The sequence below is a fragment of the Hermetia illucens genome, chromosome 5 (assembly GCF_905115235.1).
Source record: "Hermetia illucens chromosome 5, iHerIll2.2.curated.20191125, whole genome shotgun sequence".
NCBI classification, from domain to species: Eukaryota; Metazoa; Arthropoda; class Insecta; order Diptera; family Stratiomyidae; genus Hermetia; species Hermetia illucens.
Window position 1 is genome coordinate 35,297,875 of NC_051853.1, and position 114,471 is coordinate 35,412,345.

Genomic DNA, 114,471 nt, shown 5'->3' on the forward strand with positions numbered 1-114,471 from the left:
TTTGAAGCACTCTGATTAGTATCTAAGAAGTTTATTTTTGTTCTCGGATATTTCTTTTACAACAATATTAACTGTTTCAATCAATTAGATTGAATTGAATAAACCCAAATTACTAAGCGCTGCGTTTAGATATAGCGAAGACAAACGACAGAGGATTTTGTAGAACCAATTTGAAATGCCAGGCAGCACTAGAATCCTGCAAGGGGTATAATCAAATGCAAGTTGTCAGTTAAAAGTTTGAAGTGTGTTTGTTGTGGAGGAAATAAAGTTTATTGTTTTTACCAATTTTACTAATCTTACATCACGAGATGGAAATGAATTCCTCAAAAATATCCCCCGAAGAAGAAGGGGCTGTAAAGATTGCCATCCGAGAACGCCCAATCATTCAAAAATCCCGGGAAAATCTGCAAAGTATTGTCGCGTATCATTCAACCAATAAAAATGTGAGCCTCAATGAATAAAAAATTCGAAAATTTGAATAACGAAATAATACTTGATTTCAGATTATAATTGTAAATGAACGTCCTTACGAGTTTGACTACTGTTTGGGTCCGCATATTAGCCAGAGAGAGTTGTATGATGAGCTGGTGCAGCCTTTGGTCCGGAAGACCCTGCAAGGATACTTTTGCTCAGCATTGGCTTATGGGCAGACTGGGACCGGGAAGACCTTCACAATGGGACTCCATAGCGAGGTAGGCAATGTGATAAGACTGTGAATGACATCGGATAATATTTACCAAGAACCCAATCAGTATTTCAGCGGCGATAACGTTGGAGTGATACCCAGGGCTTTAGAGGATATTTTTGCTTTGAGTGCAGACGAAGGAAACCCGCCCGACATAGCTGTTTCGTTCGTAGAAATCTACAACGAGAAAGTGTACGATTTGCTTGCGGAGGACACAAATGAACAAGTCAATATCAAAGGTAAGTTTCAATTCAAAATTGCCCTAGGTAGGCTCATAGAGTGCTCACTATTGGTTAATGAAATTGCATCAACTGCGAGCATAAATATTTTACCAGAAAATCTGTTTTGTACATTTGGCGCGTAAATTGGATGTAAATAAGAGAAATGACAATTCTTCTTGAGCGTTTGTCCCATTCAGTGGTTGGGTCAGTTCATCTAGAATGAATTTGTCAATTTTCTCGGTTATAGACTTGGTGCAAGTGGAATAGAGTGATATTGATCATGGATGTCCGCATTTCGAATGTAATCATAGTTTCTAGCTCACCATCTTTGTTTGACACTGCAGAAGATTTTGGATTTGAGACATTCGCTGATGCGTCGATCGCAAAGAACCCCGGTCTGAAGTATTCTAGCAGACGAAAATAGTATGTGTCTTTAGGAAAAGCACGTCTGCTACCGTATTCCATTGGGTCATAAAGAACATCATCTGAAAAAGTAGGTTGCGCCACGTTGTCCGTCAATTTTGATCAGTTTAATCTAATTGGAGTGGCCTCCCAGTTAAGCTTGCTGTAGTGCCAAGGGCAGCCTCTTAGCCAAGGGCATCAGCCTATACTTCTCTGTCGTAGAGCAGAACGCTGAAGACAGCATCGAACTCATAAGAAGACGTATCAAGTTAGATGTAGGACTTCACCAGCCACTATCCTTCTGGCGTGTCGAGTCTTAGCAGACCATCGTAGCAAGTATTTCAGAGGTCTGGCTCTAGGGTGGAAGTATATATACTATCACCGACGTGATTTCCACCCTCCTCTGGCCCTTTAGCGTTTCATAGAGCCCGGGAGCAGACTCTCAGATAATCCCTCACATGGAGTGAATTTTCTTATGAGCCTAGCAAATCTGTCCATGTTACGGAAAGCATTTCTGACCTCAAGCGTTACGAGCGACGACTGTGTGGTTCAGCTCAATGAACCGTTTCCAAGATCTCCATAACAACATCCAACGTGGATCTCCCTGCTCTAAAATCGAACTGTCTGGGGGATAAGTCCTCGGGATTATGCATCGCTTCAGCGAGTCTAGCTCTGATCACCTTTTCAAGCATTTTGCCGGCTGTGTCAACCATACAATGTTTTGTGTGAAACAAAACCTTATTAGGGTCAATTCGATGTCTATGTGTTTGTCACACCCGATCTATTCGGAAATGGCTGTACCGATTGTCGGAACCTGGTGAGTTCGTGTGATCTGTAGTTCCCTTTACATGCAGCAAGTGGCACCGTTTTGTGTTAAGTTTGAGGTGGGCTCCCTGTACATGGAGGTGGAAAATCTTAGAAAGACACGTCCGCCCGAGTTCCGTCGCCAAAACGCCGGAGCTACAGCGGGGGCGTGTGGGATTCGCACTCACTAAAAACCACTCCCGGTCTCCCCAACCCCAGCCTCGCGGGACCACCATTTAGGTATTACTTCGCGGGGTACGTTTGCCTTTAGGCACTCGTCCTTCTCTCTACTTGCGGCTTTCCTCCTTCTTTGCTCCTGTATTTTCACGATTGCGGAGCTATTGTAACCGTAAATCAGTTCTCCTCGGAAGTCACCATCTCCGCAACTAAGTTTTCCGGGCTCACGCTCCTGCCCAGCACCTGGTTTAAGCTCCTCCTCTCCATTGCAAATCTTGGACAGTGAAACATCACATGCTCTGGATCCTCCGGTATGCAATTGCACCTGGGACAATTCGGAAAATCATCCAACCCAAACCGGTGCAGATACTGCCTGTAGCAACCACCGTGCCCTGTGAGGAACTGGGTAATGTGGTAGTTGGTCTCGCCATGTTCTCGTTCACTTAATGTTGGAAATGAGCCTGTGCGTCCTTCGACCCTTTGTAGACTCGTTGCCAGAGGTCATACGATTCTAAGCTTGCCGCATTTCTGCGATCTGTGTGCCCATCCATACGTCTTGCATGAACACTCATTTCTTTAGCCAGAATATACTGCCTACTACAAAATACTGCCTCATCTGATGTATTTCTAAAAGCGCCGCAAACCCTCAAAGCCATCAGCCGGTAAACCGACTTCGCCTGCTTCCCCCTCTGAAAGTTTGCAAGCACTTCTGCCCACAAAGGTGGCGTGTAAGGCAGGATGGAACGCACCACTACAGCTAGCACCAACCTGCGGTAGGGTTTCGGCCCACCAATATTCGCAAAATTTTTGCAAGTGCCCTGGTGGCACTGGCTGCTTTATTCTAGGTGTTCCCTAAAGCTCAATTTGGTGTCAATTATCACCCCCAGGTATTTGATAGACGGCTTCGATACGATCGTATATTCACCGACTTTCACTTTCATCGCTTCCGTTTTCGCGTCCGCCAAGGTCAGCCCGCTCTCACTGTTTCCGTCGCGTAGACTTCCACATCTTCTGGGTGTTTTGCTGCAACAACCACAGCTATGTGATCAGCATGTCGTAGTCCCCTCTGGGATGGGAAGAGCAAGCACTCCATTATACTTGATATTCCACAATAGGGTGTGGTACCCCGGCTGTGACAATGTACTCGTTGGGGCCCTCATCCGTCCCGTACCAGAGAGTCCTCTCTCTGAGGTAGTTTTCCACCAAATTCGCAAAGTATCCGGGGACACCTATGTTAGCCAACGCCCCTTTAATTCTTTTCTAGTTGCCTGAGTTGAATGCGTTTTTACCATCCAGCGCCAAAACGGGACATCAGCCGCCAGAAATCAATCCACCTTTTGCCAGGTTTACCACCATGTTAATTGCGTCCACCGTAGAGTGAGCACGTCGGAAACCAAACTGGCGTCCCGACAAACCATTGCTGGCTTCGACGATGGGCAGGAGTCTGTTGTAGATGACTCTCCTCATCATCTTCCCCATGGTATCCAGCAGGCAGATAGGACGATACGACGCTGGGTTTCCAGGTGGCTTGCCAGGTTTCGGAAGCAACACCACCTTTTACTTTTTCCACTGGGCAGGGAATATTCCTTCTTTTAGGCACGCTTCGAAGGTGTTGGCGAAAGGATCGGACCTAGTCTTCACTGCCAGTTCTAAAGCTCGGCTGGGATACCATCCAAACCTGGGGCCTTGTTATCACCGATCCTGCCACATATTTCCCACAGCTTCTCCACAGTTACTGGAGGTATTATGTCCTCGTTTAGCTGGACAACCATTTGCCTTCCCCTATTTTCATGGTTAGGGAAGAGAGCGGTAACAATCTGTTTCAGGAGGCGCGGACAGGTCACCTGGGGTGATCTCCGCAGCCTTTTCATTACCACTCTATAAGCCTCGCCCAAGGGTTTATGTCGGCGTGGTCACACAGCTGATTGAAGCAGTTCTTTTTGCTGGCTTCTTTTAGGCGACCACGCAATTGCCTGTGTGCCTCCTCTCAACCGTCGCCATCGGGCTTTCCCCTGACCCTGTGGCAAAGCCTCCTTGCCCGGAAACATGCGGCTCGCAAACTTGAGGTTTTGTTGCTCCACCAGTAGTTGGGTTGCTTTCGCTGGCCAGCCGAGCATACCACCCGGCATTCTACGAGAACTCTTTTTTGAGCTCGATCCGCCCTTGATTTCAATGCAGATTGCTACTGGCTAAAGTGGCACTCACATATGTCAGGTTCACTATAGACCCCTAGCCCCTTCCCCGGAAAGTGTACGAAGCTCCAACATTCGTCTGTACCACGTCTAGCTCCGCCAATACTTTGAGGAGAACACGTCCCCTCACATTAGTTGTCTGGCTGCCCCATTCAAGAGCCCACGCATTGAAATCACTGCTATTATGGTCGGCTAACGTCCTCTTGCATCCAAAACAAGAGCGGCAAGCATCTGCTCATACTCGGCTAGTATAGCGCTGGATGGAGCATAGCAGCTATAGATGTGGACGCCTTTCACTTTCGCTCTGATGAAGCCCTCCTCCAGGTGCTCCATTATTTCCTCGAAGAGTTGTTTTCCACAAGCCCATAGCGCTGCTTGGCTCGTTTGGTCTTTGACTCAAATGCTACCACCGTGGTTTCGATATATCTCACTTATTATGGCCACATCAATGTTTTTCTCGCGGATGGTTTGTGAAAGTAGATCCTGCGAAAAACAATTTTCGCTGTTGAAAATTATTGTTCGATGTCTTAGCCACCGCGATTCGCACTTGTCCGACACGCAAGCTGTTGTGTTTACACAAAACCTTAAAACGGAAGTGCTCAAATTCACAAGAAAATTCATTCATTCAAAAAAAAATTAATACTCATGCAAATATGTGAGCAAATTAAGGATGGTAAGAACCAAAATAGGTACATTTGAATAAAGATAATATTAGGAAAAAAAAAAGAAAATAATTAGAAAAACCCAAGAAAACATCAAAATAAAACCTTCACCTAGCTCTGGTGATCACAATTTGTTTTCTAAGAAAGATTCTTCATAATTACTACTCTAATCAAGTGGAACTAAAAAAAAGTCGGGAAACCAGAAGCTCGGCGCTTCAGATATGAAATGTTTTGTTTGTTTTTTCTGTTAGTATATTTGAGTGCAGAACTATCCCAGTTGTACGTAGCCCGTACAAAGCAAGCGTTTAGAATGTCAAACTACGCACTTTAGTGTGATATTGATATTTAGTTGCAGTAAATTTACACGGTAAAGTCAAGCTACTGTAACTTTGTTAGTAATAGTATTATTTTGATAAAACTTGGAGATAACATGCTTCATACTATAATCTATATTACTACAAATTTTTATAACTCTAGGATAAACTTAACTAGAGACCCCCCTCTAGTCAATCCCCTAAAAATATAGCAATATACTATTATTAACTTAATTTGAGCAGATATCAATATGGAGGGTATTTTGAGGATTGGACATCGTGAAGAGGCAGCTTCATGTTTTTTTTCCAGATTTTCCGGTTGGGTAGTTTCTGAGAATGGTTCCGTTAAAAAAAATCATCACTTTCGACCCCTCCCACTCCTCGTCTTTCTATAATAACAAACGTCAAAGCATCGAAAAGTGCTTATTAGGACCTTTCATGACTACTCGGTGAAAAAAAAATTTTACACTCCCCTTTTGCATGTATGAGTTTTAATAAGGTTTTTTTTTTGCAAACAAAACTGCTACTTATTTCAGTTTTACAATTCGATATTATGGATAACAGAAGAAAAATGTCTAGGCTAAAAAAACTAACGTTATTTCACTCTCTCTTTATAATCTTGTATACCACGTTTTATGAGTTACGGATCGGGAATTACAACACCTTAGTTCTATAGGTAAATAATTCATGTGATACTTCAATTATCGCTTTTTTTCAAGGGTCTTTCTCAATTACAACTTCTTTAAAAGTTACTCGGGTCCACGATTTGAACTTATTCTCGGCACTTTTTTTTAATTTAAAATGCACGTAAGTCATGGGCTCGTCATCCAACACAGACTTGGGAACTCCCAATTTACTGACAACTGATTCCGTGCGAAAGAAAACTATTTCTTTCCTCACAAGGACAGAAAATCATTCTTCACCAGCAGTTACTCTTCTGCATGTATCTTGTAAATGTATCTCCTAAATGTCCGCTTCATCCCTCATCGTGGCCTGCGTTAACGACAGCCAACTAATAGCACCTTTTCCATATTTGAAACTGCAATCCTTACGTCGCTATTATTCCGCTTCCGGACCGGTTGCTACTTTTTCTTTGTCTTCCGAAGACTCTTCCTCATCCGAACTTTCACGTCTTATCCAAAAATCACCTGGACCTTCTCACCGCTGGCTCGCCTCACGCCGTTGCTCGCAGGCACTTTTTACTCGTTTATAGCTGAAAAGAAATTACTCTATAACCGGTCTCATGACTCCTTGACTACTCGAATACCAAATACTCCCGCACCAGACTGGCGTTTTGCCTAAATTCTTTTCTCAACAACGGGCACTAACTTAACATCAGAGTTCAGAAGTTCCTCAGCTGTTCCAAATCGTCAGCTTTCACCCGGACAACAATTTTCATGAGTCTTTTCACCAACGTTCGACACTCCGAATGATTACTGTCACCATCCACTCCTTGCTCGGGAAGTTGACAGTTCACCGACCTTTAATCAGCAGTCCACCATGAACAGGTCCTGAGCAGGACCATGCCACCATGATACGCAGTGGTCATTCCCCTCTGTCACGATCAATTGGCCAGAATACATTCAATAATGTGGAATATGCACATTATAGAATGAATTATTTGATCAAATTAATCCCGAAAATGCGAATGAAATCCCGCTCCCGTCGCGAGGCCGCGGCCACTACAAAATTTCATCGAGTTTCATAAAATATCATCACATTGAAGTTCATAATTTCACATACGCTACAACCAAATGTCTATCCAATATGCTAGAATAATCGTTATTCGAAGTATAACAGTAAATCTTCATATAACACCGGACCATCCATCATTAGTACTAAGATAAGTTCACTGTTAAGGTGATATCTAAAGCTATTTTTCATTACTATCCAAATTCTTTCATCATCAATCTTCTGATTTTACTTCTTTCAAACATCATGATCTATATCTTCTGAGCAGTCATCCTCTTCCTCATTTACCATCACTAGCAATTTCTCCTTTCATTCTGAATTTATCTAACGTGTTTTGTGGAAATAATCAAACAACTTGGTTTGAATTAAATTGCAGATATTATTATTAAAAGATAAAATCCGTGAACACGAATCCGGATGAATTGTGTCTTATAAACACCGCAACTATTTTTTCTTCTCCAGAGTCAACATATATTCAGTTTGGATATAAACATTGAATATTCGTGATCATTTATAATACATTCGACATATCTACATTGATAAAAAATTTTCTCGTTGATTAATAATAAGTAAAAAAGACAACTGCCGCTGCGGACAGGATTCGAACCTGTGCGGGTAGAACCCAATGGATTTCAAGTCCATCTCCTTAACCACTCGGACACCGCAGCTGTTGAGGTACGCCTCTCATGTACGGTAAACGTTGATGTCAGTCCAGTTGTACAGAAAAGTTTTTTCAAAAGCTATACGAGCTTGCAAAGTAGCAAAGCTTTCGAGTCAACGGTCAGAAGTATTTAAAGCTAAATGTCAAACGAAATATTTCAAGCGAGAAAAATTATAGCCCATCGTCCACCAAACATTTTCAATTAAATTGATTCACTTTGCGATTTTTTGGATAATAATAATTCACTTTTATGCGATATCGGCACTCTGTGCTGCCTTAGGGCATGATAAGCTCATATGAAAGGGGCAAATTTGACCTACTATACTATACGATTCCATTCACATTTTTAAATGTAAAGTGCCAGGAAAAAAAAACGTGCTCAAATTTTTTAGAGATTTTTTCGTTAAGAATAAATGCATTTTTAATTTTTATATTATATGTTTATATATAATTTGGTAGCATATTTTGTATAGAATAAGATGTGTAATTTTAATTTTTGAAAAAAGTTGTCATAAAGTAATCACTTACTTTCGCCGTTTTTGTCAACTTTTTGGTCGGAATGAAAAATGTGCTCGAAGTAATTTTTCCAATTTATGGTAGATTTATCGGAAAAAAACCCACTTAAAATAATTTTCTTAGTTTAGTGTGATTAGTGATAGTGTATTGTTTCTAGAAAACAATAGAGAAAACTGAAGGCCTTTATCGTTAAAAAGGGCGATTCCGTAACACGAATACGATTACAAGAAGGAAGGGTAACGAAAGTCCGAGAAAATCAACTGAGGCTCAGGACTGTCTGTTTGTCCGTATAGTGTGAAATTTGTTTAAAATGGCGTCCTTACATGGTAGATTACGCTGATAATTCGTGGAAGTTTGGAATCTCGACAAGTACGGTTATTTATGCTACATTCTGTCGTTAGATGTCTAGGCATGCAAAGCCGATCGCTTTCCGACTAACTCGAAAGCCATTAACATCGTTAAATGGTACGGAAGTACGTTAAATGGAGCGTCGAAGGCTCTATCGTGGCACCTTCCGGTTCGGCTAATCAAAATTTGTGCACTTTTCAATGGAAGACACTCGTCATGTTCTAATACTTTTTGGAAAACGTTAGGACGTCAAATACCAAGTGCCGACGATCAAACATGGAAGCGGAATTTTTCTCGTGATATAGTTGGCCAAATGTTTAAGGTCGTGGATCTAAGGGCTGCGGCCAAATACTGTAATTTATTATCAGGATCTATCCTACCTCATTGTCGTGATAAATTTGGCAACAATTGGATTTTTACACACGACAATAATCTGAAGCTTTCGACTCGAATGATAAAGGGTTGGCTAGCCGAAAACCATGTAAATGTCCTTGAAAGGTCTATACAAAACCTTGGCTTGGACCGTATCGAATATCTCTCGGAAATCGTTAACAAAAAGATCAAGGAGCGCAATTTCACAAAACAAGCTGATCTATGCACCACCTCCTCAGCGATGTCCTGCAGTTCAAAAGAATTTTCTTTTTTTTTTGGGAGTAGGGTAGGTCAATGCGTTTACGCACAGAATGTTGGACTCCCGCAACAGCACGCTGGCGGACTACCAACTAAACACCTCCCTGTCATCAGAGAACTAGCCTGGAATCGTTTGACACCTTACTTCGGGCTAGCTCTCCCGGCTTTGGGAGCCTTCCGCCACTCCATTGCAGAACACACAATCAGGAGATCGCGCCTTCCCAATCCTGTGCAGACTGAAAACCTCCATGCCCACTTAGGAGTTGGGTAAGGAAGTAATCAATCTCACCGTGCGTTCTGTTCAAACATGGGAAGTATACCGATGTACTATTATTTGAACATTGATGGGTATGAGATGAATTTTGAGGCCTCGATTTTACAAAAATGGATCCTCGTGATCCTTTTTTAGATTTTTCGTTTAAATAGTTTCTGAAAATGAGTTCTGTCTCACTTCGAATTTGTATTTTTCAACTCTCACGCTTCTACTTTGCAGAAAACCTTAAGAAAGCATCAAAAGAATAATCGAATGAAAAGGATACAGTCTTGTTCCAGACATCCCGGTTTCGCACCTCACACATTGTTTAGGGTTAGCCTGATCAGTCTTATTAGTTTTGTCGAGATACCGAATTCACTCATGACCGTGTAGATTTTAGCGCTACTATGCTATCATTTGGCGGTCTTAAAATTGATGAAAAGATGATGGCCATATGCCAACAGTTAGTCGCCTGCCGTACAAAGAATCAGGCATTGATTCGGTGCTCCCGCTGGTGGCGATCAATTTGCTTGAAAGTAGTCCCGCTTGCATAGTACTGCTTTTATTTATGAACCTCTTTCCGCATAAAACAAGTAGTTCTAATAACCATTTCCTGTGATAGTTGTATAGCTGACCCTAATCATTGATGTGTTTATGTAAGCTTTGGGAGCGGATGTATCTCCTAAATAGGGGGTCCGTCTCTAATTGACTGTTCAAATCTCCAAGTTTCATTTTAATATCACACCTTCGAGGTCCGTTCTACTGCCTCGTAAAATATATCCTTCTTCGGCTCTGCAGTCTCCTCTGCAGGGTCGGGGTCATTAATGAGGCTTATATTTCTAAAGTTTGCCTCGCAAGTACAGAGGGTACATCATTTCGTCGATAACATGTTTCATTTTTTGGATGACTAGGAAATCTACTCCGAGCACATAGTTTACTATATGACCACTTTAATATATGGTGTGGTAGCTCTTCTTTGAGAAACCGGTCTATGTCTAGCGCATCTCTTGCAATGCTGTTACATCAGTCTTATATTGAGATAGGGTGTTGCTTAGCTGCTTGGCAACTCCCTTTCTATAAAGGGAGCGCGCGTTCCATAAGATAACGCGCCAATCGTTCATCCGTTTTCGCTGAAGGATTCGTCGTTGTGAAATCCATCCCGTGTAGCATTGTCAACCTTACCTCACCCAGAGGACCAGTTGTGTCCTGTTTTTAGGCGCGGGAGGCGCGCCTTTATCCTTTTCCGCCTGCAGTTTTTCGTTAAGAAAGAATTCTCAACATGGAAGTGGGTATAAGGTTTGGTAATAGAGCTGTTGGTGTTGGTCCAGAAAGCGTTTCCCAGATTTTAAACTACATCGTGAGTACCAATCCACGTTTTCGCCCTGGGACCTATGCTACCCTTTGATCGCCAAAGAATCTATTCTGAAAAAAACTCCATGGTTGCATGGTTTGAGATTCAACATTCTTAATTGGAATTGCTTACGGTCACATCTAGTATCTACCGATATTCCCAGTGATCCAAAGATATCTAGGTCAACGAATCAATCAACATGTCCGTGGCGAGTATTTCTTAGAGAAGAAATTCAGTAGTTCCCAAGTTCCATTATAGCCTTGTTACAGGAACGGAATTGATGTATAAGACGTGTTGCTCTAGATTGCAAGGAATGAACCCTTAATAGAACAATGTAAGATAATGTTAGAATTTACAAGGCATAAACGGTCCCTCTGCCTCAAAGGTTTACTTCATCGACACCATGCTGTTTTTCATAGCATTCTTCAAATACTTGTGGAGAATGAGCCTATTTTATTTCTCGACGTGTTGACCATTGCAATATTTTATAGCAGAAATTATCTGATATGTTTACACTGCAGTCCTTGTATTTTATTGTAACATCTGCGTTCGTCTAGTTCAGCTTATACTTCCTAATCTGCTTCCATTCGCCGAGAATGTTCGAAACTATAAATACTTCGTCCTCTTCCTAAAATGCATAAAACTGCCACTTTAATATAGAAAAACTCGTCCCTTCCAACAGGTTTCAAATTTAGTGGTGGAGTCAGAAAACCAATTATTAACGCCCAAGAAGGCTTCACAGTGCTAACTAATGGCAATAAGTGCCGACACATACGACCGACAAAACTAAATCCAGAAAGTTCCAGATCGCATGCAATTTTCACCATTCACGTTTGTCGAAAAACGGAATTTAGTCAAATCAATTCGTTGTTGCATCTTGTGGATCTGGCTGGTTCAGAAGGAGTTCGAAGAACGGGCCATCAGGGTGTTGCATTTACCGAAGGTGTTCACATAAACCAAGGATTGTTGTCCATAGGAAAGGTCCTTCAAGCGTTAGCATACAAACGAAAGGTCGTTCCATACAGGGATAGTGTCCTGAGTTCCGTATTACAAGGTAATTTCTTAGCCGTTTTCGTTTTGAGTTTTTCTAATAAATTTTTATTTTAACAGATTCATTGAAGGCGAATTCATATCTTACACTGCTGGCATGTATTAGCCCCTTTCAAGAGGATTTGAGCGAAACTGTGTCAACTCTTCGTTTTGCCGCCGATGCAAAATCACTGAAGCATACACCACAAATAAATGCGATACTGCTAGAGATAAAGGTAAGTGGATTTTTTATTTCTTTAGGATGCATTGGAAATTGATACGATGAATAAGAAAACAATCGTATGAATCATTTCGTTAAATTATGGATCACGTGGTTCCCCTACAACATAGTGTTTAATTTCATTTTCCTATGTTCAATTTGCTGACTCCACATCCATAGAAATTAACATCGTTTAAATTTCAATTACAAATGATTAACGTAATTGCACTTTGAAATTTTTATGAAGAATTCCGCAATCCCAATATGCCAACAATCTTAAAATCCTGTTCCATTACAAAAGTTGAAAACGATCGTGATCATTGACCCTGTATTTCTGCCTTAAATGCATGCATGGGATATATTTTCGCTTGCGGCTCAATGTAAGTATTAGAGAAATTTTTGCGCTAGTCAAGCAACTTTTTGTTGTTGCTGCACGGCAATTTTTGTAACACAAATCAGCAGGATGGTCGTGTTCGGAGCGACCTTACTTTTCATATTTTACAAGCGAGCGCACCCTTTCCATTAAACGCACAAAAAATCAAAAGTTTTGACTGAATTTTGACAAGAATTGAAATTTTACTTTTTCCGTCGATTAAAAAAAAGAACTTTGCACGCTCGGCAGCCTCGTTAAAACATTTTCACCATTACATATTGGACGCGGGAGTTATATCAGAAATAGGTTTTTGGCAGTTGTCGGACTGTTTTCAGGAGTTGCGTTACGTGGCATAACACTATACCCTCGACGATACTTAAGCAAACCACAGGCTTTGAGCCTGTTTCAAGTGAATACATTGATGATGGTAAAATGGGACTTCTTATCTTGTTCTGCCGCGTGTACCTTGTATGTGGCAGCGACTGTCTGCCGTGATGAAAATGAAAAGAGCAGCAGCAATTATCAGCGGCGTCGATATGATGCCGGCCTTTTTCATGGACCAGTCAACATTCCACGAGAAAATCGTCGGATGAGGAATTTTGGGAGCAAATTGTAAAAACCGCCGCAAGATATGGCGCGAAACTTTTTTACCAGTTCTTTCTAGCCCTCGTTCCGCTTAGTGTTTCTCCGCATGTGTGTTGTTTGGCGATACAAATTGCAAAGTTCCGCTTCAGCACGAACCAGCAAAATAACGATATCATTGACCAAACAACGTAGGCAAAGCACTCAACACTTTCATTGGCTATCATAGCAGCGCGGGTGCCACCATTTTGGTGGAGGAACTCGTCACCATGATTTCGCCAACTCGAGGCCCACGCGGTTTAAAGATATGCTCGTCGGGTTGAATAAGGGGACGATTGGGCTAATCTCCAGCGTTTTAGAAAACTGCTCCTACACACGGCTGAAGGAGCAGCTCGTTAGACGCCTATCAGTAAGTCAAACGGCTAACCTAAATCACTTACTGACAGACTTAATACTTGGTGACTATGTACCGAGCTAACTGCTGCGCGGGGTGAAGAAGTTGGGTGGTGGTAAAATCGACATCGAACTGCTACAATCTTTGTAACTGCAGAGACTTCCGGGGAGCACACAGGCCATCCTGGCGTGTACGGATTCGGGATATCTGAACACGTTTGGCGCCACCGTCGATAAGGTCCAAAAGGTTTGCGCGACCTGTGAATTTGCGTCCCGAAAAGGGCGATTTGGTAGCAGGTCGCCAATCGTCGACTGTCGACATGTGCCGGGGTATGCTGGAACTGCCGAATGTTCGGGGGAAACGCCACTCAATGTACCATGTTCTGCACTTTCTCACAAAAAAAAAACTAGACTTGCCGGGGCTCCGAAACAGCTGTTGGCGTTCACCACTTCACATGGTCCCTAAACCCAATAGCAAATGGATGACACCTTGTGTCAATTACAGACATCTAAATGTCCAGACAATTCCAGACCCATACCCCATTCGACTCATCGACGATTTTCCAGACTCTATCGCAGACTTCCGTATTTTCTTGACCTTAAACTTAGGCAAGGCATATTACCAAATTCCTGTAGCGCTTAAACTGGCGCAAACCTTCCGGAGATTCATCCATTCTGTGCTTCAGACCCTCCACCCTTGTTTTATTTTTTTTGGATGATGTTCTGGTCACGTCTTCCTATAAGTCTGAGCATTTAGACCACTTGCATTTACTAACATCTGCTTGAGATCAGTCTAGTACTCAATGTTGAGAAATGCAAATGCAAAAATGATAACTCCTGGAGGCATCCAATCGGACCCCGTCAAGTTGAAAGCAATTTCAAGCTTTCCGCTTCCGAAAACAATTAAGGATCTAAGAAGGGGGGATGTTAAACTTCCACCGTCGGTTCTTGCCCAGGCCCGCCACATCAATCGATATTTAACGCTTAACTGCCCGGTCCGAAGCCCAGTGTCTCCCGCCTTATTTTGTGGTCCCCAGAAGCTGTCCAGGCGTTTCAGACCACCAAGCAACAGCTAGGGGAATCTACGCTTCTGTCATCCCCTCGGCAAGATGCACCTCTACCCGTATTCTTCGATGCCTTAGACATCGCCGTATGTGCTGCCCTTCACCAACACATGAACCAAATCTGGTAGCCGTTGAGATTCTTCTTCAAACGACTGAACCCCGCTCAATAGAATTACAGCACCTACAATCATTAGAAAATATACTTCCTTCATTCCATTGAAGACAGACTGTTCAAAGTGTTTACAGACCATAAGCCACTTAACATTGCCTTGAAATAGAAGCCCGAAAACGCGTTTCCTCACCAACTTCGACATGTATATGAATTATAACCAGAACAAAAACCGCCTGATCAAATTCAGACCTAAGCGGGCTGAAGCTAAACTAGATTTTGTTTTGGGGAATTGAGGGAGCCCTAAGTCCGCCAATCACTTAACCGGACCAGTTGAAAAGCAACTTACTTCTTCTTAGTGTAGTACACGGATCTCTTAAAATATATGTAAATGGGCAGATACTACCCTGCAGCCACTTCGATCACGTTGCTTCCAAAGCAGAGGTGAAGCAGCGTCTGATGAGTCGTTTCTGCCTCTGTGTTGTTTATTCGATACCGAGGGGTCCGTGGACCACAACCATGGAAGTAAGATACTTTCCAATTGGTCTGGTCCGTCATTAAGTGGATGGCGGGCTTAGGACTCCCTTAATTACCTTAACAAAATCTAATTACCTTACAATTTTGTTTCAAGCCCTTCTGCCGAGAGTGGAATCCACGCTTCGGTATGTCGGCAATTGAAGTCGCCGTCTAGGGTGTGCGATTCGACTCCTCCTTTTTCTCGGAGGTGAGCAAACTCCTCGTCAGCAAATGTTACCGGACAAACGCGTACCACCCGCAGTCCAATGGTATGCTAAAAACCGTTATAATAAACTAAAACGTTCCTTCTTGGTCGCAAGTCCTGCCACTCGTCCTACTTCAGAAACTTCCTACTTCAGACTGCCAATCGCGAGAAATTTGCAGCAAACCCCGCGGAGTTGGTATATGGGAAGAACCTGGGACTCTCCAGCGACCCTATACTCGACATTAGGTCGAGCCTTAATACTCCTGGTTTGTCACATCCGTTTAAGGACACAGTGTGGAAGCTGAAATCGAAACCATCCGCCAATCATGCGAAAAACATAGCCGACGTGTCCAGATATCTCCACTTTTGCACGGAAGTAGAACAGATGCTGCAGCCACCACCTTACATCCTCAAGCCAGGCCCTCCTGTTTCAACCTCGACCTTCGTGGTATAGCCAGATCCGGCTAAAGCCTTTGTTTCTTTGTTTCGGAATAAAATGCACCCAACAAGGGGGCGCAACGTGTTAGGGAGTCATACGTCTGATTCCTTGCGGAAACTTCTTTGATTTTAGCTGAGGGTGCATTACTGTGGCGGGGCAAATAATTTTTTTATATTTTTAAAGCGAACGCAATCTTTTCATTAAACGCCCCCCTTTACCATCAGGCGAATTGGGAAGAGCATGGATAGCCATGAGGTCGGCAAGATCGAATTGGTTGTGATTAGAGTATTAGTATTTAAATATAGTGTGTTGTTGCCGTGGATAACGAATTTTAGATTTACCGTTCATGAAAAATCTTTTGAGGTTGAACTGTCTGAACTGCAATCTTAGTGAAAATCAATTTGTGAGAAAAACTTCGTTCTCGGGTAGCATTACGGATAGCCGCGATCCATCGGGGAAAACCAAAAACTTCGATGGAATCAACGACATCGATATCGCGAAGGCCGGACAACTTTTAATAGAAACCGGTGATAAAGGAAATCGATTTGTGTTGTCTCTGTTCTCGTGGCTCTGAGTTACTTTTGATGTATTTTTTGCTTTTTTTCTAGTTGCCATCACTCTTAGTCGCCAGGCCAAAAAGAAAAATTTACCGGTGTGATAGCAACGAGTAAAGGGTGGGAAAATTCTAGCATTCGAGAGGATCAAGTGGTGGCAGAAATCGGATTCAGTAGCAGCCCGCAAATATTAAAATGCATGAAGTTGTACGTGTTGTACCCTCAAGACATTTTCCCAAAAGCATGATTTCGGTAAGAATGAAAAGTTTCTAAAATGGACTCAGATGCGGCTCTGTTGGTAAGTGGCATTCCAGCATTCGCTTCCCTCCAGTGGTAGTCAACTGGAATTCAATTGACAGGAAAATGAAGATGAAAGCTCGATTTTCCGGGTAACCAGAAAGAAAAAAAAAACATTTGTTTAATAATATAACAATGAATTTCCTGAATGGATTTCCTTTGATTTGAGGGTCTCTCTTCCCTCTGCGACTTAACTCCCGCATAACTCTAAATACGAAGGGGCATTCTCCATTATTATGGCTGGATGATGCCTCCCGCTACTCCAGAGGTCGTGCGTCCCAAAAGAAACTGATGATGTAATCCGTCGTGGATCTTTCCTCTCGATTGCGTCATTTGGATCTTGAATTGTCTGGATAGCTCCGCGCGGTCGAACTGAAAGTTTTTTCTCGTGCAATATTCGCCCTTTTATTTTTCAGCTTCCGGAGCAGATCCCACGGGTCGGATTACAGTTCATGTGAAAACTTTGTGAATAACATGAGAGGAAGATGGGACACTTCAGTGGGGCTCCATTAATTCCAGAGCGACTTTCACGGTATATTACGTCTTTTTTGTTTTTTTGGAATAACCTTGCCCTCTGAGTAAACTTCGCCCAGCTTGAATGATCATTTCCCTACTCATCTACTATTTACAGTCCTATAATAAAGGCAACGAAAAATCATACATATTTTATCATAACAATTTAACATACATTGTAATACCATGAAATTGCCCTAATGACTAAAATACACAAACGTTATCCAAAATATCCTAAATCAAACATATCAAAAACAATTCCAGTCATTCGTTCCTTATAAGCTCCATCCGATCTTTCCGATTGAAATGCACTTGGATCGATGTCTTTATTCGCCAGTTTTTCCGACATCTCATCTAAATCCGGTATATCTTCGGAATGTGTTGTTAGAATCGGTATCAACATGCAACCCATTAAGAAACCGAATTTTCCGTTCTTTTTCAATTGCTCATCGAAAGCTTTACGTGGAAAGAGTTCATCTGGGTTGGATCCTAGCCTGGAAGTGTAAAGAAAATCAGATTTTGTTTGTCAGAACCATTTGAATGATGATATAAACCTTGTAATGAATGAAGACACACTGTCGTAGTATGTATCAAGGAAGCTTTGGTAATGTTTCTTTCGCATCTCACTCGACGTAGCCAGGAATAAGAAATACATCAGATCACAGACTGGCGTACTATATCGGCATATTTGCCAATCAATAAGTCGAGCATCCGCCAATTTTCCATTCTGAAATCCAATCCAGGGAATTATGTACGATTTCAGATGCATTTCAACTTAAAATATTATACCTCATATCTGTACAGAATATTATTATTCCAGCAGTCTCCATGGGAAATAATTGCATAAGGTTCCTCCAAATGTCCATTAGTGATGCGGATACTCATCTGCATTAAATTCTCCTTTTCAAACATTTTATTTATTGCATTTATTTGGGTTTGGTGTTTTTCCGGATCCAAAACTGCAACTGCGCGGTCCTTCATCAATGTCATATATCCACTTAATTCCTCCTCATTCTCACGCATTTTGAAGATATCTTCAAGTTGTTTGTATTTTTCAAATTTTTCTGGACATTGATCCTATAATATTGTGATGTTAAGTCAGTTGCATAACGAATAATGAATGAAATTGACTAGATTAGATCAAAACGTTGGTTTCGGGGAAATATTTCAATTTTCAAATGAAGTAATCAGTGCGTATGACCGATAAATAAAATTTATCTATTGCCTTGGCAGATAGTCAAAATCTTATCGGTTTTGAAGTATCTTATCTGCCTCGGAGAACTGTCTTCACGTTAGTATAGGCCTAGGCCAGTTGTAACCATGCTAATTATACTACTACTAGAAAGAACTTGCAGATATATATTATCTACATCCAGAGAACCAAAAGGACAATTAAATATTAATCTATAAAGTTGCTTAAATAATACCTTCATTGCGTAGGAAATTGCATGTAATTTTCCCAGAATTTTCATTACTAAATGCGCGTGATCAACTGGGATGTAATTATGTCTGTTGTACATTTCGAAGCCATCATCTGCCAGATCCTTGAGAAAAATAGCTTCATGGTATTCTTCAGTTATCGTTCCGTATGAAGGTGCGATCTCGTGAAAACCATTCTCGCTTGGTATTATTCCTTTACTCTCCTGAAACTGCATAAACAACGGAAGAATCTGCGAAAATACAACGACGGTAAGAATTGGCAATATGGGATTTTACTTCAAATATTCCTATTAAAGTTATCAAGAAGTGATTTCAAAATTATTTGTATATGAAAAAAGGCTTTGCCTTAGAAACAAATTGTTGGAAACTAGCCATCTTTTTTTCGACTTCAAAGCCGCGTATGATAGCACATCCAGGGTGAAAATGGGCCCGGCCTTGAGGGAATTAGGTATCCCGACAAAACTAATAAGACTGACGCTGACCTATATGCGGGGCCAAATAAAAGCACTATGATCGCCCTTCAGACTTTTCACCATCAAAAACAGTCCAAGAAAAGCGAATGCTCTACCATCCCTCCTTTTCTGCCTAGTCTTGGAAAAGAGTAGTTTGCGACGCTGATATAAATGTCAAAGACACTACCCCTTACAAATCCACCTAATTAGCGACCTATGCTGACGATATTTCCATCTCAGGCAGGGTCTGCCTCGTCTTCTTTTCATCATAGATATTGCTCTTATAGACTTTTCGGGCTGGATCATCCTGATCCATACGGATTAAGAGACCCTTCCACCGCAACCTATTGAGCTGGATTTTATCCCCAACGTGACGGTCATGGTATCAGTCATAGATTTCGTTGTGTAGGCTACGGAATCGTCCATCCTCATGTAGGGGGCCAACAATTCTTCCCTCGAATGCGGCCAAGAGTTTGCTTTTTGCTAAGTATACAAGTCTCCGAGGAATAAATGAAGACTAGCAAGATCATTGTCTTGAACCTATAGTGAGACGTTTCGAACGAAACCATTTTTGGATGCTGAAATAGGCTCTGTTGGTAGCCAACAACCTTGCACAGTTGTGATTTTCGACCCTAGATAGGAAAAATTATCAACGGTCTCAAAGTTGTAGTCTAGTATCTTTATTCTTCCCGTTTGACTAGTGCGATTTAATGTTGTTGGTTGGTTGGTTTTTGGTGCTGACGTTGCCGCCATATATTTTATCTTGCCTTCATTGATGTGCAGCCCAAGATCTCGTGGCGCCTGTTCGATCTGGATGAAGGCAGTTTGTACGTCTCGGGTCGTTCCGACATGATGTCGATATCGTCAGCATTAGCCAGTAGTTGGGTTGACTTAAAGAGGATCGCGCCCCTCGCATTTACCTCAGTATCACGAATCACTTTTTCCAGGGCCAGGTTAAAGATGATAAGGCATCCCCTTTTCGTAAACCGTTGTTGTCGAATGGTCTCAAGAGTGTTCCTGCTGCTTTTATCTAGCCTCACACATTGGTCAGGGTCAACCTAGTCAGTCTTATCAATTTCGTCGTGATACCGAATTCTCTCGTTGCCGTGTACAGTTTTACTCTGAGTATGCTATAATAGGCGGCCTTAAAGTCTATGAAAAGCTGGTGCAACTTATCTCCATATTCCAACAGTTTTTCCATCGCTTGCCGCAGAGAGAAAATCTGATCTGTCGCTAATTTGCCTGGAGTGAAGCCTCTTTGGTATTGCTCAATGTTGTTCTGGGCTTATATCTTATAGATGGTACTCAGGAACGTGGATACCTCTATAATTGCCGCACTGTGTGATATCTCCCTTTTTATGTATGGGGCAGATAATGCGCCGTTGCCAGTCGTCAGACATTGATTCGCTGTCTCACATCTTGAGCATAAGTTGATGAACCACTTGGTATAATTGGTCGCCTCAAATATTTCTTTGTGCATTTCTCAATCCATATACACTACTATCTTCATCCCAACGAAACAAATATTGGCGCTTACTGGCCACATACATACATAAATACGCTTCTAAATTACATCGAAATACATGCCTCTGAATATTTCCATTGCACCTTGTGCAAAAAAGTGTATATATGTATCCATCTAAAACTAATATAACCATGCAATGGGCACGTATATAAACATACATATATACAGAGAGACCTAAAACGGGAACGTGAGCTGTTTTCACCCCAGCCCCGCAAGACCTAAGCCCCGGGTTGTAAGCTTGCATGCTCGTCTTTGGAGCTTTTCTCCATCCTAATTCCTTCACTAGTTCATTCTGCATTTTTACAATCGCGAAGAAAACCTTAAACCAGTTTTCGCTCACCTTAACATCTTCGCTACCATCTCTCCAGGCTCACGCTCCTTCCCAACACTTCATTCAGGTTCTTTCTCTCCATTGCGAACCTTGGCAAGTGAAACATCATATTTCATGCATATTCCTCTATGCCACCGCGTGAAAAACATTTCGATGAATCGATGCGATGCGAGGAGGTAAGGTGTCAGCCTCCTAATCTCGCTGCTCTGGATTTTCGTCTTGTGTTTGTATCACTGCTGTGAGCTTATCACTTGCATAGCGTTAAGTGTGATGATAGTGAAATTGAAGCACAACTGGTCTGTTTGGATGCCCTATACTCCACCAAGGAGCGGTGTAGACACTACCTGCAGCAACCATCGTGTCCCACGAGGAAGTGGATAAAGTGGTAGTTGGGAATGCGCTTGTGTGTCTACCAACCATTCGAAGACTGATCACTATCCAGAGATCATGGGACTCTGACCATGCCGTATTCCTGCGTGTTGTATGCGCCTCCTCAAAGCCGTCAGCCGATAAATCGGATTCACATGCTTCCTTCTCTGAGAATTTACAAGCGCCTCCGCCCACACAGGTGACACGTAGAGCAAAATGAGTCGCAATACTCTAGCTCAAAGGAATCTTCTAAACTGTTTCGGCCCAGCGACATTCGGCAACATTTTGGCAATTGAGGCGGCAGTACCCGCTGCCTTTTGATATGCATTTTCTGATAACCAGCTTAGAGACGACCGTATGTTCACCGAGTTCCACCCACGGTGTTTTTATTTCGAGGGTTTACTGTTTGTTGTCATCCGCCAGGGTCAACTCGGTCTTTTTCATTTTAGTCTGTACCGCTCTCAGCATCTTCGTTGCGTAAGTCTGCACATCCTCTAGATGCTTTGCTGCAACAACTACAGCCAGGTCATCGGCAAAGCCCACAATAGCAGCCTTCTCTGCGATGAGGAGCAGCAGCATTCCATTATATATTACATTACAGAACGGGGAACCCAGTACCGAGCACTATGGTACACCCGCTGTGACAATGTACTTTTTAAGGTATACTAAAGAGTTCTATCTGAGAGGTGTTTCTCGACCAGACTAGATAAATGTTCAAGAACAACAATGCCAGCCAAAGCGTCTGTAATTTCCATTCTGTTGGCGGAATTGAATGCGTCTTTAACATGCAGACATGCCGCATATCATAGTAGCCACCAGTATTCAATGCGTTTTTTGTCAGGCTCAACAGCGTGCTCATTGTATCCATCGTACGTTGGTGGCGTCGAGCCCATACTGGCGCGCTGGCAGACCATTGCCACTTTCGACGGTGGGTAACAGTCTATTCTAAATGATTCTCTCCACTATTTCCTCCATTGTATCCAGCAGGCAGATCTGGCGATATGATGCTGGATAATCCAGGTGGCTTATTGGGTTTGGAAGGCAACTTTTGCTTTTTCCACTAAGAATATTTGTTCTTTTAGGGATGTCTCGAAGGTGTTGACGAAAAGGTCGGCCATAGTTTTCATTGTCAGCTTTAAAGCTCTCTTAGAGATTCCATCTAAACCTGAGACATTATTGTCAACGATCCTACCACATACTCCCTGCAACTCCGGTAAAAGGAGATATCACGAACTCGTTGATCTGGACCACCGTTTGTCTTCCATCATTTTTGGTGATGAAGAAACAGAATGATGGCAACTTTTTGTTTGGAGCCGTTCCTTTTCCTTTTATGGATCGACCAATCGATCTGTGTTCCTCCTGTCAATCGTCATTATCGAATTCTCCCCATTGCTTATGGTAAAGCCTACTTCCCCGGAAACATGCGGCTTTCAAATTTGCTATTTTGTTGTTCCACTAGTAGTCGGAGTTCCTAGTGGGGAACAGTCACTTTCTAGGCATAGTAACATCGCATGCTTTCGTCACCCATAGGTCCTGCAGACTATTAAGGTTATGTCGGCTTTCTCTTCCCCAGTTTGGCCTCTCCCGTGTTTTGGTTGTACTGCCTGGCTTACGGCTTTTTTTATCCAGACGATTGTTTGTTGCATCTTCCACCGTCCCGGTAGTTAGGCTTCATAGTTTCCTCTTTTCCGTATCCTCCCGCTCCATACTCGTCTTTGGAGAGAACACTTTCAATTGCGGGGGTTTGTGTCTGTGAGGGTGGGGATCTACGAAGAATCGAGCATTTTCTGGACAAATTCATCAATGGAGCCAGTTCTAATTATGCCATATGGAGTAACTGTGTTGAAAACAGTGTTGCCGCTCCCCATACACATTCCTAACGTTTGCCAGCCGCGCACAGTAGCAGTCGACACAATGAAGTGGAATGAATATCACGTTCACGTAACTATTGTTAGTTTGTTGGAAGCGGAGAACAGTGTCACTCCATATTGCGATTGCTTCAAATGAACGAACGGCTTATTTTTCGTGTTTATCACCGTTACAAAGAAACGCGATGTTGTTGATCCGGCTCTTCCCGTACGATTAAAGCGGTGCGGTCGAGAATTAATTGGAACCCCTGTCGTAAGCAGATACTCATAGCATCTGACATGAAATTAACGCCACAACCGTTTCTCGCATTCTGAGCAAAGACCTGATACTAAAGGGATACAAATGATATAATAGGTGCCTCTTTACTCCCAGAAGTCTCAGAGTTGAAAGATTGATTGAAGAAGCTACTGTTCTCGAGCCAGTAGTCAAGTTACTCAATGATACTTTCTTCATTGGTGGATCTTCCAACAAAACGTTGTCAACAATGGCTCACGGACAATGTTCCAGCTTTTATTAGTGCTGAAGATTTGACATCGGCAAACCCCGACCTGAACCGGCTGAACTACGAATTATGGGACATTTTGGAACGAAATGCAAGCCGAATTCACTATTCAAATTTCGAGTCTTCCAAACAAAGCATCGTTGCAGATACCGTGTGCCGCTAAATGGCAGGGGTGTTTACGGCTCTATATCAATAATAAAGGCGCTCATTTTGAATGATTTATAGCTCATTAGAATTTTATTTTCTTCCTCTTTCCTCTTTCTCATTTAATACTCGTACCATTCTGTGAATAAAAAAAAATTCCACCCAACTTTCGCATGTATTGGTTCCCTTCAAACTCAACAGAAAAAATATGTAAAGGTAACCAAACTAGCTTGTATGTGACAAACAGACAAACACTGAATCGAATTTATTTCACACAACAATTTAGAAACTGTTCCACTTGAAACATCTCGAGATAGAGATAAAATTCCTACCGTAAAAGCTAATGATCTTTCCAGTCTTCATGTATTCTTCGCAGACTTGAGTCTTTCGTGAGAAAAGTATTTTATTAAATTAGCCATGATAGAAAATTGACCATTCAACTCTTGTGCAGGTGGCTCAAATATATGTGAGAAGTTCCGACATCAGAGTGTTTAGCAAAGCATTTGTATGTCTCCCGTACACCCCTTTGAGACTGTGCTTCAATTTCAATATTATCAAACTTAATACTTGACAAACGATAAACATAGGGTATCAAGACAATACAAAGACAAACTCAAACATCCATGATCAAGCGGGATTTAAACTCCGAGTATCGAGATCGAGATGCTGGCGCTCAATCAACTCAGTCATCGCACCGTCAAAGTATTTGCGGACCTTTCTGGAACATGCGACGGGCCTTCTATGCCTGAGGGAAGAGTCCATTAAGTATCGAAAAATGTATGAAGGAATTCAATTATGGGAATCTTGGGGTTATATGTATAAGGAGCTTGGAAAATCTGAGGATTTTACGAGATGTTAACCAGTCTGATGAAAGTCTCGGCATCTAGGCAATCATAACTTTTTATGTTAATCTTCCGCTGAAAAGGCCGGTAAAGTGGAGTAAGCTTATTAAGAGAACAAGCGATAATATGTGCAAATATATTAAATAAGAAAGCACAATTCAAACATAAGACAAAGAAAAAAACACGAAAAAATAAATTTTATACTCACTTCATCATACACCAAAGATTCACGAAGGAAAGTAGGTCTTGCAAAAAATTTATCCCGACGAATTTTATTCTCTGGAGGAACTTTTATAATTACATTGAGCTTCCTGCAGTTGTCCTCAGCACAAGTTTTATCCTTATTGTTGTTACAATCAACATGGAATCGAGCTCTATAGACAATTCCTATATAGTTATCACCTTTCACTGTGCCTTTTTCAACATGACTGCTGAGCTTTTTGGTGCCTAGAATATTTTCAGCAATTTCCAAGAGTTTTTGCTGCACCACCTTGCTTGGTATCAAATCCATTTTTAATGGTCTAAAGGAAAAGAGAAATCTTAATTATAATGTTAATATATATTTTTGAATAAAAAGGAGTTTAAAGAACAAAAAGTGAAACTATTACCACGAAATTATTAATCCACTATTTCATATTAATAAGGGAGCTTACACACATTCCTGCAGAGGGTTTGCACAAGAGAATAACCAAGTACCTTCAGTTGACGGACTTCTGCAGCATAATGTTTTATAATTTCCGATCAACTAATTTTTAATCCCCTAGGAGTAGGAGGGGGGGGGGGGCTAACAGGCAGACTTGTTACCATGAAGGGAACGTTCCAGAAATATCCGTATTTTCAGAATCAATAAATATCACTCGCGAATAGAAAAAAGCAAGTCTTAATTATTTCAAATAATTTAATCCTGATTTTTTAGAAAGATGACATATTCAAGTTCTTTAATGTTTATGATTTAGCCAACTGTCCTATGACAAAAAAGGGGGTTGAATATAAAGTCTTGGAAAAATGCTACGACGCGCCAGGATGGGTCCTGTCAAGAAATGGAAAAGGATTCTTCACGAAAGGATGGCGTCGGGGTATAAGTAACTTAGTCCGAGCAAAACAAATATATACCTGCAGGTGAAATATTGGACCTAGAGAGATAGAGGAACTCGCAAGAACCCTTTGGAAGAAGGTCACTGATTGCAAAGCTATTCCCTATGAGACCATCGCGCCTCAATATCAGCCTTTGATTGCCGTCTTGCGAATCAACTCACCGCGAATTAAATATAATTAATCAGCGAGATCGCCAAGCCTGGTAAGCGGCCCATCAAACTGACCTACCAATGCTGCCATAAATTGCTCGTCCATAAAACACTGGTCAATTGACGAATTTACAAAAATGCGAACCGAGAAGCAAAGAAAGCGATCGTTGTTACCAAAGCAGCTCATTACTCGTACAAAGACCTTTACGTTAAACTGGATACTCAGGACGGCGAGAAAGATCTGTATTGACTTGTCAAAAGCTTACACAATAATGCATACAAAATTTCGTTGGACCCGTGTCACAACATGCTATGATTGTAGCATCCGAAATGAGGACATTCGCGATCGATATGGGGTTGCACCGATTGTGGAAAATTTGCGAAAGAGGCGTCTTCGATGGTATGGATATGTAATTTGCACTGACTAAAATTCGCTTCCCAAGATTGGTCTGAGCATTGAAGTCGATGGGAAACGCTCAAGAGGCCGTCCGAAAGAAAAATGGTTTGATACGCTAGATGGTGATGAGATAGAATCTCGTTTTTCCATCCAGATCATGCATGCCTTTGACTGAGCAAAATGACGAAATCGATCAAGACGAGCCGACCCCGCTTCTGAACGCTTCTGTGACCGAAACATATTCCACTTTATGATGCGTACATTTTGAGTTCCAAATCGCTTGACAGAAATTAAAAGCGGGTTAGACTAAGGAGCATCACAATTGTATAACGCTAGACACCAACGAAGATTTCCGATATAGTGGAGAAGGGTGCTTCCTATGAGCAACTAAACGCAGGAGAGGGGAGGCTTCCTTAAGGTGAGATTATGATCATGATGGGTGATCTGAATGCCAAGGTGGGATCTGACAACACCGTGCTCGGATATGTGATGGGGAAACATGGTCTTGGCGACCCCAACGGTAATGGTCGGAGGTTCGTAGATTTCTGCAGCTTCCACCGTCTTGTCATTGGTGGCACATTGTTCGAGCACAGGGCTTGCCATAAGGTCAGTTGGGTTTCAACCGACCGACACCATACGAACAATCAGATCGACTACTTCGATATCAGCAGTAGATTTAAGAGTTGTCTTCTGGATGTGCGTAATAAGGGACGCGCTGACATTGGCCTCGAAAGGGATCACCATCTGATGGTGGCTTACGTTCGCTTGCGTATTGCGTTCGCCACTCTCTTTTATAACACAGTTGTCGCTCAACAGTGGGAGAGTTATCTTGCTGTTCAGACGACAGATATACTGAATAATTCGCCTGAGAATATCAATGAGCATTGGGTCGCCATCAAAAATGCTCTTTTCTAAGATGCTACGCACGTCGTTGGTCTCCGCAACAGATACGGACTGTTCCTCCATTCAGAGAAGAAATCATTCCGGCCATCAATGCACTCCAATAGAGTAAAACCGCTAGGTTTGACGGTCTTCTCGCAGAGGTATTTATCACTGCACCTGCAGTTACTGCAGATTTGCCACTTCCACTTGTATGAAAATCTTGGGAATCCAATACCTTTCGAGGGAGTGGAAGAAGGGGATGATCTTCAAGCTCCCAAAGAAGGGGACCCGCTTTGAGTGTGACAATTGGAGGGGTATCTGCTTATTCCTGCTGTTGCCAAGATAATAGCTAAAATAATCCTGGAACGCAGCTTCGAGATTGCATCCAGATTAGGCATTCTTTAGAGCCAAATGGCGAAACCGATCACGACGAGCCGACCCCGCTTGTAAACGAGACAAAGGTTGAAGAAAAAGAAGAAGAAACCTGGGACGCAAGAAGCTTGATTTCCCCTCTGAATCCTCTTGCATTGGCCACATCAACACCCTATGGATCATTTTGGAACATTGGGCGGAATTTAGATCTTTGCCGGATCTGTTCTTCATTGATTTCGAAAAAGCTGTCGATAGCTTGAATAGAGAGTATATCTGGAGTGCTCTACTCAGGAAGGCAATCCGAAAAAAAACAAATAGCTATTATCAGAGTGACATATGATGGCGCAAAAGACGTGTCATTTGCTCCGAGGTAAAATCTGGGAGGATTTTGACGTCTAAAGCGGAGTCCGCCAGGATTGCATCCATCACCCATCAATAATTATTGTTATTGGCGACTTTCTTCATGCTGTCTTGGAAAATGTGGAGGAATTGAATGGATGATGATATCTTTCCTCAAATACCACAACTTCGCTAATGAAATCTGCTTGCTCGAGTTATGAACCTTGGCCAAATGGCTCTGGAGTTGGAAAGAAAGGCGAGTAGAGTTGAACTGAAGATAGACACCACAAAAATCAATGTTCATAGTCTGACGGGCCATCGCACTTCCCCCATTTTCATCAATGGCCAGAGCATCGAAGGCGTCGATCAATTCCGGAAGCATGGTCCCTGCGACGCGTAGCGACGGTGGCATCGGGAGACATCCAGCAATAGATCCGCTTTCGCTGCTCTTTCTAAAATCTGGAAATGCAGCTATTTCAATACCATAATTAAGTTGAGATTGTTCTGTGCTAGTGTCCTTTCTGTGTTGCTATATGGGAGTAGCACATAGAAAGTGAACTCCACTGTTACCCAAAAGCTCCAAACTTTCGTCAATACCTGTCTGCGTCGTATCATCGGAGTACGCTAGCGATGGCCTGACACTATCTCAAACAAATAACTTGGTCGGCGCACAAGCCAGGCACTCGTACGTATTTTGATCGGATGGCGGAAGTGACAGTGGACTACATTGCTGGTTACACCTTGCAGTAGAATCTGCTCTCCCAAGATGGCCGACGAACGGGTCACCCCAACCGCACTTGGTGCAGAACAATAGAGGATGAGTACGAGCTTCTCGGGAAGTCGTGGAGTGTCAAGAGTATTTCAGGTAACTGCGAGCGATGATGCGTAAGTGAAGGGCAACAATACCTATTTTAAAACCCTTTCATTTGATATCCTATGACCATGTTTTAAGAAAGAAAAATTACAACCTTTCTTTCCCCCTAAAACTTAACAGGTTTAGCCGCTTGCGAATAAATTAAATGTGACAGACAGAGATTTTAATAAGGTTTTGTTTCACACAAAGCCTTAAGGGATTAGGTCACTGTAGCGGCCTAATAAATAAGGGTATTTTGAGATTTTTTTCTTCGAGACAATGATGTAAATTAAAATTCTTATAAATGGCCTCAATTACAGCCGACCCCGCTTGTGAACGGGACAAAGGCTGAAGAAAAAGAAGAAGAGGCCTCAATTACACATATGATAATCTGTGTACATTATATTTCTTAAAGCACTGCAAAAGAAAGTGGTGGCTACATAAGAGATCTTCCAAATCTTGGGCTGGATAACTTCTTTAGAAGTGTGTCAATTATGTCTTCTATTTACTCATCTACCCAATCTATTCCTGACAATCTAAAATAAGACCGTTAAAAACAATTCAATGAACCCTTTTGTTTGATAGTAGTATCAGCTGTAGAGCTGACGAAAGCCAAAATGCGATAAGAAGTCGCACTACTTCTCCATACGACGGACTTCAACATCTTATACCTTTAATTTAAGATGTTATGTGCGGTTTATATTCTTCCACCCACTTGCATATATATAGCTATAGTCAACCCGTTCAGAGTGAGCTTAAATGGATAATCAGGGAATTTATTAACCCGCTCGAGTTATCTTCACTAACACAAAACTGTCCGTTGATGATGAATGAGAAGAAAAAACTCAATCAAAATAATCATAAATGCAAATTTGCGACGTCCCATATTTAAAGTTGTTACGCAAGTCAATTTACTAATGAAGGTTACTATCTATATTTATGGTTTTTTCACAAAATCAGCTTCAACAGCACTTCACTTTTTCTTGGCCAATCACAAATACATCTGATGGAGAGCCGACCTTTTTTCATAAGAATTAATCATGAAGTGATTTACGTTTTCTTTCGCGTCTTTTTTGCTTCACGAAAATGAAGGTACGATCAGATCTTCATCTTGACAAGAACTAACTGGCATTGTACGGAATGACACAATTCTCAAAATAACTCTAAATTTTATTGCACATTTTCTCCACGTAAAATTTTATACAAGAGTATCAGGGAAGGCAGATTTCAGAAGAACCACAATAGTCATTTTGGTCATGTGAGTAAAACTCGGAAGAAAATCTGTTCGGGACTTTACACATTACATTTCCAAGAACGAAAAAATCTTCACAAAAAAAAACTAATCTTCAGCATGCCATCCACAATTCTATAGCACAAAAGAGGCGAATAACATTCGTTTGCATTTGAAGGAAAGTATTTTCACTCTATGAACTGTGAAAAGTAACAATAAATCCTCACCAAAATCGAGCTATGAGCACTCAAAATACCAAACGAACCGCTGAGGTCGACCGAGCAGAGTCAACTGAACCCGCACCAAACATTGTCAGATAAAGTTAAAATTTTTTTAGCTTATCTCAATTAACCAGTGACTGTGGACTTCATTTTCAAATACTTAGCAGAAACCTAGCTACAAGCTCAAAATATTGCAATGCCCAATACGGATCCACGCTAGAATTTACGGAGAAGAAGCCGGTGAGCTTAGGACATGACTATCTCGTCTTAAATAGATGCTGTCTGTCGCTAAGATTCAAAATCTGTATTAGATTGGGTTTCACAAACCGCAATCAAACTTAATAATTGATCCGAATGCAATTAAAAAGATGCATTTTCAGTATGCGACCTTGCGGATTTAATTATGGGGTATGTGGCGAAGTACAGGTTTTTTATTTGATGGTAGGCTAGTGTTCAAGAGGTCAGCTCATATGCAATAAAATTTTTATACTTTGGACCAATCTATCAATCTACAGATAGTGGATGGAATGAACTGAATGAAAATTTAGAGATTTCAGCCGTAGTAGATTAAATTAGAAAATAGTATTCTAAGAATTGCCTTTATCATAGTATAAGCATTTTAAGTGAAGAGCAAATTTTAAAAAAAGATGAAAAAATTAAATTAGAGGCGCCTTTTGCGTTGTCGTAAGTAAAAAAATTATCAACGCATATATCAATATTTCAGAAACAATCTATTCCCTTTATGAGAGGTTGTTTCCGAAATATGAGTAAATGTGAAATTTAACTAGTGAATCTAATTCAAATTCTTTACTTTCTTTGCTAGAAACACCGTAAATACGTATAATGGTAAACCAAATAACAGGCCTACAGGCCGCTTCAATATACAAGGAAGTTGTACTTACTTTGCGGCAAAAATAATCGTTGGCACAACAATCCATATTGGATCAGGGCCTTGAAGTGTGTTAGGGCACTTCATTCAAGACCGTAACGATACACTTTAGAAGACAATGTGGTCAGCATTGCGCTCGCCCGAGATTATTACCCTGATTAGACTCAGGTGTGTGTGTGTGTGTGTGTGTGTGGTGGGGAGAAGCTACAGCTTCTGAGCACTCAGGCCGTGTTGGCCCATTGTACTCGCGTCCCCCGTCTAACGGAATATTCCGGATTCGTTAACGTATCGTAGGATTTCCGTTAGTGGATGTGATGCTACCCGTCGTAATTGGAGAACATCGGCACCAAAGATTTGATGCCTGATGCGTCCATAGGCGGGGCATTCACATAGGAAATGCTCCGTGGATTCCGCTTCCTCATTACAGGAGGGACACGTATCATCTTCGGTAATTCCTATTCTGAACATATGCCCAGCTAGTGAATTATGGCCTGTCAGAATGTCCACAATACACCTGCAAGTCCTCCTGCTTTTCGACAGGATAAACTTTGCGGTACGTATGTTGGGTTCTGGCAGGAAAAGTTTGGTGTGTCGAGCAGCATTAAGGCTCTGCCACCTGTCATTATGGAAAACTTGTTCCCAGTTTTTGAAAACAGATTTAGCCAATGCTACTGATACCCCAATTGCTGGCTCCGGTCCCGGCATAGGGGAGATTGACCCCTCTTTCGCTAAAGCGTCCGAGATTTCATTTCCTTCTATGCCACAGTGACCAGGTACCCAGAGTAGTTCCACCGTATTGAATCTAGACATAGAATTCAAACGGTTTCTGCATTCCTGAACGATTTTCGAGGTGATCAAAGGACTGCTCAATGCCCTCAGTGCAGCTTGACTGTCACTGCAGATTGCGATGCGCCTGCCCTTCAACCGCTCGTCAATCACCCAGTTTGCCACCCTTAGGATCGCATAAACTTCGGCTTGAAAAACCGTTGCATATTGTCCCAAAGGAAAAGCCCACTTCTCGTTTTTATTCGAGAGGTAGACTCCGGCTCCAGAACCCTCTTCTGTTTTTGAGCCATCCGTGTAGAAGACTTCCGTATATCCCTCCACGCATTCCTCTGGGTCTTCCCAGTCCTCTCTACGCTTCAGGGTAACTACATATCTTCTACCAAACAAATGTATGGGGACACGAGAATCGGAAGGCATTGTAAGAACTGGATTCAGTCCTCCCAGTAACTCTTCCAATGCTCTGTGCCCCCCACATCCGTTGTTTTCCCATAGATCTAATCGAATTAGCCTATGGGCTGCTCTCATTGCAGTGCTTTGAATAAATATATCCAGGGGCTGCAAATTGAGTAGTGCATTCAGAGCTGCGCCGGATGTCGTGCTCATGGCACCAGTGATACCCAGACAAACAGTTCTTTGCAGTGCAGCTAGTTTACGGTGAAAACCTTTTTGTCTCACTTTAACCCACCACACTACGGATGCGTATACGAACATCGGCCTAATGATGACAACGTATATCCACATTACCACATGAGGTCTGAGTCCCCATGTCGAGGCAAAGGTCCGTCTGCACAGCCCATAAGCTGTGAGAGCTCGTTTCATCTTTACCTCTACATGTTTGTTCCAAAGAAGTTTTTTATCTAGAGTAACCCCCAGGTATTTCACTTCTTCGGAGAGTTGAAGGGTAGTACCCCTCATCTCAGGGAGGCAAAGTCCATCCAGTTTTCTCCTTTTTGTGAATAAAACCATTGTGGTTTTATTTGGATTAACTGACAAACCATGTCTAAGGCACCAGCTGTCTATCAAATCAACGGCACGCTGTATATTCCTACACACCGTTCCAAGATCCCGATCAACAGCAAGTACAGCCACGTCATCAGCATAAGCTTGAGCGTGTATTGGCAAATTTTGCAGTTCACATAGCAGTGAGTCGATCAGCATACTCCACAGAAGCGGCGAAAGCACACCTCCTTGGGGGCAGCCCTTCGTTGCCTCCGTAGTCAGGTAGCGATCGACCCCTACCTCAGCGCACAGCAATCTTTGCGTTAGCATAGCATGGATCCACTTAATTAAAGCATCATCAACACCATGCGCTCTGGCGGCATCACAAAGTTTTTGAAAAGGCGCACAGTCAAAAGCCCCTTCAATGTCCACAAACACCCCCATCGCGTACTCACCATTCAAAGTTGCATCCTCTATCTTTGTGACCAAAGAATGAAGAGCAGACTCACAGGACTTTCCACGTTGGTAAGCATGTTGGTTTTCACTAAGTGGGTGTGACCTAAGTGCCTTTCCACGAATGTGACGCTCCACCAGTCTCTCCAAACCTTTCAGCAAGAATGAAGTCAAGCTGATCTGTCTGAAGTTCTTTGGATTAGAATAGTCATCTTTCCCAGGTTTCGGTATGAAAACTACCTTAACCTGTTGCCAAGAAGAAGGCACGTAGCCCAGAGCAAGACATCCTCGAAAAATATTTGTTAGAGGTCGCTCTAAATGCTCCATACCCTCCTTTAGCATTGCCGAATAGATGCCATCCATGCCAGGTGCTTTGAAATGTTCAAAGGACAGTATCGCAGCTCTCACCTTTTCAAGGGTAACAACCGCTTTCGCAGTGTTCCAGTTCCTCTTGCAACACTTGCGTGTTGAAGGGGTTGCAAGAACCGTCAACTCTCCCCCTACCACTTCTCTCACCCGTTCCCCCGGGTGGTGTACTTCCAGGAGGGTCTGTACTGAGTCCAGTCTGGAGTTCGTGAAAGTACCGTCGGGTTTTCTAAGAGAATCCAACTTGGCCGACTCATCCCTTTTGAGGACTCTGCACAGCCTTGAAGTCTCCCTTTCGCCTTCCAGTTCCTCACAGTACGCTCTAAAGGAGTCTCGTTTCGAGCACCTCACGAGCCTCTTATATTCACGTTGTGAGTTCCTGAAATTTAACCAGTCTTCGTTCTTGTTACTTTTGCAAGCACGATTTAGAAGTCGCCTGGTTGATTTCCTGAGTTTTTGCAGTTCTCGGTTCCACCAAGGAACTGTTTTACCGCTTTGGCCTCGGGAAATAGGACAAGCCTCTTCATAACACTCTAAAAGTGTGTAGTTCAGAGTTTTCAATTCATCTTCCAGCACCAAAGGAGTCCTTAGTCGCCTAGGGAACTGTACTTTATTCCCAAGAAGTTCATTGAACTTTGCCCAATCCGTTTTCCTAGGGTTCCGTCTTTGTACTGCAGACTGTTCGCCCGCAATAGTCAGATTGAATTCTAGATATCGGTGATCTGACAGTGAGACCTCGTCTAGCACTCGCCAGTGTGTAATCAACTCTAACAATTTTGGGGTACAGATTGTTAGGTCAATTACTTCGCTTCTTCTCGGTCCCACGAACGTAGGGGCGCACCCCACGTTTGCAGTCATAAGACCAGCTGAAGTGATGAAATCAAATAGCTTCTCTCCTCTTGGATTGCATTTGCTACTGCCCCAACAAATATGTTGAGCATTCGCATCGCAACCTATTAAGAGTTCGAGACCACTTGATTCTGCATACGCCACCAGATCCCTAAGTTCTTGCGTCGGTGGAGGATACAAAGAATCATAGGGTAAATAAGCGGAGGCAACTATGATGTTTTTCCTCTCGCCATTTATCTGGTATTGTATGATGACCGTAGCTAAGTCCTGGGAACAATATTGTCTCAGCATAGTTGCCTCTAACCGTCTTGACATCAGGACGCAAGCTCTCGGTCTTATGGATCTTTCGTCGTAGAAGATCCTAGCCCCCTTTACTGATCCAATACCACAGATTCTGTTAAATCGAACCCACGGTTCTTGCACCAGAAAGATATAGGGGAAATCCTTTAGCTTTGTCATTCTCGCTGCCAACAGGTAGGAGGGAGCTTTGGCATGCTGCAGGTTGATTTGACCAATCTTTATGTTTTTCGACATAAACTTAGTCTATTATCTTATAGAAAACAGTTAGAAGCGTATGCGGCAGTCCGCGTATGACGGGGTTTCCCCCACACCGTACCGCCAGAGACTCGATCCCCTCGTGATTGATTTCTCTGAGAAAAGCCGTACTTGGGAGTACCGCAATTCCCATGTTCTCATCCACGAAAGATCTCACCTCATCCCGCAGAGCATTCGTCTGTTTTCTACTTAGCACCTTACTTGGTTTGCGGTGTCCGGGTTGCATAGATTCGATCACTCGAACTGGAATCAAGTCAGTTTCGTTCACGTCTCTGGCTTCCCTTCCTTCCGCCTGTTCCTTGGAAGGTGTAGGAGAAGTTACTAGCAGGTAGGATTCACTCTGTAGTCCCTTCCCCAGTGCGAGCCCCCATACGGGGGTTCCGCCCCTGTATGCACTATCCTCCGCGCACGTCTCCATTGTGGGAGAGCGCACCGAAGATGCTGCAATTTGCTCTATGTTGTGTAAGTCGAAGACCATCATTGTTCTTCGCTCTCAAAATGGAGATGATGCCCTACAGTCTCCTGATATGACTGAATTTCAGTCTATATAGGAAAAAGTGGAGCACCATATGGTGACTTCCCCTGAGCACATTTAGACTCTGTTGGTCCAGTTCGAATACCAAGTTGAAGCCCTCCACGTTTGTAGATTGGTCCTTCCCGGCATTCATGAACTTTACCCTCCAGTGTCCAAAGTCCATGCCCGGGTTCTGTTCACCCAGCAAGCGGATGATGTCCTCTGCCTTCCTTCGAGGGCCCGGTAGCCAACATCCGACATGTTCTGTCCTGCGTAGCTCAGTGTTCACAATAGTGAACTTGGGCCGACCGCCGGAACTCAAAGTTGGGATTACCTGCTGGAGCCACTTTAGGGCAGCCTCGTCAGCGCACTCCAAATGTAGAAGCCCATCACGAAAACCTTGATCGTTAAATCGTGGCTTCGTTCCAGGCTCCATCATTTTCTTCCACAGGCATTCCTGGAGGATGGTAAATTGTCCCTCTGACATTTTGCCATCCTTGGAGGAAACTCCCACGGCAGCAGTCAGAACAGAGGCCGCAGCTTGCGCATACGTCCTCTTCCTTCCCGCCTTCGTGTTCGTATTCCTGTGGGAGGGACCAGCTTCATTGAGATCTCTCTCGCTGATTTGATCACCTCCCGGCACACCGGTCCTAATCCCCGCGAGATGCGTGGATGTAAGCCCTGGTGCGGAGCACAATAAAGCGTCGGCCACAGCAGATGTGTTGGTCTTACGCTTCTTGCGCGCATTACCGCTGACTGAAGAGTCTGGTGCGTCCAGTGTGGATCTTACCGGGGTTTCCAGTTTATCCCCACCTTCCGCCGGAGATTCCGCTACCTTGCGTCCGATTTCTCTGGGCGTTACCGCGCCTAGTGGTACAGCCACGTCCATGTCCTCATTCCCAAGGTGCTTCATCTTCCTTCGCAGTGCTCTCTTCTGCCGTCGGCTTAGGGCCTTTCCAGGTTCACGGTGTTCGGACCGCTTGGATCCATTTCCACATACTGGCGTTGAACCAGTAGCGTCCACGTCACCAGCTTCCCGTTCTTCCGCTCTTCCCAGTAAGGATGGCGGAAAAGGTTCTGACAGGCAGGATTCAGCCTGTAGTCCCCCCTCCTTAGTGGCCGAAGTTCCTTTCTGCCAGGCCTTTCTCTTCCGCTTGCGGGTAGATTTGGGCTGTAGTACCGCGGACGGGCCGGCCGTAGTCGGATTTCCAGTTTCTCCCAATCTGAGAGTTTCCGTACTTTCCTTTCTGGCTAACTTCGCCGTAGGCACTAAATGCAAACTTTCCACTGAGTCGGAAAGCATGCCTTCTACAGATTGCTCTATAGGCAAATATGAACGTGGTGAGGCCTCCAAAATCCGCGCCTCGGCCGCGACATGATTGCTCATGGTCGCGGGTGGATTCGAAGTCTGTGACTTCTTACCACTTGGAGAGTTTATATCCATTGTTTCCATATTCATATTTTGGACACCCTTAGTGTAGCAGTAAACTACTACAGGCTCCCCCACCACGACAAGGTGGTGTCCGAGGGGGAGACTCAGGTACTCAGTCACAGCTGAGTCGACTGGTATTCGACGACAAATCACGATACAAATCCTACTGCTACCAGTGAAATTTGGACCGCGGCCTTCCGTACGACAGCCTTATGCTCTAACCACTGAGCTATCCGGACACCCAATCCCTTCAAGTAGACTGTCTGTGTCTGTCTGTCTGTCTATAACACCCGATTTATCCGGAAACGGCTGGACCGGTTGTCACGAAAATTGGTGAGAGTATGTGATCTTCTGTTCCCTTTGCATGCAGCAAATGGGGCCATTTTGTGTTAAGTTTAAGGGGGGGGGGCTCCCCATACATGTGAATGGAGGGTACAACATTTTTTTTCACAGAATGTGGCCATGTGGGGTATCAAATAAAGTGCTCAATTAGTACTTTTCGAAACTGGTTCTATATTTGATATCGGGCGAAATATAGGGGAGCGAGGGCTCAAAATATGACCTTCAAAAAGTGTAACAGGTCTCGTTCTCAGAACCTATCCAACCGAAAAATCTGAAAAAAAAATCACAGTGGTGCATCTCTACGAAATCTAGGCCTCAAAATACATGCGGTTCGGATATCTACACAAATAAAGTTAATAATAGTATATTTCCACATTTTTGAAATTTACCCGGCAACCCCCCTTATGCCTATCGCAGAAGTATAAAATTTGGCATGGGTGTAATGAAGAACATAATGCATGTCAGGTTTGAAGAAAATCCAACTATTATTAACAAAGTTATAGGGGGTGAAACTTTGCCATTTTTTGTGAATTTCGTGCACTCTACAACCTGTATGAGGTCATCATCACATATCAATTCATCAACACCACAACGAAATGAGTTCTTATGAATGGGGTCTCAAAGAATTATTTTGTTTTAGTTTTTAGTCATTTGTATATAAATATCAATTACTCTAAACAGACATGTATGTATGTAGATATATAGTATATGCGTGCTAATGAAGTTTGCGGATAGTGTCTAATTCAGATAGATATATTTGTACATTGAACCAGCCGTATTTAATATATGTACATACGTAAGCTTTTGTGTACGAGGTAAATCGGAAATATGGGTGCGATCAATTTATATACGTGCATATATACATGCACAGTATTTGGAAATAGGCAGTTTGTTTGTTTAAGGTGAGCATAATATCTATGACTGTAATATGTAGGTATTTCTTGTAGTTTGGAAAAATATGAAGGAATATGTTGGATTTGTAACTATATACGGATAGAAAAATGTGCGTTGAAGTTTCTTACATAAGATGAACACAAAACCGTTATACCGGTATTCCGAATTGTTTAAAGCTGTTACATTGCATTCATAAATTTTCCTATAGAGGTATTTTTCTATAATCCTCTCAACCGCCACCTTTTTTCAAATCAGGAACAGTTTACATGTAGCAGCTCCCATTCTCTAACTAGAAATTTCCGCGCCTAGCTCTAGAAGTCGGCAATCACAAAGGGAGTTCCCCTTGCCGACTGTCATAATCCTGTAGTACGTATTTGCACGCATCTGGTCGAAAATCTCTAGTAATAGGGGCTGGTTGTAGGAGGGCAAAATCCTACTCAATTTGGCGCAAGGAGCGAGCATTCGCCATCTGTGGTCAGCGGCTGTTAAATAATGCGAATAGACTCCGCCGTCGACTATCGCCAGCGCCACGCCCACCGAGGAACTGTCAACAACAGTCCCCCGCCTGGCCAGTTCGTCAGCCCGTTCATTCCACTCTATCTTCCTATGACCGGAAACCCAGAAAAGGATGATTTTGAGCTACATCACTAACCTGAAGGTTGTCACCCCTCAGCACAAAGATTAATGGCCACTTGGTTGTCAGTGAAAATAACTATGTTCCACTTGGAGCTCAGATCAAGACCCAGCCGTCGGCAGGCCCCCAGTGCACCCCAGCACTTCCACCTAGAATACACTCGTGAATTCTGGAAGACCATACGACTTCGTTACACTATGTGTATCTAAGAAATCACCCACACCGACTCCAAAAACAATCTTTGATCCATTGGTGAAGAGTACTGTGTTATATCCTTGGAACACGTTTGCGGTCTTCCACTCGGCCGTGGTTGAAAAGCCCACAACGAAATTCCACTTGAAGCTCTGTCTACGTGTAGTGTAATTACTTGAAAATGCGCAGAGTTACTATGGAGGTAAGACTTGCCTATTCAACATTCGTAGTTTGACAGCACTGCAGACTGCAGCATAATATTTTATGTGGAGGTCCAGGGAGAGGAGGGGCAAGAGTTTATTAAGGGCATCTGCCGAGCAGCAGGACTGCAGAATGCTAATAGCATTTACACATTCGATTCCCTGAATCATATTCGGCTTGGATCGATTCTGTTACTTTCTCCGGCCACCACACAATAGAACCGTATGTTAGCATGGCACGAAGCGCAATTATGGACATCCAGAGAACTGTCCTCGGCCAAAGACCCCATAATTACATATTGTTTCAAGGGTTTCGAAAATTTGAGTGGGACGATTATTCGCCGCTGTCTTTTTCCCCAATTTTCACACTTTATTGACTACTTTAGATGATAGATGGTTACAAAAAATAAAAAAACAATAAAAATCTTTCTTTAGTTCTAATATAGACCTAAAATTTGAATTTTGGCAGTTTGGTAATCTTTTAAACATAGCGTAATCGACTTTTGCCATATTTCTCATTGGAAAAGTGCTCCCCCAAATTTAAATATAAGGTCTACAAATAAGTTCAGTCGGTTTTCACAATAGATGGCGTAGCTTGTTTTTTATTCCATTGATCCACATTTCCAAACATTCATCGGAAAGCTACTGTCAATAGGCACAAACGTCAGTATAAATTATTTAATTGAAGTGTAAACAACAATACTTTTTCCATCAACGAAAATGGCCAATTTTGTACCAAATAATGTGTTTTTGCGGGGAGTTCTACTTCATTATTTCAATATGAAGAAAAAAGCAACCGAAAGTCATCGCATTTTGGTGGAAGTTTATGGTGACCATGCTCTATCTGAACGAACGTGTCAGAGGTGGTTTGGACGGTTTAAAAGTGGCAATTTTGACTTGGAAGACGAAGAGCGCGCCGGACGGCCAACAATTTTTGAAGATGAAGAATTAGAGGCATTGCTCAACCAAGATCCATCGCAAACGGAAGAAGAACTTGGAAAAACACTTGGAGTCACTCAGCAAGCCATTTCCAACCATTTAAAAGCAACGGGAATAATCCGAACGGTCGGAAATTGGGTTCCGTATGAACTGAAGCCAAGAGACGTCGAACGGCGTTTTTTCACGTACGAACAACTGCTCCAACGACAAGAAAGGAAGGGTTTTCTGCATCGAATAGTTACTGGCGATGAAAAGTGGATCCATTACGATAATCCCAAGCGTCGGGTAACGTGGGGATACCCCGGCCATGCCTCATCATCGACGGCCAAAGCGAATATTCATGGTGAGAAGATCATGCTGTGTATATGGTGGGACCAGCTGGGTGTGGTATACTATGAGCTGCTAAAACCCGAACGAAACGGTCACGGGCAAACTCTACCGACGTCAAATGATGCGTTTGAGCCGCGAACTCAAGAAAAAACGACCGCAATACCAGCAAAGAAAGGCATGATAAAGTTATTTTGCAACATGACAATGCTCGTCCACATGTTCCACAGCCCGTTAAAACATATCTAGAAACGTTGAAATGGGAAGTCCTACCCCACCCGCTGTACTCTCCAGACATTGCTCCTTCTGATTACCATTTGTTCCGGTCGATGCAGCATGGCTTGGCTGACCAGCACTTCTCCAATTACGACGAACTCAAAAAATGGCTCGATGAGTGGATAGCGGCCAAGCAGGCCAATTTTTGGCGCGATGGTATCTATGAATTGTCTGAAAGATGGAAGAAAGTTGTGGCTAGCGATGGGCAATACTTTGAACAATGAATGTATAACCAATTTTTCACAATAAAGCTTCAAATTTAAAGAAAAAACCGACAGAACTTATTTGTAGACCTAATATAATACATTAAATTTTTTTTAGGTGAATTAAGTCGATTCATTAAGTTTTTCTCTGTGCTACCTCGCCTATCAGAAAAAATGTTTTGACAAAAAGCTTTTATTATGTTTTCTACTGTATGGGAGCCGTTCGACACACGCTTCGAAATATGCTTATAGACTTAAAACGAAAATAGATATCAAGATAATATTTTACGCTATTATATACACTATTATTCTTCTGAAGAAAAAATTGGAGGGAAAATTAAGTCAAAATCTCTGTAACTTGAACTATTCTTCCCGGCAAATGAGAATTAGACTTTGAGAGGTTTTACTGTATTTGATTTTTGATTGATCAACTTAAATTAAGTCTTTGTTAAAGGATCAAATCCTTAAGTAAAATAGACTCCACATCGCGATTTTGTCTAATAGATAAACCGTTTATGATTGTGTTCTTATATTTACCTTGGTACAGTTAGATTTTTCAGAAAATCTGCTTTCTTTTTAATTTCGATTTGCAGACATTCGAATCATTTACGACTACCACCTCTGGCTTTACGTATACTTCGAGCAGGACGCTGTCTCACATTCATTATCTGCCTACTCCTTTCAAGAGCCTACGCGTGAAAATCCCCTACTATGATTCGTCCTCTCGCTTCCAAAACCACAGCACTCAACGTGTGCTCATTCGCCATAAATATAGCGCTGGTTGGACCACAACAACTATATATGGGGATTCCTTTCACTTTCGCTATGATGATTCCCTCTTCTGTCTGACCTATTATTTCGCAGATGGCCTTCCTTCCGCATGCCCATAGCGCTGCTTGGGCGGTATGATCTTTGTTTCTTTTTGTGTGAGGTGTCGGTGAATCGTGACCTAAGGAGTCTCCTCACTACTTCGACCTATTCAGGCGTGAATTTAGTGGTATCCGCTTTGTAAATTTGGATTTCTCACTGGAAGCCAGAAATAAGAAGATGGAGGAATCTTCAAATTAAAAGATGGTTAGCCGACTTGCACGATCCACTTTGGTTACTTATCTGATTTTTAGCGTAACTCTGCTCTTATTTGACTTCGGTCGACCTGCATGGTCTTGCAGGCCATCTCGAAATTTTCTGACTCTCTAACTTGTAATTAGTCCAATAACTATTGCTGCACAATAGATAATGAAGCGGTTACCCTTTGTCAAATTTTATTTTCACATACTGAAACTGTGCTAATAAATCATGGAAATTGAGCAAGCGCCATTATTTTCCAACATGAATATTCTCTTGGGTTTCATTGCATAGCGTAGTCAACAACGAAGTTGTCACCCTTCCTCCATGTGTGACCTATCCACCGCCATTTACTCCTTGTCATCAACATGTCTACAGGTAACTGCTATATGCTGACGAAATTCTATATTCAGAATTCCAAATCTAGAGGCATTTAGCCACGCTCTATGACTCGGTGGGAGAGCAGGCAAATGTCACTAACGTATGTATTTGAAGAAAAAATGGCCCACTTAAGCTCTCCACGTTCTCCGGACTAGGCGCCATAAAGAATATCCCCAATGACACAAAGAAATAATATCGGTGTGCGAATATAACCCTGGCGGACTTCGCTTTGGACTTCAAATTCCTCTGACATTGTTCCTCGATCCAGCACGTAACACATCATCATATGTCGCTTTATTGGCTTTTCTGGAATCCCTCCTCCTGCGTAGAGCATTCCAGGTTCACTCTTTTCAGAGGGATCTAATAGATGAACTTATTATCCTCTACGGTACAGCACCCAGTCCTACTTCACATCTTTCAGAATTTTTTAAAAAAATACTATAAGCACACACATTTCGATTAGATAAAAAATCTGATCCATGTGCAGCAATGACAAAGATTCAGGACCTTCGTAGTAGGAAGGTGCCGTTGAGTCACTTTCAATGGGGACAAAGACAATTTCTGCAAAAATCTTAAAACAACCATAGTCGTAACGTTCTAGAGCCGCAATTTCAGTCACTAGTCATATTGAATTTCCCCAAAAATTTTCACGTACTTTTGATAGGGTAATCTGATCTTCATTACATCAACCAAAACCGTGGAAAATTTGTTGAGTTCAAGCATTTCATTGCATAGTCATAAATTTCTATATCTGGCAATTGGCGGCACACTTCCCCATTAGAGGAAATATCCAAAGGTCAATGGAATTTTAAATGATCTGCAAAAATAATGAAGGTGATAAACTACGTCGCGATAAGCAATAAATTAAAAGTTATCTGTCAGATGTGCGTAAAATAGTAGGCAGATTTTGACTTGGAAAATAATTTCATTGTTGAAATCATGAATCATCAATCAATTGTTCAACATCATCATATCGCAATATTGCACAGATATGATAGTTTGATATGATATTTGACAGCCTTAGGCGCCGAAGGACCCTCATTGGGCGCAGATCCATTTTTTATAGATGAAGTGAGTAAATTACATCTCGTCTCGTTATCAAAACATTAAGTCGGACTCTCTGTACAAACCAACGAAAACAGCATTTTGGTATAGTCGCCATCATTTTAAACCTCCCGGTCTTCATCAGATATACATATACAGGGCCGTGGAGAGAAAATCCGGGTCCGCGGTGAAAATCATGCGGAAAAACTGGGCTCGGGGTGAAAATTGTGTAGGACGCCCTATTGTAGTGATATCATTCAAAACGATTCATTAGTAATACGAAACGATAGACAACTTACCCGACCTCACACAAATTTCCAATTAAAAATATGTAAACAATAACAATCAGTCATTAACTGACCCATATTTCCTCATAAGAGTTCACTTTGTATCTACCGTCAAGAAATAAGATCCACTTGAGTCACAACATACCATGCATACATGAAATAAGATCCACTTGGGTCACAACATGCTATGCATACATCACCCATATACACAGCTACATGACTATGCATAAGAAATGCATAGAGTCATATGACCAGCACGACCCGTATGTTTGTAGATTGGTAATTTGAAAGAAAGAGAAAGTTATGACGTCACAATCATATATTGTTATGTACAGACCCAATTGGTCAAGAAAGTAATTAAAGGAATTTGATTGGTTACTGCATAGAAAATAAGGTATTAACATATGTTAGAATGTAAGTAAGAATTGTATAAAAAGAACTAGAGCCCCGAGGCTCGACACACTTGGTTATTTGCTTTTCATAAGGATAGATAATTGCTATACAGCGATATCTTTCCTGAGCAATTCCAGTGTCAATTAGACCAACGGCAGACTGCTGCTGATTGTAGCTTCCGCAGATTGTTGCGGAGATAGGAATACAGAAAAGGTTTTTATTTTTTTAATAAAGTTATAATTCATGATAACTTATATAGCTCTTCTTATTTTAACTATCTAAATTGTAAATTCACGATGTCGACTTCTCATCCCTACATGACGATCCTGCTTCCCTACATGGCGATCCTGCCTATTATGGACCAAAAAGAAGAAGTTAGTAATTCTACATCATGGACGACACCATCAACAAAAATTTAAGAAGACAAGAGGAGGTAAACGGCAGAAATTGAGAAAGGAAAAAGCAGAGTACTACAGACTAGCAACTATCGCAACGGGAAGCCAGAAGAGCGGATTTATAAAGAAAGCTAAGGAGATAGCAGAACAATTGCGACTACTCAAGCAGAACGTTAAACATGGGCAATTGCAGCTCGACAACCAACAACAGCCTCGTGACTGAATATCGTCAGGCAATCACGACATCAGGATGTTTCGTCATCATAATTTTTTTCATATATTTGTATAATAGATATCATTCGAATTACGTTAGGAAAGTAGTTAATAGAAACAATGTATAACCATAGAGCAATTTTTTTTTATAAGTAACGTTCAATACAACATATTCACAAAAATATTTTTTTCATGGGCGATTTAGAGACTCTAAAAAGATTATTGAATAGCTTACAAAGAGATATAGCAAATGCAAAAAAAAAGTGCGGGTAGAGGTTACAAACGTGACACTGTCCTTTCAAAATTGCAAAACTTAGAACAGATAAAGGCTCAAGCCTCGAGCATAATCCAGAACACTACTGATAGTAAAACCTTGAGCTTATCGACATCTTTTAAACAAGCGTACAATACCTTTAAAGAACTTCTTGAAATACAATTAATAGAATCAAATATGAGTGACTTCGATATTACAACCGCTGTCAAAGTAATACCAACTTTCGATGGTAAATACAAAGATCTCCATACGTTCACAAAATTAATAGAATTTTTAAACGAGACATTAAACGAACCAGGGAAAAAACAATTATTAGATTTTGTCATAAATGTCAAGTTAACAGACACAGCTCGCTTAGCTGTAGGTACTAATGTACCCACTAATATGGCAAGCTTTGTAAAATTGTTAAAACAAAAATTTGTAAGCTCGAACACAATCCAGAGCATCCAAACAACACTGAATTCAGTATCCCAGAACAAATCTTCAGTGACTAATTATCGGGACAAAATACTACACCTTACAAGTGAGTTGAGTCACCTACAAGTTGCCGAATTGGGTGAAACGGTGACAGAGGCAGAAAAGAATTTGATTACAAAACTAAATGGGCGACAAGCTCTTACAACTTTCCTTACCGGATTAAACCCTGAGATAAGAGATACCGTTTTCTCTTCAAGACCGAAAGACATGACTGAAGCCGCAAATTACGCATTAGAGTTAGAGAAACGAGATTTAGGAAATTTATTGTAGTAACTGACCACAGACCGTTAGTATCACTCTTTTCACATAAAAATCCATCTTCCAAACTGACGAGAATCAGATTAGACCTTTCAGATTACGACTTTGACATTGTTTTCAAGCAGGGGAAAATGAACACAAATGCAGACGCACTCTCAAGAATTGAATTAAACTCAGACATATTGAAGAAGATGACTCCAGTAGAGAATGACACTAATGTAAAGAAAACTTTGGCGATTACAAGGGGTATGTCAGCTAAGAGAAAGCTTGACAATATTGTAAAAAACGTGCACGAGGACGCAAAAGCAGATCATCCTAAGAAGCCTGATCAACTTCATATTTGGGATTGTTCTTCGATATCAGACGTCAGAGATATATTAAAATTGAAATTCATCTTGAATGAATCAAGTAAGAATAAAATTATGCGCACCACAGAGGGAATAAGTGTATATTGTAGCAATAAAACTAATAAGAAATCCGTTTCAATTAGTGACAAACTACATTCAACAACACTTTCCACAGATACCAAATCGGTTAACAATAGCGATAATTCTGATATGATGTACGCATCTATCATGAAGAAGTTATTGATAACAGCGGTTAAATGGAAAATTCACAAGCTAGCACTTTCGAACACAGATGATATTTTCCAGGTACTAGGTAAAAATGAATTAAAAAGTATAATTAATACGTTGCAACAAGAAAAGAACTTCGAAGTAAAAATAATGATATATGAACCCCCTAAAAGAATTGAGGATATCGCGATACAGAAAAATTTGATAAAAGAGTACCATGACACGCCACATGGAGGACATTTAGGAGTCAGGAAGACAATTTTGAAATTAAAACAACGTTATTGCTGGAAGAATATGAGTAAAATGGTAAAAGATTATATATCTAACTGCAAATCTTGCAGAATAAATAAACAAACCCGTCATACAAAGGAAAGAATGGTAAAAACAGACACTCCATCGACGAGCTTTGAAACTATTTCGATAGATACAATAGGCCCTTTACGCATATCAAACGGTTATAGATATGTTTTGACAATGCAGTGTGAATTAACAAAATTTGTAGTAGCAGCTCCTATACAATTTAAAGATGCTAAAACGGTAGCAGAAACACTAGTAAAAGAATTTATACTAAAATATGGAATATTTAAAATTTTGAAATCAGATCAGGGAACTGAATTCACTAATAAACTAATGAAAGAAATTTGCGAACTTCTGAAAATAAACCAAAAATTTTCTACGCCTTACCACCACGAAACTTTAGGCACTAACGAACGAAACCATCGCGTACTTAACGAGTACATATTAGCATTCGCAGAAGATATGGCATGGGATATATGGATTCCATATTACACATTTGCATATAACACCACACCTCACGTGGATAACAACTACACTCCATACGAACTAGTTTTCGGCAAATTACCCTATTTACCAGATGACATATTACACATAAATAGCAAAGTATATAACATAGACGATTACGCGAAAGAGCTCAAGATTAGACTACAGTATTCTTTAGATAAAGCTCGAAAAATCATAGAATTGACAAAAATTAAAAGAATAAATGACGATAACAAAACAAGCCCAATAAATGTGAATATAGGAGACTTAGTCTTATTAAGAAATGAAGAAAGAAAAAAGAACCAATCACCTTATTTAGGACCATATAAAGTAAAAAGTGTAGATAATGTAAACTTGAATATAGAAATTAACGGAGTAGAAAAAACCGTACATAAAAATAGAGTAAAGAAATTTTAAAATAGAACATAAATTAAACACAAAAAAAAAATAATAATAATAATAAATTTTAGTATAAGTACCACACAACTTACAAAAAAAAAAAACATTTATTTGTGAATATTCAACCGAATTATAATTTTACTCTTTCTTTAAAAACATATCGAGATCTCACATTTCACTACGAGAAATGTTCAATCTCCCAAACCCCCGTGGTGTAGTGATATCATTCAAAACGATTCATTAGTAATACGAAACGATAGACAACTTACCCGACCTCACACAAATTTCCAATTAAAAATATGTAAACAATAACAATCAGTCATTAACTGACCCATATTTCCTCATAAGAGTTCACTTTGTATCTACCGTCAAGAAATAAGATCCACTTGAGTCACAACATACCATGCATACATGAAATAAGATCCACTTGGGTCACAACATGCTATGCATACATCACCCATATACACAGCTACATGACTATGCATAAGAAATGCATAGAGTCATATGACCAGCACGACCCGTATGTTTGTAGATTGGTAATTTGAAAGAAAGAGAAAGTTATGACGTCACAATCATATATTGTTATGTACAGACCCAATTGGTCAAGAAAGTAATTAAAGGAATTTGATTGGTTACTGCATAGAAAATAAGGTATTAACATATGTTAGAATGTAAGTAAGAATTGTATAAAAAGAACTAGAGCCCCGAGGCTCGACACACTTGGTTATTTGCTTTTCATAAGGATAGATAATTGCTATACAGCGATATCTTTCCTGAGCAATTCCAGTGTCAATTAGACCAACGGCAGACTGCTGCTGATTGTAGCTTCCGCAGATTGTTGCGGAGATAGGAATACAGAAAAGGTTTTTATTTTTTTAATAAAGTTATAATTCATGATAACTTATATAGCTCTTCTTATTTTAACTATCTAAATTGTAAATTCACGATGTCGACTTCTCATCCCTACATGACGATCCTGCTTCCCTACACTATTATCCCAAATCCCATCAAAATTCTTATTCCACACACCCCAGAAAACTCCAAAAAACTCCGGACCGAGACGCAGGGTTATAACAACGATTTTAACATTTTTTTTTTGAAGAAATTTATTTACTTGGAAAAACCTGTACTCGAACTAAAGGCGCGAGAAGGTTTAAAGTTATTTACTTACGCTAACTTAACCTAACATGATTACCTAAAAACTATTTTCTGCAATTAACACATTACATTTCCTGTGTTTATCCTCTATGTACTTCCACCAGGCAAGGACTGTCAGAGAGAGAATTTGGGATGTAAGGGTGGAATTCACTATTTGGCAGGACCGAAGAAATCTGGCCAATGGGGTTATTTATGCTGCTGATGCAGTCTTCTAATGTTCTTTCGAAAAACCTTTCCATGAGATTGAGAACGTATTCTCTTAGTAGTCTGACATTTGCTCGCCGATATACTTCAGCTTTCCAGCCTCACTTTTTAGTCAAGCTCAGTGTGTTAATATCCAGCATTCGAAGGCCATACACCTTTCCATGGGTTCTGATAAACATATGATCCACGTTGCGGCTCCGTAACATATGATTAATTGTATCAGGGTTTTATATTGACTCAGTTTGGTTTTGATACTTAAATCTACCTTCTTACATAGAAGAAAGTAGATTCCACACAATGTACCGCGTCCCTTACTAATAGCGAGCTTAAGGTGACCTGTTCACTGTGGTATTCCCGACCAGACCGATCAGACTTGAATCTTTGCCTCGTTTATTTTTGTTCCCCATTTCTAGCAGCATTTGCACAGAAGTACAAGATACTTCTCTAGCGCTTTAACTGCCTTGTTGGGCCGAAGATCTGAATAATAAACTTATGTGTCATCGGCAAATTGAATCAAGTCAATGCCCATTTCAGGGGACGGAACGTCAGCCACGCTAATGTTATACAGGGTAGGGCTAGGCATCCTTGCGGCGCTCCAAATGTTACCGACAAGAGATCGGAAATTTCATTTCCGACGCTGCCATAGAAGTGTCTATTTCCGAAAAAGCTGATAGTAAGTCTGATCGGGATAGAGAACTGATTTTCAATTAATTTATAAACGAGTTAATTTATCCACACGGAGTCAAAGACTTCTTCTAGGTCAAGAGTGCAGGCTGCCGTAAGTTTGCTATTGACGTTTAGGCAGATACCGTGGAGGTAGTTTAGAGCGTGCTGGGTAGAGTGTTTAAATCGGAATCCAAACTCATGGATGGAAATTATGTTATTGAGTTCGGAATGCTGTATTGTCGATGCTCTCTCAAATAGTTTGCCCACGTTAGATAGTAAGAAAATGGGGCTATAATTCTTTGTTCCGCTAAACAACAATGGCAACAATTTTGGCTATTTTCCAGACGGATGGGAAATAATCGCTATTTATGCAGTTATTATAGACTGCAACTAGGAATTTGATTGAAACCACAAGAAAGTTTCTTAGGACGAAGTTTGGAATTTCATCAGGCCCGGCTGACTTCTTACCGTTTGGGTCTTTCACCATGGAGGTGAGTGAGTGGAAAACTCAGAAAATTTCGCGAATCCGTGGGTTCGGTTGACGGATTCGTTGATGAAAAAATGGTGAGCTTGTAGCAATTTCTCGAGGTGTATTTTTTTGACTGTTGATTGAACAACGACAGTGAGGGTTGAATCTTTCCGAGGAGGAGATACATTGAGTTGTCGCTCAAAAGATTCCGCAAGGACTGTTGCTTTTCCAGCGTCCCTGCAGATAGGTTCCTTGTTCTTAGTCAGAAGGAAGTTGCGGGATTTGCGCTTCCCGGTTACCCTATTTACAGCTTGTAGCATATTTGGCCCGTTCTTGATATCTGCTAATTTGCGGGTCAGCTCCTTGTTACGGAAATTCGCCACCGTTTCCCGGATTATCTTATTGAGACAGTTGATACGGGAGAGCAATGCTTTTATCATATATTCAGCATTAACTCTATTTCCGTGCTTATGGAAGATTCGCAAATGCAGTATTATGTCGCGGGAAAGTGAGTTGTACTGGAACTCATCGACTTTAATACGCTTCGTGTTTCTGCGTGTAGCCGTATTAATGGCGCCTGTCGCCAAAATGATTGCTTCGTCGATTTCTTTATCCGACAAGTTGCGGGTGGTTGCGAGTTTCTTCAAGTTCAGCTTTTTTGCTAAATCTGACTTGACTGTTCGTCTAGACGAAAGATCGGATAGTTGTCATAGCTCGCTTTTGTAGTGCTGCGGTCGAAGACTGTTTGAGTTCCACTGCATAGTGGTCGGACATACCTGGCAATGTTTTACAGGAGATCACCTGAAAGCTTTGTCTTGTTTTCTTAGCAGGAAGTAGTCAAGGAAGGATTTACTAAAAGGTCTTGTTGGTGAATTCTTTAAGAAGGTTGTAAAAGGGTGGTAGATCCATTTCAGTAGGGTTTTCTCATTTTTTTTGACTGCCATATCGCCCCTGGAGGTGTGCCTCGAGTTGAAGTCGTCACCGAAAATAAGGTATTTAGACATTAAGATTACCCAAGACTTTCAGGCTTTGGCCCTCTTGCTCAGTTGCATCTAATATAGACGGAGACGACAAAATCTGCCTATTATCTGCCGTTTTCACCATTGCTGCCGAAGCGGAAAAAGCGAACAAGTACCCGATGACGACTTCCTCAGAATGATAGCATTTCCTGATTAAAAGGGCAGCGCCAGTGTTATTGTCATTTCGAATAATGTTAAATCCGGTAAATTGAACATTGTCCCTGCTCTTAAAATGAGTTTCCGAAACGCGAGAGAGAGTGTCAATCAACACTTGGGCAGTGGAACGTTGAGCGTATGAGATCAGGGAAAAAAGTGCATGAACTGATGAAATCGCACAAGGGCCAGTGGATAGGCCACAGAAGTCAGAAAGAAACGCTTCCATCCCTAAACTACTTTATAGTAAAATAAAAATAATTGTTACGCATAACATATAACTATTGAAGCAGTAGTTTTTTTTCCAACCTGTTGTCAAAAATAACACTTATAGCCAAGAAGTAACAGACATCCCACTTTGAGATGCTTAGTGATTGTTCTTTGACCCCTAGAATAATTGCTAGTTTTCAAACGTTCAGATGAGACTTCAAGAATGCCGATCTCTATAATTCCTCAGGTATTGGTACATGTGAGGATTGAAAAAAATCTACTATGCTCAAACGAGAAAATATTCCATGCTTCTAGTATTATATAAGAAATGTTTATAGGTACCAATTATTCGCACGATTGAATATGTTATTCTACTTCATTGTGTGAGTAACCCGTTCAGTAAATATACAATGAATATTATTTTTGTCTTCCAGTCTCTCAATTCTGATAAATCACAACTCATTTCAGTTATAAGATTTTATCATCAATCCTCTGATGGTCATGCTTGTGCGTATTCTATTGTACCATGTAGTTTGTTTGGCCTTGCATCAGTTGTTCTTGTATTTTTTTGTTACTAGCGCTTTTCTACAAATGGTAGCAATTCATAGGCAAATATTGTGGTTAATCGTTTTGAAATTGTGTCTACAGATTCGAGCTTTTTGTCTGTTCATTCACAACGCAATTTGTTTGTTATGGATTGACAAAATTGATGCGGCTGGCGTTTCATGATAATTGACTATCTACACTATGCTGCAAATAGGGGACACATCTCGAGATCGATCAGAGGAACTTTTAATATTATGCAATGCGATTTTTCGTAGATATGATTCTGTTGTGTATGTGGCACGTGATTTAATTGCTGTATGAGAACTCACTCCTAATTAAGCGACTGGGAATTAGAAGGCGGAGAAAACCTCAAACTCTCTATGTAATGCAGCTTTCATCAACTGCATTCGCATGCAACCTTATGCACTATCAATTAAAAAAAAAGTTTGCATAACTCATGATGACTTGGAGAAGGCTTCAATCATTTCAAATTAATTTTCACTTGAACTTTTTATCACTTAGAAATCGCTTGTAAAGACGCCGCTTATTAAATGATTCACTAAATAATATATTCGATTGTTAAAATTGATTTGAATTATTATTAAGGCGTCTGTACAAATTAAGGTTGTGTTTGAATTAACTACTTGAACTTATCGATTTACTCTTGGATATTTACAGAAAAATAAAATGAAGACCCCACAAAAGAAGTGCTTGTTTCCTGTCCGCCCAAATAATATTCAGTCCAAAACACCTGCGCCTTTGAAGCGTGTTTTTAGTAATGGGATGGATGGGCCGTTATCAGCAATCAAGAAGCCTTTTCACAGTAACACATTTTGCACTCCTAGCAAAATAAAGAAAATTGATGGGAAGCCACTGAATCAGACGGACTTCGGCTTAACACCGAAGGAGAAGACGAGGTAATTTAAGTTGACATACAAATCATGGAATATCTCTTTCATAGGATAATATTTTTAATTTTGTAGGTTTGAAAGTGTCGAGAGAAAATGCAATGCTGTGTCAACACAGAACCACAACGAATCGATCGAATCGAGATCTTCGATATTGAGTATGAATGTTTCGACTTCAACCCTACTTGATGCACCTATTGCTCCAGTTGCAAATTCGTAAGTTAGAGTATCTGCTTATGTTCGATCGATAAAATTCATTCATTGGCCTCGGTTGAATTTTATCTGGAACTATATCATGACTCAAAGCTATGATCGGTTAAAATCATGTTCTTATATTTGGTGCTGAATATGCTAAAATGCTGAATTTTCTCTTACTTCAGTTATAGTCCAATTGTTCGACGATGTGTTAAGGAAATTGAAACCACTTTAGGCACTAAACTTGAGAAGTTTATGGATATCATGAAAGAAATGCATACCATTCGAATTGAATCATCATCGGAACTGAAACAAGAAAATCATAGTTGTATGCCTAACATAAATGGGTAAGTCTAATCTACCGACTAAACAATAGTATGGTATTTTCATCATTAATTTTCAATAAATATATCAGTTAGCAAGCTTAAAAAATCATATGATATGAACCAGTTTTGCTGAGGTTTGTTCCTGTAGATTCCATCATTGAAAGAACTAGCTATTATCATTTATATGAAAGAGAATTCTTATCTGTCTATAATACGTATTCCTTCTCAGATAATACAACTTCAACTCAATACATAATTTATATTTTTTTGGTTTATTTATTATGTATTCACAGATATTTTCCTCTTTTTTTGATTAAAATTTTATCGCCCTCTAATTTTAACTAGTAAATGCGGATTAGATGTTTCTTTACACTCGAGTGTGATACTTTGAATTGATAAGTTCATTAAACACCATTGTAATCTTATCTCCCCCTAGGCAAATTAGCATTTGTTATGAAGTGGCCTTTATTCGTGGATGAAACTAAAAATCTTACAAAACGTTACTACGAACGCCATATCTCTCGTAAATCGTTCTCGGTAGCCACACATTAAGGAAATAATATGAAATCAAACTGGCAAATAAGTACTTTATGCTTTACGAACAGGTCGTATTTCCTTCCAGCAATACGTGGCTCATTTGAAAAAGTCTTATTCCACGGGTGTTATTCATACCCACCTCGTAGTCAACTTTCTGTAGAATGTCCGTCTGTAGAGTCCTTGCACTCGCTCTATCATTCACAATGCTGTAGATGTATTTGCAAAAGTTAAAGGGGAAACCAAATTAGAAGACTTTTTAGTGGGAAGAATTATTTGGAATTCAATGAAATGTGGACATCAACCACAGCATTTGTCGTATTTAGAGCAACTTTTGAGAATTTTTTAGAATAGTTTAAGCCGAAAATAACAACGTTACGTGGCATTATCCTACTGGAGATCGCAACTAGAGTTCTCCAGCTGCGGGACATGTGGCTACTTCAATTTTTATCTAAAACCAAAGAAGTTTTAATTTTACCTTACTAAATTATTTCTAAGAATATGAACCTTAATGCAATTGAAAATAATCAAAAGTTTTGCAACTGTTGAAAAAAAATATTTCAATTTCCACCATTTTTAAGGTTTTGCTTAAAACAGAACCTTATTAAATGGGTTTACGGTCTGTCAGTCTGCCTGCCACACACACTTTGTTCTCAGAAACGACTGTACCGATTGACACGAAATTTGGTAGGAAAGTGGGAATTCTGAATTCCCACGCATGCGGTGAACTACATTGCTGAACGTTGAACTCAAGAGAGGTCTCCATACACCTAAAAGAGAAATGCAAATTGTTTTTCCCGGAAATATAGTCTTGTGGGGTATCAAATGAAGGGTCTCGATCAGTACTTTTCGGAGCAGTTTTGGCGTTGGTTGTAAAAGAGAGGAGTGCGGGGATCCGAAAGTGGTCAGTGGGATCTCGGGCGAGCGTAATGCTTACCACATTGCCTTCTTCAGTGTATTAATGTAATGCTGACCACATTGCCTCCTACAGTGTATTATTAACAAAGTTATAGTAGGCCACAGTTGCCCCTTTCGCGTCCCCTAAGAGATAAAATGACAACACCCCCTTAAATTGATTACCGGGTGTATTCATCGTATATACAGTGCAAGTTATATATCAATGGAATCATCGTGTACCCAAATATTTTTATACAAAAAATCAACAAAGTATTTTTGTACCTGAAGCCCTGAGCTTCTGAATTCGGACTTTCACTAATTATGCAAAAAAAAACACTCTTAAAAACAGAGAATACCTCCAAATTCGACAATGATCGGTGTATTAATTAAGAGGGAGATCTGATTTCCGACAAGAATGGGTATATTGGAGCGATGGATTTGATTGTTTTGATGAACTGCACAACAACCAAAATATCGACGAGTTTGAGGGCCCACCAACTGGTGATTAACCATTCCATCTAAAATAGGCGAAGCTTATTCCTTCTTCTGGTTCCCTTTTTACTCGCAATAGCGAGCTTCTTGCATACAGTGTTTTTGAACTGAATCAGTAAAATAAAAAGAAAATTCAATCAGAATCCCCCATTTTTTCGGCCACGTGGAAACAACACCAAGAACGATAAGGTGGACCACAAAAATACCCGTGTTGATCGCAGTCTTTGCCTTTCATCCTCCTCGGCCTTCGCACACCTCACCGAAAGAAGCTCACGGCCAGCTACTGCCAGCGGAGATGATGTACGGGGAGAATCTGGGACTCCCCGCCGACCCTGTATTGAATATCAAAGCTAGGTTAAGCGACTCCAGTATAATGCGTCTGCTCAAGGACGCGGTTTCGCAACTACTGCCAACGTCACCTTCCTAACATACGACACCGGAAGTCGACACCCTCAAGAACCTCGAGACATGCTCACGGATCCTCATTAGGATAAACTCGCAATAGCAGGCTTCTTCCATACGGTGTTTGTGAATTTAATCAGTAAAATAAAAAGAAAATTAAATCACAAACCCTCTATATTTTCGTTAGCAATTTGGTCACGTCGGTAACGTGGAAACAACAGCAAAAACGCAAAATACATATTATGCCGCTTGCCAAATTATCCGCAAGAGGTTCAACTTTACAGGATTTTTACTTCACTTTTTCAGCTGCTCACCATCATCAACAGCACAACAACCGGTATCCAGTCTAGGCCTGCCTTAATAAGGAACTCCAGACATCCCGGTTTTGCGCCGAGATCCACCAATTCGATATTCCTAAAAGCTGTCTGGCATCTTGACCTACATCATCGCTCCATCTCAGGCAGGATCTGCATCGTCTTCTTTTTCTAAAATAGATATTGCCCTTATAGACTTTCCGGTCTGGATCATCCTCATCCATACGGATTAAATGACCTGCCCACCGTAACCGATTCAGCCGGATTTTATCCACAACCGGACGGTCATGGTATCGCTCATAGATCTCGTCGTTATGTAGGCTATGGAATCATCCATCCTCATGTAGGGGGCCAAAAATTCTTCGGGGGATTCTTCTCTCGAACGAGGCCAAGAGTTCGCAATTCTTCTTGCTAAGAACCCAAGTTTCCGAGGAATACATGAGGACTGGCAAGATCATTGTCTTGTACAGTAAGAGCTTTGACCCTATGGTGAGACGTTTCGAGCGGAACAGTTTTTGTAAGCTGAAGTAGGCTCTGTTGGCTGACAACAACCGTGCGCGGATTTCATCATCGTAGCTGTTAGCAGTTGTGATTTTCGACCCTAAATAGGAGAAATTATCAACGGTCTCAAAGTTGTAGTCTCCTATGTTTATTCTTCCCATTTGATGTTGTTGGTTGGTTGGTTTTTGGTTGGTTGGTTCAACAACATCGAATCGGACTTGTCAAACGAAAACAATAAAGAGACGAGACTACACCTTTGAGACGTTGGAAATTGTTCCTATCTAGGGTCGAAAATCACAACCGATAACAACTATGACGATGACACACGACCGTCTGGTTGTGGATAAAAGCCGGCTCAACAGGTTACGGTGGGCGGGTCACCTAATCCGTATGGATGAGTAAGATTAAAACCGCGAGCTTTTATAATAAAGCTGGGATGGTTTGCATCTAACGCGGAACTTTGTGCTACTGTTAATAAGGATCTTTTCTTTCGCACTGTTTGAATCAACTTTGATATAAAAGAGGAAAAGTTTCATGGTCGGGTGAAAATGGAAGGTGGGGAACGACGAAGAGGTTCTATAGCAGTTCACTGACATATCCTGATGAAGAACCTAACTGGCGTTTTCTTCCGCAGGCGTCTTAAAATTACCAAATAAAAAATATGTAATTCCAAGAATATAAAATAAAGTTGAAAATCCATCAAACCTTGTGTTCGGTTCATGTCATCCTCCTTTTAGCGAAGCTTTTAAGGCTGTTGCTAAGCTTCCATTTCCGATTTTTCAAGTAAAAAACAACGTTTCAAACACACTCTTTATTATTTATTTTGTTCGAATCCAAAAGGAAACGGTTCGCGTTGATATGGCTGGCACTCCTCCCTTGAAAACTCACAGCAAATCATCCAAACCTACGTGCCATCGTAAACGACGGACTTCCCAAGGTCCCAACACTTCTGTACTGTTCGCGGACTGGAGCGATTCATTAATCGGCCATCTTGGTAGAGTAGGTCCCAAGTCGGCAATGGAATGGTCGTCCCTCCTCAATGTGTGACCTATCCATTGCCACTTCCATCTTCTGATCAACCCATCCACGAGTAACTGACCTGTGCCGATGAAATTCTTCGTTCGAAATAATATCAGGCCAACGTACCCCGATGACAAGTCAAAATAAAGGCCAAAACTGGCCCGGTGAGGGACAAGCAGATGCCATCAGCGTAGTCACGGTATTTCAAGTGAAATGTCGTTGTTTATTGGAGTCCTCCGCACAAGGCAGCATGAAGCAGCAACTGCATGGAACCATCGTGTACCCAAATATTTTTATACAAAAAATCAACAAAGTATTTTTGTACCTGGCGCCTGAGCTTCTGAATTCCGACTTTCACTACTTATGCACAATGAGAAATAAAATCGGTAACAAAATGTCACTCAGACAGACCTTGCTTTTAATCTCAAATTCCTCCAAGATTTTACCTCTCAAAAACCTTATATTTTGCGCCATCATGTGTCCCTCTGATAGTAACCATTAATTTATCCGGAATGCCCCTTCTGCGTAAAGCACAGCGAATACACTCCCCGTGGAGACGTTTTCTTGCGGCTGGGGCCGAGTATCTGTTTGGCCGTATCCTTCTTCGTCTGCAGTTTTTCATAAAGAACGAACTCCGAGCGATCACCACGTGGAGGTGGAAGAAGGGTTTGATAGTAGAGCTATTGATGTTGCTTGAGCAGGCGTTTCCCAGGTTCTATGCTCCATCGTGGGTACTAATCCACGTTTCGCCCTGGGCGCCTTTTCCACGCGCTTAATGGATTCCGGAAATGGGTCATTCCTTAATTCGAAGAAGTTTTTCGATCTTAACTTTTCGAATTGCGTTGCCTTCGTCAGCTTTTAAGTAGTAGGAATCTCGTTTGTTGAGCTCATGTTTAGCTCTCGGAGTGGGGTGGTCCCAGTCGTTTCGTCAGTCTGTATAATTTTTTCCACTTGCATATGTTGCATTTGGTCGTGGTTTCAAAGTGCTTGATTTTGGCTTCTATGTCCATTATCGTAGCCTCTATGTAGTGCGACGGCATAATTGAAGTCTTTATTCAGTAGTTTTAGTTCCTCTACTGTGAATTTGATTGTAGATTTATTAATTACATAATTCGGTATCATTGTGATAGGCGGTAGTTGGTTGCGGGGCGACGTTAGTTCTTTGTCGTGGATATTTCTCTTCTGGGCTTTCTCATATTTTTGGTCTCTGGCTATTTTAGCAAAGTTGATAGTTATTAATGCCCCGTTTGCTGTCAATTCCTTAGTTTATTCTGAGTGTGTTGCATATGCTTGTAGAGTTTTTTTTATTTAGTTTAGTGTATAATTTCTTTATGTAGCATTCTCAAGTTTTCACTTTGGCCTATATATCCGGGTTCTTATTAATGACTTGTATTCTATTGCTTTTTTTACACAGGGTTTCATTATATTCAAATAATAACGCTACCCAACAGCATCATTCAGATGGAACTGTCCTTGATGATATTCATCACGAAACACAACCATTTGCACAAAGTAGTCCAATTTTTAAGAAACCTGAATCGGTAAAACAACCTCGTGCTGCTAAATCTACGCTTAATGAAGTCAGCAGGCCAAATAATACATTCATAGATCAAACGAGTGATTCAACACTTTTCCAAACAACTCAATTTGGAAATAGTACTGTAGCAAATGTGACTGTTGTTCCTGGGCCCCGACGTGTGAGTAATACCATGTTCTCCGGAAAGGATGAAACCAACCGCCCTGTGAGGAGATCTATGCGATTAGAGCAAAGAAATTCAACGATAATTGCTACAGATGAAATGAAAGTAAATAACCGATTGTCTCTGTCTATTAATCGGCCGAAGGAACGAAGGGATTCTGTACGACGATCGATGCGCATTCAGAAAAGAGAGTCGATAATGCCGATCGAAGAAATTGAAGAAAAACCAGATGTACCGCAGAAAAGAATCAGTAAAACTGGTATGTATGGATTTTTCAATGCTCTTCAGTTTAATGGAAATGTAGGTTTATATAATTATTTGTTGTGAATTAGGTTGAGTCAAAGGATGAAAATTCCAAATGGGCGGGTTGGTATATTGCTACACTAATCAATTCTGATAGAGTAACCCAGCTCTGGTCTCCTTTCTACATAAACTATAAGGCTCCCTACGATAGGCACATAGAATTAGAAGGAAATAACAGTTCGTTCGTGCATCCAGAGTCCAACAATTCAAATGAAACTTGGAACAGTATTCAAACGACGAAAAAGAAGCAATTTGGCTATCGTAGCTTGTATTCCCAATGTTTTCAATTTAGCTTGAATTTTAAATATCTAGTCAACGGACGATTGACCGGGTCTGAAAACTCCTTGTTTATAGTAACGACACTTTTCCGCCAACCTTCGGGGAAATCTTCCTCATACACTTCATGATGGCAGTTTGATGCTAATTTTTAGTGTTAATTAAAGCCAAACTGACTTTATAGAGAGCTCTGTGCTAGAAAGATTCAGTGAAGAGAGGAATGCTCACCAAAGTCTCAAAATCTTTCTTCGCTGTCCAATAGCACTCACATTTCCGCTTAAGCCGGAGATTAAGCCCTTGACTTTTAATAACATGACAAAGAAACGTGCATACATTAGAAACCACTTTTGGTCTTCACGCGAAGAGTGAAATCTATTACTGAAAAGAACGTCTTTCTCCGAGACGTGTATAATAGTTATCATTATTTACTTTTGCTAACTCACAACTGGCAATCTGTTTTACGACAATTAAAGATTAACTCCGATGAATATTTTACTCTTTTACGAAAAAACAAATGATAACGGACTGCGGACTATTCAATTAGCAGGGTCACACGAAATGGTTGTTGGAAGTACCTGGTTTGCGCGAAAAGCGGTCCACAAACATACGTGGGCCTCTCCAGACGGGACCACTTTCAACCAAATTGACCACGTGTTGATCGAACGCCGCCACCTCTCAGCCTTGATGAATGTCAGAACATATAGGGGGGCCAATATAGACTCGGATCACTATCTCGTTGGCATGGTGCTCCGAGCTCGAATAACAATACCACCTAGAATCCCCTCTGACAATCAGGTGAGAGTGAACACTGAAGCCATCTACAACACAACCCTCCGCGACACCTATAAGAGGGAAATGGATGCCGCAATAACCGCAGTCAATAGAGGACCTGGAGATGAAGCATCAACTAATGATCTTCACAACCACCTGAAGAACGTTATCATGGATACGGCCACAGACATACTTGGCCCCAGCCGCAAAAGGAGTCGGAACGGCTGGTTTGACGATGAATGTAAGCTAGCAACGGAACGGAAGAATGCCGCATACCGAGTAATTTTGCATTCTCAAAGAACGCGGGCACGCGCAGAGACTTATCACGAACTCCGTCGAGCGGAGAAGCGACTTCACAGACGGAAAAAGGAAGCCTGGGAGAACCAACAAGTCTGTGAACTAGAAAAGTACAGGGAGCAACCGCACCAGGCGCGGAAGTTTTACCAACAAGTCAGCAGGATGAAGCCTTATACACCTCGATGCTCATCCTGCCGAGACAAAGAGGGAAATCTGATTTCCGACAGAATGGGTATATTAGAGCGATGGGTTGAGTACTTTGATGAGCTACTGAACAACCAGAACATCGGCGAGTTGGAGGTCCCGCCAACTGAAGACGACGGACAAATACTGCCACCACCAAGTTTAGGAGAAACAGTCCGTGCAATTCATCGGCTAAAAAATCATAAGTCGCCAGGAGCCGATGGAATTACAGCCGAATTGGTTAAATATGGAGGCGATCAGTTACACCAAGTGGTTCATCAACTTGTGCTCAAGGTATGGGACAGCGAATCAATGCCTGACGATTGGCAACGAGGCATAATCTGTCTCATACATGAAAAGGGAGATATCACACAGTGCAGCAATTATAGAGGTATCACGTTGCTGAGTACCATCTATAAGATATTCTCCACTATCTTGCTAGGCCGGATAGCCCCATACGCCCAGAACAATGTGCGAGGCCAGATAAAAGCAGCAGGATCACTCTCAAGACCATTCGACATCAACAACGGTCTACGACAAGGGGATGCGCTATCATGCGTCCTCTTTAACCTGGCCCTCGAGAAAGTGATCCGTGATGCTGAGGTGAATGCAAGAGGTACGATCCTCTTCAAGCCCACCCAACTACTGGCCTATGCTGACGATATCGACATCATGGGAAGAACCACCCGAGACGTTCAAACTGCCTTCATCCAGATCGAGCAGGCGGCGCGAGATCTTGGGCTGCACATCAACGAAGGCAAGACAAAATACATGGTGGCAACGTCAGCACCGAAGACGAATCAACCAACAACATCAAACCGCACTGGTCAAACACAAGCACGAACAAGAATAAGGATAGGAGAATACAACTTTGAGACCGTTGACAATTTTTCCTATCTAGGGTCGAAAATCACAACCGATAACAACTACGATGATGAAATCCGCGCACGGTTGTTGTCAGCCAACAGAGCCTACTTCAGCTTACAAAGACTGTTCCGCTCGAAACGTCTCACCATAGGGTCAAAGCTCTTACTGTACAAGACTATGATCTTGCCAGTCCTCATATATTCCTCGGAAACTTGGGTTCTTAGCAAGAAAAATTGCGAACTCTTGGCCGCGTTCGAGAGAAGAATCCTTCGAAGAATTTTTGGCCCCCTACATGAGGATGGACGATTCCGTAGCCTACACAATGACGAAATCTATGAGCGATACCATGACCGTCCGGTTGTGGATAAAATCCGGCTCAATAGGTTACGGTGGGCGGGTCACTTAATCCGTATGGATGAAGATGATCCCACCCGGAAAGTCTATAAGGGCAATATCTATGGTAGGAAAAGAAGACGAGGCAGACCCTGCCTAAGATGGAGCGATGGCGTGGGCCAGGACGCCAGACAGCTTTTAGGGATATCGAATTGGTGGACCTCGGCGCAAAACCGGGATGTCTGGAGTTCCTTATTAAGGCAGGCCTAGACCGGATACCGGTTGTTGCGCCGTTGATGATGATGATGATGATGAATATTTTACTCTCACTTCATCACTGTCAGCTCACTGTCTGATTATTGAATTGAAGCTAATCGCTTCTTTTATTACCTGTACTGAAGTTTCTCATCACGCCTTCTCTCATAGACGCAAGCCATTACTCACACCGAGTTTGTAGAAACACTTTCCTCCCCCTTTTCACCACTGTCCTTGGCGGAAACTATTAAATTTGAACCAACAAGTGTATGAGTAGTAGCAAATTTGAATTCAGCTTATACTAACTCATTAAATAGTACGAGGTTACCTAGAAAGCATTGTCGGCAGCGGGCTTAGAAGAATGTCACTACACAACCTATTGTTTTTGTTTGAATTCTTCCTAGAAAAATAGATATTAAAGTAGTCCTTCTTGTATCCTTAAATTACAGAATTAATGTGCTATTAAAAATATCTTAAGTGCACTCACTATAATATTAAATAAATATAGCGTGCATTCACACATAAGATGCAAAACGATTAGATTACATGTAACGAGTATATTATTTGAATTGAAGTTATTATATATTCCCGTTTGCCTCCATTCCAGTGCCGTCCCACAATAAAACGATTGCAGGATACTTCAAAACAAAGCACGAAAATAACAAACCGAAAACAAAGAAACAAGCAAAAGACGCGCAACAAAAACACGAAAAAGCTGTGCTTGACTTACTTAACACAGGAACAATTCGGGAAATCCAGATTTTACCGCAAGTCGGTTTGAAGACGGCTTATCAAATAATCACCCAAAGGTAAAAAGTCATGAAATATTTCAATTTTGTTAGTGGAGACCATTATTAATCACTTCAAAATTGAATTGGCAAAAATCTATCCAAAGTTATCCAACACTTCGGAACTATCATAATTACATACGTGCTCCGATCTCATACTACAATAATGCGCTTTTAATCTCCTGCACAATAAGATTGAATGCATGTATCTATTTTTAGAATTATTTATTTAAGTTGTCTAAAAACTAATTTACGGGAATAAAAATATGCCAGTTTGTGTTTGCAGCGTTAACGAAAACATATAATTTGTGCTCATATTACATATCGATTTGAACTGAAACATGTTCTCTACAATTTATATTATTCAACTCTTTCATTTCAGAACACTCAACGGAAAATTTCGAAATTTCGACCAAGTTTCCAAACTACCAGTTTGGCGGGGAAAAGCTTGGCAGCGTTTTAAAGTGGTAAGTTTTTTGTTAACTGCTCATACTGCATATGTTGAACTATTTTTGCTTTTCGATTACGTCCAGCATAAGCTTAGGCTGGCGGTTCGTTATAGTCTACTAATTACACTTATTTTATCTGCTTTCAGGCGAATTGTATTTCATGAATTTTTAAAGTGTGTGTGTCTGTCTGTTTAGTTCATCCAAACACCAGTTATTTTATAAGTTTAAATATGTTTTCATTTTAAAATAAAGACTATAAGATATGATTTTAATCAAATTGCCAATTTTTCTCTTCAGAGTTTCAGGGGGTTCATCTAGCCAAATCGTCATCTATTCAGATATCTGGTCAATTTGAATCAAATGCTGTAACGAATTAATCTTGGATTACAATAGTCTAAATACCCTTCTTTGGCATAAAGATTGGATCCAACAACATAGTGTGAGTTTTCCGACGTTTGATATATTATAATTGAGCCTGGGATCAGTAGTTAATGTCGTTCTATGTCAAATTTGCAATCATTTCATTTTTCCAAACAAACATAGAATACGATGAATGACCAGAAATTTCGCTGCTTCATGGATCAAGAAAAACGGAAAGTAAATACCACGAACGAATTGATCATTCTTCATCTCAAATCCGTAGCCCTGTTCAAGCTCATATCTCCGGCTATCGGCGTGAACTGAGGGTGCTAATTTTCCACACACGTTTCTGATTTTTTGCTCACGAAAATATCAGCGCAAGATATATTACTGTAACGAAACTTACCATTCGATCCGTCTTCCTATTGAATTCAATTCCTGACGCCATCCTATTGGATTTGATAATGATATTAGACTTTTTTTTTTGCAATCAAAAACAACCTCGGCTGAAAGAATAAAACGTGGAATTTGATCATTAAAGCAACGTCAAAAACTCCATGGATTTACTGAGTATAAGACAAGGAACCTGGCAATTGAAGAAAAGCAGATAATTGCGTCGCCTTTTAATGTCAAATGAATTATCTGCAAAGGGTAAACAAATCGATTTTTTTTTTTGGTCTTAAAAAAATCTTCATTTCTACCCGAACAAAACACGAGCACTTCGTGCGCTTCGGGATTGAAGGCATTTCTGACATCAAGCGGTGTAAGGAGCACTATCCGTCGAGATCGGTGGCTGTATGCCTCTCCCCAGTGAACCGCATCTGCGACTTCCATAATAGCATCCATTGTGGATCTCCCTGTTCTGAACCCGAACTGCCTTGGGGACGAGTCACCGGCCACGCGGATCGCTTCTGCGGGTCTACTCTTGATGAGCTTCTCGAGCACTTTCCCGGCCGTGTCAAGCATACACAACGGTCGGTACGCAGACGGGAGCTCCGGGTCTCCTTTACCCTTACTAATTAGCTCGACTCTGGTCACTTTCCAGCGACAAGGAAAAATGCCCTCCTTCAAGCAAGCGTTGAACGCCTCAAGCAGCAAGTCTGGCCATTGGCGGAACGCTTTTTTGTTTTTCATAGCGAGAACCGCTTCTTTGAGCTCTCTCATTGTGAAAAGGGGGCAATCCTCGACGCTTTCCGCGCTATTGACATCAACCCGTACAGGATATCTGGGGAACAAGGCCCGTACAATGCGGTCCGTCTGGTCGGCAGTTAGTATGCAGGGCTTCCGCAGAGCCCCGATTTTTCGGGTGACTAGCTTATAGCCAAGTCCCCACGGGTCCTCGTTCTCGCCGCCATTTCCAGAAACCGTTTCCCTCTGGAGTCTGACTGAGGCATGCCCCATTCAAGGGCGCTGACATTAAAATCACCGCCTACCAGGATTCGTCCCTCCGTGCTAGAAACGGCGTCCTCTAGGATCAATTCCTGACGTTATACCTTAACACCGGATCCAGACAACCCCATTTCCTCGGCCTTCGGCAAGAACACGCAGTCGAAGATCGTCCCGAACCCAGATGGCAGCGGTGCCCGATAAGTCGAGATGCCATGAGGCCCTGTTTCGGTATTTCTCGCTAATTAGCACTAGATCAGCATTTACTTCTGCAGCGAACTCTGCTGGTAACTGGTGAGCAGTTGCACTCCGGTGCATGTTAATTTCTAAAATTGGGATCATGCCATTCGCACCCTAGCCCTTGCCAATTCAACCCTGAAGATTGGACACCAACGCTCTCACCAGACGCGCCTCGATCCCTGCAGGGAACGCAACTTCCGCTTTCATTACAGGTTTTCGCTTGATGGCCTACTTGGTCGCATCTCCGGCATGATGTCCTCTTGTCCGGTCCGTTGTATGTTGCTGACGTGTGTCCATAGTCCAGACACCTGTAGCCCTTAGTGCGGACTATCCGCATTGGTACCCTACATACTACCCATCCAATTTTGGTTCTTATGCTGCTAAGGAGCAACTACTGGAAGGATGATGAAGGAGGTAAATTGCTCCCGAAATATATATCTACACTGTAAAATAAAAATTGTAGTTTGAAGTAAGCTACTAGTCTATCAATTTTAGGCTTGACTACAAATAGAAGACAATATCTAACCTCTTCAGATTATTGTATGAACAAAGCTGCTACAGAGGAACAGGAGAAAACTGTACTCAAGTCAATTGATGGATCCTGGATGAAGAGAGGATTTTCTTCTTCATTTCGTGCTGCAGCTGCTATAGGAGTGCTGACTGCAAAAGTGATAAACATTTCAGTGAGTAGCATGTTTTGTGTGAAGTTTGGGAAAAGAAATTTGGCACTGAAGGATATAAGGACTTCATCGATACTCATTGGCCTGTCTGCAATGCTAACTATGAAGGGAGCAGTGAAAGAATGGAGGTCAAAGATATTCTTGAAATTTTTGAAAGGTCAGTGGATTTAAGAGGTGTTTGCTAGTTGAACTACACAGCTGATGGTAACACAAAAAATCAAAAGCAATATCTGAAGCTAAACCATATGGAGAAGATCATCCTATTAAAAAAAAAGAACGTGTTAACCATGTTAGCAAGGAAGGGTAAGGTGCGACTACAGGAAGCCAATGTTTCAGTGTAATGGAAAAGAAAAATGTAGAAAGGATTGCAAAGTCAGAAGCCCAAGCAGTAGGTGCAACAAAAGAAGCGAAGATCTCCTTTAAAGAAGCCAGGAGAAGAGCCCATGAGGAAGCCATTGAAGAGGATGGAGTACGGCACAGCCCAGGAATTGATTCAAACTGGTAAGAATCGTTTTATCTGAGTTTTTATAAAAAATTCTCTCTTGTTAAGGTTTTGTGTGAAACAAAACCTTATTAGAATCGAGTCGGTGTCTGTATGTCCGTCTGTCTGTCTGTCACACACAATTTATTCGGAAACGGCTGGACCGATTGTCATGAAAATTGGTGAGAGTATGTGGGCTGCTGTTCCCTTTACATGCAGCAAGTGGCACTATTTTGTCTGGAGTTTAAGGGGGGGCTCCTCATACATGTGACTGGAGGGTGCAAAATCTCGTTTCATAAAATGTGGCCATGTGGGGTATCAAACGAAAGGGCTCAATTAGTACTTTTCGAAACTGATTCTACATTTCATATCGGGTGAAACATAGAGGAGCAAGGACTCAAAATATGACCATCAAAAAGTGTAACAGGTCTCCTTCTCAGAACCTATCGCACCGAAAAATCTGAAAAATCAATCAAACACAAATTGAGAAAAAGTCTCGCTTTTGGACGAAACAGTACGATGAGACCAGCGCCGTAGACCTATTAAAAACTAAATTACACGAAAAAAATTGTCTTTACTGAAAAAACGGCCGCACCCCTCTTATTGTCATTTTTTCTCAATTTCAGGAACCAAAAATTTCGGGGAGGAAGTATGGTTGACGCGCTATGCCCCACTTTATAACAGTTGAGCTGAAAGGTTCGTAGGCTAACATACAAATGACGCCTCTAGTATTAAATCCATATGATTTTTAATTTACCCTTCAAAAGACACATGCACAAATTTGACAGTTGCCGTATTATTAGTTTGTGGGATAAAATAGTTTGGGTAAAGCAACTTTTGTTAGTTCGAAAGAAATGGATGAAAAGGAATTTTGTGTGTTAATAAAACAATACAGCTGAAAAAAATATTGTTGAAGGCAAGGCGTGGCTTAATAAACATGATTCGGGCTTTGCATCAGAAAAATCAACGGTTGAGAAATAGTTTACTAAGTTTAAACGAGGCAAAATGAGCACCGAAGACGATGCACACAGTGTTACCTTTTCGTCGCTATCAAAAAGGTCCACAAAATAATTTTGGATGAGCGCAAAGTGGCGTTTATCGAGATAGCTGAGGCTCTAAAAATATCAAAATAACGTGCTGCATATATCGTACATGCACCGTGTTACAAATCAATGAAAACGATGGCAAACGTGCGTGAATTGGGCTTGCTTCCGCATCCACCGTATTCTCCAGATCTGACCCTCAGCGATTTTTTTCCCGTTCTCAGACGTCAAGAGAATGCTCGCTGCAAAGAAATCTAATGCCAATAAAGAAGTAACCGCCGAAAAGGAAACCTATTTTAAGGCTAAAGACATATCGGACTATAAAAGTGGTATCGAAAAATTGTATGGTCGCTATAACGGTAGTATCGCTTTCTATTAACTCCATTGCCTGTTGTTAAGATGGCTTATTCCAGTCCCACCCTGAAGATGGCAGACTAATCCGGCAGAACGTTAGGCTGCACAATTTTTAATAAAAATAAAGTCAACTTTCGGTCAAAGTTCGATTTTTGTGAACACTAATTCGTCAAGACGCCAAATAGCTTTTAGGGATATCGAATTGATGCAAAATTTCTCTCCAGTTTTCTCCGTGACATGAATAATTCCTGGCTTCTCACTTGAATTTGGGTTCCATATACTGATATCGAAGATAACTATATTGAATAATAAAATCAAATTTTATAAAAAAAAATTTGTTTCTATGTTCGCCTCAACTTTTCAGCCCAATTGTTATATTCAAAGCTGAAAAATTCTATGGGATAACTTTATCAATTTTATACTCAGTCCATCTAATAATTTCCAGAAGTGCCAATGTGAAATTCTCAGAGTGCACTGAGGTTAAAATTGTTATTTAGAACTAAAAATGCTTCAATTACGAAACGGCAACTTTCATTTGTTTAACTTCTCAGATGTAAGATTAGAAAGACATTACGGAAACTACTGCCCCGAATTCCAAAGCGGAAATCCCAACTATCATTGACCTGTAACTTAAAGCTGAATACATTATAGTGAAAACATGAATTATAATTTAGAGTATTTATTCATAATAAACCACACTTATTTAAGTCAACAATGATCTCCCTCGGATAACAAACACCTTTCTCTCAATTTCGCAATCTTAATAGACTAGAGCACGATAACTATCTAATTTCAGCTAATTTCTAATGGAAGCGGCTTAATTGGTTACAAAATATACACAATATGTAAAACATAAACTAATATTTAAATAAGGACTCATTGTCATCATATCTACACAACACTATCTATCTAAAGATTCAGTCAGTTCTTCATTTGTAACACCTTCTCTTTCTGCTTCCCTTCGATTTTATCAATTACTTGGTTAGCTTCGTGATAATATGGTTCCAATGCTTCACGCGTTAGTTCGTGCCAATCAGCGATCCTTGGATAATTTTTGAATGGATTGAATCCCACAGCCTCTGCAAATGAAAAATATTTGTGAAATTATATTTCGCATTGAATTGACTTTAATAGGACGAACAAATCTTACTTGGTTGATCGATTTCGCAAATCGCTAGCAAATCCGCAATGGTGATATTCGATGTGATCATGTACTTCTCGCCCTTGAGCCAATGCTGCTCGAATTCCGCCAGGCATTTGTTTAGCCGCGCCTCGCTTTGAGCAACCTTTAAAATAAGAATATATTTTTAAAAAATCCTGCGTGTTGTATAAAAAAGGCTTCTTACTTGTTCAGGATTGGGTTCGGTGTTGGTCAGCTTTGGTTGTAGCCACTTTTGTCGGAAGTAATCCGTGCAGCACGCGCGCATGTTCCCATGTTGCCATTCCATGTATTCATCAATTCGCGCCCTCAAGGCTCCTTTGTGAGGGTACCAATGCTCAGGAACGATTTTTTCCCGAACTAAGTATCGGAAGATGGCAATGCTTTCAGAAAGTTTGAAGTCCTCATCCTTAATAGCAGGGACTTTTTGGAAGCGGTTTATGTTGTTTTTGAAGTCATTGGATAGATGTTCGCCTATGGAAGGATATGAGAAAAAGGTGAGTAATGTTAGATGATTTGGAAATCAAAACTAATCACATAATATATATAATAATCAGTATTATACTTATTTCAACATAGTTGCATAAAGTTTGAAGCGAATATTATTTGTATACTCGATCATACTTGAGTAACCACTAAGGTTTTGTAGCAGACATGTGTTTGAGGCATTTTAAGGCTTCTTGTAAAGTAGCCATGCAGTTCATACTCACTGAAGAAAATAACTCGTTAATACCTCTGAAAAAGTGTCAGAAATCTCGTGTGTAAAGCACTCAGGTCATATGCCATCTATGCCCCATCCCGTATCGAGTAAGATATAATTAAAGCGGCAAATCGCAAAAATGAACCAGAAATGAATACATTGATTATGCATAAGTACATTTTCTAACGTAAAAGCTAAGATCCTCTCGATACTATTAAGAAGGCGTAGACCGAAAGGGAGAAGCACAATCTTATAGTAAACATTACCGAAAGCCAGTGGATAGGGACATCTACTCATCCCTGTTTTTACCGTTGCTGTGTTCAATTACAAGGGCAACCTAATACACCAAATATAGATTGAAGTCCTGATATTCGCTAATTCTTAAGGTAATCGTAGCAGCTGATCTATCAGATGATCCTTTTATAAAGCTGATGCTAATTTATCCTTAGTCAACCACTGTATACTAGACGAACACTTCTCTGATAAGCTGAAGAAATACTCCGATCACTAAAATTCGCCCTAAAATGAATGGAATCTCAGCAAATATCCTTAAAATTCTTTAAACGAGTTTCCGAGGCAATAAAGCGATTAGCTTTTTTTGGGGGATACCTCCCCAATTCCCAATTTCTAGTTCTTCAACTGATTGATATACACAGTTGAGCGTTCTTATCCTAATATAAGGGAGTCAAAACCTCTAAGATGGCGGTGAGAAAAACGAGGCAGCAACTCTGTTGGCCGGACTAAAACCAAATGGCCGAGGAGAACCTCTACTTGATGGCACCGGAAAACGCTGCAATCACTATGACTTGCTGGTCGTGATGTAGAAGGCGAATGCTCCAAAGCTTATATAGGTGATCAGACTGGAGCCCGCACGAAAGCTCATCTGAAGTGGCTTCGGTAACAAAACCTTACAGGGGTATGCTGGTATCTTGGGAACCGGGATAGCCCTCTGAATTTACATGTCTCAAGAGAATTTCTGGTTCGTATATTTTCAGCTCGGTTGTAGCGGTTGACCTTCTAGTATGAGTTTCACGGGGTTTGTGGTTACATTCAGACCTTCAGGTCTAAAACGTACAGTTGCCTGTCAACACGTATGTCATATTGCAAAGTTCGCTAGAGATTTAAGTAGGTCTTGCATCCACCAGTGCATCCACCAGGATGAATGCCGAGCCATGCACTCAATATAGGCCGGTACCGTGGGGTTAAGTCAACTCGACAGGTACCCACGTTCAACCAAGGACGTAATACCATCGTGGCGGGCATTTGTAAGGTGGCAAGGTGTCATGTGATGATAGAGCAAACCTCTAAGGAATTTGATTAAAGCAGTATATTCTATGTATTGACGTTGATTTATTTTATGCCTATTTATTAAAGTAGCAAAAGATGGGGCGGTATTTCACAGCCAGAGAAAGGTCCTCGCTCTTGAGGATAGGGATGATAAGGGCCTCTTTTCAGAGATGGGGAAAGAAGCATTCTTCTAGACTTTGTGAAATGTGTTTTCTACAGTTAAGAAGGAAGAGTTTAGGAAGCCCATCGGGTTAAGATTACCAATAAGGAACTCAACCAAGGGGGGTTGAGGAAGAAAACACGGAAAAGAAGTAGATGCAGAGAAGGCCGCAGAATTATTGTGAGGAGTTGGCAGTGGAGTCGGCAAAACTGATAGAAGAAGAGAGAGATTGAGTGGGATTACGAGAAGGGGGGGGGGGGCAGGACGGCTTCGATGCTCAATAAGTACCTTTTATCTTTTTCTTCAGCCTTTGTCCCGTTCACAAGCGGGGTCGACTCGTCGTGATCGGTTTCGCCATTTGGCTCTATCGAATGCCTGATCTGAGTGCAATCTCGAGGCTTTTAAATCCCCATCCAGCGTATCAAGCCACCGTTGTTTCGGTCTGCCTTTTGCCTCCAATCTTGGCAAATGAATTCCCGTCAGCACGAATCGCATGACCATACCATCGAAGACGCCTTTCTCGCAACTTTTCCACGGTCGGTGCAACCCCATAACAATCGTAGATGTCCTCATTTCGGATGTGATCAAAACATGTGACGCCACTAGTTCAACGTAACATCTTCGTCTCCATTACCGCAAGACGCGCGTTTAATTAATCATTGACTTCACAATAGAGCATATGGCCCTAAAGTCAGCAAGGTGGGCATCATTCTTAGAAGCCCGAAACTCTGCCGCAGTGCATGTATCATGCAAATGTTATTAGGAATCTCCGTTGTGAACCAAGTTGGGTACGAACGTAGGCGAGCAAGGAAAGAAGGGACATAAAAGGAGAGGAGATCGGACAGGATACTGTAAAAGGTATTTAGATCTTGATCACACGTTGAGTAGCTTAATATATGTACCCAATTGAAAGACGCTAAATCTGAGTTCAGACCGTCAAAGTTGGCTTTGCGGAAGTTGAACTTAGGAAATTTACGCTCGGATTTGGAGTTTGAACGAGGGAGCTCCGCTTCAAATTCAAGCGCGGGGTGATGAGCATCAGTTTTGACACACGGGGATGTACAAGGAAATAAAAAGAGGTGGCGTTCGGGGAGGTTTGAAAGGTTTGGAAAAGACCGAAAGTGCGGCGTAAGGAGTTTTTGGTGGCATTGAAATTCAGGGCAGACCAAGTGTTCATAAAGGAAGGAAGTAGAAGGGAAGAATGGGAGAGGTTACTGGAAGGAAGCCTTGGATGATTGGACCAGTGTAACATGGGGAAGTTAAAATCTCCACAAAGAAAAAAGGGAGGGAAGGGAATCTGACAGTAAGGAGTTCAGACAAAGTATCAAACAATTCTTCATACAGGTGACAACGGCGTGCACAGGGGACGTACACGTAGAGCAATACAGTCAAAACTAAAGAAAGTCAGAGGAACAAAAGACGAGTTCGGCGGGAAGTGTATCTTTTATTGCAATTAGGACCCACCGCCGGTGGACTTACGAGATGCATTCCGGTCCCTGTCACAGCGAAAAGTGGAGTACCCTTCGGGGAGCTCGGAGTTTAATATGGCATCCTCCAGCCAGCTTTCGAAGATACAGATGGCATGGTGTTGCTGACCCAGGGCGAATAAATTGAAGGCCCCCAGCTTGGTTCTTAAACAACATTCTGATAGAACTGACGGATAGTAAACATGATTCTAATTATATTACTCGGCGAGGTAGGCGGGTTGTCCTGAAATTTACCCGCGAATTATGGCGCTTGTATGACTTAATGAATACACCTTCAGGCCAGACAGAAGGGTTGCCGAGGACGTCAACTTTGTGAGGATAAGTCACCTTGAAAGACGAAATCATCTAGCCGGTGTTTTTGTCTTTTGTCAGTTTGACGCAGGACAGAGGAGAATATAAACCAACTTAGCTCTTTATGTACTTCAATACATCGTCCGTAGAAGTTGCGAACACTAGCCTGGAGATAAAAAGCTGTTTAGGTAAGGACGCCACCTTTAGCCAAGAGGCCGCTGGTATGAGAAATGCCAGGATATATGGCAGCGGTGGGAAGTGGGGCTTTGTTGACGAATGGAACGTTTCCAAACGTTTCTAATCATTTTCACCGCATAATGACTCACTTAGGCAGTGATTGCTAAATAGCCTCCTGCATAGCTTCAAAAAGGCAATTAAAATTTGTTCAGTTTCTCACAACACCTCCCCAGATTGAAAATGGATTATTGGCGTGATTGTCTTAAAACCTCTAGGTTGCTTGAGTTCCCGTCCAACTTATTTTTCTGTTGCCTGATTTATGGGCTTGGTTTGAAGGTGGAACGGACGGCCATTCTCTAGTTATTGGGACGCATTTATTATATTTTCACAACCTTTAACAAAAATTTATTAGTAGCCAATTAACAACAAATATGCACCCTTCTTACAATTTTCAACATCGAAAAATTAAATATATTTTTACATTTTGTTGTTCAAAATCAATTTTTCTGTTAATCACACGTTAGTCAGCACCTATCAATTTTAGTTGAGCGCTTTGATAAAAAGTCACGCTTAACCCCGTGAAGAAAAACGTTTTCAAACGTTTCTAATCATTTTCACCGCATAATGACTCACTTAGGCAGTGATTGCTATTATTTCACTCTTAATCAGTGCAAAACAATAATTCATATGCGTACGACAAATACCCGACAGTTGGTGATTAATGAGATAAAAATAAATTATCTTTCGGAAAGTTATTAGCGAATATCATCAGCTTTCATATCAGTGAAAAATTGAAGAAAATTATACAAAACAAGGAATTAGCCCGCATCACACAAACAAGTTCATGAACGAATGAATGTTGATCTTTTGGTTTAAATTTTAATTACAATTGAACGATTTTTTTCATTTCCAAGCAAAGATAGTCTTTTCGTTTCATTTCAAGACCATATTCAGATAATTCTTTTGCCTTTCGCAAATGTACAGACGAAAAACGCTCATCAATGTCGAGACTTCAGGCTTGATTATGCAACAAATTATTCCTAGACCCCAAATCTTTTCATTGACGTGAAATGTTTTTAAGTAAATAAATTATTTCACGCAACAAGAAGTGCTAGATGTAAAAGATACATATCTACTCTTATATTTCCTAGTGCATAAATAGTTGGATATAGTGGTGGCGCTGATCTTGTACCGGTTTTTCAGTACTACGAGCATGGACTCCGCAGCCTCCTATATTTGGTCAAAGCCGACACAGTGATTATCTTTTGTAGTTCAAGGTTAATAAGTTTAATTTTACGGATAAACATACATATATGAACAGTTTTTGTGGAAATTCCTCTTCTTCCGACTCAAGCGCCGAATTAAAAACACATAAATTGTTTATTTTTATCGCATACCGAAACGAAAGAGCAAGTCATGCTGAAAATAACTTTTTTCCATGGACTAAAAGAGTTTAATAGCTACGACGCATGGATATAAGTGTTTGTTTCAATTCTTTAATTACATTTTAATGTTGAGTTAGTCAATTATTGTTTTGATGAAAGTTGAATAGACTGACTATTACTCTTCATTCCATTCAACTTTGAAATCGTCTTGGAGGGTTTACATACAATACTAGAAAATATTACGACTGCTTGTCTGAGGTCCTATTAGGACCCAAACCAAGGGGGAACAGCATACGCCGAGGGCTGTGTGGCCACTGGGGAGCTTGGTCTTTAGTATGCGAACTCTGAATACCTTGGGCACCTTCAGTTTGAAATAAGACCCTTACCCTGGTGGCCGGGCTAGCAAGCTGGACATCCTTCCCAGACTATTCGTGGGACCAAGACATTCAATTTAAAAAAAAAGACAATAAACCGACGATAGAAGAAGTGATGATGCCAGACGCATCATCGGAGGACGAGCTGCTAGCGCCCAGCCAGGAGATAGTAGCCGCCGAGAGCAGCACACTCGGTCGTAGCACAGTGTGCTGAAACAAACCGTAGGGACCTCCCGAAGCGAGGCGGCAGACGGACTAATGGTTTTCAACCTGGAATCGACTGCCATCAAGCTGGGTGTAGCGTGTACCAGACATAGTACTCCTAACTCGAAACTCTCGACGTCGGGGGATCTCTCCAAAGTAAAGACCGACAAGAACGTAGATCACCGGAAACCAACTAAAAAGTGAACGTCCACTGGCCAGTACCAGAAGGCTATGCATATTCTCTTCAAGATTGCTAAGAATAAGGAGGCCGGTAATGTCGATGAGCGGGATGAAAAAGACCTCGCTAAATGTTGCATTGTTTGCGATATCTACCACTCTCAAACGCCATCGACCTCAGGACGAGGTCGAACAAGATCACGAGCGGAGCAGAGTGGGAATTCCGCTAGCGGCAAGCTAATGCCGGGAGTGTAGGCAGTGTTAATACCAAGCTGTCGGAGATGTTCATTGAGCATCTCCTGGATACCAGAGTCAAACACACGGGATACATCCGCACCTTTGATTCCTCTCAGGTGATCGAGGAAGAACCCCAGACAAACAGTCAACCTTGAGTGTTCCGCTTTGCAAAACCGCACGACGACCTAGATGCAACCGACGCCGCCAACGAGTTATTGGAGGAACTGACGAACTCCCAAGTAAGCAGATCATGCTGAGGGTAACGCAGATACATCTGTAGCACTCGAAATGCGCTTCGGCTAATCTGCTTGTCTACACGAGCCCTGGGTCGGAGGCGAACGAACCATCAAAGAGCTCCAAAGCAAATATTTTAATTTATTCCACAGCACAAGCGACGCTGATCAGGACAGACCTAGAGCATGTATCTTCGCGAAAAAGAGTCTGCACGCTTTTCTGTGTCCGTCTTAGTCGTGGTGAAACTGAAGCAAGCGGGGGCAGAGAACGTGGATATTTCCTCAGGCTCCACGACCGATCAGCTCCGCCAGAATAACTTCAACATTTGACGAGCACCATAGCAACAAAGAAGGTCAACCTGTCGATAGGCTACGACGCTAATTCAAGGCATAGAGTTCGGGGTAGCTCGGAAATCAACGAAAGAGGTGGGTAACTCTTTGATTTTATTATCACTACAAACCTATCGGTGTGTAACAGGGGCAATCCACCAACCTTGCATTTCTCCAGCCCGGAGAACTGTGATGGTTGGGAGGAGGTTCTTCATATCACCCTACTAACCGACAGTGGGATCCTTAGGCCGGAGAACTGGAGTTTCTCACCAGAGATCCTTTTCAGATCACAGTTGGATACTTTTTAGTCTCTCCAAACCCTTCAGAGACCCCAAGAGGATCGACTGTAGTAAGTTTGGTCAAGTAATTAAGAACCAACTCTCCAGTGCGCAAATTCGCAAGATTAGCCCAACAGGCGAACTGGAGTCAATGGTCGGGACTCTGGAAAAGGCATGCCATACGGCCTTTAAAATCTCGTGCCCTGCTAAATACAGAAGGAAGACAATGCCACTGTGGTGGAATGAAGATCTCTCCAGCCTCCGGAAGCTGACCAGGTAAATCTTCAACATCTGTTACCCACACAAAAATATTCCAGGACGGAACATTCTGGTGAAACCTTAGAGTTGCTGGTTCAGGCTTACTTTCCTGTCAGCGAGGAGGACTGTGAGTCAGAGCCTTACTTGGAGGGTTTGCGGCCACCCCAGTCGTGCGAGAATATCAAATCGGAATTACCGAGGATAAAATCGGCTGGCCTACAAACAGCTTGTCCGCATATAAATATCTGGTCCTGGACATCTACTTAAGGGCAATTATGGGGAGAACACCTTTCTCCAAGTACGAGCATGCCTACTTTACAGGCATATCCTTAGAAACCGCTCTCCATGAGATAATTGGCACGGTTGAGCGGTCACTGCAGTATAAGCAGTATACCCTAGCTGCCTTCTTGGATATAGAGGGAGCATTCAACAACGTTAGTACCAACGCCATCAAGGAAGCCTTGGCCGGTAGTGCATTGGAGGGGTATCTTACGCATTGGATTATATCCATGCTAAGTACCAGGATAATACAGGATAAATGACCAGAGCTGTGAACAGAGGTACGCCCTAGGATGGCGCCATCTCTCTGGTACTCTGGTTAATAATAATGGACGAAATTTTACGAAGATTGGAGAGGAGCGGGGTGAAGGCTTACGACATGGTGATATTAGTATCAGTGATGTTTCTGTACATTATGAACGACAAATGGAACCGATGTCATTCACCACCACGGGCTGAATGAACAAAGATTGGTTCTCTCCCCCAATGCAAAGTATTTGAGTGTAATCCTGGATCCAAAACTAACTAGACTGAACATAGACCTGAGGGTTAAGAACGCCTGTATAGCCTTTTGTGCCTGCAAGAAAATCTTCGCAAAGAAATAAGGCCTCCGGCCGAGGATGGTTCTCTGAATGTTTACCTCTGTGGTGCGTCCCATCGTAACGTATTGCTCTATTGTATGGTGGCAGGCTTTGAACAAAAAGTACAATTGAACGAAGCTTAATAGGAACCGCGTATGTAGGTGCTAGTGAGCTCTGCAGTCCTCAATTAAATACGTTGTAGCGTGCAGTACCGTCAGACCACGTGAGTCCAGATGCTGGACAGCGAAGCCCCACGGCCACAGTAACAGCTTTTTTACTCACCACCTTTGGAATTTGGATCCCTTTTTTAAGTGCATGGTACACCGCACCCCCCAAGTTTCTAGAGGTTCAACAACGAAAATGCAGAAACGACTTTTCAAAGCTCGACCATTCTAAATGTTTCTTTCTTGCCAACAAATCTAAAGAAAAGGAAATTTGAAATTCAAGTAAGTAAATAGAACAATTCCTACCAACCAAATGGAGAGCCAGTCGAACACAAATTTTCCAACGAGTCAGGCACAATTATCCTTAGACTAATCTTTGTAGAAAAAATATGAATTTTTTCCCAAGAATTCATGTAATAAATAAACAGTGGTATTCATTTCATTCCAATCGATTATTTCGCTCCAAAAGCCAATATTCGCAAATGGATTTATTTTCGCTACATTCTATACTTCCCAATCCCCTCAATATCAAACGACATTAACAAATTACATAGGCGGATTAAAAGAAAGACTGAGCACAATAGGTCTTTATAAGTCGCAATATAAGTACAGTCGGCCATTAGCGCTCGTACCTACATAGCATATATACATACAAAGCACATACTTCATCTATAATTGCGCCAGATAATTAAATTCCTGAGTCACAAAGTATACTAACTCTGCAATCACATAATAATTAACATATGGTGTGTAGAGGCACCGTGAGAGTGAAAATAGATAAAAACACTTTGAGAATGGGAAATGACAAAGTGATTTGAATTAGTTAGTAAATAATTGAATTAAAAATCATTTATGAGATTTATAAAATTTCATTTGATTATTATTGTAGAGAAATAGAAAATTTTCCAGTAAATATTACAATACATGCAAAGGTTTGATAGTTAAAAGTATAAGATTTGTTCGTAGATCTTGACACTGATAAAAAATAATAATATAAGGGTTGATTGTTTTGAAACTGGCATATACCCTTACAATGGTAGATTATGTAGTTGCACATTAGATCCAGCTCCTCCCAGTTGACCACATGCTGTTAACTACCAGGCCAAAACTACGTCAAAAACCAAATAGAGGGCGAATTTGGACCGTTTAGGTCTGCCTGTACCTAAATGCAGCTGTACTGAACTATTCTCTAAATATACACTTTCTCCTTCTTTTGTAGACAGTCCAAGAAGTTACTCGTGTTGGGTTGGCAAATTATAGATGGGTAGGTAATGTATAAAATATCACAAAAGTGATATAACCTTAAAGTGTAATATCACATTACCATCAACTAGTGCGATGCAAATATCACAAAGCATCACAACATCCAGTAGAGAAATGATGATGATATGACTCTTGTGGTAAGTTATGTTTTTAAGATTCGCGCTAATGTGATATCACATTACAAGATATCACTAAACATCACCAATCACCAATGCTGGTTTGCAAGCTGTTTTTTGCATATGAAAATATCTTACTACGTCAATATCAATATGAAAATTTCATTCTTCATTCATGCCTATTGCCGTCCCTGTATATTTTATGTTAGGGATATGATAAATTCATAGCAAATATTATTGGCAGTCCTTGTTAGATACGCCCCAAAGATGTGTGCGTTTTTGATTTTTCGACGCCTGCACTCTGCGAGTGGAGGGGTGATGAAAACCCTTAGAGCAGTCATACACAGAACGCAGTCTGAGGTTTAAAGTTTTGCGAGAGTTCCCAGCGCACAAGGGCAGCGGTCAATTATTAACGTGTCAATTATTAGTGTCCATTTTCCAGAAAAGAAGCACTGTTTTTGGGGAATCTTCATGAGAAGATGAAGAATTATATTCTACTTCTGTTGAATTACTTCAATATGAAGGATGATTCTTTATTGATTTTCACATTCCAATAAGCTTCAGTGAATTGTATAATTTAACAGAACATGATATACAAAGGCAAGGTACCAACTGAATTAAGGCGCCAGCTCTTATAATTCTAGTTCGCGGCTTGAAGCTCGGCACTTCTGATATGACAGACTTTGCGGATTTTCTACGTATGAATATTTAGGTGTACGATGGTTTCACTCATACATAGCTCGTCGTGTAGACGCGTTGAACATACCTGACATTCAATTCGAGGTAATACTGATATTTTATCCCTCAGTAAGTAAGAATTTGACGCTAAAAGGGACAATTTTGACCTACTCATATCCAGTTTTCCTCCAAACTGTATAACTGCTGCATATTAAAACCTATATTACTTCAAAATTTTACGGATCTAGGATGAACTTATTAGGGATTCGTAATAAATTTACAAACATATAAATATGCTTGTGCAGGTATCGGAACAGAGGGAGGCCTAGATGCAACATGCACGGACCACCATATTTTTTACCTCTTCCTCTTTAAAATGAATTTCTAAACTAACATTCGCCGCGAAAAGTATTAATTGAGATATATTCGACGAAAAAAAAATGTTGCATGCATCTTTTGCGGGTTTGGGTCCCCTCCCCCACCTTAAGTTTAGCGTAGAAAAATATAATTCACGGCATGCGTGGAGGTTCACAGGTCCAACTTTTCTACCTACCTTTCGTGTTAGTAAGTGTACCATTTTCTGACATAGATGGGCCGTCAAACAACCAGTGAACCGATTTTGATAAGATTTTGTTTGCAATAAAATCAGTTTTCCGGAAACTATCAAATCCCAATGCTTTTTTTGCAAGCTAAGCTCCAACTATTCTCAAGTTTGGCTACAATTTTTAAATCTCTGCACTAAGTTGGCGTGCGAAAAAAAATAACTGACTTGAATATCGATGGTGTTGTTAAGCATTGTATTCAACAGGGTGCCAAACTCGTTGATTATTCTTCGGGTTCTCATAATTGAATGACCGATTTTCTTAAACCGGCTGCTCAGTAAGATCGTCACCTATTTGATTATCACGCTACAATTGATCATGGGGGACACTCGAAATAGATCCTGCGACCAAGACAATAGACACGTTCCACCCCAACACTAAGCTTATAGACTATCTACTCCTGCTTCTTGTTCATTAAAGAATATACAAACCAGGTAGGTTTAAAGTTTCCCAAAGTGATCCGAGATTGATTTGGCCTCAAAAAGATTTTCCATCGCATCCTAGCGAGTGTAGAAAAAAGAGAACTTGAAATCTACTGTCATTGGACGTGATGGTTTGCTGCTTTAGCTAGTTGTCGGGAAAATCGGCATTACGGCAAACAGATTTGAGTTGTCAACCTGTACTTTGCAGCTGAGTTTCGAGTCATTATCACTGAGTTGTTATGTTTGGATTGTATGCGTTAGTACATATAAGGTGGAATCAATTAGGAGCGAGTGGCCAGCGAGAACGTTATTATTATTCTGCTAAGGAAAAGTCGCACCGCGTCCTTGAAGAACTATTGTGCCCTTTTTACCTATTGATCATAGTATCTCAAGCAGGCCTATAACCGTTAGGAACTTTAGTATGTTCCCTACTTCCAGATCTTTCAGCTTTCCATCTGGTATTAAATGTTCTCCCAGATGTCTCGACCTACTTTGCACAAATGCCGGACACTGCTCCAGGACGTGTATGGAGGTTTCGTGATCCTCCTCACAAAACCTGCAGGCAGGGTCCGTAGATATCCCTAGGTGATAGTTCAGCCGACAATGACCAGTGAGAATTCCCACTATGATTCGGAGGTTCTTTTTGGTGAGGTTTAAGCAATCCTTTGTGCGTATGGGTTCGTATCCCCCAATAAGCACCCTGGACTGCTCCATTCCCGGTAGGCCCGCCCAATATAGTTCCCTCAACCGTTCCTTTTCATTTCTTAGATTCATAGCCATGAATTCCACAAAAGGGTTCTGGCCCGTGTAAAGGCGTTCCTGCTCCCTTCTTGGCTAGTTCGTCCGCTGCCTCGTTGCTTTCCAACCCAGCATGGCCTGGAACCCAAAGTATCCAGACCGTGTTGGACGAGCCGAGTGTATTCAGTCTCTCAAGGCATTCCCATACCAGTTTAGAGTTCACCTGGTTGGACCTAAGTGCCTTGATAGCTGCTTGGCTATCGGTGAGAATAGCTATGTTTTGCCTCCTATAGTTCCTTACCAGATTAAAGGAGGCACATTTGTCTATAGCGTATATTTCCGCCTGGAATATGCTAGTGTACCTGCCCATTGGCTCAAAGTACATTTTCCTTGGACCAATGACACCGGCACCCGCTCCCTCTGCTGTGAGGGATCCGTCAGTGTACCAAGTAATCAGTTGCTGGTTTAAGCCGTATGTCACAGCCACGCTCTCCCAGTTTGCCTTGTTACTCTAACGTGTTTCAAACTTCTTATCGAAGTGAAACTTCGTTGTCATGTTATCCCTTGGTATCAGTAATTCGGGATACCGCCTGGAAAGAATAGCAATTTTCCTTCATTATTCATTATTAGGCAGCTCCCCACCTCACTCATACTACCGGCCTTCCTGAATATTGCCCTCCTTGCGTGCATCTGTATGTGCAGATGGAGGGGGGTTAATCCCAGAAGGACCTTCAGGGAAACGAGAACTTTACTAAATTTGCTGGCTTTACAACAGCGATTCCATTACGAATCGTGTACTAAAAGGAAAATCTGACCATGATACGGATGCGTCAAGCGGAAGTTCACTTCAAGAGCACCAATAACAATCAGGATGACGCCAATGTTCAAACATGAATTTAGCAGCTATATGACAAAGTAAATAACTACCTAATGAAATCTCGAATCTTAATTCATATTATTAAATCGAGAATTGCCAAGTTAGTACAAAAACACATTTCCATCAGTGAAAACCCCATGGTGACACCTCCATTCTAACCATTTGACGCCAGTCATTTTGTTTTGATGAAGTTGTTGGTAAATATAATATGGCCTCAAGGTGCGCCGGCCGGTACCAAGCTACGTGTCTTCATATACCTTGTTTTTCTGATAAGTTATCTTGAAGATTGTTTGCTGACATCTTGTTGTTTATATTTTTGTTATCTTTCTATTTATTTTTTTACAGAACTTACGCAATGTGATTTGGATTTCGAAATATGATATATCAGGTCTTATATTGTAGATTGATATGGGGAATAATACATATTTGAGTATTGATTATTTATCATTAAAAAATTTCACTGATAATGTATAAAGATTACTCATAATTCATATAAGTGTACTGTACGTTCAAGGACTATGGGAGAGCATGCTTTCATTGTGAAATTGAAAAAAATATCTTTGAGAAGTTTTTTTTTTGAAGCCAAATTGTTGCAGATCCGGAAGTTAATGAGTTTTTAGATTTTGTTGAATAACAACCAATATTAGAGCGATATATTTTGATTTTTGTGGTGCAATCTAACAATAGTCAGATAACTGAAACTATCTGCCTTTATTCATTATTGATTATCCTCCACTCAACTTATTGACTTGAAAAATTATGCCTACAATCCAGTACATGAGTTAAAATCAGTCTATTTGTAGAGTATCATTTATTTGCTGCATGACCAATCTTCGAGCATTGTATTGAATATGGATTTGATAGTAAATTAATAAGATAATTAATCAGCCCATTGAATACTGACAATATTGTTCTCTGAGTGAAGCACATCACTGTAGCTATGCCATAAAAATAATATGTATGAAGCGTAATCACGCTTCTCCTCAATAGCATTTATGTATTATCAGCCTAGACTAGGTGTTCTAGGGAATTATGTGATAACTCCAACTCATATATTTAATTAAAAACTAAATGACCGACATTGACTGCTTAGGTTTAATGATCAGCATCAATTAAAGATAGTAGGGCTTCTTTGATTTCAATCAGATAATTGCTGTGCGATTCCTATTTGATGCAATCACTAATGTTGAACTCAGCTTGAAAGGACATACATACATAGTTGGATGGCTTCCATATAATGACCGGAAGGACTAATCATGATTCTTGCTATTTATATTCACAAAAATCTGAATACCCGTATTGGTATCTTTCTCATAAAGATAAGAAGTTGCAAAAATAGCACAGGAGAGAAATACCTTTTAATATCCCCTTCCTGAAAAGGATATATACCGGAGCAAATTGCCGAATAGAATACAGTAGTCTCCTTCATGGAATAGCATCGCTGAAAAAGAACATGGTCTCCGTGACGTGATGATGAAAGAGAAATTATTGAAAGTCTTTCAGAGCATGATCCTATTAGGTGCTATGTCCAGTATTTCGGACGTCCTTATATCATCGAGTATGAGCCAGAATCTTGCGTCTCTGTACTCAAATTAGTAAAAGATATCCTTGAAATTGCGTCAGTCAAAACGCCGATGTCGTCAACCTCGATCGTAGGTTGGTGTTTTGCAGAATCAGTTGTATTCTTATCGAAATCCCACTTGGTTGATTTCAGTGAATGCATGATTTCTTTTACATTAATAGCGTTTATGCCACAACGGACAAAACAGCCTTTATCGGTGAAAGCTGCGGATGTCTACATTGCATTTAAGCATATCACATGCATTATAAAGAAATCTGCCAATCCTCTATCTGTCCTTGAGAGGAGAATCTTATCGCAAAACTTGAATTTTGCCCCTGTGGCGGCTATTGCAAAACAATTTGTCTGATAACTTTCAGCAATTATGAAATAATCATGATATGACTCATTCATTCAGGGGCTAACCATTGTTTGGCTGACTATCACATAAATTTTTTTCAGAAACGCTGATAGCTACTGACATGGAATATGGTGAAAAGGTTGGAGTTTCGAACATACGGTTCTATATTGCCCGTGTTGTGGTTCAATCTGTAACCCTCTGGTCTCCATAAGATAGCCAAGCTCTTTCGCGTATCTAACTTCTTAATGGGTTGAATGGGCAACTCGGCAAAGGCCAGTGATGAGCCTTGTCTATGTCTGGATCAAGTCGACTCACACCTCCCAGTAGTAGCCCTGTATAACCATTAGACAACCGTCGTGTGGTGAACAAACGTGAGCGGCGTCCCAGCGCACAGTCTAATACAGAGACCGCTGAACCTGGCAAGAGATATAAATTACACCCACCGATATATGATACAATGGAAAAAACAATGGAGTGTATACCCCAGGTAGCAGACCAGTTGTACTGCAAAATCCACCCCTTCAGGAGTTCGGTCCTACAGATTTTGCGGAGAATCTTTTATTACTAGGTCACTCCCAGTGAAGTGACGCAGCCCGAATGTAGATGAATCAAAAGGATTCCACTCAGATGAAGAAGAATTGGCCACAGAAACTGGCGGGATCTTGCAAACAAGAAAAACGTCTAAGAAAAGAAAGGAAAAGCAGACTCGTCACCGGAAATCAGTAGACAAAGTCCCACGAAAAACGATAAGGCGAAAAATGTAATGAAATTGCAAGTAAAACTTCCTCCGCTGACTAATATTAGCGAAATCGATAAGCGCCAGAAAGTTAAAAGCCTCCTATCGGCAGCCATGATAAAGGAGTACTCAATAGTTGCTCTAAAAAACAATGTTTGGAAAGTACATACTGCTAACGCAGATGATTACAAAGAAGATTTCGCTCGACTTTTCCAGTTCATCGAAAGCCCCTTCAATTAAGGACAAGGTGATTTTAACGTACAAAAATGGAATAGGAAAGAACCAAGTAGAGTCGAATTGATCGGCCAATTACGCTACTCCCTACTACAGCCAAGCAAATCATTGTGGATCGAAATCATTTCACAATCCAACAGATGCAAAAAAGTAGATGTGCTCAGCCATGTTTCTCGATGTCGCCCAGGGGTTTGATAAGGTGACATGAAGGTCTTTTGTATAAATTGCATAGGAATATCCCAGAAGAATTTTTCGATATCTTAAAATCATATGTATCAGGCGCTCTGAGTGACATACGAAGGAGCCTGCTCTAAACTGAAAAAAAAATTACAACTGGTGTACCGGATACCAATGATATAGCTTGCTGTGAACAAACCAAAATAGCGATATTTGCGGACGAAGCTACCACCCTTACTATAGGTAAGACTACAGAAGAAATAAAAATAAAGTTACAAACAGATATTGACGACATTGTAGAATGGACCAAAAAATGAAGATTTCCACCTCTTAAAAAAACTTCTTACAGTTCCTTAATGACATATACGTTGTCTCATGTGATGCTGTGTCCTCCCTTAATGATATGCCGTGCAATCATGAACTTCAGCGTTGCACTCTTCCTTTTCTTCTCCCTGGTCTTTCCGCTTCTCACTAGTACTCTCCCCAGCTCCCAAAAATCAGTCTTTTTGTTTGTCCTAATGTATATGTTTTAGCTCTTCTGACAATCTGGACACGTTAATTTATATATTCTGCTGGATTCATTCTTTAATTTGCGGTCTTTGTACTGATGAAGGGAGTAAGTTGCTCCCGAAATATATATATACACAATAAAATAAAATTGTAGTTTGGAGTAAGCTAATAGTCTGTCAATTTTAGACTTACTTACAAATAGAAGATAATATCTAACCTCTTAGAGATGTAACAAGTAAACAAATTCAAATTCAAATCAACGCCCATGTGGCTCAAATATTACAAAATACCAGACAAGCTCTGACCTACCTGCATATGCGATAGGAAGTCAATGGAAAGTTACTCAATAGTAAATTCCAAACAGAATTGTTCACACTATGCAGTCTCTACTAATAGACTTAGGCCCATTAATGTGGAAGGAAAAACGAATGGGAACTCAATGGAAAAATACAGCTTGAATGGCCCAAGCGAGGCCCTATCTTTGAATTTCCAAAATAAAGACAACCTACAAAGTATTCGATGGAGTTTCATAGATAAGATCTTCTGGTTATGAAGAATTGAAGTTATCATTCGAATGGTCAGAAATGAATTAAATTTGGATTAACGATGAGTAACTTAATGATTTCTTTTGGGGAGTTTAGTAGAAAACTCTTAGAACTAATGTTATCAACGCTCTAGAGATAGTATTATTAAACTGGTATTTCTTAGCTTACGTGCACCGGGTCTCGATATGAGTATGAGTATTCTAAAGTCCTAACTGCCACCGATCATAGAAAAGAGTGGTGAAAAAGTTGATAGCAAAGGGAATAAACGGCAATTCGCTAGGTGAAAAATAATTAGAACAAGTCGGGAAATTAGAAGCTGGACACGGGGTATGGGACTTGGTATGAAAGATTTTGTGTATTTCTCATATATTTTAGTGGACATTTGCCCTAGTTTGCAATGTATATGCATATATTATGTTAGACAATTCACTTTAGTGTAATCTTAACATTCAAAGTCTTAGATTGTAGTAAATTTGCACCAAAGCGACAACTTTTGAGCTATGATAATTTTGTTATTAATAGTGCGATTTCCATCAAACTTGATAATATCAGAGTATATATATAGTATTGGGGAATTCTATAATGCGGTATAGAGAAGACTTAGGTACCGTGTAGGGCATTGATACTTTTCAAATCTTTCGGTTAGGCAGTCTCTGAGAATGACCCCCTCAAATAAGTGATCACTAATCGAGGCCTTTCATTTACAACTCCACACGACTATGCGCGATGGCAAAAATATATACTCCTTTCAAATGTATTGGGACTCCTTATGCGCACTGTAGAACGATTTTATCTACTGTACACGTGGGCGCTTACAATTTCACCCATCGTATCGAATTTCAGGTCCATTAGTATAACCATTTCTGAGAAAAGTGCGTGTGACAACCAGATAAATAACGAACCGATTTGAATAAGGTTTTGTCCGTTTGTTTGTCCGTGTGTCACGCCTGATTTACTCGGAAACGGTTGAACCAATTATCACGAAATTTGATGAGAGCGTGTATTCTGTGAATTCCTTTACATATAGCATTTTCTGTTGAGTTTAAGGGGGGACTTCGCATGCAGGCGAAAATGGGGTGTAACATTTTTTTCATAGAATATGCCCATGTGGAGTTTCAAAGGAAGGATGGTATGGGGCTGGTATAAATGTAATTACAGCGAAGAAAATTTAGTTATTGTTGAATTGTCTGAAGGTAAACGAAACCGATGAATTGCTGATATTTTTGCCGAAGTGCGGAATGGATGGGATTCTGGGAGGGTTTGAGCTAGGCCTGTATAGTACAACGATAGCGTCCTAGTTATGTGAGATATTGCTGGTGAGATGAGATTGATCCGGAATGGAGGAGCACTTTTGGGTTCTTGTCCTCATCCAAGGTTTATAAAGATAGGGCATTTACCGCACTTATGAGGGAGGAGTTGTTGTGTACTTCCCGACAAAGTGTTTATTTCTAGATCTAGGTGATTTTTTCTCTTCATGCTTGCTGTCTTCGAAATGTCCTGATGGAGGAATTCGAATTGAATTGTAGTTTTCTTAAGGTTTTGATTGCATCCACCCTAGGAGCTCTTTTCAATTGAATATTTAATAAGCACACTTAGGCAAAGATCATGTGCTAGTATGTATATATGGTTGCAAGACGTACCTAGCAATGTAATATTAGTCCCTTTTTAATATGCGATCTATCCATTGATTTGTTTTGCCTTCTGGTCACATCGCCCACGGGTAACAGGCCTATATAGAACCTAGGTTTTTTTGTTGTTCACCTTGACTATTTGGCTCGCTTTCCAAATCCAAAGCCATTTGACCAACGTTCAGGATTCAGTGAGAGTCGGAACAGGTGTCATCAGTGCAGTCGAGGTGTTTGAGGAAATCATCCATTGAACAGCTCCACGTTCTCCAGACAAGGCAGCATGAAAAACGCCACCGACAACAAGAAGAAATAATATCGGTGACAAGATGCAATCTTGGCGGACTCCGCTTTGCACATCGAATTCCTCTGAGATTTTACTTTGATGCAGCACGCGACATTTCCCGCCATCCGCCTCTATGGTGATAACTAATACTTTCCCTGGAATGCTACTTCTGTGTAGAGCTTCCCTGTTCATACTTTCGAGGGCCTTCTCCAAACCGATGAAGAGAAGATAAACCGAAAACCTAAAGTTCGCGCACTGTTTCATAATGATCCACAGAGTGTTAATGAGGGCAATACAAGAGAATCCAAGAATGGGTTTCTCTTACGGCCGATTAAGCTTTCGAGGTGTCCCTTGATGCGTTCCAGGATTATTTTACTTACTATCTTTGCAACAGGAGGGAGGACACAGATACACATCCAATTGTCGCTCTCGAGACAGTTGCCTTTTTCTGGAATTTTAACAATCGCCCCTTCTTCCACTCTCTGGGAAAGGTGTCTGATTCTCAGGATTTCCGTATGACTGTAAATAACTCTGCGAGAAGATAGTCAAGCCCACCGGCTTTACATCGTTTGAGTGCATTGATGGCCGAGATTGTTGCTTTTCTGTTTGGAGGAGCAGTCCGTATCCGCACGTTACGGTGATTAGTGACTTCATTTACAAGAGGCAGAACTTCACAATAGGGTTAAAAATCGCAGTGAAATGTTAGTTCCACCTCTTCAGTTGCGCGGCATCGTGGAAGAGAGCGACCGTTAACGTATCTCGTAGGATCAGTGAAATGTTTGCGACCCCAAGCGAGTTCCTTCATAATGCGGTATATGCTACTGAAATCATTGTAAATGTGGTAGCTTCCGCTTCCCTCACCAGCGCAATAACAAATTCCCTTTTATCACGGTACACACTAGATTCAACTTTCTGGGATTTCGCACGGCATGGGAGTTCGAGCGCGTCACGCTCAGCATCACTCGCAGCGGTCAATAGATCCTTCAATCCCTTCCGTTTATCGATTCGCTTCTACGATTCCACGGTCAGCCAGACTCGACGACGAGAGCATTTTTGATGGCGAGAGCAGCTGGATCATTTAAGCGACCGATGTTACACTTGTGGGTTGTAGCTCGTCAATCCTGCTCCTCTCTTGTTACGCACATTCGGAAGACAACTGATTGCCAGTAAGGTATCATCATTATCATCATCAACGGCGCAACAATCGGTATCCGGCCTATTATCCCTTATCTCATTGAAATTCCTATTCCGCTCACCCCAGAAAACTCCGGACCGGGACGCAACATTTTTTTTTAAAGAAACTTATTTACTTGGAAAAACCTGTGCTCGAACTAAAGGCGCGATGAGGTTTAAAATCATTCACTTACGCTAACTGAACCTAACATCATCATCATCAACGGCGCAACAACCGGTATCCGAACTAGGTCTGCCTTAATAAGGAACTCCAGACATCCCGGTTTTGCGCCGAGGTCCATCAATTCGATATCCCTAAAAGCTGTCTGGCGACCTGACCCACGCCATCGCTCCATCTTAGGCAGGGTCTGCCTCGTCTTCTTTTTCTACCATAGATATTGTCCTTATAGAATTTCCGGGTCCTCATCCATACGGATTAAGTGACCCGCCCACCGTAACCTGTTGAGCCGGATTTTATCCACAACCGGACGGTCATGGTATCGCTCATAGATTTCGTCATTGTGTAGGCTACGGAATCGTCCATCCTTATGTAGGGGGCCAAAAATTCTTCGGAGGATTCTTCTCTCGAACGCGGCCAAGAGTTCGCAATTTTTCTTGCTAAGAATCCAAGTTTCCGAGGAATACATGAGAACTGGCAAGATCATAGTCTTGTACAGTAGGAGCTTTGACCCTATGGTGAGACGTTTCGAGCGGAACAGTCTTTGTAAGCTGAAATAGGCTCTGTTGGCTGACAACAACCGTGCGCGGATCGGTCAGTTAAAATCCAACTAGCTTTATGACAGCTTCTGTGTTTCAACAATATGTTACCAATGAGGAGGCAGTGGAAGTTGCAGCAATTTACAAACCTCCCACTATCGTTACAGTCGTCAAGACCTTGTTTCTCCATCACATGTCCGAGTATGGTGTTATCAGAGTCCACTTTGGCATTCAGATCACCCATCACGATCACAAAGTCACCTTTAGGAAGTCTCTACTGGAATTGTTCATAGAAAGTATCTTTCTTCACTATATTGGAAATCTTCATTGGTTGATAGGACTATATATGTAATTGCGGTGCTCCTTAATCAAAGTTTTCCGGTCAGAATCCTGTCAGAAACCGACCTCTAGGTCAAAAGAATGCGCCTTGCGCTAGCCGCCTGTTAGAATCCGACACCGCGTCTGCTATCACTTGACTTTCCAGAGTACAAAGCAAATTGAAATTAATGTGGGAGGCGGGAAAGGAGCACTCTCCAGAATCCCATCGTTTACGCGCAGTATGTCCAGCTTATATCGTTGGAATTCTGGCTGGAGTTGCAGTCTAAGGACCTTCGACACCGTTGCAAAGTATGAAAAAGTTAATTTGCTCCGTTTTAGGGCACACTCTTCATGTTTGATTTGTTGTCTTATATGGTTAGAGTTCTGAACCAATGCACCATTTTGGATTTCTGCGTTTTTGGATTAGGATTGTGTAATTTTCGCATGCGTCAATGGAGAGGAGCAGTAGAGCGGGATTCATTATTACCACTTGCAGCTCTTTCTCCGTGGACGAATATTGAATTTCATATTTGCTGATGTCAATTTGAAAAATGTTTACCAAAGTTGTTTTTGTTAGCGCACATTGACGGCTGCAGTTTAAAATTAAATTTCCACACAAATCGAATACGCATAATATGGTAATGGCGATGTTGACTCTATTCCACCAGTTTTCTAAAAATATTCGCAGTTCTTTGCAACGCATTTTTGTCTAGTCACAGTAGCCACCGGAGCTCATAAACTATTCATAATACCGGTCTCTGTGCGTACATGAATGTTCGTTAATTTAATTCGTAAAAAGAATATTTGAATGTATTTTGTAGCGCGAACAGCTTTGACGTTTTTATCGTATTTGTATTAGCAATTTGATTACTTATTAATCTATAATACTTGCAACTGAAAATGAAAGTCATCCAACTGATATGGATACATTGCCACATTGTATGACCCAAATGAAAGGGAAATGATCTTTCCCAACAATCCATCCAGACGCGTCTAAGTGAGTGTAATTGCTTAGCTTCGAATTTAATTGAATGAAATTTCAAGTGGGAAAGATGCAAGCAAAGGGCGGAATATTGAATTAAAGTGCAGAGAAAAGATGCAAGATTTGTTTTCTGTCGATATGCACTCTACTTCCTCGAAAGTAATTTCTTCTGTCTTTAAAATACATTTACAGGCAACTTACATATGAACATCAGAATAAGTTTCATTAATGGCAGCAGAACTTTAATTCTTGGTTTTATGATAGGATTTTCAATACATTGCGATATGCATATGTGGGGCATATGTTCGAGCAATCACACTATCCAGAATGTTAGATATTGCATACTAACTTCCGCGGTCAGAACTAGGCACTGAATTACTCACCTCTCATCAGCGAAATCGATACGGCTTCATAAGGAATTTTCGATGCTTCCAAAAACATATAAAGGGCCCGGCATGGCTGGGACAACAAATCGAAGTAGAACTTTATTGGTTGGGTCATTTTCACTTGGTAACAATTCACTTCAGTTTTTCGCAGAAACTAGCAACGAGCGACTTTCTCGAGACTTTCAGGCCAACTGCTTCGCAACACGGAAAAACCAGTAAACTAGAGTACTATCAACCTCGCCTACAGGGACACTGAGATGCACCAGAGCAGCTACTATCCGCTGAAATATTCCTTCCCGATTTGCGTCTGACCAACTTCAATGCCGGACTGCTTCTGGAACTAAACGTGATGTGGAACATGCACAGAGTGGAAGCCACGGAGTGTTCAGTATCACTGGTGATAGCGTTGTGCGGAGGAAAAACGTAAACAAACCCCCACGTCAATGCGCGGCTTGTTCGCTTGCTTGCTTGCTAACAATCCATAACAGTCACGCAGAGTCGGTCACAGCAAAGAAGAACCAACAGATACAATAACAAAGTTGTTAAAGATTTCACAAACGAATGCCAAGCTATCAAACCAGTCCCCTAATCAGTATTTCATTTTGATGTCGGCATTTAACGTTCCGTGGCGTTATACTAACATATAGTGGTTGAATTATAGACGTATCCCCAGCAGAAGGCAGTTGCTTCTATCTGACACCGCGATAGTGATCGTTGAGCCAACACTGCAACGTCTTTGAAAATTATAAATAGATACTTAGATTGTTTTACCCACTCGCTCTGGCTTGTTTATGAAGAGCGAGTGCGCAGGTGAAAACTATGCGGTGTGCAAATGCGGCTGAGGTGGATCTGGGAGGAACCTCCAGACCGCAAGTATCTAGGTGAAGCCTTGCGTTGCATGAGCTTTTTGCATGCATAGTACAATGCAGAGGCGCAATAAACTTACGTCGACAGTTCATTAACTCTGGAACTTTCTTCTGGGGGCTCTTCGAATTCGCTTAACATTTAAAGTGAATTTAAATTGGAAAATTCATTCAATAAATGAGCAAAAAGTAAGTCATGGTAAGACCATTCGACTTCTCGTTACAAATCCATTAATATTGTCGGTTTCAGATAGTCTACCTCTGTAACTTTTACTGCACAATAGCGGATTTCAGATATGTTAGATCCAAGGATGATAGTCTAGTTTAAGTATTACTTTATTTTATTTTTAATTAATATACATTTTTATTAACTGTTTAATACTAACCATTTTTATTTAAATCTCAAACAATTCAATTAATGGGGAACCCACATTAGAAGCCTTATTTTCACATACTTTTTGGGATTTTTTTAGTAGTAATTTTTGAGAATATTTTTGAATTATTTTGGCTGGAAATTAACACGTTATGCGGCATTAGTCCACTGAAAGGACATGTAACGACTCCAATTTTGATCTGAAACTAAAAAGGTTGTAATTTTACGTTACTAACTTATTTTCTAAGAACATGAACCTCAATGCAATATTAAAAAAAAATATTTCATTCCTCACCATTTTTCTCTTTTTACAAATCATGCAAACAATGCACTCTTAAAAATATGATATCATCCCAAAATTTTTATCCATATTCTAGATGATTTCATAAAGAATCATACCTTTAAATTTCATAATAGTCGATTCATTAGTTTTTGAGTTAGAATTTCTGTAAATGTGAAAAACCAATTTCGCTTCGAGATTTCCGCAGTGTATTCTGGGATAGCTAAGTTAACGATCTATGTAATAAAAAAAATTCCACTCCAGAAATCATGAGCAGGAAATATAATTCCGGCTGATCTACAAAAGCGGCTATATGTGACTGGGATACAATAGCAAAGGTCTTGGGTCTAGCTTGGAATGAGATGGGGTTCGGAAGATACTTAGCGGGGAATACCCCCGAATGGTAAAAATGCCTTTAATTGAGCTAACTGAGGCTCGAGAGAGGTTAATTGATAGTAGTATATCAAGATGTAGTCGTAAGCTGTTCGTGAATGTGATTCGTTATCCAATGGATGTAGGCTCGGAACTCTTTAAATCCACAAACAAAAAATTTATCGAAAGTTGTAGGAGTATTTACTTCACTTTCTTTACTGTCTAAGGTTTATAGAGGAAAGCAGGACGTTATGCAACGTCAGCCATGTGGGCAAACGACATTGCAATCTGAACTTCCAGATGATGAAATCAGGAAAGAAAGCTCGACTGGGGAAAGCCAGGTAGGTGGCTAAAATGGACCTACTGGTATAAGCCCTAGTCCACCGTAATATGTCAAATTCATTCTGCGGAAATAGGAAAAGAGGGTTGGTTTCAGCGGTTACGAATTCCACACATTGCTACAGCCTGGGGGTGCCTTATCTCCCTAAGATTTCCAGGTCCATTTGAACAAGAGTATTTAGATGTTTGTTGCGTGTATGATACGGAGGAGCATTTCGAAATTATAGAAGTGGCAGAAACTAACTATTAGTGCCTTAAATTCAAAAGATTTCAGACGGAAGTCTAACATATTGTGTGGTAGTTACCCCAAAAGTAAGGCATGCATTTGACTTGGCGAATTAAAACTTAATTACGAGGTTTCCAGCGGGGCATTGCACTTTATCTCTCTGCTTTTGCCGCCATCCACTTAAGGGAGAGAAAACTCTAGTGTGATACTGATACGTTGCCCGTAGGGCTAAGATATTGCTTGAACGTAGAAACGTGATCGTGGTTATGCCATGGCAGTTAGCGAACTCCGCATTGCTCTACGCAACACGACCTTAGGGAAAGGTGCTGCACACCATATGCAAAACCTCAGAAACAAACATTGGTCATCTGTAAGTCATGAACTATGAGATACTCAGAAGGTCCATTCGGATTGAATAACATCAGCCAAGAAGGAAGAGCTATCACATCATAAAAATTGACTGCGCAGGTGTGCCACAAAGTGCAGCTGAACGGAGACTTTTCGGGGATACACGTTTCTACATATGGCTTTATGCTAATCCAGCTTAAGAATGTATCAAAGTTCGATTGCGGAGCTATAACATTTGGAGGCCTAACTGTCAAGATATAGGAGCGAAAGATCCACGACGGATCGCTCTTTCATCCAAAGCCTCTATCTGCCTTGGGTAGTAGTTAAGTGCGACTTGTGAGATGCTTATTGTTTCTCGACATATCGAGGACAAAAATTTTCGTAGATCTCCTTAAAGGCCTCGGAAATAATCCGTGCAAATTTCAATCGCATTCAGAATCTGGAAACACAGAAAACAAACTGACTTCAAGTCTTCCTACACTGCCTACGGCTTGGTAGTGTCTACAATACTGGTCTAATGGTTGAAAAGCATATTTGCGTCTTAGCAAAATTGCCCACCAGCGTAGAACCTAGGGGATGGATCGTAATCGAAATAGTGTCCGCCTGTCTGGAAAATGTCACACTCCATGACCGAAACAGCACAGTGGATAACGTGATCCAGTCTTTCTGTAGACCCAGTGCTTGCGAGATGCGCTGGTGGTCCAAGTGAAGGTGGCAAATTGAATTTCTCATTTTTGGAGACAACGAGCATTTTCTGAAATCGAGATTTGGTAACTGCTTCTGAAATTGATCATTTTCGGACAAAATCAAATGGGGTTAAATGGTAAAGTAATCCGATCCGTATATTTGTGGACCTGGTGGTGGCGGTGGAATATAGGTGCGAGAGTTTTGCGCCTTGTAATTAAGACCCTGCCTGTACCGAAAGTGTAGCTATATGAAAGCCTGGAGCGCCGCTTATTATAATATCGTAGCAGTTCAAGGATATGTCCCCTTCTGACAGGGTACATGATGATTCAAAATAAACTGCTGTTATAATTAGCAAAGGGTTCCTTCTCTGTAAAGACAATATGAAGAATGACCTGATATAGGTAACCCACCCTCAAACTCAGAATGATTCCTCAAACAGAAGGTCCTCTCTTACCGTCAAAAAAAAAAAAAATTGTCCTTTAACAAAAGGGTAAAGAAGAAGACTTCCAAGAAGTTCATCACATCTCCTAAAACAAGTACAAGTAATGGGGTCGTGACAAATAACAACTGAATAAAATTTGTAATGTCATGCCCATCTATATTCTTTTCAGCCCTCGGGGGGCGTTCAGTGAAAAGAGTGCGCTCAATAAATTACTTCGCTTCGCCGCAGCACTTCACTTCCAGCTAAAATCGGAGGGGTTTTAGCGAGAAATCAGACGCATGGCTTCTTCTGCTCGGGAAGAAAGGCCTTACCCGGGCCGGAAAGACCATGTTGGGTGTACCTCCGGCGTCGACGCTAAAACGGCGGGAGCCTTGCTCGAAAACCTCGTAAGGATAAGGAGGTGTCCGTCCTAATTAGGTCATACCCATTTATTGGAATTTTTATGTAGTTTCCGAAAATGGTCAAAATTTGATAAACGCTATAACTCTGTAACGGTAAAAGATAGAGTGCCCATTCCATGGACCAATTTTCCTCAAACAAATGTATAGTACCATAGTATATTATGAAAATTTGTACCACCATAAACGGGATACCCCATATATGTATACTAGACATTGTGTCGAAATGTACATTTGGTCCTGAGGCTATGAAGAACTGCATCGTCCTTCTGCAACTCCGCGGTAGCCGGAAAATAATGGTGGTGGGACCTTTATGGTTGCAACATGTGATAAAGGGTGGGCAACTACGTTATCTTCTGCAGATACGTGTTGAATGTCGGGAGTGTACTGGCTAATAAAGCCCAGGTTCCGAAGTTGGCGTGTGGATGCTTCCTCGGGCTTCTGTTTCAAAGCAAAGGTGGGAGGCTTATGTTTTGTGAACACTGTAATTATCGCGAGAAATGCGGTTGAAACTTACGATCGTTGATGTTGTAGTTCCGTGAAGTGGGGATTATTTGTTTGGAAAAGAAACTCATCAGCTGCCTGACTTGGCTCCCGTTTTGCTGAAAGACAGCACCTACGACAATGTCTGAAGTATCGACGAATACGGTTAGGGGTGCGTCTTGTTGAGCAGATGTCAGGAGTGTAGCTTCCACCATATGTTGCTAGGTGGTCTCAAATGTCTGGACAGTCTCTGGAGACCACGCAATTAAGCGGAAGTCTTTGGTTTTCGACTCATACAAGTAAACGTTAAGGAATAATTAAGGGTTTTGGGCAAGCAACGGTAGTAGCATTTAAACCTTCCAAGAACTTCTCAGATCCTTAACCATTTTTGGAAACGGAAAGCTTGAAATCGCTTGCAGTTTGGCGGGCGCTCAGAGTTGACGAGCAGGGAGACGAGGCAGCAACCTTCTTGGCCGCGTCAACAGCAAGTGGCTAAAGAGAACTTCCATGTTGTAGAACTGGGGGACGTTGCATTCACATTGACTTGCTTGTCGTAATGCAGTTGGCGAATTCTCGAAGGCCTTAGATTCATTTAAAGTGGTTTGGAACGCGAAACCTCGGAGGCTATCTGGTATCATTGGAACCGGAATAATCCTTTAAGTTCATATTCTACCGGAGAATTCCCGATGCAAGTATCCGATTATTTGCGTTTGCGTTGACCCCCTTCTGGGAACCGCATGGGGGTTGTGGTTATGTCCACAACGCTGGCAGAGCTCCTTGAGGGCCCAAGCATGGAGTTGCTTTGTACAGCTTGGGTGCCGTACTCCTTTGTTCGGTAGTGGCTTTAGATGCATCCACCAGTATGAATGCTGAACCAGCACTCAGTATAAACTGGCACCTTTGTGCTAGTCACAGCGGGGTTCTGATTGTTTTCAACAAATCAATCGCTGTTTTAAGAAGATCGTGGTGTTACGCCGACAAGGGGGAGCACTTACCTAAAACCCGCCAGAACGTAATTTCAGTTTGACTGAGTTAGGATGAATACCTTCCGGGGCTCATCTGCGGTTGAAAGAGCCTGCACATTTCAACTCTGAGTATTGGACCCGTCTCAAGGATAGGTTACAAAGTGCACGCGAGGTGCTCTAAACACTCGAAAAGTCATCCTAGTAAACTCAAAGTGTCCAAAAAGTAAACACATTGCTGCTTTCGCGAGCCTTCTGGAGCTACAGAGATTTAGTTGTATGCCTTATCCAAATCCAAGATTGCAGCTTGTGACAGAACCCGCAAAGCCGTGGATGAATGGGCTAGAAAATTGATCTGGACGCCACAGAGTCTCCATTTGCCATTAGGTTTAGGGAACATATGAAGTGATGAGGACCAACTACTGTCTGAAGGCCTGCAAATACCCCGCATAAGGAGTAGTAGTAAAGATAGAGGAGCCGGTATTGGTGGGTCGGCAAGGTTTTCAAAAACGACAGAGAGAGTGTCGAGCGTACAAATTGAGATTCTTCCTGATGGTCTAAGGGAAGTCGTGGATCTAGCAGATCAACTAGCAATCCATAGTGGCACAGGAAATCTGCTGCTATCCGCTCCAAGAAAACGCTCATCAAAGATCTAGACTCATCCCTTGCTTGCCTGAAGCCATACGTACCGATAGAATTTAGGAATTTATTACAGCGAGCTTTAACGATTGCGGTGCTATTTCATGATTCTGGATGTGGGAAGAAGATACCAGATTGCCCTTTTCGAGAGGGCACAATTCAGATTATTCAGTAGTAGTATTCTCGAGAACGAACTCGTGATTCGAACAGGTCTTGAAAAATACTACACTGTCGAATTTCTTACTTCAATCGAATCTTGCTTGAAAACTACAACTACTTTTCATACTTCCAGTTCTGGTTTCCGACTTGTTTCATATTTCTGCCTCATGTGACTAAAGCTTCAGGACTTCAGAAAAAAGTTAATTGTAACGGAGGCAGGAAAACATTCACTGAATCGAATAATAAATTATTGAAAGAATGTTTCCTGACTTTAGCAAAGCAAAGCAGGTTATACTAGCATATTCGTACATTCACCGGCGAACACACCTCTTTATCCAATATCAACAGAGCTGGATACATATCAACCCACCTGAAACGAGTTGTTTTGGAGCCAGAATGTTTGTAAACAAATAAATAAATTACCACCTGAACCCCTCCGCCGTCAAGCAGCACTTTCAGCTCCCAACATTTAAATGCTAAACACAATTTTTTTGGCATTGGCCATGACTTCATCCGTACTTCTTTGGGCCATTTAGTACCACATCGATACGAGTGTGTGTGAATGTATCTTTTTAATTTTCACGTCTTTGTGGTTGTTAGCTTAGAAATTTGAATTTTGAAATGGGTGGAAATGGAAGCGAATTGGTTGCATGACTTTATTTACCTCAGGCCAGGTAAGAGAATTTTTATTTTGGAAAAAAAGAGTTACTGAAGGTCATGCGGCAATAACAATAGGCATGTTTTTTTTGGATTCTGTGATAACCATTCCGGGGGTTTATTTCTTCATTTCTCAACAAGTTACCGCATTGGTAATGTAAAAAACTTGTTGTGTCACTAAACTTGATACAAAAGTTAGCATGCTAGACTTGTATGTGATGAATTTTTTTAATGGATTTCTCACTACCACATGAGTTTATCTCCATACGCAGGCGTAGGTGGGATTCATGAAACGATCAGAAGAAATATATTGGTAACCTTTTTGACGCGCCGCGATTTCAAAAATATATAAATCCCAAAATAGAATAGATAAGAGCCAAACAACTGAAATTTCGGTTTTCTTATTATCATATTCTGAATCTAGAATTGGATTAGAATTTTGCTCGCATCAGACCACCTAAAAATCAAAACCAGCATCTCATTGGCGCCCGGTTTTCTCGTATGATACCCACGGGTATACATATATTTTTTCAGTGTCGCTTATCAGGGCAGTCACCCGTGATTGAATCCATTCCGTTAACGTATCACTTTTATTAAACGCAATATGCATGCAAACTTTACATCACTTCCATTATCAGCTTCAAGGTTTCATTCGGGAAAAAGCTAATTATCTCGCATGCAATTTTCTCAGTCAACTCTGTTGAAAGGCCTCAGCTTTTTATTTCTAATTCACACAACTTTGAAAATTTTGCTAAAAATAGCTTTGTTTGCTGCATAAATGGATTCATTCCAGAGTTCAAGTTCTCACCTGACTCGAGGAAAATAAAAACAAAGTTCGGCCTACTTGTCTCTGTATTGGTGGTGGTTAGTTAGGCTTTATAAATTTATTCGCGGCTTATATAAAATTCAAATAAATGCTGGAGTATAGGCGCGTGTTAATAGTCGTTCGATGGACTGAAGCATTTTAGAAAGGTGTTACTTTGTTCTGTTTTGAATCACGAGAGGACGTCATTACTTGGTTTACTTTTCTTATCAGCAACTCATTATTAAAGTAAGTGTAAAGCACTTTATGTGCAGCTCTTATCACCGCTGTTTAACGCGAACACATGTGAAATGTGGCAGACTACGTGCTTGAAACCGGCTTTATGCCTACGTATGGCGTGACTTCAGCGAAAAATACTGTTTTCAAGAGAATTCAATTACAATTAAAAACTTGGAACTATATTCCCTCAACTTCAAATGAAAATATTGAAATTGAAGTACTTCCGTACTTTATTTCAAAATTTAAGAGATTAGTCTAATGTTGGCGACATTTTTTTTCTTACATTTGTAATTTGATGGAATAGTAACTTAAGAATACCTGTCGTAAAAATGTCTAAATTCGGTTTGATTCTACAGCGTTTAAAGGGGTCATCCCCTATGGGAACAGTAAAACGCAAATCGACTATATTCTCATAAGACACCGACATCTTACCACTGTCACTGATTACAAAGCTGTTCCCTATGAGACCACCCTCAACCTCAACATCGGCCGTTGATATCCGTCCTGTAAATTAAGCCACCGATAAAATAGCGTGAGGAACGCACTGGCGCATCGCGCATCAAATGGTGGCAATTTCGTAAGAAGAAAAAAGAAATGATCTCACTTACGCGAATACCAACCATTACGAATGTGAAAGAATCGTAGAACCAAATGAAAGGCACGATCCATAAAGCGGGGTCGGGGTCACCAAGTCAGGTAAGCGATACATCAACCGAGATACTTGGCTTTCGAATGATGATGTTGAAATGAAGGTGCGTGAAAAGAAACGCCTCTACCACAAGTTTCTCGACGATAAAATACTCACCAATTGGCAAATTTATAAGATTACCAACCGGGAGCAAAGAAATTAATCCTTGTCACCCGAGCGGCCCATTTCAAACATTTTTACTATAAACTGAACTCTCGGGATGGCGAGAGAGATCTGTATCGACTTGCTAAAAGTCGAAACGAACGCACACAGGATATCGAACTCTTCTATTCCGGATAATGACAAGAACGGCATTTTGACGACATCGCATTTGAGCTCTGCAAAGCGAAGAGCTGGGACCTAACACTGTGGCTCAGTGAGTTCTTTAATCGGGTTATTCAGGAAGGAAGACCACCATCTGACTGGTAAGAAAGTATCACAGTTCCAATATGGAAAAAGAAAGGTAGTCCAACAGAATGTTCAAATTACCGTCCGATCCGGTTACTTTCCCATACCATAAAGATTTTTGAACGCATTCTTGACAACCATATTCGCAAAATCGCTGAAGTAACAGTGAATCAAGCCGGATTTGTCAAAAACTGCGGCATTACTAACCCAATACACGCTGCGCGGTTACTCATGAAGAAACACAATGAGAAGTATCGCATTCTTTCTTTACATTGCATTTCTGGATGTAGAGAAAGCGTTTGACCGTATACCACACGAACTCATCTGCTATGCTTTACGACAACACTAGTGCCAGATGCACTCATGCGCTGGGTTCAATTGCTCTACCATGTTCCGAAAAGTAAAGTTGGCAATATGGCGGGTGTATCAAAACCGCTTCATGTCTCTGTTGGTGTTCATCAAAGAAGCGTCCTTTCACCACCACTATTTGTTCTTGTTATGGTCACCGTCACACGGGTCATCCAACATCCAAAGCCCTATACACTACTTTACGCAGATGATGTTTTCCTAGCATCAAATAGCAAAAGTGATCTCGAGTAACTTGTCCAAAAATGGAATGATCCCCTCATGTAACAAGATCTCAGATTGAATCTGAATAAAACTGAATTTTTGACGACCGATCCCCTTGGAAAAGGCACGATCACTATCAGCGGCAGTGGCTTGCTCAGAACTTAGCGATTTAAATATCTCGGGTTAATGCTATCTGCCAATGGAGAACTGCGTTATGAAATCGCTTCACGTGGCGTTCCACAACTATCTTAAATCTAAAATTGACCGTAATGTCGTCCGTTCGGTCGCTCTCTATGGTTCTGAGTGTTGACCGACCATAAAAGACAATGAACGGTGTCTTGCGGTGGTGAAGACGAAGATGTTGCGTTGGACTAGTGGCTTGACACGTTTTGATCACAACCGAAATGAGGATATCCGCAATCGATATGGAGTTGCACCGATCGTGGAAAAACTGCGAGAGAGGCGTCTTCGATGGTATGGTCACGTAATTCGCGCTAACGAGAATTCACTCGCCAAGATTGGTGTGAACATCGAAGTCGATGGTAAACGACCAAAAGGCCGGCCGGGACAAAGGTGGCTTGATACGCTTTAGATTTAAAAGCCTTGAGATTGCATCTAGATCCGGCATTTGATAGTACCAAATGGCGAAACTGAAAGGCTGAAGAAAAAGAAGAAGATTCCGTATGATAGCCGTTTTTTAAGGTTTTGTGTAAAACAAAAACTTATTAGAATCGATTCGATGTCTGCCTGTCTGTCTGTCTATCTGTCTTTTTTTCTGCGTTGGAAGGTGGAAAGGTTCACTTAAGAATTGCATTAATTTGTAGCTTAATTCCCCGTTGGCTTCGTTCAAATCATCCCCGAATATCCGGAAAGATGCGGTATGTTCAACGAACAGATTTCTTTTGCTCTCTGCAATAGATTGCCGCCGTGCTAGCTGTCGTCGAAATACCCTACAACTCCCCAACTGCGAACGTTTTGTCGTGGAGTAGCCGGCCGCCATTCGCCAAGATGTCTATGGGAGCATCCTTGCTAGTACATATTCTGCTTTTCCTGATGTTGTCCGATACGCACTGCATAGCCGCACTTCCAATTTTCTGCAGCTTCCATCCAGAACAGTGGCCCAAACTGGGGCTGCGTAGAGTAGCATGGAGCTGACTACTCTAGAAGGCAAAAGACGGCAGCTTTGTCTTGCCCCATCTATGTTCGGTAGTATCATCGAGATTGTTGCAGCGATGGAAGACGCTTTAGTTGCGGCGCGCTCAATGTGTTTTTTGAAGTTGAGCCTTCTCTCAATCATTACTCCCAAGTTTTTGATTCTTCGCCAACGTTCGTTTTCAAGGTCGTGTTTTTTCTTCTCTTGTTTATGAGAATTACTTTTATTTTATGTTCAGCCAGTAATAGGCTCAACCTGGAATTGATCTCCCATATCGCTTCATTAGCGTACGTCTCGATCTGGTTTTGAAGTTTTACAACTATTGTTATTCCGATATCATCGGCGAAACCAATGGTTGTCACGTTATCCGGAAGGCATAGTGTCAACACTCCTTCATACGTAACTATCCATAGCAAGAGATCTAGGGCAAAAACCTGTGGCACCCCGCATGTTGTCGGGAATACTTTTAGCCCATCGTCCGAGTTGCAGTAAAGTCTTCTCCCCCTCAACAACAATGCGTACAATGTATTTCGAGGCCTGTGGCTTGGCAAGTGCCTCCATTATTTTTTTTTTCAATTTTGCAGTATTGAGCACATTTTTTACGTCGAGGGTTATTACTGCGCAACATTTATCTTCTTGTATTGCAGCCTGAGTTAAACCAGTCACCATGTTGACTGCGTCGACGGTTGATTTTGCCTTACGAAATCCGAATTTTTTGTCGGAAAGGCCTCCTTCCATTTCAGCATCAACGAGCAGTCGTTTGCATTTTGCTCGGTCAAATAGTTTGACAATGGTATTGACCAACCAAATCGGTCTACCATATGGTTAACCTACCTTCAGAATGAGTATGAGTTACCGTATGAGTATACCTTCCATTCCTCGGGGAATTGTTCTTCCCTAAGGCATGTTGTGAAAATTTGGGCAAACATACTCGACGCTGCCCTGGCGGCTACTTTCAGGGCGATAGTATGGATTCCATCCGGTCCTGGAGTTTTTTTCAGTGAATCTTTTTGCTGCATCTAGAACCTCCTTATTTACCACTACTGGAATTTGTATTTTTGTATTCCACGTATAGCTTCTCGAATTCAGGTCGGTTTCTTCTGCGCTGGGAGCGTCTCCTTGCTTTGAGGCACTTTTCTCGGCATTCCTTAATTTCCGAATTCTACCGGAAATTAGGATTTCGTCTTCGGAAAGCGCTACGCAGAGGCATAGAGGCATCGCATGCATGTCCACACCTGTGAAACCTTTTCTTGTGCGCTTCCCTATACCAATGTATCTTTCAGAAGTACCTCCTTGAACATTTCTGCGTCAAATTTCTTGGCTACTGTCTCGTTATTCTTTTTAATAGCTTCATAATATTAATTTGCGAGGTTTTGTAGATGATAGCCTGATGATCGCTGTGTGTGTATACTCCTCTCTGACACGCCACTGCAAGTCTCTGATTAGAGTATCACTGATGGAGGTGACGTCGATCTGTCTGTTTGTCTATTATATCCGACTTACTCGAAAATCAATGAACCAATTGTCACAAAATTTGGTGAGAAGGTGTGGTCCGTAAATCCCCTTACATAAAGTGTGGTGGTGCCATTTTGTGGAATTACCAAAATGATTTTTTTCCTTTTGGGCGTTCGCTCATTTCCTAGATTCCCCCCTCCCCCTCCCTTTCCATTTGGCTGTAAGTGGTAAGTGTTTCCTTTTGGGATTAGGGTCACCTGTGATACTTTTGGAAGAACAGGTTTTAGTTTTTCCTTAGGACTTCTTTCTTCCTCCTGCGACTTATCATGAAGAACCTCAATAGCTGTCACAATATTTTTAAAGCGTTAATGCACAGCTTTCAGTATCTCCTAGACAGATGTAATGGGTGTCAAAACTGCCTTCAGTAACCATCGATTTACCTTCATCCAATCTTTCGTCGCCTTTATAGTTGATGTTCTTCCTTCCCCAAATCTAAATAATTTTCAGCTTTACAAGGCATAGTGGCCGCTTGTTCATTATCAAAAGTCATCGGTACAGGAGCTCCGAGCTCCTGCACTCTAACTTTGTTCATTCTCTCACCTTCTATTTTGTTTTTGTGTTCTGAGTATTCTTCTCACACAGTTTTAAATGCCTCTGCAATTATTTTTTATTTCGAGAATGACTTCTGCCCTTCTTCAGTGGAAGTCATTTTGGAAAACGCACCAGCAATGAGCATTTTGAAAATAATGAACACATATTTACACATCAATACGTACTGATTATTATTTGTTCGTCGCAAGGTGTCTAGCCTGGTGTTCATCTATTTGTCTGCCTGTCACACCCAATTTACTCAAACACGGTTGATCATTAAATATGTCATTGTCATGTTTCATTTTGTGTGTCCACCAGAAATAGGGTCATGTGGGCTATAAAAAAGAACCATTTAAGCAATGGCATTGTATCAGAAAACTCCCCTTAAACTCATCCTGGAAACAATAAATTTCGCAAGAATATAAGCAATAATATCAGAAAGTTTGATGGAAATCCTACCATTGTTATGAAAGTTATAGCGGATCAAAATTTGGTCTTCTGTCTGAATTACTATACTTTAAAATGTTATATGTAGTATACGTACAATATTTATACATATATACTGATATATGTATATCAAGTTCACAATAAAGTGCAAAGTCTGAGATGCTAAAGGCCAGGGAGCAATCATTGTTTATAAGACTTAGTTATTCAGAAATGAGTCGTACTTGAGTCGATGAAGGGAATCTATAAATTCATGTTTTCCTTTTTTGAATTATCGTTTTTATTTTTTACAATATAGAACTTATTGAAAATTTAATTTACAGAAATATATTATTACATTTTATCTGTTTGTGTTTTGCAATTATTGTAATTCATAACATTATTCCACTTCTTGTTCCTTTCTCCGTGTTTAGTTCAATCTGTTATTTTTTTTACATACAATACAATTTTTAATCGTGTTATCATTAAACTGCAATACAATGATGATAATAATTTAATCAATTAAATATTTTACTGTTTACTTGTAAATATTATACATTTAGATATTTTATTACGTAAAAACGGCTTAAATATAGACATCATAATTTAATTGAAAACTTATAGAATTTAGATTTTATTTAATGCCAGACATCAAAGTAAAAAAATCTTAATTTAAATTAAATACTTCTGCGATCCTTCCTTCATGGATTTTTTTTGGAAAATTAAAATCGGTAACCGATGACTATTTATTTTTTCAGAAAGTATTTTATTTTGAAAACAAAACATTTAATTTTTAAGATAAATATTTTTGCTGTCCACGAGTATGTTTTTTTATGTATTTAGTGCAGTTTCACTATTATTGTGTTGTAATTTTCCATTAAAAACTAAATGAAAAGACAACAGTTCGCTTGTTGAGTTTTATTTAGTTTTTACAAAAGTATTTCTTTGTTGTTTACAAAAATATCTTTTTTTTGTCTTCTTTTGCTTTGCGTTTTTTTTTTTCTAAATATTTCAAACATTTCATTATCCTTCGTTATTTTATTTTATTTTTTCAATAGTTTGCAATTAATAACACTGATTTTATGCAATTGATAGTAGTGGGGTAACAGTTCTATTTATCGGTTGTGATTGTAATTGTGGAATTTCGTTGTGTTTGCTAGGCTAGCGTTTAGAAAAAAAGTTGAAAATTATTAAGAAGATTTTGAAAAATTCGGCGAAATATTTGAGGATTTTTAAAGGATTCTTCCATTCTAATTGCATTTAAACGAGAATTTTCCAGCTTAATTGCAACTATGTTGTTTCTTTGGTAATGCATGTAATTCACTTGCTTCCAGTAGTTGATCCGCTGTCAGATTATCAAAAAGATATTACAGAAATTCTGTGCAATTTAAATAAATTATAATGAACCGTCTTCAATATAAATTTTTGTAAATATGTGCAGTCTTCATTGACCACAAAAAGAAAGATAAAAGCGCATCAGTTGGCCTAAAGAACCAAAAACAACCAAGAAGTTCCCAGAATGTGATGAATACAGACCGGGTTGATTTTGGCAGAATATGCTAAGGATGATCTGTACCTAATGCTTCAACCGAGAAAAGCTGGAATTAGTTAGAATACTAAATTACTAGTGTGACTTGCTTAATAGGGACGGATGAATTTTCTTTAGAATGTGATTACTCCATCCCTGGAATTGATCCACCCTCCATTAACAGAGTTAGATATTGACATCAAAAACGGAAAACCAACCCAGCACCGTGTATTGCAAAAGTCAGTTGTCTGATAAGAATAAACCATCTATGTCTTTACCAAGTATTTGTAGACTTCAAGCAGGTCTCCGATGGCATGAATTGCCCAGTATTGTACGAAATATTGCTACTATTTGACATTCCAGCGAAACTAGTCCGGCCCATAAAATTGCCGATGACGGGTACGATAACTCATATGCGGTTCAGAATACATTCTGGCCTATTTGGCATTCAAACAGGGTTATGACAAGGAGACAGGCTATCTTCTATGCTTTCCTCAGAAAGGAAACAGGCTTGAGTGACGAAGGTGCTAAAAATTATTTGCGCTATCTGAAAGAAGGCCTGGAACTAAGAGGAGTTTTTTAGAACGCTGAGGATAGACTAGAACCATGGAAAAGGGGAGCAGCAGAGCAACGAAGATCAGCCCACAAGAGGGGAATGCTTCCAAGAAACCCAAGAGAGCGGAAACCCCAGGTAAGTCAGGTATAAAGATAGCAGCCTGGAAGTTCGCCGCTAGCTGTATTAGTCCGGTGAAAGGCATTCGACTAGCAAAACTGCAGAAATTATTTCCGGACCAATTGCTCATTGGAAGACCTCATCGTCATGCAGATGTGTCAGTAATGGAGTGCAGAACTTATGTTCACCGGTATACGTTTTCAGCCAGGTCTTATACTGGTAGAATGCGCCACGGAGAACACGACGGATTGGATTAGTACCATAGTCCTTAAATTGCCAGGCTGGAAAGTGTGGAAGTGAGAGTCTACCATCCCAAAGCCGCTGTGAATTAGACGGAGAAGCTTCTGCATCTCTTCATCACTTAGAACAAAGATCCCATTACTTGATTATGGAGAGTCTTTACAGGCAAAAAATTGACAAAGGCGAACTTCTCACAATCGGGGTAGTTTACTGATCCTTGGAGGTAATGAAACGCCGCAACTGCCTCATCAATTTCAGATTTGGTAGCATTCCTGCATATATGCACACACCCACTCTTCGAAGGACACATTGGGTGGAAAACCAATAGCCCAGGTAAACCTTCATTTCCACTCCAAAAGGTTCATCTGCTGAAATTGCAAGGATAATTTTGAAGTATAACATCCTAATGTTGTTCCTAAGGCAGATTCGTGGCCCGAAAGGAGGTAGTATGCAGGTAATTTGAATTCCTCTTGTGAACAGCCGAGATCTTGCATCATTCGTAGAGGCAAGTCTCACTAGAAGTCGTAGGAAGAACTCAAGGGGCAGTCGTGGCATAGGGCTACTTCCGGGAACCGATACCCGGATCCCACTGCAACTAGTCGTTAGGCGGGCAATATTCTGCAAGAGGATGGCGCTACCATTGCTCTTCGACTGCAATGCTAACACTTATTATAAGATCTGAGGAAGCAGTGACACCAATTAAAAAGTTAAATATCCTTCTCGAATTTAGTTTTAGCAATAAGCTAGAAATATTTAATGTGCGGAACACGCTAACGTGACATATTTGGAACAGTCGGATTGGAACCGCAATGTCTGGCACCTAAGCAAGAATATGGACCGTCTACAAGTGGGCGGTAACGTCAGGGACCAAATGAAGCTGAAAACAGTAGCGCAAGATCTTAGCAGAGTCATCATTCACGCATATGAAGTTAACTTTCCGATTAAGATGTCATCAAGGAGAGAACAGAGGTCCGAAAATGTTCAACTGGGCGAAACAAACTGGCGGCTGGGAGAGATAGAAAATTGCATTGATGCCATATAGTAACGCGATCAGGGAAGCAAAACAGAAAAGCTTCAGGAGATTCTATGAAGGAATCGAACAAGGCGCAGAAGTATCCGGGATTTACAAAGTTGTAGCCAAAGATAAGGCAATAACTTCCGTCTATCTGAAGAAAGGAGATGGGTTACTTACATACAATAATAAAGACAAAGTACCCGCCGAAAGCGGGTGAAAACGATGTTTGCTTCCTAATCTTCCGATGGAGCATTTCAACACGCTTATCGGGCAGTACGGCTAATCGAAACTACCCTGAAGCAGTTGACGGCTGTTTTACTAGATGCTATAGGAACTGAAGAAACGGTATTGTGTTCGTTTCTCTGCAGTTCGATAAACCGAAACAAAGCTCGCTGCTGACAGAATCTAGTGGAAAAGAAGAATGGTGATTCATGGGGACTCGGCTATAAACTGCGCAAATCCCTTTCAATGCCGAACAGACCGCCTGTGCACATGTTCAGTACGCATCCTGTATGGGTACATAACAGCAGTGCCGATGCGCCCAGGATTGTGCACTTTTCTCCAGAAAAGAGTTAGAAGAGGCAGTCCTCTTTATGAAAAACATGAAGGCGCCAGGACCCGATGGTATCCCGGCAAAGTTATACCAACTGATGTTCCACCATCGGCCAGACCTACTGTTTGGCACATTTAACGCTTGTCTGAAAGAGGGGATTTTTGTCCTTCCCAATGGAAGGTGGGCAGACTTGTGCTCATTGGCAAAGGGAAACGAGAACCAGAAGTGCCGTTTGCATGTGGGTCACTCTGCATGCCTGACACCACTGAGAGGCTGTTCGAAAGGCTCATCATGAGTAGATTCGTTGAATTAATACCTGCTGCAGGGAACTCATCTCCAAGACAGTTCAATTTTAAAGCAGGGAGATCCACAATGGTTATGTAAATGATGTCGGGGCATTTGTTGCATAGGTAGGCGGATGGATGATTGCTTAAGGCTTCAGCCCTGCGCTCGGGAAAACCGAAGTACTTATCCTGACTAGAAAGAGAATCCCTATCCTCCATCCAATGCAACATATTCTGTCTTGCTGTACGGTGCCGAAGTATGGGCTAATGCTCTAGGAATGGAGAGCTTTGCGGGTGGTGTCTGCCTATCGCACTGTCCCTGAACCGGACGTGATGGCAATTCTTTTAACAAAATGAGTCAAGAGTCAGACGGACTACATGGGTTATTAGCAACTTAGGTTCTTGGCTGAATTGAAGTTTTCAGTCTTATCTGCACAGGATGAAGTTATGGACGACGAGGAAATTCCTTGAACAACAATTCTTTCTTTCCTATCTCCTTCCATTGTAGAAGGGAATTACCTAACTTGAAGCTTCGAGGGCTAGCCTGAAGTAATGTGACAAGCGTTTCAGGTTAGTTTTTTGAAAACGGGGAGGTATTTAGTTGGTAGTCCGTCGGCCTTCCGTTACGGGAGTCCAACACTCTATGCGTTTCCAACGCACAAAGGGAAAATATAATGAAAAGGCACAAAAAAAAATAGTTACCTTAATTTCACTTTTCTTATTCCCCATGCTGCGAAATTGTTGACCTTCCCTCGTACCAATGAAAGTGGTAACGTAACCTAAAAAAGGCCTGTACGATTGGTGAACTTGATAAGGTGCTTGAACAGTTTTTGGCAATTAGGTAGCTATATTTCGAAGCATGGATTGAAGGGTAGTGATCAATCTCTCAATAGTGAGAAGTGAATTCAAAATTACTTCAATATGAAGAGACCATTTCCTGAGATTAAGATACAGAGCCAGGGCAACTTCATAAGGATTTGACGAAGGTCAGAAAGAAAACAGATTCCTTTTTTCGGAATGTATATCTGGATCAACTCCAATGCTAAGTTTCGCAAGCAGGATAGGGGTATAATTTTCCATAATAAATGTCCTAAGATGGACGAAGAGCAAACCGTTCTAGAGCAATATAGATCAGATCAGTGTAGGAACCATCAAAGATGGCATATAGATGTGCTTCTTAGTTCGGTCCTAGGTAACAAGTGGGAAGAATTTTCCTTTATTTTATGATCTCAAAATTAACACCCAAAATCTTGCTGATTTTTCTGCAATGTCCTTTTGACAATCTTGTACAGAAACAGAAGTGTGAACGCTAAGTTCAAATGTAATATTCACTGTCAATATTCAAATAAATTCCGATAACTTGATTTTGACCAGAACAAGGTCCTATTGGTATCAACGACAATCCACTGCCTCTGATTAAATTTGTATTACATAAAAATTACGACCTTAAAATATCTACTTAACGACATTTCGAAACTAACGTCTATGTTCCTTGTGTCTCACAAATGGTCAATTTCGAATTTTTAGCAGAAACACTGATTTCCTTTAACTTAATAAAAAAACACACCTCTAGCGATTAGGTAATGTTTGTTAAGTTGCAATAGTAGTAGTAGTAGAAAAACTTAAAATCACTGGTTTTGTTCATTATCCTCGTCGTGTTCGTTCAGCAGCAGCGGACTGTCATCCCCCAATCGACTGGGTGGCAGAGTAGTGCCCGGAGTAGTTGGAGCTGATCGAGAAATCCACCCTCGTCTGCCACGTCCTCTAGTTAGAATGTTCGTAGCTGCACCAACAGGGCTGCGAAGAGTCGTCCTTACACTATAGTTATTAATAGGAATGTACATTGCTTTATTTGGCTTTCCTGCCGACGAGGACGAAGATGAGCCTGACGAAAAGAACTTCTTCCTGCTTTGTAGAGTTGACGGACGCCTTGATAAAGCCGATGTCAGAGGATTTTTCGGTAGTCCACCATGGGCAGAACTTTTCTGAAGTGGATGCGGTTGGCGGGGTGGATCCTCGGGAATAGTTGACACAGTGTGTAGTGTCTCGGGAGGAGGATCAGATGCTGTTGAGTCGATACTACTTTCAGGTTTCAATTGACGAATTTGTTCGAGCAGCTCCTTAACTTCCCCAGTCGGGCTAGTGGCTTGCGGGGGTGATGAGGGTGAACCGATGTTTGCTAAGCTACTCACTGCTGAGCAGGTTGTTGAAGTAACGTAGCTACGCATCCCCGTCTCGAATTTTTTCCCAAGCTCAACATTGACGGGCGAGTCGGCACTATTGAAACTATCCGAAGGCATCTGATGTTGCTGCAGAATTTGACAACATGTCTCTAGACTTCGCCTGAGGGCGTGCAAGTCACGGTACTCAGCATTCGCGTCCGGCGCAACAGGAACTGTAATTGAAATGCCGCCAATTGAGCTGCAGGAGTTGTAGATAGGGTTGTTGTTGCTATTGGTACTATTGTTTGCAACGGGGTTAGTTGACAAGTTATTGGTTGCTGCGAACTGATTTGTGCTAGATTTATTGTTATAATTCAGGTTATTGTTGATTTGTGCCTGAGCTTGACACGCTGCGTCAGTACCGCTCATTCGGGCATTATTATTATTGTTATTTACGCTACTATTATTATTACAACTACCGCTATTAACAAATATATCACTTAAATTACTATTACTGTTCGCAATATATCTAAACTGCTGATCGCTCTGCGATCCGATAATAACTGCATTCGTACGGTTCGCCCCTTCGTTTCCTAGGCCACTCCCACTACCTGAAAACCGAATATTTTGGAAATTTACACTCTCCGAGGTCCTGAGCTGCGTACTGTTGGGAAAATAATAATGACTACTACTGTTACTATTGTTTATGTTACTATTATTTGTCATATTCGATGCGTTCTGTCTACTCTGCAGAATCTGCTGTTGTATCATGTCCTGACCATGCAGTTGCTGCTGCGAACAAACCAACTGAGAAGCGGAACGTGGCATCATGAAATGTTGAAAATGCGTGGTGATACCAACTGCATCAGGGCTGGCGGCCCGCGAATAGGGTGGCGGAACCAGGGTGTTGGCTTCATTAGCGTTACATATAAAACTTGAGCTAAGCGAATCTACTGTGCTGGTTGCCGACAACGATCCAGCCGGTCGAACGATATAGTTTCTAAAGTATTGGACCATTAGGTAGCTAGCACCATTCTTTCCGTTATCGCCGTTACAGGTGAATACCAGCGGATATAAGTCCGGCTTTGAAGTAACCTCCGTGTAGGGGGGCGGCGGATGATGAAATGAGCTACAGCGACTATATTGGGGTGGAGCATAACATGATCCAGCCGAATCACCCTCTGATTGTGTATGGCGATCTGATAAGCCCCAACCGCAGAGCTGGCGACGTTTCTTCCATAAAGAACATGCGCATAAGATGGCTAAAATGATTGCAACGACTAAGCACCTGAAATGAATGAAATAGTGAGTCTTAGGTGGTTGGTTTTAAAAACGAGATAACATAGCAAAAATTTATAATTTAGTGTAAATTACAGTAAATGATGGTGTCGCTGGAGCGCTTCTTGAGGATACATCTTTCTGACGGTGGCCACTACGCTAGGTAATGAATCCTTGAAACTTTGATTCCAAATTTAATAAGCGACAATAGTACATAAAGTGTAAAGCATTCGGCAAAGGTATACCTAACCATGTTGAAACTCTTTGCTTCAATTTATTTCTTGGCTTGGATAGTGGAGAATCTCCACTCTGTTTTTCAGTGTTCTTGTAATTATTTTCTCGACGTACTACCCTTTGGAAATTACATATCCAATCATGTTGTCTGGAGCTATCGATGTCCCCTCTGAATATATTTTTGGGTCCTGTGAAGGACGCTAATGCTCGACTCCTCATTCAGAATGACGAGCAGTTGAATAGATGTAAGGAACACTTCACCAATGTTCGTAACCATATCAGATCCAGCCAAGTTATCCTTCTTGCGGATGACATAGGTAATCACCATAAAATGCGGATACGCACTGTTTCTATAAGCAAAACAGGAATTATCCCGGCCATTAATGTACTCAAACGGAGTAAGGCACCTGGGCTTGACAGTCTATCCGCAGAGTTATTAACCGCTGCACCTGTAATATCTGTAGTTCTGCTACTACCACTTATATGGAAATCTTGGGAATTCAACACTTCTGGCAGAGAGTGGATGAAAGGGATGATCATTGAAATTGCAAAGAA

At 41.1% G+C, this 114,471-nt stretch overlaps 4 protein-coding genes and 1 non-coding gene across 6 annotated transcripts in view; 1 reads left to right on the forward strand and 4 right to left on the reverse strand.

Moving 5' to 3' along the window:
- Positions 1 to 273: 273 nt before the first annotated feature.
- Positions 274 to 64,064, forward strand: LOC119657089 (kinesin-like protein Nod). Its single transcript, XM_038063844.1, has 12 exons — positions 274 to 443; positions 504 to 692; positions 753 to 924; positions 11,591 to 11,962; positions 12,019 to 12,173; positions 52,650 to 52,888; positions 52,955 to 53,095; positions 53,260 to 53,421; positions 58,975 to 59,519; positions 63,153 to 63,354; positions 63,716 to 63,800; positions 63,929 to 64,064. The coding sequence occupies exons 1-12, from the start codon at positions 309 to 311 to the stop codon at positions 63,944 to 63,946; spliced, it is 2,415 nt and encodes an 804-aa protein (XP_037919772.1). The 5' UTR covers positions 274 to 308; the 3' UTR covers positions 63,947 to 64,064.
- Trnas-uga lies at positions 7,736 to 7,817 on the reverse strand. Its single transcript has one exon. It is a non-coding gene; the product is annotated as a tRNA-Ser (tRNA).
- Positions 17,341 to 30,376, reverse strand: LOC119657088. The gene is made up of 6 exons (XM_038063843.1): positions 30,222 to 30,376; positions 24,885 to 25,197; positions 18,630 to 18,872; positions 17,992 to 18,279; positions 17,757 to 17,929; positions 17,341 to 17,696 (listed from the first exon to the last, which is right to left on the reverse strand). Exons 2-6 carry the CDS (start codon positions 25,185 to 25,187, stop codon positions 17,423 to 17,425), a joined length of 1,281 nt encoding a protein of 426 aa, XP_037919771.1. The 5' UTR covers positions 25,188 to 25,197; positions 30,222 to 30,376; the 3' UTR covers positions 17,341 to 17,422.
- Positions 64,065 to 68,989: 4,925 nt separating the features above from the next.
- On the reverse strand, positions 68,990 to 92,918 carry LOC119657738 (glutathione S-transferase theta-3). The gene is made up of 4 exons (XM_038064780.1): positions 92,389 to 92,918; positions 69,673 to 69,959; positions 69,477 to 69,612; positions 68,990 to 69,405 (listed from the first exon to the last, which is right to left on the reverse strand). Exons 1-4 carry the CDS (start codon positions 92,504 to 92,506, stop codon positions 69,248 to 69,250), a joined length of 699 nt encoding a protein of 232 aa, XP_037920708.1. The 5' UTR covers positions 92,507 to 92,918; the 3' UTR covers positions 68,990 to 69,247.
- Positions 92,919 to 111,470: 18,552 nt separating this feature from the next.
- Positions 111,471 to 114,471, reverse strand: part of LOC119658454 (probable serine/threonine-protein kinase dyrk2) — a 22,626-nt gene continuing 19,625 nt past the window's right edge. For both annotated transcript variants that reach the window (XM_038065860.1, XM_038065861.1), the window contains exon 3: positions 111,471 to 113,692. In XM_038065860.1, the coding sequence (XP_037921788.1) occupies positions 111,871 to 113,692 (1,822 nt within the window). In that variant the 3' untranslated portion in view covers positions 111,471 to 111,870. The remainder of the gene's footprint in view (positions 113,693 to 114,471) is intronic.

Bases quoted from the DNA above. Each gene is read 5' to 3' on its own strand.
- LOC119657738 (XM_038064780.1), bottom strand. From the start codon at position 92,506: ATGACCCAACCAATAAAGTTCTACTTCGATTTGTTGTCCCAGCCATGC. The intron at 69,613-69,672 runs GTAAGAAGCCTT...CTTATTTTAAAG, and splicing joins CCGAACCCAATCCTGAACAA to GTTGCTCAAAGCGAGGCGCG. The intron at 69,406-69,476 runs GTAAGATTTGTT...TTTCATTTGCAG, and splicing joins TTGCGAAATCGATCAACCAA to AGGCTGTGGGATTCAATCCA.
- LOC119657088 (XM_038063843.1), bottom strand. From the start codon at position 25,187: ATGGATTTGATACCAAGCAAGGTGGTGCAGCAAAAACTCTTGGAAATT. The intron at 18,873-24,884 runs GTGAGTATAAAA...GTATTTTCGCAG, and splicing joins AATCTTTGGTGTATGATGAA to ATTCTTCCGTTGTTTATGCA. The intron at 18,280-18,629 runs GTATTATTTAAG...ACAATATTATAG, and splicing joins CAATTTCCTACGCAATGAAG to GATCAATGTCCAGAAAAATT.
- LOC119657089 (XM_038063844.1), top strand. From the start codon at position 309: ATGGAAATGAATTCCTCAAAAATATCCCCCGAAGAAGAAGGGGCTGTA. The intron at 444-503 runs GTGAGCCTCAAT...ACTTGATTTCAG, and splicing joins ATCATTCAACCAATAAAAAT to ATTATAATTGTAAATGAACG. The intron at 63,355-63,715 runs GTAAAAAGTCAT...CTTTCATTTCAG, and splicing joins TATCAAATAATCACCCAAAG to AACACTCAACGGAAAATTTC.